This window comes from Musca autumnalis, unplaced genomic scaffold (genome assembly GCF_047663935.1).
Source record: "Musca autumnalis isolate F117 unplaced genomic scaffold, ASM4766393v1 scaffold_2, whole genome shotgun sequence".
In the NCBI taxonomy this organism is placed as follows: domain Eukaryota; kingdom Metazoa; phylum Arthropoda; class Insecta; order Diptera; family Muscidae; genus Musca; species Musca autumnalis.
Genome location: NW_027411755.1, coordinates 5,812,574 through 5,956,752, shown reverse-complemented (window position 1 = coordinate 5,956,752; position 144,179 = coordinate 5,812,574). Strand labels below are relative to the sequence as shown.

General features: G+C 35.7%; 1 protein-coding gene and 1 pseudogene across 17 annotated transcripts; both read right to left on the bottom strand.

The window, feature by feature from the left end:
- Nucleotides 1-29,146: 29,146 nt before the first annotated feature.
- On the bottom strand, nucleotides 29,147-117,582 carry LOC141393586 (uncharacterized). Of its 17 annotated transcripts, none has more exons than XR_012410129.1 (13): nucleotides 117,469-117,582; nucleotides 116,075-116,291; nucleotides 75,569-75,869; nucleotides 75,137-75,203; nucleotides 74,561-74,876; nucleotides 74,071-74,200; nucleotides 73,812-73,949; nucleotides 64,451-64,636; nucleotides 56,127-56,244; nucleotides 41,200-41,321; nucleotides 41,025-41,140; nucleotides 40,859-40,963; nucleotides 40,055-40,694 (listed from the first exon to the last, which is right to left on the bottom strand). XR_012410129.1 is itself a non-coding variant. In XM_073966757.1 (10 exons), exons 3-10 carry the CDS (start codon nucleotides 75,642-75,644, stop codon nucleotides 29,390-29,392), a joined length of 1,047 nt encoding a protein of 348 aa, XP_073822858.1. In that variant the 5' UTR covers nucleotides 75,645-75,869; nucleotides 116,075-116,291; nucleotides 117,469-117,579; the 3' UTR covers nucleotides 29,147-29,389. The 17 variants fall into 17 exon arrangements, 2 of the variants coding, with proteins under 2 accessions (XP_073822858.1, XP_073822859.1); XR_012410130.1 differs by having other exon boundaries at nucleotides 117,430-117,581; XR_012410127.1 differs by having other exon boundaries at nucleotides 41,207-41,321; nucleotides 117,469-117,581.
- LOC141394780 (adipokinetic hormone/corazonin-related peptide receptor variant I-like) lies at nucleotides 33,277-39,021 on the bottom strand (annotated as a pseudogene).
- Nucleotides 117,583-144,179: the final 26,597 nt, after the last annotated feature.

Sequence of the window (144,179 nt, the reverse complement as noted above, 5' to 3'; positions counted from 1 at the left end):
AATAAATCTTCAATGCGGTTTAGGTCTTTTTTCGACCTAAAAAATATTTCTGAATTTCGCTTTCACTATTTGTTGTATTAAACTCAATCTATTGTATCTAATCCTTTTCAACCTATTGATTATGTTTACCCAATCCATCCAATATTATATCTACATAAACATTATCTTGTTCATTATAGGTTTTGTAAAATCAATAACCCACACTCTCATTTATAACACTCAGTTGTTGTCCTTTGATACAAAATAAATAAACAAAATAAGAAACATTCTGGGCGCGTTAAACCGGGCTCGAAAGATGAAAACACAAAGTGATTCTACGACCTCTTGTTCTTGGGAAGTCAGCTCGGAAGTAGTTTTAAAACATTCTCGCCTACATCGAACTTGGATTTGTCAATCGCAGACTATTCTTATAGAAATCGCGTGAATATGTTTGTTTGATGTCCGGACGTGCTGCCAAACTTAACTAAATCTGTACGCAGGTACAGAAACTCTCGACTTAACATTTGCTCAAGCTGGTAAGACCCCATTATTCTAGGCATTCGTACACTGCTAAGTCTTGTTTCTCCCCTGAGCTACTGTCAGTTTCAGGAACGCCCAGTAGTTGTTCTTTACCCCATACCAGATGATACCAGAACAGCAACCCGTTCTTTCTGCACTGTTTTGGGAATACCTGGTAATAGTTTTCCATGCCAGTGCACGCAAATGGCCTTGTTTTGGGGTATCTTCCTTGAAGTTGTTGCTAGTATTTTCGCTGTTTATTCTCAGGAATAAACGGATAAAGCTTCTAAAGATGACATATTTTTTGGGGGTCCTCTCCGAGAGCTTCTGCTGTAGAAAAAATGATACGACTAACGTTCCTATAGGACACTTTACAGGGATCCAGCAGCAATGACAATTTCATGGTTAGGAGTTTTTGTTGAAGCTTGATTATTTTCGGGACGGATGGTTCTTCAGATTCTACGAAGCGTTTAGCATCAAAAGAAGACCTAGACCTCATTGAAAATCTATTGAAATACAAAAACATAGAGAGTAAAAGGAAATAAAAAATGATAAATCACCTGTGATATCTTAGTACTGAACTTGTTGGGTGGGCATTGTTTGATCCGACAGTGCAAAACACCGTAAAGAGTCAAATGGCGACAAAAATCTTAACAAAGCGAAGATGGAAACTTCTCCGGAAATATTCGACCCAAACTTACAAAAGAACAACTGTTCGAAATTCATAAAAAAGTCACATTAACTCCGAGTCGAGCTCACCCCAGATTACAACCAATTAATTAAAAAGGACGAATAACTAAAACAATGCGTTCTCCAAGTAGTCGGCTATACCCAGATAGTCACGTTAATCGGGACACTGGTTTTCTATCTCGAATTCAGTAATACTTAACCATTTTGTTTTTGAATATAAAATAAACAGAATGGCCTTTAATGCATAATACTGGCAAATAGCTTTAACCGTTCCACAGATATAGGTCGCCGGGAGAGACGAGATTTTCATAACTTCGAGGCTCCAGTAGCACGTGTTAACTTATTCCAATGGTGCTCAATTGGCAATCTTAATCTTAAATCTATCTAAAATTTAATCTAAGTAAACAGTTTAGGCAGCACCCCCGCCTAAAAAAATCCGACATCGATTTCTTCCCTTTGCGTTAAAACCAAATTAAGACAAAGAAAATATTAAATTTACATAAAATGATTGATATTTTATCAAATTTTATATTTTTGCATAGTTTAACAATAAAAATAGTATTACAATACCATATACCCTACACCACACCGTCGTAAGAGGTATCAATAACACAATAATCTTCTAAAAAGTCGACGTTAAATGGCCAACAGTCTTAATTTAGCACACTTTAAAGTTTTTTTGATGATTTTTTCCAACTTTAATTGTAAATTTTACGACTTTTTTGACGATTTTCGACCAAAAACTGTTTGCATATTTTGCATATTTTTTGCATATTCTGCATATTTTTTGCATATTTTGCATATTTTTGGCATATTTTGCATATTTTTTGCATATTTTGCATATTTTTTTTGCATATTTTGCATATTTTTTGCCATATTTTTTGCATATTTTTTGCATATATTTTGCATATTTTTTGCATATTTTTTGCATGTTTTTGATATGACCCCAAGTATCGAAAAATTGACCCTCAAAACGCCTAGATCCAAAATTTGAGTCCAATCGGATGAGAAATAAAAAACATGCAAAAATCCGATGTCTATATATTACCCTTGAGTGCTATACGTACACTAATATTAGTATTCCAAATTATATGATTTCGGCTTTAATCCTACATCCAAGACCAAATTTAATACTTATGGTAGCCTTATAGGAGGTATTTCCAATACCACCTCCACAGCTCAGTGCACAGAGACCTTCGTACCAAACTTCAGAATATCAAAATGGTACCAAAAATGCTACTTTTCGTACACTTGGGTATAAACTTCAAAAATTACTCCGTATATAAACGCTATACACCAACCGTGATTCTCATTGCCAGCTCTAGCTGTTCACCTACTAAATTACCCCTCACACCAACAGTGGCTATAGTTTTTGAATTCGAACTCAGCCCCCAAATACCAAATTTAGCACTTTTCTTGTTTTAGTACTTTTCTTGTATTTATGGAAAGTATTTCTACAAAATTGAGTACCACCCGATGTCAAATTTATTACAGCATAAGCATTAATTTCCGAGATTTCTTCCTCATCCCCATTCTACACACCAACAGGGATCCTAATACTAAAATTAAGAAATTTAGTTTTATATTTTAACAAATATCAAAAAGTTAAAAATTTTTGTTCCACTTAACACTTCTGGAACACATAAGTACGCATTTCCAAAACTACCTCTATATCTCAATCCTACACACTAATCTAAATTTCACGATTCCAGCTATATCCGTCCACCAAAATTGTAATTGTACCAAATGTAGTACCATTACGTACTCTTCGTACCCATAAGTCCGAAATTTCAAAATTACCTCAACTCTACACATGAACAGAAATCCGTTCAACCATTCAAAATTGTACCAAATTTAGTACCATTTAGTATTTTTGTACCCATAAGTACAAATTTCTAAAACTAACTCAATCCTGCACTACAAAAGAAACTTCAATTTAAATTGCAGCTTTCTATCTCTATCCGTTCAATCAAATCCGAATTGTACCAAATTTAGTACTTTTCGTACTTACGAGTACAAATTTCCAAAACTACCTCAATCCTATACTCCAACAGCAATCTTTATTCCAATTTTCAGCATGTCTGCTTTATTCGTTCACTCAAATACAAATGGTACCAAATTTAGTACTTTTCGTACCCTTAAGTACAAATTCGCAACACTACCTCAATCCTATACATCAGCAATCCTTATTCCAAATTTCAGGAGTTAATCTCTATCCGTTCACCCAAATCCAAATTGTAACAAATTTAGTACCATTTAGTACTTTTCGTAAACATCGTTCAAAATTTGAGGATTACATCTCTATCTGTTAGACCAAAGTATAATTTTACTACATTTAGTACTTTTTGTACCCATAAGTACGATTTTCAAAACTACTTCCATTCTACACTTCAACCGTAACCTTAATTGCCAATTTCAGGATTCCAGGTGTATCCGTTCAACCAAATCCAGCTCTATCCGTTCGTTTCAAATCCAAATTGTACCAAATGTAGTACCAAAAATACCCCTTCACTTCAACAATAATCTTAATTCCAAATTTCAAGTTTCCAGCTGTATCCGTTCACCCAAATCCAAATTTAGTACCATTTATTACTTTTCGTACACGTAAGTACGAATTTCCAAAACCACCCCCAAATTTTTCAATCCTACACTCCAACAGTAATCTTAATTCCAAATTTCTTGATTCCAGCTCTATCCGTTGAGTCAAATTCAAATTGTACCAAATTTAGTACCATTTAGTACTTTTCGTAAACATAAGTTCGAATTTCTAAAACTACTCCCCATATTTCAATCCTACACTCCAACAGTAATCTTAATTCCAAAATTCTTGAGTCCAGCTCTATCCGTTCCGTAAAATCCAAATTGTACCAAATTTAGTACCATTTAGTACTTTTCGTAAACATAAGGACGAATTTCTAAAACTTCCACCATATCGCAATCCTATACTTCAACGGTAATCTTAATTCCAAAGTTCAAGTTTCCAGCTGTATCCGTTTACCCAAATCCAAATTTACTACCATTTAGTACTTTTCGTACACATAAGTACGGATTTCCAAAAGTACACCCATATTTAAATCCTACACTCCAACAGTAATCTTAATTCCAAATTTCTGGATTCCAGCTCTATCCGTTCGGTCAAATCCAAATTGTACCAAATTTAGTACCATTTAGTACTTTTCGTAAACATAAGGACGAATTTCTAAAACTTCCACAATATCGCAATCCTATACTTCAACGGTAATCTTAATTCCAAATTTCAAGTTTCCAGCTGTATCCGTTCACCCAAATCCAAATTTAGTACCATTTATTACTTTTCGTACACGTAAGTACGAATTTCCAAAACCACCCCCAAATTTTTCAATCCTACACTCCAACAGTAATCTTAATTCCAAATTTCTGGATTCCAGCTCTATCCGTTCGGTCAAATCCAAATTGCACCAAATTTAGTACCATTTAGTACTTCTCGTACACATAAGTACGAATTGCCAAAAGTATCCCCATACTTTAATCATACACTTCAACAGTAATCATAATTCCAAATTCAGGTTTCTAGCTCTATCCGTTCACCCAAAGCCAAGTTGTACTAAATTTAGTACCATTTAGTGCTTCATACACATAAGTACGAATTTCTAAAACCATTTCCTTATATCAACACCACTTACCAAACATGACTCCCATACCAAATTTCAAGATTCTAGCTTTATTCATTAAAAATATGCAATTGGTACCAAATTTAGTAACTTTTCGTACACTTATAGATTGAATTTCCAAAAACCCTTTGGTACATCCTCACCATCACCATCAGTGACCCTCGTTCCATCTGTTCACGCAAATACAACTTGTATCGAATTTAGTACCATTTAGCACTGCTTCGTGCACATTAGAACGATTTTCCAAAGCTACCTCCTCCTCAATTCTAGATTCCAACAGTAATCTTAATTCCAAGGATTCCAGCTCTATCCGTTCACCAAAAACCAAAGTGTACTAAATTTAGTACGTTTCGTGTACTTATAGTTAGAATTTCCAAAAACTTTTCTTTGTTACTTTCCATTTGTGACCCTCGTCCCAAATTTCAGGATTCCAACTCAATCCGTTCACCTAATTTCAAACTGTACTAAATTTAGTACCATTTCGTGCTTTTCGTACCCTTATAGTTCGAATTTCCAAAAACCTTTCATTGTTACTTTTCATCAGTAATCCTCATTCCAAATGTCGGGATTCCAGCTCTATCTGTTCACCCAAATTGTACTAAATTTAGTATCATTTATTATTTTTCGTGCACATATAGTTAGAATTTCCAAAAACTTTTCCTTTCAAAAAACTTTTCCCTTCCTTACTTTCCATTAGTGACCCTCTTTCCAAATTTTAGGATTCCAACCCAATCCGTTCACCCAAATTAAAATTGTACTAAATTTAGTACCATTTCGTACCCTTATAGTTCGGCCCTCATTTAAAATTTCAGGATTCCAGCTCTATCCGTTCACCCAAATCCAAATTGTACCAAATTTTGTACCATTTAGTACTTTTCGTACACTTATAGTTCGAATTTCCAAAAACCTTTCATAGTTACTCTTCATCAGTGACCCTCATTCCAAATTTCGGGATTCCAGCTCTATCTGTTCACCCAAATCCAATTTGTACTAAATTTAGTACCATTTCGTACTTTTCGTACCCTAATAGTTCGAATTTCCAAAAACCTTTCATTGTTACTCTTCATCAGTGGCCCTCATTTCAAATTTCAGGATTCCAGCTCTATCCGTTCACCCAAATCCAAGTTGTACTTAATTTAGTACCATTTAGTACTTTTCGTACACATTAGTACGATTTTCCAAAACCATTTAATTACATCAACACGACTTCCCAACCTTGATTTCAATACCAAATTCCATTGTTCTAGCTATATCCGTTCAAAATTACAATTGGTACTAAATTTTGTAAATGTTAGTACTTTTCGTACACTTATAGTTCGAATTTCCAATAACCCTTTGGTACATCTTTCTAACTCTCCATCAACGACCCTCATTCCAAATTTCAGAATTCTAGGTCTTACCGTTTGCCTAATACAAAGGGTACCATATTTAGTACCTTTTAGTACTTTTCGTACACTTCTAGGTCGAATTTCCAAAAACCCAGCCTTATCTCACCCCTACACACCAACAGCAACCTACACCCAAAATTTCAACTTTCTAGCTTCAGCGGTATCGTCTGGGCGCTGATGAATCAGTCAGTCAGTCAGTCAATCAGTCAGTCAGTGAATACCTCACCTCACTGCTCTTTTATATATATAGATGGATATCTCCCCCACACACACTAATTAATTTAAGCAAAGCTTAAAGTGAAGAAGCAAGATAAATGTATGCTAGAGATAAATGAGCGTTCATTTATCTAGTTTCTGTGTAGTTTAATGCTAATAACATTATTATCTTAAATGATTTTAAACAACAACTGATATCAGGGCGAAAAACTGTAAAATATTTTTTGTATATATAAGGCATAACCGACCTGTATAGCTAAATGGCTCTGATATCTTATGGGTCTTATTTAGATGTTGTTCTGTTTATGACCGAAAACACTTTAAAAATCATATTCTAGTTATAAAAACCCTATATATGCCTTCTAAGACAGCTCTAAAACTGTCTTATACATATCTATAGGAGACCTATAAGTATTCTCCTATTTATAGAATGTACCTTACAATGATGTACCTTGCAATGACTTTATACTTGGACTCTACTCTATCCTCTATAAAGACTATAGAGCTCTTCCGTAGATAGAAGATCAAACAAATTTGTTCTATTGATTTACGTTTAAATTACCTTCATTCTGCTAAATATTCTATCTGTGGTATTCTCACTATTGAATTTTAAAAGTTCTATGTCTTCGCAAGGCTTCCTAAGGCCTTTTTTACTCTGAAGTTCCGGTATGTGATCCATAGACCCCATACTTCTATCCTCTTCAAAATATCTTAAAAGGTGCTATGTTTATTAGAAGCTTTTTATTTTGACAACAGCCTTATTACGAGCACATTATAAGTTATTCTATACTTGTAAGACCTCAAACATCTTCTTCTTTTTATAAAAGATCTCTAAAATACCACTTACACATTATTGTCATTGAAAATGGTCTAATTTCTTAGCTCTTTCAAATCCAACTTTCAATAACTGTCTTTTTCTTAGAAAAAGTGGTTTAATTTATTTTATATCCTTTCGTGGGTGCGGAGTTTACGAAAGACTGCTGCTGCTTTTCATTAATAAAATGTCACATTGGCATTTTGATGACATTGACAACAAGTGGGCGACCCCCACTGCTCCATTTAATGACAGTATTTCACCTATATTTCACCCCAGGTGGTGATGGTGGTTGGTTGCTGGATAGATCGGTTATTGTTTCAAATTGAATTTGAATTTGTTGTTGCTCCCAAAAAGCAAGCGGGTTAATTAAATGAAATCACGTTTATAGTCTCTACAAAACTGTCTCTTTAATATCAAAAAAGTGAAAATTATTCAAATGATCTCCCTCATCTTTTTATATATTTTTTTTTTTTTCAATTTTTAGGTGGGATCTATGGCTTCTTTTTCCAATTTTGGCGGCCATGCATTCATTCTTAAATTAAATGTCAACCTCTTTTTTTCTTTTGGGTGATTCAAACTCCACACAAAATTAATAACAACAAAAACAACGAAAAGAAAAAATAACTTAATAATCCAATCCAAAGCAATCAAATAAAATCATATCAAATGTGGAATGCCATTCCATAAACAAATTAAATCACGATCTTTTTTGGTATAAACACGGGAGAATAACACAAAGACAAAAGAAAAACAACCCGTGCCACCTTAAAGTCACTGATTCTCGGTAGGCTATGCCGTGACTTGTTGAGACAGTGGATGAATGAATGAAAATATTACCGGGTGATTGGTGGTGGTGCTGGTACTGCGGCTATTCCTGGCAATGATGAATAATAACAGCCTGTGATGAGTGAGCGTATAATGCAATGCAGTTCTGTCACACCGAGTCATAGAGTGTGGCATTTTGTGGGCGGAAGGCTTGCTGTTATAAATCGTGCCGTATTTTCTTTTACACACAATGGGAATTGGGCATGGGGATATGTGAAGAAAGAGATGACATGGGGTGGGGTTGTAAGGGTAACAAGTGGTTTTTGTAATGGTAAACATATTGTTGTTGTTATTGTTGGTGGCTATGGTGATGATGATAAAGACATCAAACAAAACGTTACCAATGTTTCACCTCTCCACGCTGGATAAGTATGATTGACAAACATGTGTCGCATTATTTTTGTAGACTGTTCTTTTTTCGAAAATTGGATATTTTTCATTATTTATTTTTCCCTTTCGTTGCTGTCGTTGGTGTTGTCTTCTGACAATGGGCCAAAGTTGTATAGTTTAGCAAATCACTGATGTTAATTAAACGCTTAAACGATTTTCCACCATGCACACGCACACTCACTCACTCACAGACCCACATCATCATTCTACGAGGGCATAATTTATCATTGTTTATGATAAGAGAAACAAGAATAAAAGGAAGTAAGAAAGAATGAAATTAAACTTGTTGGCCGTTGAAGAAAGAACGTTTGTCCGAGGTGTTGCATCTAAAACTGTCGTTATGATAATTTTTTATCATCAACAATGGTCACAGTTTTGCAAGAAGTACACGTGGAAAAATGGAAAATCTCAGCAGTAGAGGGACCAATATGTCTCAGACTGTAGGACCTTAGAAGTCGTATATTTAAGACTAATGACAAAGAGGATATGATGCATTCTATCTATTAGGAGCCTATTTGAGGTCTTATCTGTATAGAAGACCGACATGAGAACTTTTATCACTATAGAAGACAGATAGAAGGACTTCTATCGGTATATAAGACCGCTAGGATGTCTACCATCGGTATAGAAGACCGATAGGAGATCCACTATCGGTACAGAAGACCGATACGAAGTTTATTCTTGGTATATAAGTCCGATAGGAGATCTACTATCGGTATAGAAGACAGATAGGCAGTATACTATACATAAGACTATCGGTACAAAAGACCGATAGGAGGTCTTCTAGCGCTATAGTAGATCAATAGGAGGCCTACTATCTATATAGAAGACTATAGAATTTTATCGGTACAGAAGACCGATAGGTGGAATACTATCATTATAGAAACAGATAAGAGGTCTCATGTCGGTATAGAAGACCGATAGGAGGTCTATTACGGGATAGAAGATTGATAGGATGTGTTCTCTAGAAGGGCTTATCGTTACAAGACCTTTACGAGATATTATCATTAGAAGACATTTGGAAGGTCTTCTACCGTCATATTATCTTTGGGATTACCTTTTCTATCAGAAAGGCCCTTTCTGAAAAAGGAGGCGCTTCTATAGACCATTTCTGAAAGAAATGGTGCGTCTATAGAACCTTTCTGAAACAAAGGGTGCTTCTATAGATTTTTTTTTGAAAAAAAAGGGTGCTTCTATAGACCCTTTCATTCAGAAAGGAAGCTTCTATAGACTCTTTCATTCAGAAAGGGTGCACCTATAGACCCTTTCTGAAACAAAGGGTGCTTTTACAGACCCTTACTGAAACAAAGGGTGCTTCTATAGATTCTTTCAGAAACAAAGGGTGCTTCTATAGATTCTTTCAGAAACAAAGGGTGCTTCTATAGATTATTTCAGAAACAAAGGGTGCTTCTATAGATTATTTCAGAAACAAAGGGTGCTTCTATAGATTCTTTCACAAAAAAAGGGTGCTTCTATAGATTCTTTCAGGAACAAAGGGTGATTCTATAGACCCTTTCTGAAAAAAGGGCGCTTCTATAGACCCTTTTTGAAACAAAGGGTGCTTCTATAGAACCTTTCTGAAACAAAGGGTGCTTCTATAAAACCTTTAGGAAACGAAGGGTGCTTCTATAAAACCTTTAGGAAACGAAGGGTGCTTCTATAGACCCTTTCGAAAACGAAGGGTTCCTCTATAGACCCTCTAGAAAACGAAGGGTGCTTTTTTAGACCCTTTAGAAAACGAAGGGTGCTTCTATAGACCCTTTAGAAAACGAAGGGTGCTTCTATAGGCCCTTTCGAAAACGAAGTGTCCTTTTTAGAACCTTTCTGAAAAAGGGTTCTTCTATAGACCCATGCTGAAACAAAGGTTGCTTCTATAGATTCTTTTTGAAACAAAGTGTGCTTCTATAAACCTTTTCTGAAACAAAGTGTGCTTCTATAAACCTTTTCTGAAACAAAGGGTGCTTCTAGAGAACCTTTCTGAAACAAAGGGTGCTTCTATACACCTTTTCTGAAACAAAGTGTGCTTCTATAGACACTTTCTGAAACAAAGGGTGCTTCTAGAGAACCTTTCTGAAACAAAGGGTGCTTCTATAGACCCTTTCTGAAACAAAGGGTGCTTCTATAGAACCTTTCTGAAACAAAGGGTGCTTCTATAGACCCTTTCTGAAACAAAGGGTGCTTCTATAGACCCTTTCTGAAACAAAGGGTGCTTCTATAGACCCTTTCTGAAACAAAGGGTGCTTCTATAGAACCTTTCTGAAACAAAGGGTGCTTCTATAGACCCTTTCTGAAACAAAGGGTGCTTCTATAGACCCTTTCTGAAACAAAGGGTGCTTCTATAGACCCTTTCTGAAACAAAGGGTGCTTCTATAGACCCTTTCTGAAACAAGGGGTGCTTCTATAGACCCTTTCTGAAACAAAGGGTGCTTCTATAGACCCTTTCTGAAACAAAGGGTGCTTCTATAGACCCTTTCTGAAACAAAGGGTGCTTCTATAGACCCTTTCTGAAACAAAGGGTGCTTCTATAGACCCTTTCTGAAACAAAGGGTGCTTCTATAGACCCTTTCTGAAACAAAGGGTGCTTCTATAGACCCTTTCTGAAACAAAGGGTGCTTCTATAGACCCTTTCTGAAACAAAGGGTGCTTCTATAGACCCTTTCTGAAAAAAAGGGGTGCTTTTATAGACCCTTTCTGAAACAAAGGGTGCTTCTATAGACCCTTTCTGAAACAAAGGGTGCTTCTATAGACCCTTTCTGAAACAAAGGGTGCTTCTATAGACCCTTTCTGAAACAAAGGGTGCTTCTATAGACCCTTTCTGAAACAAAGGGTGCTTCTATAGACCCTTTCTGAAACAAAGGGTGCTTCTATAGACCCTTTCTGAAACAAAGGGTGCTTCTATAGACCCTTTCTGAAACAAAGGGTGCTTCTATAGACCCTTTCTGAAACAAAGGGTGCTTCTATAGACCCTTTCTGAAACAAAGGGTGCTTCTATAGACCCTTTCTGAAACAAAGAGTGCTTCTATAGACCCTTTCTGAAACAAAGGGTGCTTCTATAGACCCTTTCTGAAACAAAGGGTGCTTCTATAGACCCTTTCTGAAACAAAGAGTGCTTCTATAGACCCTTTCTGAAACAAAGGGTGCTTCTATAGACCCTTTCTGAAACAAAGGGTGCTTCTATAGACCCTTTCTGAAACAAAGGGTGCTTCTGTAGACCCTTTCTGAAACAAAGGGTGCTTCTATAGACCCTTTCTGAAACAAGGGGTGCTTCTATAGACCCTTTCTGAAACAAAGGGTGCTTCTATAGACCCTTTCTTAAACAAAGGGTGCTTCTATAGACCCTTTCTGAAACAAAGGGTGCTTCTATAGACCCTTTCTGAAACAAAGGGTGCTTCTATAGACGCTTTCTGAAACAAAGGGTGTTTCTATAGACCCTTTCTGAATCAGAGGTGCTTCTATAGACCCTTTCTGAAACAAAGGGTGCTTCTATAGACCCTTTCTGAAACAAGGGGTGCTTCTATAGACCCTTTCTGAAACAAAGGGTGCTTCTATAGACCCTTTCTGAAACAAAGGGTGCTTCTATAGACCCTTTCTGAAACAAAGGGTGCTTCTATAGACCCTTTCTGAAACAAAGGGTGCTTCTATAGACCCTTTCTGAAACAAAGGGTGCTTCTATAGACCCTTTCTGAAACAAAGGGTGCTTCTATAGACCCTTTCTGAAACAAAGGGTGCTTCTATAGACCCTTTCTGAAAAAAAGGGTGCTTCTATAGACCCTTTCTGAAAAAAAGGGTGCTTTTATAGACCCTTTCTGAAACAAAGGGTGCTTCTATAGCAGCGTCGCCCAACAGAATACCATCAAACTGAAGCAAGTGTTTATGTATAGGTGAAAAAACAACAACCACATTATGTTTATCAGTCGTGTTTTTCTCACGTACACTGTGAATGAGGGAGAATGGCAAAAGCAAAACAACTCAGTGGGCGCCCGCAGTATACAGATGGGCGACCCTGTTCTATAGACCCTTTCTGAAACAAAGGGTGCTTCTATAGACCCTTTCTGAAACAAAGGGTGCTTCTATAGACCCTTTCTGAAACAAAGGGTGCTTCTATAGACCCTTTCTGAAACAAAGGGTGCTTCTATAGACCCTTTCTGAAACAAAGGGTGCTTCTATAGACCCTTTCTGAAACAAGGGGTGCTTCTATAGACCCTTTCTGAAACAAAGGGTGCTTCTATAGACCCTTTCTGAAACAAAAGGTGCTTCTATAGACCCTTTCTTAAACAAAGGGTGCTTCTATAGACCCTTTCTGAAACAAAGGATGCTTCTATAGACCCTTTCTTAAACAAAGGGTGCTTCTATAGACCCTTTCTGAAACAAAGGGTGCTTCTATAGACCCTTTCTGAAACAAAGGGTGCTTCTATAGACGCTTTCTGAAACAAAGGGTGTTTCTATAGACCCTTTCTGAATCAGAGGTGCTTCTATAGACCCTTTCTGAAACAAAGGGTGCTTCTATAGACCCTTTCTGAATCAAAGGGTGCTTCTATAGACCCTTTCTGAAACAAAGGGTGCTTCTATAGACCCTTTCTGAAACAAAGGGTGCTTCTATAGACCCTTTCTGAAACAAATGGTGCTTCTATAGACCCTTTCTGAAACAAGGGGTGCTTCTATAGACCCTTTCTGAAACAAAGGGTGCGTCTTTCTGAAACAAAGGGTGCTTCTATAGACCCTTTCTGAAACAAAGGGTGCTTCTATAGACCCTTTCTGAAACAAAGGGTGCTTCTATAGACCCTTTCTGAAACAAAGGGTGTTTCTATAGACCCTTTCTGAAACAAAGGGTGCTTCTATAGACCCTTTCTGAAACAAAGGGTGCTTCTATAGACCCTTTCTGAAACAAAGGGTGCTTCTATAGACCCTTTCTGAAACAAAGGGTGCTTCTATAGACCCTTTTTGAAACAAAGGGTGCTTCTATAGACCCTTTCTGAAACAAAGGGTGCTTCTATAGACCCTTTCTGAAACAAAGGGTGCTTCTATAGACCCTTTCTGAAACAAAGGGTGCTTCTATAGACCCTTTCTGAAACAAAGGGTGCTTCTATAGACCCTTTCTGAAACAAAGGGTGCTTCTATAGACCCTTTCTGAAACAAAGGGTGCTTCTATAGACCCTTTCTGAAACAAAGGGTGCTTCTATAGACCCTTTCTGAAACAAAGGGTGCTTCTATAGACCCTTTCTGAAACAAAGGGTGCTTCTATAGACCCTTTCTGAAACAAAGGGTGCTTCTATAGACCCTTTCTGAAACAAAGGGTGCTTCTATAGACCCTTTCTGAAACAAAGGGTGCTTCTATAGACCCTTTCTGAAACAAAGGGTGCTTCTATAGACCCTTTCTGAAACAAAGGGTGCTTCTATAGACCCTTTCTGAAACAAAGGGTGCTTCTATAGACCCTTTCTGAAACAAAGGGTGCTTCTATAGACCCTTTCTGAAACAAAGGGTGCTTCTATAGACCCTTTCTGAAACAAAGGGTGCTTCTATAGACCCTTTCTGAAACAAAGGGTGCTTCTATAGACCCTTTCTGAAACAAAGGGTGCTTCTATAGACCCTTTCTGAAACAAAGGGTGCTTCTATAGACCCTTTCTGAAACAAAGGGTGCTTCTATAGACCCTTTCTGAAACAAAGGGTGCTTCTATAGACCCTTTCTGAAACAAAGGGTGCTTCTATAGACCCTTTCTGAAACAAAGGGTGCTTCTATAGACCCTTTCTGAAACAAAGGGTGCTTCTATAGACCCTTTCTGAAACAAAGGGTGCTTCTATAGACCCTTTCTGAAACAAAGGGTGCTTCTATAGACCCTTTCTGAAACAAAGGGTGCTTCTATAGACCCTTTCTGAAACAAAGGGTGCTTCTATAGACCCTTTCTGAAAGAAAGGGTGCTTCTATATACCCTTTCTAAAAGAAAGGGTTCTTCTATAGGCTCTTTCTGAAACAAAGGGTGCTTCTATAGACCCTTTCTGAAAGAAAGGGTTCTTCTATATTCCCTTTCTGAAACAAAGGATGCTTCTATAGACCCTTTCTGAAAGAAATGACGCTTCTATAGAATTTTTCTGAAAGAAATAGTGTTTCTATAGACCTTTTCTCAAAGAAAGGACGCTTCTATAGAATTTTTCTGAAAGAAATAGTGTTTCTATAGACCTTTTCTCAAAGAAAGGGTGCTTCTATTGACCTTTTCGCAAAGAAAGGGTGCTTCTATAGACCTTTTCTCAAAGAAAGGGTGCTTCTATAGACCCTTTTCTCAAAGAAAGGGTGCTTCTTTAGACCTTTTCTCAAAGAAAGAGTGCTTCTTTAGACCTTTTCTCAAAGAAAGGGTGCTTCTTTAGACCTTTTCTCAAAGAAAGGGTGCTTCTGTAAAGAATTTTTCTATCTAAAGAAATTCTTTTATATCTTTTGTCGATTTGCTACCCTTGGATGACCAGATGAAGGTTTTTATGCTCTTATTTCTTTAAGTGTAAAAGAAAATGCTTTATGCTACCTCATTCGAGTCTATACTAGTTTAAGTACAACCATTCTAGCCGACCAATGCTAAGCATTTTAGTTATGCTGCCCAAAAGACGAACAACAGCAGCAAGAACAACATATAAAATCTTGACTAGCTGTTGATTAGTTGCAAAACGTTTTGTGACACAATGCGACATAATGATGAAAAATTTTCCTCTTTAGGAGGTGGTGGAGCATGTTAACGTGTGTGCGTGGAAAATCAAATCAGCATTGTGGCGTGCATACAAAATGCATGCGTGTGTGCGTGGTGATACGTGTGGAAGACAAATAAATTGTGGTAGCTGTTGGAGAAATGTCCCCTCCCCAATGCAAATGTATTAATGTGCAAACTCGACACTTGTTGAATTGTCACTAAAAACCAAAGCAAAACGAAAATGACAACAGGTGTGTCTGAGGCAGTAGCAGCAGCAGTCACGTGGAGGCAGTCAAGCAGGAACAATTAACAAATCATTTAACCTCAAAAAGATTTACTTAATTGTTTTTTCTTATTGGCGTAGTTCCATGAAATAAACGGGGTAATAAATTTCTTCTGTGGCTAATGGCATGGCGTTAATATCGAAAATATATTGTCATTTTATATTTGCCATTCATGTTCGTTCTTTTTTCTTTTTTTGCAAAAAATAATCCAACCACAATTTTGTTGTTTTCAAATCATTGAATGGCTCATGTCGTGTTATTGGTCAAATGGGTCCAAATACTAGATGTTTTGGCCCAGATTATAAAGTTTATGTTAAATTAATGAGCATACATACACATGTAGATACTTATAATGACCAAATCATAAAGATTTTTCCTCTTTGTCCCACACGCCTAGTTGACAGAACTATGTTGCCATTTGTCAAATGACAAACAAAAAAATCTGTCAACGACTTTCTTAATCGTAGATGAAAACAGAAATGGTGACAGCTAAGGTCAAAATAAAACAATACAACAATAGACATTTTCTTAACACAAACTTTCAATGTTTTGAAATGTATTATATTTTATAAATAAATAGCCATTATTTTTAAATGAACACATGAATTATCGTGTCAAGACATTACTCAATGATTTACAGAGGCCACATTCACATTTTCGGCTTTCAAGTTGATTGTCTCACTCACCTTTTTTTGGCTTTTAAGCTGATTTGCAACATAGACAATAGAAATTGTTTCAAATTAGCGTAATTTCCTTTCCAACCGTAGGGAATTCTGTAGAATAGAAGATCTGGAAGGTCTAGAACATTGCTGGATGTCAAATATCTATAGAATAAAAGATCTCTGAAATGGAATGCTTCCGGAAGGGTCTTAGATAGAATAGAAGACCTTCGGAAGAATTTGCAATGTATTTGTTCATCTCCGTAAAGGACTTCCATTGAATAGAAGTGTCTTCTATTGATTCCCATATGTATTTTCTACAAAATAGAAGACTTCCTGAAGGGTGTTCTGTTGAACAATAGCCCTCTGAAAGTGTCTTCGATAATATAGACGACTTTTCGAAGGGATTTCCAAAGATTAGTAGACATCCAAAAGGGTCTTAAATTACATACATGACCCCAGGAAGGGTACTCTGTTATATAGAATACCTCTGGAAGGTTTTCTATAGAATGAAAGACCTTAAGATAAGTTTTCTGTAAAGAAAGATTACTGGAAAAATTTTCTATAGATCTCCGTATGTTTATTAATAGGATACAATACCTCTAGACGGATTATATGTAGAAAGTACAATCCACAGAACAGTCTTATGTCGATCTCCGAATAGGTATTTTGCAAAATATAAGATCCATGATAGAGCCTTCAAAAAGGAAGGATATAGGCAAGAAAATATATAGGTCTTCGATTAAATAGAGTATAAGAGTCTTCTGTATATCTCCTGATGTCATTCTACCAAATAGAAGACGTTTTATGGCTACTCTGTTGAACACAAGTCTTATGGAAGCTTCTTTGATAAAGTACAAGGCTCTCGGAAGGGATTTAATAGACAAGAAGACTTCAAAAAGGTCTTCAATTGAATAGAGGACCTCTGGAAGGATCCTCGATTGAATAGAATACCTCTCCTTGAACAGAATTCCTTTCCTTAAAATACCTCCAGATGAGTATTCTGTAGAATAAAATTATCGAAAGAATTGTATATAGATCTCCAGATACATCTTCTACAACATAAAATAATTCCTGATGGGTCTTCTGATGAACAAAGGTCCTCTGAAAAGGTCTTACATAAAGTGGAAGACTCTCGGAAGGTGTTACAATAGATTTATAGCCTTCCAAAGGGATTTCCTTTTGGTCAAAAGACTTCCAGATGAGTCCTCTGTAGAATAAGATCACCCAACGGAAGAGTTTTGGACTGATCTCCGGATCGATTCCTAAGGATTATAATACCACCGAAAGTTATATCTATGGAATGTAAGACGAATATATCTATGGAATGTAAGACGGAAGCGTCTTATACCGATTTCAAAATAGGGTTTTTTTTCAGAGTATAAATACCATGGAAGGGTTTATCTCTCAGGAAGGGTTCTCGATTAAAAAAAAGATCTCCGGAAGGGTTTTCTATAGAATAAAAGACCTCCAGATGGATCTTCTGCAGAATAAGATCAGTGAAGGAGCTTTCTATATATCTCTGAATGGTTGTATATAGAATATTACACATTATTACAAGGAAGAGTTTATCTGCAAATTTTAGCATAGGTCTTTTAAATGTTATAAGATCCATGGAAGAGTTTTCTTTACATCTACAGAAAAGTAAACACAAGGAACATATAGAACAACAGGCCTTTGGAATAGAAAGGGGTCTTCAACGTAAGGGGCTTCGAGTGGAAAGAAGAACACCAAAATGATCTTCGATGGAACAGAAGACCTTCAGAATTAATCATATGCAGGAATCGCCTATTAAATACGGTCGAACGTGTAACGATAGAATCGAAAACCACCGAATGCTCACCTAGGGACTATAAGACTCCAGGGATTTCTGGATGTATCTTCAATGGATCATCTATAGAATAAAATACCTTCTGATGGATCATCTAAAGATTAAAATATTTTCGGAACTGCATACTATCGAATAGAAGACCATCATAATATAAGGACCTTCATCAGGGTCTTTTACAGAAAAGAAGACTTTCGGGTAGGAAAATTCCTACCTATAAAATTCTATTCTACTCAAGATATGTTGTATAACGAATTGTTGAGGTTGGCTCAGTTGTGCAAGGATCAACTTAGGGACCCACAAACCCTAAGTATGAAAGTTAATGGTACTTCATTGCTTTATGTAATTACATAAATAAGAGTATTAAGTGGTTTAGAGATTAGGTGAAATTGTAGCGTGTGTTGGTTTGATTTGTGGGACAGCCTCTTTTGTGACCGAGGAATCCTGCTGCTGGTAATCGGGATTGTTGACAGTCAACCGGAGGTTTTAGATTCTGTGATCGGATCGATGTTTCGGGCATGATGATAGGATGGAAGGAGTATTTAGGTGGTTGGCTTGCGGACGATCGGGTTACAGCAGTAAGAGAGTAAGGTCATGTATACCATTGGTGCTCGCTTCCTTACGGTAGCGTAAAAACAAACCACACGTATTCTCTCTTTATTTCTGATTTGCCATTGCTTAGCAATGGGGAGAGAGTCTTACCACTACTAATGCACTAACTATTCTGAGCACCCCTGATGTATATAATATTTGGTAGTCGAATCGGGCTGTACCAGCTCGTAGACGAGGGGTGGTAGGGGTGCTCGGCTACTGGTGTTCGGCTGGGCGACCGTCGGCAGAGTGATGTTATTTTTCTGACTAAAGGTATTCGGATGTGTGACGATCGGATGGATGATGCTGTTCGGGTGTCGTTTGGTTGAATGGGATTCGGTTCGTTGATGATAAATTTATGATACTCTGTAAGGAACAGTTTAGTATCAGAGCGAACGAATCGCAAGGAGCAAAGGTAACGACAACAACGAACAAATCGCAGGGCCGATGGCTGTTGTTAAAGAATATATTTTCAAAAATTGTAGATTTTTATACCCTCAGCCTTTAGGCTAAAGAGGGTATTTACACTTTGATACGGCCAAAAATGTGCCTCATCGAAATAATGGTTTTAGACCCCAAGTATGTTTGTACGATATCCGTTTCAGACAATTTTGAGTCGATCTAGCAATGTCCGTCCGTCTGTCTGTCTGTCTGTCCGTCTGTCTGTCTGGCTGGCTGGTGCGCACGATAACTCTCGAACGGATCAATCGATTCGGTTCAAATTTTGGGTATCGAAATATTTTGTCCAGATTTGATTTAAGTTCGAAGATGGGCCATATCGTTCCACTCCTTCAGGTACCTCCCCCACAAAAGTTCAAAAATGTTCGGAAAAATTGTCCGCACGATAACTCTTGAAGGGAGTAACCGAATTAGTCCATACTTTGCACATCGTGACATTTCTACCAGACATAGATGAGGTTCCAATATGGACCCTATTGGTTCACTCTTTCGGGTACCTCCCACACAAAATTTTGCTTAAGTGCAGTTGAAGGCATGCTCTCGAATCGGTTTGATTTTTGTTGCAGCCACTTGTAGTCACTACCCCCATTACGACGATATAATTTTTTTCAGGAGCAAGTCCATATATCCTCAGAAATCAGCACGAAAACTGCAAACAACCCATATAATGCCATGTGTCGTAGTTGGAGTGCACGATAACTCTCGAACGGATCAACATATTTGGTTAAAATTTTGGGTCTTTCAATATTTTGTCCAAACTTAGTTTAAATTCGAAGATAGACCATATCGGTCCACTCCTTCCGGTACCTCCCCCACAAAGGTTCAAATTTTTTCGCCAAGATTGTGGGCATTATAACTCTAGGAGGGAATAACTGAATTGAGCCAAACTTTGCTATTTGTAATATTACTTTCAGGCAAAGATCGAGTTCTAATATGGACTATATCGGTCCAGTCATTTGAGTACCTCCCACACAAAATTTGGAAAAAGTATAGTTTAACAACTCCTCTCTGATCTTATTAATTTGTGAAGCAGCAGGTTGCACTTGCGGCCCCTGTTACGACGTTGTAATTTTTTTCGTGGGAAAGTACATACTTCCTGAGATAATGACCCAAAAAGGTCCAGAAAATCCTACCGGCACCACTTAAACTGGCTAATGTGTAAAATAACCCTTTAAGAGAGAAATCGATTTAGCTCAAACTTTGTAAATTGAAAAGTAAAATTGTATTATATTTAAATTCAGAAAATTAAGTACAACATATTTAATTATATAGTCTGTAAGGAAAATATCCATAGACTAATAAAGAAACAAATATTTCCTACAGATTTGTATTAGGTCCGAATATGTACTACATCGGATCACACCCTACCCAAAGTTTGGAAAAAATGCACTCGTCTTGGATCATTCTGAATTTTGTTGCAACATGTAGTTTTTTGCGGCCCTTTCCATCCTGGAAAATTTTCCCAACAGCTAAAAAACCTTCAGAAGTATTATGTTAAATTTTTTTCTTCGGGTACGTGGCTGAGGGTATATCTCTGTCGGATCAGCTGACTGATACTTTACTTATTTTAGAGTCCTTTTGGTGATCAAAAATTGATTAAGTCGCTTGTAGTATCAGAAAGCGACTCGAAAGTGACTCCCTGTAATGATTAAAAAGAGTTCAATTTAAAATACAACAACAAATGTGTAGCAATCACAAATAAATCATTGAGGCGTTTAAAATGTGACTATTTTTCCATATTTATTGTCACATTTTGATATTCATGAAGATTGAAAAATGCTTAATCAAAAAAGGGTCATGCAGGTGTTTGAAAAGTGATTAAAATTATGTATCTTCTGATCATATTTTGAGCAGATAGGTGATTAAAAACTGATTGTTTTGTTTTATTTTCTATAAAACTTTGATATATATGTAACGTATAATATTAAGGGTATAGACAAACACAACACATGTTCAGGTTTTGCCAAGTGAAATGAAGAAACAGTATACTAACCACCGAGCAACATAAAGGGTAATTAAAAGACATAACAAAACAGAAAAGACTATATAGCAAAGGAAAGAAACAAAGAAGAATAAAAAGAAAATTCTTTTAATTTATTTCGTCTAATAAAAAGACTCATGATGACTCCCTAAAGACTCATAAACGATTATAAACATGACTCGAAAAAGAGTCCCAAATTAATCAACAAGTCACCAATAAATGATTGAAATACGACTTTAAAAAGACTTCATATACCATCAGAAAATGGGCAAAAATGACTCGAAACTAAAGCTGAGGAAGACTCATTTGTGATTTGTTTAGAAGAGTCGCCTGAGGTTACGTTTTCCTCCCGACAAAGGAGTCATTTATGATCAGAAAATGAACTCATATTACAGCTTCTTAATCGTGCAGTCGGATCAAAAAAGACTCGAATTTGATTACAAATTTTCAAAAAATGCTGGCTGGGATAATATGTACATATGTATATTATTACACCTACACACAAGCGCATTTACATTGTACATATCATAGCTGATAATCTGTTTCTCATTTTATTATTTTTTCCCCGTTTGCCATTATTTCAATTTGTTTTGCAACAATATTTTTGGCGATTATTATTTTTGGCACAATGCACAACTTTAGCTCGCGGATATTTGCCAAATAACCGAACTACGAATGAAAAATAATAATAAAAATAACCCATAAATGTGCTGGGATAAATTCATTCTAAAGTTTATCGTTGTAAGCTGCTGTGGCCTTTGTAGAAATTTGACATAATGGTTGACAGTTCAAATGGTTTGTAACACCGTAAAGGGCTTTAGATATTGGACAAGTGAAATCACACCATCGCACAGTGGTAGAAATCACGGATCTAGCGGTCCGAAATTAATATCTTGCGAATGAATGAAGATATGTTATTGAAATTTTGCACAAACTCAGTCCGTGGGTAATAATGGACTGAATATGAACAACATATGCTTTTTTTGAGGATTTAAACCACACTTTCCTTCCAAATTAGGTGTGATTTGTTACTTATTTGGGTAGAGGCTCCTTTTAAGGTACCTTCCAACATTCAATATTTTGGAGGATACAATCTATATCTTTCGACTAAATTAGGTGTAATTTGGTAGCCAGTAGTCACAAACATAGTTCATAGACATAGTTCTACGTTTTGGTATATAATAATTGTTCCACAAACATCCCATAAGGGACAATGGAGGCTTCTCTCATATCAATGAGTGCACCCCGATTCACATTAGCTCAATGATATGGGACCTACAGTTTATCGCCGAGTCCGAACGGCGTATATTAGACACCACTTTTGTAGAGAAGTTTTACATGGCTGAAATACTCAGGAAATGTCGCCAACATTACTGAGGGGTATTTTGCCACCGTTGAAAAGTATTTTGAGGTTGCCTGGCCGGGGAATCGAACCCACGACCTTATGTGTGCAAGGCGGTTGTGCATACCATTGCACCACGGTGGCACCCATATAAAGGTACCTCCCAATATTCGGTATTTGATGATTATACCCTCAGCCTTTAGGCTATGGAGGGTATATACAATTTGATACGATGAAAATGTGCCTCATCGAAATAATGGTTTTAGACCCCAAGTATGTTTGGACGAAATGTGTTTCAGACAATTTGGAGTCGATCTAGCCATGTCCGTCCGTCTGTCTGTCTGTCTATCTGTCCTGCTGGCTGGAGCGCACGATAACTCTCGAACGGATGAACCGATTCGGTTCAAATTTTGGCTTTCGTAATATTTTGCCCAAACTTAGTTTAAGTGCGAAGATGGGCTATATCGGTCCACTCCTTCCGGTACCTCCCCCACAAAAGTTCGAAAATGTTCGGAAAGTTTGTGCGCACGATAACTCTTGATGGGAGTGACCGATTTGGTCCATACTTTGTATAGCGTAAACTTTCTACCAGGGTAATATGAGGTTCCAATATGGTCTCAATAGGTCCACTCCTTCGGGTACCTCCCACACAAAATTTCGGAAAAGTTCAGTTTAGGGCCATCTCTCGAATCACTTTAATTTTTGTTTTAGAAACTTGTATTCACTGCCCTCCATACGACGGTACAAGTAACATCAGGGGCAAGTCCATACTTCCTGAGAAAATAGCATGAAAGTTGCAAAAAACCCCTATGACACCGTGTGAGGGGTTGGAGCTCAAGATAACTCTCGAACGGATCTGCCGATTCGGTCCAAAATATGGCCTTAGTAATATTTTGTCCAAACATAGTTTAAGTTTGAAGATAAGCCATATCGGTCCACTCCTTCAGGTACCTCCCCCACAAAAGTTCAAAAATGTTCGGAAAAATTGTTCGTACGGTAACTATTGAAGGGAGTGGCCGAATTGGTCTATACTTTACACATCCTAATATATCTACCAGATATGGATCAGGTTCAAATATGGACTATATTTGTCCACTCCATCCGGTACCTCCCACACAAAATTTCGGATAAGTTCACTTTAAGACCTCAAATCGAATCACTTTGATTTTTGTTGAAGCAACTTGCATTCGCTGCCTCAATTACGAAGGGAAGAGTTTTTTTAGGGGCAAGTCCATACTTCTTGAACAAACAGCCCGAAGAGTGTAAAAACCCCCCTACGGCACCATATGTAGTGGCTGGAGATCTACTTCCATAACGGTCAATGTCGATCCATTCCTTTTAGTATCTCCTCCGCATAACTTTTGATCTTTAATCCTAATCAACTTTTTTGTCGGTTCAAACGCCCAAAATTTTTAAAACCCACTAAATATATACGTGTTTTGGGAAAAAATTGTTTCAATATACACAGGCTGAGGGTATATCTCTGTCGGCAAATCCGACTGATACTTATTTACTTGTTTAAAAAAAATTTTTCTCAAAACATCGAGGATTTTTTAAAGAATATTTTTCTCAAAAATCTTGGATTTTTAAAGAATATTTTTTCGCAAACCTTTACTTTTTTAAAGAATATTTTTTTTTTCAAAAATCGTGCATTTTTTAAAGAATGTTTTTTTAAAAATTTTGGATTTTTTAAAGAATATTTTTTTCAAAAATCTTGGATTTTTTAAAGAATAATTTTTGTGTTCAAAATTCGTGGATTTTTTAAATAGAGTATATTTTTTCAAAAATCTTCTTTTTTTAAAGATCGTAGATACTTTAAAAAAATTGTTTTCTCAAATATCATAGAGTTTTAAAGAATGTTTTTCTTTTTTTTTCAAAAATCGTAGATAAAAAACTAGTTTTCTTACAAATCTTAGAATTTTAAACAACAGTTTTCTCAAAATCATACTTTTTTTAAATAGTTTTCTCAAATATAGTAGATTTTTAAAAAAATAGTGGATTTTATAAAGAATATTTTTTTCAAAAATCGTAGATTTTTTTAAAAAAAAATTTACTCAAAAATCGTAGATTTAAAAACAAAATTTCTTGTTCAATGATAGTGGATTTTTTCAAGAATATTTTTTTTTTCAAAAATCGTCGATCTTTTAAGAATATTTTTCCAATAATAGTGGATTTCTTAAAGAATATTTTTTTTAAAAAATCATGGATTTTTTAAAGAATATTTTTTTGTGTTCAAAATTCGCGGATTTTTTAAATTATAGTTTTTCTCAAAAATCTTAGAATTTTAAAGAATATATTTTTTCAAAAATCGTAGTTGCTTTAAAAAAATTGTTTTCTCAAAAATCATAGAGTTTTTAAAGAATATTTTTATTTTTTTCAAAAGTCGTAGATTAAAAAATAGTTTTCTTAAAAATCTTAGATTTTTAAACAACAGTTTTCTCAAAATCATAGTTTAAAAAAAAAATAGTGGATTTTATAAAGAATATTTTTTTCAAAAATCGTAGATTTTTTAAAAAATAGTGTACTCAAAAATCGTAGATTTAAAAAAAAAAAAATTCTAGCGGATTTTTTAAAGAATATTTTTTTTTTTCAAAAATTGTCGATTTTTTTAAGAATATTTTTCCAATAATAGTGGATTTCTTAAAGAATATTTTTTTTCAAAAATCATTGATTTTTTAAGAATATGTTTCAAATAATAGTGTTTTTAAGAATATTTGTTCAATTATAGTGGATCTTTGAAGAATATTTGTTCATAGATAGTGGATTTTTTAAGAACATTTTTTAATAATAGTGGATTTTTTACGAATATTTGTTCAATAATCGTGGATTTTTAAGAATATTTGTTCAATGATTTTGTTTTAAGAATATTTTTCGAATAATCGCGGAATTGTTTTAGAATAATTGTTAAAAAGCGTGGATTTTTTAAATATATTTTTTTGTTTTTCAAAATAGTCTGGCTTAATACCATAGTCGTTGTTTTAATATTTTATTGAAACAACTTTAATTTATTACGAGTAGTGGGAAAAAAATTGGCGATGTTTAACAAGCGGTACGGCAGGGAAGACTATAGTTTCAGATCTCGCCACAGATCTTCATCAGTTCCCTTGTTTCTTATTTTTCAACAAGAAACTTTTTATAACCAAGTGTCAATTGCCCGCTCAAATAGATAAGTGTCCAAAGAAACACTCTGATCGAAAATTTCTGTGGCACTACCTGAACTCGAGCAACTTCAGTTGCAAACAAAACCACATCTTTCCCACTGCTATGCGTTCGTTGATTCTCAACACATAAATAATTTGTTGGTATTGCATACTACAGCAATAAACAACCTTTCGAGGGTGCCCGGTCTCACAATTAGGAGGGTTGGCGTTTTTTATTTGGGATGACAACTTCTATTTTGTTTTTCATTAATCCCATAGTCGTTGTTTTAATATTTTATTGAAACAACTTTAATTTATTAGTGGGAAAAAACTGGCGATGTTTTCAAAAGAATATTTTTTCAGAAATCGTGGAGTTTTTAAGAATATATTTATTCAATGAACGTACATATTTTTAAGAATTTTTTTCGAATAACCGTGGATTTGTTTTAGAACATTTTTTTCAAAAAGCGGGGATTTTTCACTAGATGAATAAAAATACCCAACATACTTCTATCAAATAGAATAGAAGGACTCATAAGAGATATTTTAAAGAATAGAAAACTTTCGGAGGGTAATTTATATAATAGAGAACCTCCGGACTGAATGCTGTGAAAACTATAAAATTTATGAAAAACTCAGGAATTTGCATATTTAGCGAAGCTCAGGAGTATATATTATCCATAAGAACAACTTCAAAGCGCTCCAGGATCTCAAAATAAATAGTCCCACTGTATTTCCTGGGGTTTCATAAACTACCAGACTGAAAAACTCAAAGAAATCTGCAAGGGTCCGCCTAAACGAGCTATACGCGAAGTCTGACCTTAAATAACGTCAATTAAATCACAAATATGTCCCTATTTTCTCTAAAATATATCATAGACAACCAGAGACATGCGATAAAGCAATAAAATGTAAAATTTGTATTGCTTATTCCATAAATTTTACGGTAATCTTAATATTTCATTGGGTGTATGTACACTTTTTCCCTATTAATTTTTTAAGTTTTATAGATTTTACCGTTATTCGTATTATGGAATATATTTTTGTTGTATGTAATATTGTTTATTAGGGATATGAAATAGATCTATGTACTTGGATTTTCATAAAAATGCTTCCTTACCCTTAAAACTCGAGATTTATAGGGTGTATGTAGACTTTTTTGGTTGACTGTATGTTCAATAGAATACCTCCGGAATGACATTGACATAAGAAGAATTAAGGAAAGAATAGACTTTCCGATATGTCTTCTGTAGAGTGGAAGCTTTTCGCTTTGGTTTTTTTGAGAAGAGAAGCATTGCACAATGGTCCCAAATCCAAATTTTCTGGCCAAAACTATTTCAACGTCCATTTTGTATTGAAATTAATTATTATTTATAATAAATGTGTACAAACAGCAATTCTTACCTTTTATCGACCAAAATGACCAAAAACTGCAAAAATTTGTTGAACAGGGTGCTCCCGTTGTGTGGGGTCTAAACCAAAACGTTGACCTATGTTAATAATTTTTGGTACGAAGGATTCATATCTTCCAAGAGGTCAAAATAGCAAATTTCAGCCAAATCGGTCATAAAGTGTCGCTAAAATCCACAAAATATCTAAAATCGGACGGTACTTTTATGTGGGGCTATGACAAAAAATGGACCTATTTTCAAAAAAATGATACATACTTGTTTTCTACACTCTGAAACCCTTAAATATGAATTTTAAGGAAAACCGGTTGATAGTTGTGGGTATTACCGTTCTATTTCCATTGGATACTACGTACAGTCACAACAGGTTTTTACAAAAAATTCTCGCATCTTAAAATAGAAAAATCCACTTTATTTTAACTGTGGCAAATTTGAGCACGATTTGACTTCTGAATTTATTAGTACAGACGCCCTGCTATCTTTCAAATTCGATTTGGAGGTGGACATATTTGGACATTTTTTTAAAAGTTTAAGTATATTTAAAAAATATTTGTAAAAAATAATTTTTAATATACATAAAAACATTGATATTATTACGCTAATTTTACAAATTTCATCGTTCTTTTTGTAAATATTATGAAAGTACTCATTAACAGCTTCCCGATTCATAATAACTTTGGTCTCACTTCTGTATATTTATGCAGCGACGCAATACAACAAAAATTGTATATTTTACAGCACAAAGTCAGTTTTATTTTTACATAAAAAAGTGTCAACTTTGGTACTGCGCCAATCAACGAATACTAACGTTATTTACAAAAACTAATTATTTTCAGATGACTTGATGTGTTTTTTATTATTCAGTGCAAAAAAAATTAAAATTTCGAAACTTCAAAAATAGGGTTTTGGCCAAAAATTTCCTGATTGATACCTATGTGCATTGGTAAGACTCTTTTATACAATAGATCCACAGGTCGTCAATAGAATTACACCCAATTTACCTCCAATAGCATAAAAGAGTACCCAAACACCAACATGTATAGAAATGGGTCCATTAGAACAAATATGGGAGCAAAATGATCAAAAGGTGTATATATTTCATATTCTTATACATTACATCTGAAATTGTTTTTCAAATAAAATTAAAAAAAAAACCTAAAAATGTTCTACAATGATTAATAAAACATATTTGAACCTTAAGAATATAAATGAAACCCTTATAACGGCATGTCTTGTTTAGAAATTCAACATCGCATAACTTGAATTGAAAGTGACTTGGTGTTTTCAACAAGTCCGAAACATAACATTCCAAACACCAATTGACAAATGCCGTCCCCCTACACTGGCTCGTTCCCTCGTTTGTTCCTTCACGGAACTATCGTCTTCACTCAATTAAATTTTTAAAATATGACAGTTTTGTTTCAGTGTCTGTGTGGCCTGAAGCGGTCAATCAATGGAAAGTGGTTTTTAAATATCATTGACACCCGACAATAAACATTAATTAAATAACAATTTGTATTCATGATGAGAATCTCGCACCGCCACCGCTATTGACCACATTTATATATGTATTTACTATTTACATTTTTGCCAAAAACAAACTCACAGAAAGCTAACGTATACATCTCCGACTGGAATCTGCTGATAAGATCAGAGGCCTAAAACTCATTTCAAAAATTATAATTTTAATTTAAATCTCTAAAAGAAACGAAAGTACTATCTATAAACAAATTAAAAAGCGATCAACTGAAAAAAAAACTACTTAATTAATGTGATTTGCATGATGTCCATGTTGGGAAACATTCATTCTGCTTGTTTGTTCGTACTATGTTGTTGTTTTATTGACATAAATAAAAAGTATTTTGTTGTTTGGTTTTAGCTGTTGTTGCTGTTGTACGCTTATAAATCTAAAATTATATTTTAACCGATTTTAACTAAAACTACTACATACAAAGGAAAACAAACAGAATCGTGTGCCTTCAAGCACTGTATCGCGGCGTTAATGGATACGAGCGGCAGCAGCACAGCATCATTGGCAAGAGTACTATAATCATGATTTGCATAGAAAGGGAGGGAGGCGAAAGCTCTGAACAAGGAAGGTGAAATAGTAGCAGATATATAATCAAGTTAATACAACTAAATTATGATAATAACATATTATTTACATTTAATAGTTTACTGTAATGTCTGTGTGTGAATGCCTCAATTAAGTAACGCGAATAAAGCCCCTCTTCCTCCTAATACTAATGCCAATGTCATATTTTTGTTTCTTAATTTGTCTAATACCAAAGATAAATATAAATAGTATTTCAAAACATAAACAATTTATTTTTTTATTTTTTTCTTTTGAAATAGAAATTTCAAACTAAGGCCATTGAAGTAAGCTTAAGACTCTTATTGGGTAAGTCATTCTCTTTTTCGTACTCTCCGGCATCTCCTCTTAATCCAGTGACTTATCTTATTACTGCTACATTTTGATATTGAGCTGCTGCTGTAGTTTTCCAAATGGGTATTGATGGGGTCTTGTAGCTGTTGCTGTTGGTTTTCTAATTACAATTTCCGTAAACTGAAAATGTAAAGAAGAAAACAAACCCAAATTATTAAAATGAAAAGTGTTAAGCACACACACAGAGACATTTGCATGATGCCTATCTAATATTTGTTGTTGTATACATTTATCATTAATTAAATAAAACGTTACCGGCAAAAGGCCAACATCCGTCTAATGTAAGTCACGATTTTGAACATTTGTTAGGCATTTGACCAATGTAATCAATAATCAACATCATCATCATCATCTGTTATCAAATCAATAACTCAATTAAGAGATGGGATACAGTGATTCGAAAAGAAAAAAAAGAACTCGAAGAAGATCTCCGAAAGAAGTGCCTTCCATGGAGTAGTAGTCATCCAGATGAGTTTTTTTAATGAATATAATATATTTTTAAGTCTAACCTACTGAATAATAAATTCTGAATGGTTTTCTATAGAACACAAGGTCCATAGAGGTGTTTCTATAGAAAATACAAAAACATTAAAGTAGTCCTATAGAGAAAACGTATATAAAGATCCCGATAGAATTTACCATAAAAAGGAAGAGCACCAGAAAAACATTTATTATGAAGACAAGAAGGTATTTTATAGAAAATAAACAATTATTTATTATTGTCTTTTTAGGACGAAGGCCATTATTTATGAAAGTTTTTAATTAATTATTTGAATTAATCGAGTTGACATGGCCTAAGGAATTTGTTTTGAAAAATGAATTCTAGCGAAGTACCGCACACTCAACCACTATGCTACGATCGTTTCGCTGGTGGTTTACGCCAGCTCATCAGACATATTTTGAATGTAAATGGCTAGAAGACAAAGGTTGATTTTGATAACTTCTCACGGTGCGCCTTAACTAATTTTAAATGAATGGTGCTTACACCTGGGAAGTTTTTGCGGATTCTGAAACTACAATGTTCATAGATGAGAAAAATATAAAAACGAAAAAAATCGCCGGAGGGATTTTCAAATAAATCGCGGTCAAAGTTCAAATTTTTAGCGCTTTATTATGTTTTCACGATTTTGCAATTCTTATCGAAATGGGATTAGATCAAATGTTGTAACAGTGAAAATGCTCTACAAGATTGACCTTAATGTTATTTTCGTAGGTTTTACCATTTTTGAGATATAGAAGTTTAAATTGGGACAATGCACTGACTGTATCGTCTCCTTATAAAATAATGTCATGACTGCAATTTCCCAACTTAAATTTAAATATCTAAAAAATGGTACAACCTAGAAAAAATTACACAAGCCAGTCTTGTAGAGAATTTTTACAGCTATAAGATTTTCTCAGGTCCCTTATCGATAAGACTTGCCGTATTCAAGCAAAATCGCGAAACCCTAAAAAAAACCTAAACATATAACCTGAGCCTCTTTATCTCAGAAATGGTTCAACCAGGGAACAAATCATAAAGGGAAATCCTCTAGAAAATTTTCATAGCTACAACATTTTCTTTAGCTCTATTTCGATAGGACTTGCGGTTTCCACGCCAAATCCTGAAAACTTAAAATAGACCTAAAAATGTGAACATTGACCGCGATTTATTTCAAAATCTCTCCAGCGATTTTTTCTTGTTTCTTGATTTTTCTCCTCTATGACCATTGCTGTCTCAGAAGCCGCAAAAACTTTTTCAGGTGTAAGCGGTTTTCATTTAAAGTTAGTTAAGGTGCACCCTTCATGGCACTGTTTTATAAGGAGACGATACAGTCAGTGCATTGTCCCAATTTGAACTTCAATATCTCAAAAATGGTAAAACCTACGAAAATAACATTAAGGTAAAACTTGTAGAGAATTTTCACAGCTACAATATTTTTTCTAATCTCATTTCGATAGGACTTAAGGTTTCCAAACAAAAACGTGAAAACATAATAAAGCCCTAAAAATTTTAACTTTGACCGCGATTTATTTGAAAATCCCTCCGGCGATTTTTTTTTCGTTTTTTGATTTTTCTCTTCTATGAACATTGTAGTTTCAGAATCCGCAAAAGCGTCCCAGGTATTAGCACCTTTCATTTAAAATTAGTTAAGGCGCAAGGTGTTCTATTTATACAAGCATTTTCACAAACTTGTAGATATGAAGTATTTTTTGAAGTCTTCTAAGTCTAAGTTTGGTTATAGAATTAGCAAACAGCGTCTTCTTTGGCATTTAACAGCACTGTAAAATAATATTCTTTTGAAGGGCTTTCCATAAAATGGAAGTCCGTTGAAATGACCTGAAGCATAGGACCATAACAGAGTCTTATAATAAATAATTGACCATTGGAAAGTTCTGCAATAAAAGCGTTTTTTATAGAATTGAAAATCACTGAAAATATTTTCGAAAAAATGGATTGCAGCTGGAATTATCGTATTTAAATAAAATACCACTGTACCCTACTTCCACCACTACAAGGGTCTTCTACAAAAGGCACGACCACTGTAATAGCTTTTCGTAAAATAAAATACGTCTGGAAGAGTTCCTTTGGACGGACGACCACTGTAAGGGTATTCATTAGGATGGAAGACGCAAAGAAGGCGAAAGTTTTTTCTATAGAGTAAAATACCACTAGAATGGTCTTCTCTAAGATAGAAGACCACTGAAAGGGATTCTGCAGCACAGAAGGTTACTGAAAGTGTCTTTTATGGAATAAAAGAGAGCCCTAGAAGAGCATTGGAAAATACCTTAGAATGCAACCGAAAGGGTCTTCTATAGAATAGAGGGGTCCTCTTAGAATAGAAGACCAATAAATGGGGTTTCCGTAGACTAAATTGCATCTGGAGGGGTCTTCTTTATAATAAAAGACAACTGAAAGGGCCTTCTGTAGAACAGAAGACTACTGGAAAGAACTTTTGCAAAATTTAAGTCTACTGCAAGGGTTCTTCTAGGATCTTCTATGGAATAGAATATCGTTGGCATGGACTTCTGTGGAATAAAAGACCACTGTGAGGGCCTTTATGGAATAGAAGACAACTAGAGGACAACAACTAAAGGAACATGGCATAGAACATCACTGAAAGGGTCTTCTATGAACTGGAACACCACACAGGGGTCATCTATAGAATATAACAGTACTGGAAATTGTTTCTGTTCAATAGAAGATCTTTCCAGTACAGTTATATTCGAATATCCTTTGGACAATTATACCGATGCTACTCCTTGTGGTCCTGTTTAAGCGATATTAAGTTTTTCGTGGGCAAGTCCGTAGTTCCTAACATAGTGACCCAAAACCTCTTAATTATGACTGGTGAGCACAATATCTACCGAAAGTAATGACTCCCAAAATAACATCCACTTCCAAAATGGACTATGTCGATCCATTCCTTCAAGTACATCCTCCACAACACTATTGAGCTTCAAACCAAATATATTTTTTGTCGGCAAGTTTATACTTCCAAAAAGGGCTACTAAATCTGCGTAGCAGGTATTAGATTCGATATTGTCAATACATGAAAGTATCAATTTTTACAGGATGAGGGTATATCTATGTCGGCAACGCTGACTGATACTTTCTTACTTGTTTTTTATGGACTGGATTATGGATTTTATTCAACATTCACAAATAAAAACTGACCCTGACAGAAGTCGACAAAATCTCTCAATAGTTCCAAATGCCGTCAATAAATTTTCTTTACCAGCATAAAACACTGTGATTACCTTCATCAATTGAGATGCAGACAACTAGATAAACCTTTGATAATATTACGGCATATCAATTAAAACTGTATTGACAATTGGCATAGATAGGTTAATTAATAGGTGAGCGGCATACTGTTTACTTTAATCGCTTATGATCTTGATGACCTGTTGCTGTTGCTGCTAATAAATACGTTATGCATATACGAGTAAGTGGTGAGCCTGTAATCCCATCGACCTTAGTATTAATCTCTGAACTTTTCAGTGTAATTTAACTGAATTTGTAATTACCGCTATTTAGAGAGGTGTCCGTTACTGCCAAATCTGAGTAATTAATGAGTGTACTGCCAGTTTTTGCACTACTCTCACTAATGTTGAGCAATATGAACATGATGAGTTCGCACTTTTATTTTGAATTTTAAAATTAAAAATACAATTCTCTAGAAAAATGCTCTCAATGTGTTTCAACGTGTTCATCTCTGCTATAGAGCGACGTATGACGATTACTCATTGTTGACTGGACGTGAGGGAAGAAATTGGAAGGGGGATTTAAAATGTCATTAGAAAATAATATTTGAAAGTTTAAGTATCAAATAGCAGTCCAATAATTCAACCCATATGTATACGGAAGTTGAAATCTTTTACTCTGCGAATAGCTTGTAACGGTTGTGTATCATATTTCTCTTTAAGCTGTGTTCACACTTGTCAACGCACACCCATCAAACTGTATGAGAAGTAAAAGTACACTGAGTGAAAAAATGAGGTATTCAATTTATCAATATAATTTTATGATATTCCTAATAAAAATGTCCTTAGGATATCCTAATAAAAATGTTCTTAGGATATAAAGACCTCTTGGAAATATTCCTATTAACTAAAGGCCTCTTGGTTTTACAAAAATGCTCCGGATTTGAATTGAAGCTTTATTAAAGAGAAAACGCCGTAAAATTGATTCCTGTATTCCCTTCTGACACTCACTGTACATTCTATGATGATTGATATGCTATTGTTTTCCCAATTTCCCTTAAACCCTTTAGAAACTTCAATTTTTCTCCTTAACGCATTATTTCCAATACGTCGACGGATATTGAATGCTCCATAAACTATGGGATTCATGCATGAATTCGTGCAGGCAAATATAAATAGGGATTTACTGACAAGGGAACCAATACCGCATTACAATGATATAATAGGGAGTCCCACAAATGAGGAAAGCAATTACAATGGATATGTGTATCTTCAGTGTGCCCATTTTGGCACGGCTCAAAACATCATCCTTTTGCAATAGATAGAACAGCATAGAAGGGAAAAAATAAAAATGAAATGTTATTCATGTAAACGGAACGGCGGAACACAGCAGCCGACGTTTTGGGATAGACTTCAGGTAAATCACTTGGCACCTTACACGCATATTTTGCTCAATACTTGTGATACGTTCTCTACTTACCAATGCCTTTGTCTATACGCTTGCTCCTGCGTTAGATCTCCAAATAAATGGAACCATATCAGTAGATAAAGATGATCTGCGGACAGGCATACATGGCACACATAGTGACAATTTGGTACATAATGTGATGGAATTCACTGGGAAATGAGTGAAACGTCGCACATTGGAAATAACGTTGGGATGCTCATGCAAGTGGAACAAATATGCATGTAATGCGAACACACAACCGCACGCATCAATGTTGCTGTTGCAAACGAAAGATGGACGTCTTAAAGACATGCAAATTGAACATCATCATACTAACCTGAAGTTGACTACCCACTACAGAACCACACCAGGCAATGACCAACATAATGCGACCACAATTGGTGGAGAGTTTCAAAGGTTTCAGGATGGCATAATATCTAACAAAACATGACAACAAAAAGACATCACAAATAAACTTTAAAACTTCAAACAAGAACAACATTATCTGCTCTACTACCAAGGATAAAGAGATGACCCCCTCTTGCTCTAAATCTAAATTGATATGCATACCAAGACGAAACCCGACAAATACAGGACAAACACTCGAAAGAGACTCATAAAACGACACATGTGAAGCTGTTGATTTCCATTGCACCGTATAGGCCCACTCGGCTTACAATGGCATCACAGCATCATGTCAATACGCGATGGACCACGCAAACGTCGTTTGGTCAGCAGATACAACAGCGTTGAATAGCCAATGGCTGAGATAACAAAAAGAATACTGTAACGGTACGGCAAAACAGATGATGATTTTGAGTAGCATGTGAGAGGGAGAGTAAACAAGTAAAATGTCAATCGATGTAATAATGTAATTGGGTGACGGAGATCGTGAAAGTTGAAAATAATGTTGTTATTTTTTGAACATTTAATTAAAATTGTTTTAAATTAAACTAAAACTTCACATGGCGATAACATAGAAATGCAAAAATTCACGACTACTACAGTCTATGAAAGCAAATGAGGAAAATCAATCAGTAGAACTCCTTTGGAATTCTATCCGTTAATAAACGTAACGTGACACCTGGATACACATCGTATTGGATACAAGCCTTAACTTATTATTACATGCAAGACTATTGCCTATACTTAACAGGAAGTGATACTAAAGTAAAACTTCAAACTGTATTCTGAAATAATTTCTAATCAAATCGACAGCAAGCCTGCAACACAATCCGATCGTCAGCCAGATGAACACCATCAAGCAGCCGAATGTCAACGAGCAAATATAGCCCGAAGCCCGTGTCCTTTCAGTGCTGAAGAAGACAGATCGCTAAACCGCTGACGCAGCCTGATCGTCCTCAGGCCAACCATTGTCGAGTCTCCAAACATCATAACCTGATTACTTTTAAACAACCAATCAGATCCAGTAGTAGCCGATTACCAGCAATTCGATACCAACCAGATTAACGTGGCTACACCCCACTTACCATCACTTTACTACTTCACCTAATGTAAAAAAACATTTAATACTCATATTTACACAATTGTATCAATGAGACGTTTAATCGTTTTTCTTACTTAAAGTTTATGGGTCCTAAAGTCAATCCTGGCAACGGCTGAGATAACCTCAGTTTAAAACAAGTAAAAACGTGTTAAGTTCCTCGGGGCCGGGCTGAACAAAAAAACAAAGTTCGTATAGTCAAACACTTCGCAAATACAAATTTTTAATTTCTTTAATATAAAGGCAACATCTAATATCTCAACCTAGCGCTGATAGACTCAACATCGGGAGGTACCGTTCCATGGGAGCTATACCAAAACATGGGCCTATATTGACAGTTTTTGGTTGAGATGTTTTGTGACCACAGGGAAACTCAAACGGCAAATTACAGGTAGTTCGGTCGAAAAATGTAGCTACAATCCTCGAAATACCGAAAATCGGGAGGCAACGTTATATGGGGGCTATTCTAAAACGTAGACAGTTTCCAAAAGTATTCTAAAATGTTTCACAGTTTTTGAAGGTTATATATAACCTCAACTGTCAAATTACAGGTAGTTCGGTGAAAAATTTTAGCTAAAATCCTCAAAATTCCAAAAATCTGGAGGTACCGTTATATGGGGGCTATACCAAAACATGGACCTATGTTGACAGTTTTAGGTGGAGATGTTTTGTGATTACTAGGAACCTCAACTCTTAAATTACAGGTAGTTCAGTCAAACATTTTAGCTAAAATCCTCAAAATACCGAAAATTTTGAGGTACCGTTATATTGAGGCTATACCAAAACATGGAGCTACATATGTTGACGGTTTTTAGTTGAGATATTTTGTGACCACTGGGAACCTCAAAAGTGAAATTACATCGCTCATTTACTCAAAGAGTGGCACATCTCAAAAAATCGAGTTTCGAGAAAAACGCGTTTTAAGTTGGCGATTGAAATTTGACTTCCCAACTCAAAAAGATTATTACACAAAAACTAAAATAACTACTTGTAAACTGCTAGCCAGATATCAGTGCTAAATTTCTGTGCATTATCAATCATGAATTGAAGTGTTTTAGTGCTTCATAAACTCAAACAACTTTTGTGTCGAATTATGTGAAACTCGTAGTAAATCAGCTGTAACTCGCCGAGTTTTAGAGATATCAGCATGAAAATCTGATACAAGAGAAAGTAGAAGTCGTAGAAGAAATAGAAATTGTTAACTCAGAAAACGCTTTTTTTGAGTTATGCCACTCTTTGAGTAAATGAGCGACATGTAGTTCGGTGAACATTTTTAGCTAAAATCCTCAAAATACCGAAAATCGAGTGGTACCGTTATATGGGGGCTACACCAAAACATGGACCTATGTTGACAGTTTTAGGTGGAGATGTTTTGTGATTACTAGGAACCTAAACTGTCAAATTACGCGTAGTTTGGTCAAAAATTTTAGCTTAAATCTTCAAAATACCGAAAATCGGGAGGTACCGTTATATGGGAGCTATACCAAAACATGGACCTATGTTGACGGGGTTTAGTGGAGATATTTTGTGACCACTGGGAACCCCAAACGTGAAATTACAGGTAGTTTGGTCAAAAAATTTAGCTAAAATCCCCAAAATATCGAAAATAGGGAGGTACCGTTATATGGGGGCTACACCAAAACATGGACCTATATTGACAGTTTTAGGTGGAGATATTTTGTGATTACTAGGAACCTCAACTGTCAAATTACACGTAGTTTGGTCAAAAATTGTAGCTAAAATATTCAAAATACCGAAAATCGGGAGGCGCCGTTATATGGGGCCTATACCAATATTTTGTGACCACTGGGAACCCCAAACGTGAAATTACAGGTAGTTTGGTCAAAAATGTAGCTAAAATCCACAAAATACCGAAAATCGAGAGGTACCGATGGGGGCTATACCAAAAAGTGGTCCGATATAGCCCATCTTCGAACTTTAACTGCGCTGTAGCTCAATTATTGCTAACGCTAGAGTGATTACAACAGACGGACAGATGGACATAGTTAGATCGTCTTAGAATTTTATACTGATAAATAATATATACATATATACTTTATATGGTCGCAAATGATTAGTTCGATGTGTTACAAACAGAAAAACAAACTTAATATACCCTCCATACTATGGTGGAGGGTATAAACAAATCAATCATTATTATGACTATATACATGTTAAAGCTATGCGCACGATAACTCTCGAAGGGACAAACCGATTTGGTCTATCGTAATATTTATACCAGACATAGGTCAAGTTCGAATATGGACTATTTCGGTCCACTCCTTCGGGTACCTCCCACACAAAATTTCGGAAAAGTGCAGTTTAGGACCTCCTTCCGAATCGTTTTGATTTCTGTTGTAACAATTTATATTCGCTGCCACCATTACGACGGTAATGTCCATACTTCCTGAGAAAATGACCCGAACGCTGGATAAACCCGCTATGACAACATGTATAGTGGATGGAGCGCACGATAATTCTCGAGCGGATAAACCGAATCGGTTTAAAATTTGGCAGTGGTAATATATTGCGCAAACTTTAATCGTGTTCTAAGATGGGCTATATCGGTCCACTCTTTTGGGTACCTCCCTCACAGAATTTAAAAACTTGTCGTTAAAATGGTACGCACGATAACTCTCGGAGGCAGTAACCGATTTGCTCCATATTTTGCACATTGTAATATTTCTACGAGACATAGATACGGTTAGAATATGGACTATATATGTCAACTCCTGCGGGTACCTCCCACACAAAATTTCGGAAAAGTGCAGTTTAGGACCTTCTTCCGAATCGTTTTGATTTTTCTTGCAACAGGTTGCACTCAAGGTCCCTATTACGATGGTACAAGGTTTTTATGTGGCAAGTCCATACTTCTTGAGAAAATAATTCGAAAACTGTAAAAAACACCGACGGCCAGCAAGCACCACCTTCGGATTTCACCACCAGCCACTCACCAGTTAAATCCATATCTTTGCAAGTTCATGCACCCAAAATTCTGAAAAGCCTCTCAATACATAAATTTTTTGAAAGAAAAATGTGTTTCAATTCAGACAAGATGAGGGTATGTACATCTCTGACGGCAAAGCCGACTGATACATTTTCCCTTTTTTTACAAAGTGAGTTCGTCAAGTCAATGTAAACAACACAACACATGGTCGTATGTCAAACTGTCCTGAGTACGCTTAGGCTAAAAACTATCAAACTTTCAAAAAAATCAAAAGGCGTTTGGCAAACCTATTTGTTTGTTGCTTTGATTTGGAATTTATGTTTTCTTTTGTAATTTTTTTGCAGATTTTCAAAGATTTGAAAATGGAATTTAATTAAATTTCCACAAGATTATTTGGTTTATTTTAAGTTAATTATTTCCATTCTAATGTGCTGTTGCTTAGTGGGTGGGAATTGCAGGTTGGCAAAAAACTATAATGAAAGGCACATCTTTTCGTCTGCCAAAGAATCGGAATGGTCTAAATAACATGGCACCACTGGAATGGTCTTAATAGCATCTGATGTTGTTAATAATTTCGTATGCTTTGTTTGTTTAACCTCACTATGAATTGCCTTTAAGATTTGTTAATGTTGTTCTTTTCGTTGATGACGTTTCACAAACTTGAGTTTTCAATGAACTCGAATGATCAAACCTCTATTTAATTCCGACTCTTTATAAAACATTAAAATTACTTACCTTTTCTTAACACGTTTATAATTTTCGCCAATAATATCCCTCCCTCCCATAAAATGTCATTGCGTTGTTTTGACGATTTTTAGTCACTAACATTTGTCACACTTTTCAAGTATTGACAACACTGTTACTCCTATTTTTCTCTTCTCTCTTTCAGATGTCAATTTGTTTTGCCAGTAGTTTCGAGCCTCTTTTCTCCAAATTCTCAACAAAATGTCCCTAAAAACCCCCGGATGTTATTGAAATCGCCCAAAAAAATCCTTAAACATTTCTTAAGTCCCGGCCCACACTAGAGTGATTTCATTGAAAATCGAGGTAGATCGAGCTCCATAGTAGAGTAATGGCATGAAGTTGCAATAGTGGGGAACTGGATCTAAGAATGTCTAATTTCCCTTTTTTTAATGAAATAATTCTAGTGTTGACTGGGCCTAACAAATAATTACAAAAATTAGTTTCATTTTACTTTTGAAATTCATTTCATCCATTTTATTTTACATAAGTGACTTAAAAATAGGAAAACGTCAACAATAAGTTGTCCATTGAAATTCAATTAAATTGATTTCAAACACGTAAAGTATTCTTAGACTTATATATCAATTAAATTAACTATATTAAAAACTTCACTCTTAGGTGATTTTGAATCATCTGATTGGATTTACATATATAAATTTTTATAATGAAAGATTTATTTAGGTGGGTAAAATTTAAAAAACTGGTAAAACTGGAAACATCAAATGTCACTGCCAATACAGGATCAGCGTGTAGTTTTTTGTAATTCCTGAAACATTGGGATGTAGCACCGAAATGGGTTGAGTGTCACGCTCAGGCTATAGACTGAATTATGTGAACAAATATCGAGTGTGTTTGGGATGCCATCCTATCTTCATCCTATTCGCAGAGATCACCTTTGTCGTTAGCTTTAAGAATGATAGGAAAGGATTTAACAATTAAGAGAGTATCCAATTGATTTCGATTTTTGGCCAAAGGACAATTAAGAGAGGATCCAATTAATTTCGATTTTTGGCCAAGGCACAATTGTCGCGGTCATTTAGTATGGCATCACCATCCATGTCATCATCACAAGCATCGCCCCTATATGAAAGGAATATTGACATTTTAGAAGCGATTCTGATTTTGGAATTTTTGATTAATTCCATATTTTTAATATCGATTCTAAACTAAAGATTGTAGCAAGATAAGGTGGATAAGGTTATCTCAAAACGGGAAAATACAGTAATTTTTCTTTACATACTTACTTTCCATCACCGTATCCAATTGATCAACATTGCTAATCACTGGACTGGTGTACTATGGGTGGCATTGTGCGTAAATCCTTTACGACAGTTGCATTGATAGGAACCCTGGGGAAAATTAACAGTCCTCAATGGAAAGATATTCTAACAAATTTAATACAAGACTTACAATGGTATTCACACACACGGAATTCTCTCAACACCTAGCCACACCATTTTGGCATTCACTAATATCCACATAGGTTTAACGTTGATAGGTATTTGTCCAATATTTAGCATTGTAACCTGGAAGCAGACAATATATTAAAATTTGAAAATATTTGTTGATCTCTAAGATCACTGACCAGTTACCTTCATAACGCAATGGACATGGTTCACAACGGAAGCCTGGACTTAGATTGATATGAATGGGCGCACGAGACACAACGATAGTATGACGGAATCTTAGAGTCAATACGCTTTGAGCCTGTAAAGAAAAAAGTTGCATGAATGTGGGTGACTTCGTTAAAAATAGTTCGATATTTCAAACTGAGGGAAATATTGAAATACTAGCAGACCCGGGTCCGCGTTGCTGGCCCATCCTTTTGAGTTTTAATGCGAACTTTTACGGACTTTATGCTTTACAGTTCAAAAATAGGTATTTTCTACCTCATTTCTTCGGGTTCATTGTCAAACCGAGTTATTCGTTGAAGATTTTAAATTTATCAACAGATTTTTTATGTAATCTTTATTTTCCCTTACGTACTTTGTCGGATTTTTTGCCTATTTAGGATTTATTACCGTCCATGTCGCCCATCTTTATCCTAAAGCGATATAATTAAAAATGGTAAAGTCGATTTTTTTTTATTTTTTCATGGCAGATGGACCGCTGAACCTCACCATTTAAGGAAATTTGTAAATATATCGTTTTTTCTTAATAGTGGAGATACCGCGCCACCTCCGAAATTCATGCCTACATGTACCACGGCACATTCCACAAAATTTCATGAAACTCGGTTCGTTAGTATTCAAGCTATAACCTACTTAAAAGTGGCCGTGGTCGGGACTTCAGGCATCAAGAAAGAACATTTGATTGACGGCGCAACCATCGTCGTCTCGAAAATTTATTTCAAGCAGATGCATTCATAAGTTTGGCAGTAATAGCGCTTATAAAACAATAAGCCCTGAAATTCATCAAGAAAAATATATATCATTTCGAGCCACGAGACCTTCCTGAACATTTTCTGAAAATTGCATGAAATTATGTTCAATACTTCCCTCAGAAATTTAAATTCAATACAAACAAATCATGCACTATCAACCTAAGGCATCCTAATGGGTGAACTCTACAGTTTTCTCAACAAAATGCGAATCATTATTATATTTTGGGTTTTAAAAATCTCTCCAGTTAAAGAGTTTAAATGACAGTCTGTCAGAGTAATGACAAATTTCTACTAAATGCTTTAGTGCTAAGAGTCTTGCACAAAGTCCTACAGTTTGCATTCAGAAAAATTACTCCACAATCTTCCTTTGGCACCCATGGCAGCAATTTGTTCGTAGTTTGTATCTTAAGAATGAACGGAAAACGCCCTCTACAGGAAAAAAAATGAAACCTCCGAATATAGCAAAGTTCCCATTGAAGCGTAACCACTGTTGAATAAGATCTGCATAAAAACTAATTTATGTAAGCCCTTAATCCCTATCCTCTCTGCATCACTGTCTTTTATTGCAAAGAACAAAGGAAATCGGTGTATCTGTCAGTTCAGCCCATTTGTGTATGCTGCACTTCAGGCTTAAGCTGCCATGAAAAGAAAGGGGCAGAAAGCCAGACAAATTTGTTTACAATAGCTTGTCATTGAAGTTCTTTGGTTGATGTTATTGTTCAATGTTTGACATGGTCACACCAAACAACAATTACAAGAAAATCTTATTAAAAGGCCAATTTCCTTACAAGCCGATACATGGAATCATTTATTTTTTAAACTGGAGAGAGGAGACCCATGCATATGTGCATGTTTGTGTGTTTGGATTGTGTAGGCAGATGATAGCCACAATTGAGCCGAGGCTATAGTAAATAAAATTAAGAGGAAGAAGATGAAGATAAATGCCTTTGGGCCCACCATAAACATACAACACAACCACACACCACCACTAAAATACCCACAAATGATAGATCCCTGGATGAAAGCATCAAAACAAAGATTAAAGGCTTGAAAAACCGAAGCACACAGAAGAATGCCGCCTGTAACCAGCTTTAACGAAAAGACAACTAAATTTGTCAATAATCTTAAATCAAATACAACAACAACCACCACCGCCACCCCAACCAACAACTTCCCTAAAAGCAAACCAACAAAAGCAATCTATAGATCAAAATCTCTGACAAAATCGGATATTGGAAAAATCATTCAGATAGAAAAAAGAAAATAATAAACGGATTTTCTTGTGAAAAACTATTACGCTTCAATGGGCATGCGCTCATGGATATTAGCCAGAGATCACGGTGTTTATCAAGCATGTCCACATTTCGTAGATATTTCAGAAAAGTTGCTGCATGATGGCTGATATGTGGCAGAGTGTGTGATGAGTGGTTGTCACATCAAAGATCGTTAACAGTTCGCCTGGCTTTGTTGTTCACAACTTTCCCACACTTTTAGTCAAATCGCCGCCACATGGACATGTTTTTTAAGGCCTCAAGCCACCACTACCACTAGCCAACCAGCAATAATCAAAATATCCCAAAGATGTTATGATCAATTGATCACAAATAAGAAAAAACACAAAAACAAAAAAGAAGTGATCCTAGCTCATGAATCCGTACATACATAACTACACAATGTAGCTATGTATGTAAACTACATATATCTACATATGTATTTAGCTGGTAAGCAAAATCTGCAGACAGCACACATGCAATGCAATTGTTCTAGCTGTATGCTGCTCAAATGTTGATCGTGTTATTACATCTGTTAGTTTTCTCCTCTCTCTCACCAGATCTCCAACCATATCAAAACAAAACCAACAGCCCACAGTCAGTCACTTAACTACATTCAGTAAGCCATCCTAACCATGTTGTATCCCAGCTATCTATTGTATCTGACTGTCTTTTAGCTAAGGTAACTGTCTTGAACGAGTTCGCCTACGCATTTTTGTTATGAATACTCAAAACTCACATCTTGCAAAGAAACCAAGTTGCCTTTTGGTTTTACTCCCATGTTGCAAGCTGTAGCCGCTGCAGCACAATTTAAAAGCGGTTTCCCTCCTGTGTGCCATCAAACACACATCAGTGTGGTTTGACTGCTTGAATTTAAATTAATATCTAAGACGATGACGGCAACGGAGACTTCGCGTGCTTATAACGCTCAAATACCTAGGGCGTATTCCAAAACAACAATAATAACAACAAGCACCACACCACCAGCACTAGTCTCACTTGCCACCTTTTTGCAGAATTGACATCGCCTCATCCATGGCAGTAACTCTTCTGGCTGCATCTTTTCCAAATGCAAAAAAGCGGCTAAGTTAAGAACTTTTGGATTTGGGGAATATTTTTTCCACGAGGCATTGTTTTATTGTTACTTAAAATTATATAGATGGGAATTCAATTGGAGGGGTGGTTGATAATTTCAGTTAGTACAAAGACGCTTTTTATACCCTCCACCATAAGATGGGGGTATATTAAGTTTGTCATTCCGTTTGTAACTACCCGAAATAATCATTGTAGACCCCACAAACTATATATATTCTTGATCAGCGTGTAATTCTACAGCGATATAGCAATGTCCGTCCGTCTGTCCGTCCGAACGGATTGAAGTAGGTTGATGAAATTAGGACTTTTGGTATTGAAAGCGGGCTATGTAGGTCCACGTTTTCGTATAACTCCCATACAAAGTGACGCGTCGTCGTTTTAAGGAATTTTAAAGATATTTGACCCATTTGACCACCGAATGGGTTGTAATTTGATATTTTGTGTCTCCAGAGACTAAGAAACATTTCTACCAAAATTTGTTTACATAGGTCCACGTTTTGGTATAGCCGCCATATAACGCCTCTTTTATAGTACGCGTCATTTAAGGATATTTTCAATGTATTAGTCCCACACCGAATCGGTTGCAATTTAGTACTTTGTGTTTCCAGAGGCTAAGAAATATTTCTTCCAAAAAATGTTTATATAGGTCCACGTTTTGATATAGCCCCCATAGGACGGTATGTCCCGATTTTCGGTATTTTGAAGGTTAAAGTTATATTATCCAACCAAAATGGCTGCAATTTGGTATTTTGTCTTTGTTTGTGGTATAAAACTTTTCCAAAATTCCAGTTGAAATTTGTCGGTATAGTTAAAGGTCTCAATATAGCCCACATAGAACCGTACCTCCCGATTTTCGGCATTTTGAAGGATTTATCCTCAATATATCACCAAAATGGCTGACATTTTTTTCCTGAAATTTGTTGGTATAGGTCCACGTCTTCATATGGTACTTACAGATTTTCGGTATTTTGAAGGTTGTTGCCTCAATATAACACTGGAATTGGAGTATAAAACATTCCGCCAGAAATTTGTCCGTAGAGGTCTTTATATAGTCCCCTAGAGCGGAACTCACAAATTTTTGACATTTTTAAAGTTTTAGAAACATTATAACAGGTACAAAACATTCCTTGCAAAAAGTCAGACAGCAAGGGTACCACCCAATTTAAAATTTGTTTGATGATTTTTTTATCGAATTGGTTGTTAATTGGAATTTTGTGTTCCCAGAATATGCAAAACTTACCCATTCAAATATATGTAGGATTAATTTAACCTTCATGGACCGCTATTGCCCAATTTTATGTATGTATATCGAGGAGTTTTGTCAAATTTTGGAACAGAGATTCCTGTAATTTGGTATTGTGTTTAGTCAGAAGATAGTAAGAACAACGACTAGCTCTTTTAATGAGTGTTGCTACATTTCCCTTCTGAAGTGGATGTAACTTGGTATTTTGTGATCTCAATGGGTAGACAACCCCTAAAAAGAAAATTACACTGTACAACACAAAAATAATTACAAGATAATTCGACCAGATTATGAAAGAGGACCGAAAAAAAGAAGAATCGTGTATCGGCGTTTTGAAAGTTTACGTCGGGAAGTAACCTAAATAGGCGTGGCAAGTTCCGCCCATTTCTACAGGTTTTGAAATATTCGACATCAGATTCCTTGGAATCCTTGCATTTAAGGTATAAAGTGTCTTTAACAATATTACTGACAACAATGCGGGGTATTTTTTTATGAAACAAATTAACCCTCATGCGAGTCATTAAAGGGGTCTTTTTGGTCACTTTTTTCAAAAACGTTTAAAAACTCCTTTAAAATGTGATCGTATCAGATCAAAATATTCTACAAAATTATTTGTCATAAAATTTTACTATAGGTCCCCGAATACACCAAAACTCTAAATCGTACCTAAACGCCAGGAATCTGCCAAAAGTAAAATCACGTTTTATGGTTAATGATGTACTTTATCTGAGTTTATTAAATTTTTTTTCTACAAAACTTCATTCTAGATAGAAGACGTCAAAGACAAAAATAATCTCCATCAAATTTTAATATAAGTCGCCAAATAAATGAAATATGTATTTGCAATATATATCAAGAAAATATATACATCAAGTTTGCCAAAAAAAAAACAAACACCCAAATCTTTTTTGAATAAATTTGTTTTGTTCTTTTTTCGAGTTGATGCATGAAAGTAACATGAAATTTAGTTCTAGACGAAATGTGTTAAAAGAAGAAATATGCTACTCAAAATTTCATTGTAAGTCCTAGAACAAACTAGATATCTGGGTAAAAAAATGACGTTACAAATTACGAAATTATTTGTTACACTTTTAGACTCTTAATTAAAATGTATTCCATACTGAGCCAAAATCTCCTAAAATACCTCACTTTTTGGGGGTTGTGTCAAAAGAAGAAATGTTCCAAATCAAATTTCATTATGAGTCTTTGTTCCAAAAATATTTGTAGCTATAATATTTAACATCTACAGAAACTTTCGCTTTTTATACATGATTTAGGACCATATTCTACCGTTTTTATTCACATTTTCGTTATCTGCGGTCACAAAATATATTTTATTGATGTTTTTTCATAATAAATTCTTTCAGAAGATTATGTGTGCTCAATCCAAACTGTTTTTGAAATATCTATGGTGAATATGTAGGGAAAATATTGATAACCCAGATCGGAAAATTACGTATTTTAGTACTATAAACTAAATTAACGTCATCAGGATAAGTCATAGGTTCCTGATATTGTATGTGAAAATGCGGGACTATCCCCGCATACAGCTATTGTCCAGTGAATATATATCTTACATACGAGTCCTAACATCCATGGTTTTGGCATGGTCCTAAATACTCTAATGATGGCAGCTACTCCTGCTCTGATAAAATTGACTGAATTAACCCTTGAAATCGGAGTAACTAGTCATATCCTAACTATATTTGTTATGATCATTCATGATACACACATGTATGTCAGTTCCTAGGGTTAATTCAGTCAATTTTATCAGAGCAGGAGTAGCTGCCATCATTAGAGTATTTAGGACGTCATCTAGTTGTGAGAATATCTATAATAAGACTATCGAAGACACTCACCGCCATTAACAACGAATGCAACCGATGTATGTATGTCATTTCCTTCTGGAACAAAACCTTTTCAGCTACCTTTCGGAAAATCAAGCAATGATATATAAGAGTGTCAAACTGGTAGTCAGGAAACGCCGCCTACTAGAAAATACATATTTCCTGACTAAAATATCACTGTGCAACATTTTTAAAGTAATCTTGTGCAAACAATTTGAGCTGAGGATTTTTTGAAAGTACACACCCAAACGACAAAAAACCTAGTTGGGTTTTGTTATGTCAGAGCCAGCTTGGATTTTATGGCCCCATCTAAACAAGGTTAAATATTGACTCTTTAAAGCAATTCTGGACTATATCTCTGAAAATTATGTGAATCTTCATCTGACCTCTGAAGCAAATGTGTAGATAAGGGCAAGAATAAAATATTTGGAGAAATAATAAACTCGAAAAACTACTTTGCCTCAAATTGTATAAAATATCGAATTTTTTTTATGTTTTCTTTTGGAAAAATATTTGCTTGAATGTAATTCACAACTCTTCAGCGTGTATTTATGAACTCCGCCTAATAAGTAGAAATTTAAAGTATATTCATTTAAGAAAACAGGGATGAGAAAGTTGTGTATGGAGTAGTGAGAACATATTCTTTATTGAAATAAAATTGAAGTCATCTTTGATAATCATTCATAAGGCAAGACTAGGGCATAGTTCACAAACGAACTAGTTCAGTTAAACGATTCACTGATAAGAGTGATTGAACTAGTCATTGAAAGTCGTCCATTAAAACAGGGAATTACACAAATCGTTGCTTTCTGTACACCTATCAGCTCTTCGTACTACGTCCTACGAAATGATTGAACTACTGAATTAATAGAACGACCTAGTTCACACAAAAGAACTGAACTAATGGGAACAATTACCAAACGAAATAAAAAGTACAACTTTAGTTTGTTTAAACATTTTACCTGTTTTAGATCATGTCGTTTGACATTACCCCAATTATTCTATCCTACCCTCGAGTTTCTTTCGACAGTCATAGAAATAGAACTTCCAAATGGATTTCGTTTTTCATACGCATTCAGATTTTGTTCACACATTATTTAGCCAAGCTTGAAGCGTACCACAAAATAAAAATAATAATAAAAACTTTTTGAAGTGTAGGCACCACTTATGCTGCAGCCAAAAAAAAAACCAAAAAACTCTGGTTGCATCTTCTGGCCCAAAGCATTAGGTTGGAGAGCCGGGAACTGAGTCATTCACATGGCTGACAAACACACCAACTACAGAACCAAAAAGGCCCAACCCAAAGTTAAAACGACAAAAAAAGAAGAAAAAATCTAGCATTGGCAAATTGGTATTATGAAATATGGATGTGCAAGGACAATAAAAACAAAAATAATATAGGAGGCTAAGTAAAATACGAATTTCTACCACTTCATCTTGGGATCTTGTTTGTATAAATTCTATGGGCAAATGCAAATGTTGAACGCCATTTAAGTACCAACAACAACGAAAAGCAGGCATCGATGCATTCATTGCAAAATGTATGAGAACCAAACCCTGACTCTGACAATAATGTATGGCCGCGACAATAAGTTCGAAGGAAAGTTCCCTGTATTCTGCCTCTTCAGTTTATAAAATATTTGCACTCAAGCAAGGAAAGGTAAACAATTAATACCAAGTTCCCAAGGTAAATTGACAAAGCCGTAGCCGACTTCTAAGGCTTTGGGCTTTTGTTGGCATTGGGCACATGTTTGAAGACATTGTAGAATAAAAGTAGCCAGCAACTTTTTTCCTCGCATTACCATTATTATTGGGCTCCATGGGTTCCAAGAAAAGAAGTAGGTTCAAGAATTCACTTTTTTTGCTCTTATGAAACAGAAGCCCGAATGTTATGTGTTTGTTTATCGTTTTGTTGAAATGCTTTTAGCCTCATTGACTTTTAACAAGTGTTCTCTTGTCTTGCCAAAGTATTTGTTGTTGTCATTTTAGCCCACTAAACCATTTGACAATGTCTATCACAAGATAAACTCTTTGTCGAAACCATTCCTTTTCCATCAATTAATTTGCTATTGTCTTGTCTGCAAACTAAACAAAACGGAACAGAAATCAAAGCACAATTCTCCACTTAATGGTCTGGAATGACAACCAAATCCACCCCCATATTTTTTGTCGTTTTGTCAAGGCATGTCAAAAGTAAAATGTTAGATTTGAATCGCAAGACCACCACCAACCACTTAGGTTTGATTATGAAATCATTTGTAATTCAATTTGTTGGAGTTTTTGATCTCAGATATTTGGATGACCTGAGGCAATTAGAATTGGTGGGAAATGAAAATAGCAAACGAAAATGGAGAGGTTTTTGGTGTCTATAAATACCTTTATGGGGACTTCAATCAGATCTTCCATATATACTAAAGCTTTCTATCTGCGGAAGACCTTAATGAGACCTTCTATGTATAGAAGACCTTTAGTAGGTATTCTATCCTCATAACACCTTTATGAGGTATTATACCCATAGACGACTTTTATGAGGTATCTTATCCATAGAAGAAAAAGTAGAGCTTTACGAGGTCATCTTTATGGGGTCGTCTAGGACACACTATCCAAAGAAGACCTTTATAAGTTTTTCTATCCATAGAAGACCATCGTCTATTCATGAAAGACCTAATAAGGTCCTCTATCTTTAGAAGATCTTTATAAGATCCTCTATCCATGGAAGACCTTTATAAGGTCGTGCATCCCTAGAAGACCTTTATAAGGTCGTCTATCCATAGAATACCTATACAAGGTCGTCTATCCATAGAAGACCTTTATAAGGTCGTATATCCCCAGAAGACCTTTATAAGGTCGTCTATCAATAGAACCCGTTATAAGACCTTTATAAGGTCGTCTATCCCTAGAAGACATTTATAAGGTCGTCTATCCCTAGAAGACCTTTATAAGATCGTCTATCCAATTAAGACCTTTATAAGGTCGTCTATCCATAGAAGACCTTTATAAGGTCGTCTATCCCTAGAAGACCTTTATAAGGTCGTATATTCATAGGAGACCTTTATTAGGTCGTCTATTCTTAAAAGACTTTTATAAGGTCGTCTATCCATAGAAACCTTTATAAGGTCGTCTATCCCTAGAAGACCTTTATAAGGTCGTCTATCCATAGAAGACCTTTATAAGCTCGTCTATCCCTAGAAGACCTTTATAAGGTCGTCTATCCAATTAAGACCTTTATAAGGTCGTCTATCCAATTAAGACCTTTATAAGGTCGTCTATCCATAGAAGACCTTTAAAAGCTCGTCTATCCCTAGAAGACCTTTATTAGGTCGTCTATTCTTAAAAGACTTTTAGAAGGTCGTCTTTCCATATAACCCTTTATAAGGTTGTTTATCCGTAAAAGACCTTTATAAGGTCGTCTATCCATAGAAGACTTTTATGGAATAGTCCATCCATAAAAAACCTTTATAAGGTCGCCTATCAGTAGAAGATAAGGCCGTCTATCCATAGAAGACTTTCCATAGAATACCTTCGTAACGCGTCTATCCATAGAATACCTTCATAACGCGTCTATCCATAGAAGACTTTCCATAGAATACCTTCATAAGGCGTATATCCATAGAATACCTTTATAAGGTCGTCTATCCATAAAAGACCTTTATAAGGTATATCTACAGAAGACTTTTATAGGGTCGTCTATCCATAGAAAACCTTTATAAGGTCGTATATCCGTAAAAGACCTTTATAAGGCCGTCTATCCATGGAAGACCTTTATAAGGTCGTCCATGGAAGACCCTTATAATACCCCGGTTACACTTAACCGGATTAACCCAGTAGGTTTGGATTTAAAACGTCAAATAAATCGTCTCGAAGTGGGTTATCCCGGCAAAAAACTCTAGTGTGTCCGTACTTTAAGGTCGTCTATCCATAGAAGACCTTTATAAGGTCATCTATCCATGGAAAACCTTTATAAGGTCGTCTATTCATAGAAGACCTTTATAAGGTCGTCTATCCATAGAAGGTCGTCTATCCATAGAAGACATTTATAAGGTCGTCTATCTATAGAAGACATTTAGAAGGCCGTTTATCCATAGAATAGCTATATAGGATCGTCTATTCATAGAACACCTTTATAAGGTCGTCTATCCATAGAAGACCTTTATAAGGTCGTCTATCCATAGAAGACCTTTATAAGATCGTATATCCATATAATACCTATATAGGGTCGTTTATCCATAGTACACCTTTATTCATGGAAGACCTCTAAAAAGTCTCAACATGTTGGCGGTGCTGTTGTAAGAGGCAATTAATTAAATTACCAATCCATGCATTGAACAGAAAAAATGAATTAATTTTATAACGGCATCAACTGCCCACAGATGAAGAAATATTTCTTCCCAACGAATTTCTCACCGCCGAAAAAGAAATTTAAAATTTAATAAACGAAAAAACTCCCACACTCGGTGGATCGTTCGCTCATGACATTTGCATGGACAAAACAACGAAAATTTAAAACAAAACAGCTTTCAAGCATTTTAGCATAAATTACAATTTGTCATACAAAAGACCGGGACAAAGAAGCGAGTGAGTGAGAAAATTTATTTATTTAAAATCAATGACAATAATGATGAACAAGCGAAGAGCCCAAGGTAAAAATGATGAAAATTTCGTAAACCTCCAACATTTACCAAAGAGTTGAGAATGTGGCACCCTTGGATGGATTGCAATAAATAAAAATGCATTCATTTTTTTTCATTTGTTAAAGAAAAGAATATAAATCTTTCATAAAGATAATGCAAACTCATAAAAATGACCCATAACAATGGCTTGATGGTACATAAATGTCAAATGATGGTTCACAATGGCCAATAACACAGTCAGCCTCCCTTACCCCTGCTCACCAACGAACTATCACTCCGGAACTTTGTGTTGGCAGTTAATGGAACGTGTAATGGTGATATGAGAAATTCCCCAAATGGTTTTAGGCCTCCCAACCTGAGTGCATGATTGCCTATAAGCGTGTGCCTCTTCTAGTTTGAATATCAAGTGCATTTCATTTCATTTTCTTTTGAAAATAAATAAAAAATCGATTTAAATTAACACTTTACTCGTATATCAGACAAGACGTTTTAAGCTTTTCCATTTCATCTTCATCTTCTTTTGTCCGAAAGCATATTTACATCGAGAGAGAGATAACCGCCAACCAGCCGTTGGGCCAGCTCTTTAAATATTTACGCACAGTAAAAAACACGGGAATGAAATTGATATGACATGGGCTTGGTGGAGGCAACCAAAGACACCGTGGCTTGCACCACTTTAAGTAAGTGCTTGAGATGCCGTTTATAGTTGTAGGTGTTCTTCTTTTCGAGCATCATCATCATCATGGCCTTCATTGTGGCACAGGGAATGCTGGTATGGATATCTCCCTTTTTTATTACGGTTTGACACCAAACCAAGACACAAGATATGGCTGGAGCTTCATCAACAGCAGCTTCAATAAACACACGGACAGGCGGACAGACATTGTTGATGACAATGGGAACAGAATGTTTCACAAAATACTGCAACAAGGTGCGCCTTGTTGCCAGGTTTTTTTTTCTGTGATGCCCTATAAACTGCAGCATATGACCTACTTACCGTCTGGTCTTCTATAAGATGAGCCACTGGTGTTTTATGAGATAATCTAGCGGCCTCTATAGAGGCTCCAAGTGTTCTTATGTTAGAAAACGATGAAGTCTTCTATTAGAAGAGGAAGTGGTCTTTTGTTAGAATACGAAGTGATATTCAGTAAGAAGACGATATAAGCCGAAGTTTTCTTCTATTAGAAACCGTATCAGTCTTCTACTACAAGAGGAAGACGATTGTTGATCTTCTATAAGAAGATCGTTGAACCTCTATAAGAAGATCGTTGATCTCCGATTAGGAGATCGTCGATCTTCTATAAGAAGATCGTTGACCTTTAATAAGAAGATTCTTGATATTCTCTAAGAAGATCGTTGATCTCCTAAAAGAAGTCCGTTGATTTTCTATAAGAAGATCGTTGATTTTTTATAAGAAGATCGTTGATTTTTTATAATAAGATCGTTGATCTTCAATAATAAATTTGTTATCAATAAGAAAAAAAATTTATCTTCTATTCGTTGCACCTCTATAAGAAGATCGTTGATCTTCTATAAGAATATCGTTGATCTTCTCTAAGAAGTTCGTTGATCTTCTATAAGAAGATCGTTGATCTTCTATAAGAGGATCGTTGATCTTCTATAAGAAGATGGTTGATCTTCTATAAGAAGATTGTTGATCTTCTATAAGTAGACTGTTGATCTTCTATAAGAAGATCATTGATCTTCTATAAGAAGATCATTGATCTTCTATAAGAAGATCATTGATCTTCTATAAGAAGATCATTGATCTTCTATAAGAAGATCGTTGACCTTCTATAAGACGATTCTTGATGAACTATTAGAAGATCGTTGATCAACCATAAGAAGATCGTTGATCCTCTATAAGAAGACCGTTGACCTGCTATGAGAATATTGTTGATCAACTATATGAAGATCGTTGATCCACTATAAGAAGGCCGTTGACCTTCTATGAGAAGATTGTTGATCAACTATAAGAAGATCGTTGACCTTCTATGAGAAGATTGTTGATCAACTATATGAAGATCGTTGATCCACTATAAGAAGACCGTTGACCTTCTATGAGAAGATTGTTGATCAACTATAAGAAGATCGTTGATCCTCTATAAGAAGACCGTTGACCTTCTATGAGAAGATTGTTGATCAACTATTAGAAGATCGTTGATCCTCTATAAGAAGATCGTTGACTTTCTATGAGAAGATTGTCCACCAACTATAAGAAGATCGTTGATCTTCTATAAGAAGATCGTCGATCTTCTACAAGAAGATCGTTGATCTTACAAGAGGATCGTTGATCTTCTACAAGAAGATCGTTGATCTTCTCTCCATTAAAATATCGTTGATATTCTATAAGAAAACTGTTGGTCTTCTATAAGAAGGAATTAAAGGACTCCTAAATGAAGACCTTTTTTCTTCGGTAGGAAATTTACTACATAAAACTTCCCTGGCCTCTAAAATATGCAATACTGTAGGCTATATAAAAGTCAGTATCATTTCCCCCAACTCTTTTATTCTGTTTTTTTTTTACATTGTTCAACTGACCACAGTCCCTGCATCCCAAGTGCCAAGCCAATTTATCTTGTGGAGAGCTTTTTTAACTCTTAACACTGAATTGATTTGCATAAAATGTGAAATGAATGCTGTTAAATATGGATGGACAGACATATAGATGAACCGGCCTGCGTATGGACAGACATATGTGAAAAGTTCTTCGTATTTACTCTGCGGAACGACCCCAAGTTGTCAACATAATCGCTATGGCAGGACATAGAAAATTCATGGTGTGAGAGAGTTTTTTCTTTAGCCATCTATCTCTTCGGTCAACTGATTATCCTATTCTGGTATGTTATTATTGTTGTACCGGCATGTCGTTAATGTCATCTTTCATTATCGCATCAAAAATATTTAAAGATCTGCCTAAAATGTTTCACTGGCTGGCTGGTTGGCTGGGCCTGTCATTCCATAAATTCTTTACAACAACTGCAGTTCAATTCTGCCCCTCCTACTCTCAACAGGGAAGAAAACAAAAATAAAAATAAAATGTACTGCTGCCCTACCGGCCGGGGGAAGCCCTTCATAACAAAACAACAAAAATATAATTTATATTCTAAAATACAAAAACAACAACACCAAAAGGTGATGTCAATAACTTGTGTTCGAACTAGTGAACTATGACAGCCGGCAAGCAAGTGTATGCCTGTTCAAGCATTTAACATTAAATATAACATAAAGGAAAAGGTTCCGCTCTGCATGCAGCTCCACAAATTTGAATGAAAACGCGGAATTTACCTTTGGCTTATCTCACAAATTCTTTCAAATTGATTTAAGATTTGTAAAGGCATCTTAAAAGACATTTTATTAGCCCCAATGGCCATTAAATTATCAAAACACTTAAGAACAACAATGGGACATGATTTCCAATAAAAACAAACACCACGTGGACACCCTTTAAAAGACTAAGAAGCCCTCTTGAAAAAAAATGTCAACTCATCACAAACAATGGAACGGGATCACCTGTTGATCCTTTCATTATCTAAACTACAACAATGACAACATTGTAGCGCAGAACTCTTTGAGATTTCATTTCTTTTTATGACCGCCACCACTATTGTTGGTCGGTTGCTCGGTCTGTCTTCTTTTTGTTAATATTTTGACTTTTTAACGAATTTATGGGCCATTTAGATTTGGCTAAAACAATGGTTATTCATTAAACGTTTAACAGAGAAACCCCCGCAAAGCCATTAAAAGACAACTCTTAACCACAATTATAAAGGCACATATCCTAGGGCGTCGGCGGCGGCTTCTTTTGGCCAGCCCCGCACAAAACAAATATTAAAACAACCTTTTATCTACAAAGGAATCCTTTCATATTTCTTTGTAGTCTTTGTGTTATTGTCTTTTAATCTATTCTCGATAATTAGTGGAGCTTGGAATGACTTGGAGTGAATGACTGTTGTTGTCGATTCTTGTTAAATCGGATATTAAACATAATTCTTAAATAAATAACAAATAAAATGGACAAAATGCACGCATATTTACTTACATATAACAGGGACGATCGGCACAGGTTATGCCTGGTTTGCATATTTTACCATCACCCACCATACCCAATGGACAGCGGCCACATCTGGGTCCGGATAAGTTGTCATAGCATTCAACACCTGTAAAAGAGAAGAAAAATAAAGTTAGTTAGAATCTATCAAAGATCTACAGAAGAGCTTGAGTAGTAAACCAGACGGTGTCTTAAAAATGACAATAAGGTATTTCGGTAGAAGACCTCATCTATAGTGTACGTATGAGTCACCTTCAAAAGTCGAAATGAAATACCGATGTTGTACACATCTAAAAAATTATGAGGCCTTAGTACTATTGCTTTCTACACCTGGTAAGAAACGATTCGATTCCTTTTATTGGTATCAACACAGCGTTACATTACACTAAAACAAAGTGGTGTGTCGTAAAACTCAACGTAACAGATTAATCTGCAAATCTGTCCTAAGACTTCTAATATCGGAGAAGTATGTCATTTCTTGGAAGATCCGCAGATCTTCTCTTAGAAGATCTGTAGATTCCTCACAGAAGATCTTAAGATATTCTACATATTCTTAGGAATTACAGAACTTCTCATATACAATCTGTACATCTTTTCATACAATACCTGTGGATCTTATAGAAGATCTGTAGTTCTTTCCATAGAAGATCTGTCGATCTTCTCCTAAAAGATCTATAGAAGCGACGTAGATCTTCTCAAAGAACATCTGTAGATCTTGTCAAATAACATATGTTGGTGTTCTCATAGAAGATCTGTAGATCGTCTCCTTCTAGAGCTTCCCATAGACGATCTGTAAAACTCATTCTGTTCGGTAGATCTTCTCATAGAAGATCTGTAGATCTTTTCATAGAAGATCTGCAGATCTTCCCATAGATCTTGTGTTTGGTAGATCTTCTAATAGATGACCAGTAGATCTTCTCATTGAAGATCTGTAGATCTTTAAATATAAGATCGGTAGATCTTTTCATATAAACTCTGTAGATATTTTGATAGAAGATCGGCAGATATATTTTATAGAGGATCTGTAGATCGTTCATAAACGAATTAGTTCAAAGAAACGATTCCTTGAAATTAATTAAAGGAACCATTTCTAACTCATTCGTTTATAAGCTCCTCTCTTTTATATAGCTCTGCCAGTTTATTAGTTTGTTTTAGAATTGGGAACGATACTAACACCGTTCTTCTTTAAATATAATATTGATTTTTTTTAATTATATTTAAAATTAAAGACTCAAATGTAATATTGAACGTTAATGAAACAACGACAGAAACTAATATTTGGTAAATAGAATGAAGAAACTAGTTCCGCTCAATACACGAGATTGCCCAACACTACTGAAATGTAATATTGAACGAAAATGAGCCAGCGAACAAAATGAACGATCTGTTTCCTTTTGGAGAACAGAATGGGGAAGATCGATCCGCTCAATGAATGGGAATGTCCAACACTTCAGTTCACAACCACTTCTCTAGTAGAATTACTGAAGTTCTTCTCATAGGTAATATAAGTAACCTACATACTTGTAGGTAAATGGAATGAAGAAGATCGATCCGTTCAATGAATGAGAAAGCCCAAATCTAATGATGTGTAAAATTGAACGAAAATGAGCCAGCGAATAAAATGTGATGTGGTTCCTTTCGGTGAACGAAATGAGAAAGATGAATCCCCTGAATGTAATGGCGTTGTCTGATTATTTGATTTTTTTTTTTTTTGACATTCTTCCTTGTAATAAAAACATATACATATATATATATATAAACAAAACTAAACTACGTCCCATAAATTGGTGTAAATTTATGGTACAATTCATTAGAGTGATGATTATTAACAGAAATATAAAATATTTCGTCCTAACATAAAATATTTCGTCAGTTTCGCCCTACACTGTGAATGTACGGGGGGATAATATACAAGCGAGTTTGTTTTATTCGTAGTACCGAACGGAACGAGGGGAAGTAATAACAGTACAGAATAAGTGAGGAAGTAATAAGGAAACAAAAAAAAACACAGGCCCTCTGCTTCGTTATTACGTTTCACATTTTCAGTCTTCCTTTACCATTCAGTCTGCCTACGATTGATTGATATTTTTGCTAATCTGTTTTAATTGTGATCAAAAATCTTTTGAAGGTTTTGTAAATAAATTGCTAAAAACAATAATCGGATAGTGGATTAAAAAATGTATATAAATATAGATATTTTCCTAAATTTTATTATAGATCCGGGTTTTTTAAAGTGAACCGGGTTTAAATACAAAGACTTATTCTTAATTGAGAAGCTCATAAATGGCAACTACGCTCTAATAAATTAAGTTCAGTTATCGGTCTGAATGTCAAACAAAACGCTTACTACTGCGTGAAGCCAACTTCAATTCTTCCTATTTGCGGGCGACTTCTGAAGAGTTAATAAGTGGAAATTTCCTTTTTAAAAAATCATAAAAATCTTTGAAATCCATTAACTTGTAATTAAAGTGTGATTCCAAAAAATATATACATAATTTGTCAAAGGTAATAACAAATAATTACGATTTTTACGTGAGCAGTGATAAAGAAAATATTCCTTTAATACAGAAAAATCATTCATTTTCGGCAATTTTCACCCAAAACCAATTTCTGGATTTTGATCACATTTTTCCTGGAGATACGCTACCCGCAGGGTACGCGTATACTCGCCAATTTCCTCGATTTCATCTATTTAATTAAAAAAAAATATCATCAATCAAACGGTAAGACTAAATGAAATAAACACAAATAAATATAGTGATTAACACGTGATTCGTACAGGTTGTTCGACAACACAAAAACCAGCTTGAAACATTGTTTGTTCAGTGAAAAGGCCACCAACAGAAACGATACCGCAACTGAACCTAAAACTTCCCCAAATAATGCATCTTCCGCCTTTTAATCCATACATATTTCTCCATGGATTCAACAATTTGGAAGACTCTGATTTCAGACAAGTAAAAATGTGTCTCAATTTGCCTTCGCATTAAATCAAGAAACTTCCAATTCGAACAATTCAGACTAACAATGCGTTTTTATCCAAACTGAATCGTTACCAGTGCCAATAGCTGAATAAATTAACAACAAGGAATGAAAGTTAAAATTGAAGTCTTAAGCTAGAGGTTATTTCGACATGTTATAAAGGTGCAGTTCTGGCTATTTCAAAAAAAAAAAAAAACAAACTTTCTTTGATGAGTGGTTGCAAAATCTTGTCATTATAAATTACTGAACTTGGAAGGTTTGAAAACAACAACCAGCTTGACTGAGGTCATCAGTTAATAACCTATGCGAACCATATAAAGAATAATTTTGGGATCCAGCTACAGTCATCTAGAAGGCCATACACACATGACCACCATAAGCCAAAATTAACCCATGATATTTGAATTTGCTGGTGGATTAAACAAAGCAGCTGGCTACATACTTCTACGACTAATTCCCAAATCGTATCAAAAAAATAGAGTTTAAGTATAATGAATTTAATTTCTTACTATACAAATGATTTTCTTGATTAGTCTAAATTAGTTATCATTACCCATAGGTACATTTAAATCAATGCAAACTCATTGCTAATTTCTTCACTATAATACTAGCATCATCGTAATCATCATCAGCAGCAAAAACAATAACAATAACCACTCCAAGTATACGGAAGGCCTTCTACGAATTTGAGATGTGGGTAAGTCGTTGTAATGTATTTTATTGTTGTTAATATCTTTGCATTGATTTACTTCCATGTGGATGGTAGACTATGAGAGAGCGTTTTTTTTTTACCTATCAGTTAGGATCCACAAATCCTATTTTTTTTGTCATCCATTGAGAAGATCAATATTACAATTCATTCATAATTTTACGTTTCTCTCATAATCTATCGTCACCCATATCAGTTATCATTTCTCTTGAAGTACTTGTTGTTGCATTTATTTACTGAGCTCTAATTCTTGTTAACCCCTTAAGGGTCCATAAATTTTGCGTATTGATGTTAAAACCTTCCTTTGAAATACATCGATTATGTGAATACTTTTTATACATCAGGTTTAATTAACCTTACCCAAAGCGATATTTTTCTAAGATTATTATATGGATATGAATTTAAGGAATAAATATTTCATTATGAATAACTAAATTTTTTTATAAAGTTTTCTTGCAAGGCTCGCGAAGTAGAGGTAAATGTTAGGGGTTCTATTACTATAATCAATGCCAAATAGAACGAAGGTTGGTGAGGGTAATGAGGTGTCTCTGAAACCATCTAAAGAGATTTCATAACTATGTTTTCAATCGATACCCACCATATCTATTTTCTAGTTCTACTTACGATTATATTGGGGGATATTGTGTACGTATAATCAGACCAGTCCATATAATTTTCAATGTCATTAAAACCGGGAGTCTATAATAAATGTATTGTAGTGGCAAAAATGATTTATCTGATGCAAGGCCAGACTCACCCCACCCGGCTGACCGCTAGTCTTTCAATGGCTCCCACTGCCTTGCATATCAGATAAGTTTAAAGGTGAACTCATCATGGAAGATATTCCATCAAAATACACCCATTCCCAGACGGGACATTACATGAATGAACGAGATTGTCCAACACTACAGTTCATAACAACTTCTCATAGGTGCAATATGTAACCTACATACCCTCATAATACCACAGAGAAGATCTTAAAGTTCAGAGACCGTCTCAAAGACGACTAGAGCGTATTGTCATATAGACTGCACCCACTTCATACGGACAATGTTATATGTTATTTCCAAAAATAACAGAAGTAAAAAACAGTAAGTTCGGCTGGACTGAATCGGACACCATGAACCAAACTTGAAAAAGGTACATATATCAAATCGAAGCCCAAGCCGAAATCAATTGGGTAAAATTTGTAGCTAAATCTTTCAGAGTGAGTAAACATTGTACTATTTCCAAATGTAGATCAAAATCTGAGAATTTCTTGATAAGGGAATTTCCTATCCTATGTTAAGCGCAAATGTATCCCAAACCTTGAAAATACCTAAAATCGGCCAATGCTACCCTCTTATTAACTTTGTATTTACTACTAGTTAATGTAATAAATAAATAATAAATAAATAAATAATAATTTTCGGATAGGTTTTCTAACAAATGGCAACATGAAAAGCAGAATTATAGCCGATTTGGTTGGAAAATTTAATTGAAACATTTAAGATACCTAGAATCAGAAGGTATCCTTATATAAGGGTTATAATTAAACGTAGACTAATATATCTATATGCCCGAAGACGACAGACATTTCTAAATCTACTTAGAATTTTACTCAGATCATCAATATTTTTATACTTTACTGGATCGCAAAAAATGTTTTCAATGAGTTGCAAAAACCAAATATATTACATCGTCAACATTTAACAAATGCATTGTTAAAGAAGATAATCGTGACTATCAGAGATCTGCAAGAAACCATCCTCTGATACTGCATATTCGTGTATCATTGCTATTGTATTGCTAGCACTCGTCCCTTTGTTCCTTTGCATTCGTTTGCTTAATTCTTTATTGTTTTTTTTTTTTTTTTGTAATAAGCAAAAACACGATACAAATATTCACTGCATTTCCGGAACGAAATAGCTCAAAGAAACTACTACGGACAAGGAACCAGTGGAATTATATCCAGGTCTTTCATGTATATGGTTCCTTTTATTCATATAGCTCTTTTCGTTCCTTTTATTTCGCACTTACGTCGTTTTTTCTCTCGTTCGTTACTTTCATTTTCCAGATTATGTCACAATCGTTCATGTATCAAAACCGTAGATCTAGCTGCATGTGCGAATGATGTGAATACCCCACACAAAACAACTAACGAACGATAAGCACTTAACATCAAATCATTTTGTAGGTTTTGTAATGTTTTTCTACCGTGTTCATTGTGGTTTCCTCTACGGCAAAACATCTTTAAATTTTTTGAAAAAAAAAAACATGATTGCACCTTCTTGACCATTCATGCAGAGCCCTGATATTGGGCTCTCCTTATAGTTTAATTGGAAATCAAGTCATGATACTATAGGGGATATTCTCGTATAATACTAGGGCGAAGACCGTAGATAGCTTAAACATTTATAAAGATGTCCCAAGCTCTTCCCAAAAATTATTTGAATGCAGTATTTTCGAAAAAAGAAAACCCATAGAGAAGACCATATAATTTTTCATAGAATGCAGTAAACTTAGGCTTCTTTCGTAAGATAGTAAAATGTTCCTAGGGATAGTGCCTATTTCCAGATCAAGTGGTCTCTAATTTCAGAAAAAAATTGTTTATAGAAAAACTGTATCTTTTTTAAAATACCGGTTAGTCATCTTGAAGAAAACCTCTCCCAAAAATCAGATCACGCACTTAATTTGAATTTTGAGTCAACTCACACGAATTTTTGCGCTCATTTCTTTAGTCGTCCACATGCTATGCTCAATGAAAGCAAAGGAGTGAGGAACTATTTGTCTTGTTTACAAGTGGAGTTGTTTGAGTTTAGTTAGTCCCAAATAAATTCTCAATGAGATTATTTCTTTGGACACTTAAGGGATCGGCACATACGGTCCGTTGTGAGTCGCGTCGCGGTTTGAAAGCAACAACCACATGAAAAATGTGCAAGTGATGACAAGATTGTTCTTGAAGTTTTCATGTGGTTGTTGTAACGCGGCACTCAACGCGCCGTATGTGCCAGGACCTTTATCTATTCGAGCGAAAAATAGAAACTTGGGTATAAAAACTGTTTTTTCTTTGTTGAGGAAACAAACAAGGGAACGGATGAAAATCTGTGGCGAAATCCGAATTATAATTTTCCGTGCCCTTCCCATTGGCAAAGTGAGAAATTTTCGCCACAAATAAATAAAAATTGTTTAAACAAAATATAAAAACAAGGAATTTGGGTGAGAACCTGACTTCTAGAATTTTTTTAAATTAATTTTAAGTTATAAACTAAGTTTTAAATTATAAATTTTCAAAATCTTCTCGGGAGTAAACAGACTACAAAAACTCTACCCAGATGGATTTTATTTGGAAAATAATAAAATCTTGAAAATTCAGAGCTATTTACATTAAAGCTTTGAAATAATTCAGAAACCGTTGAGATTTCACTTCAACCGTTTTATACTTGCATTTTCATAACGGTTGGATTATTTAAATCTGGGGATTATTCTACGTAAATACTGTACTATTTTAGAATATAAAGATATAGGGAGAGAGTTTCACAGCGTTAACTAATCTCGCATTTTTCCTTTAGGAGATTATAAGGCCATTTCATGAGACCATAAAACCAAAATTTTACCATTAATATTTGTCAAATTATTATTCATTTCATTCAATTTTGTTTTATAGTTAACTTTTCCAAAACTTTTCCAAAACATTTAATTACACTTTCTTGTACAAACTTTAATCTCTTCACGGAGATTAGTCATATTTTTTACCTCTGCCTTGAAAATCCATTTTATAACTGTTTCGTAGAGGGTTTTATCTCCCGAAGACAGAACGGATTTCAAGATAATCATTGATAATGATCCATTTTGGGAGTGAAGATCATAAATCTTTTTTTTTAATATTAATTATGCACGAAGACAATGATCCCCACATAAGGGTGCATCGATGGTGGGGAACCAAATTAATCTTGGCATAAATCATCACCTTGTGCCGCTGTTGTGACCAACGAACAATACCACACGTCGCAGCACAACGATGATGTAGTGGGAATAAAATTTGAATTTTTTTACAAAAGCCCAACCAAATCTATTTCCTAACACAGAGCAAATGTCACCAGCCATACATTCATTAATAAATAAATGTGTTGTTCTTTTTGGCCAATTTTTGAAAGGTGGAAAAATTGAAATAAATATATTATCTCAATTTGGAGCAGAATTATGAAATAAATTCGAATGCGGTCGATTATGAAATTACTATTGAAATAAATAATTTTGAATAAGATTAACCCATTGGGGTCTTGTCATTGATTTTTGACATTATGTATGAAATAATAAATGCTAATACATTTTCAATACTTATACACTAATATCTCTGAGATTTTTAATTGAAAATTGCTGATTTAAGATACCGTGGAGTGTAAGGGCTTGGCAATGTAATCCCCATTGCAATTTTAGGAGTAAAATTGTACATTTTGGCTAAATTAGCAAATCCAGACCCAAGAATTTGTCATATTTTTGAATAATATCTGATCTAGAAAATATCTCGTTTTGTTGTTTATTTTTGTAATGAAACCCCCATGAAAATCACACACATGTTGTTTTCATTAAAGACACACTCCAACATCGGTCATTTACCACATTTAATTTATCTTGTACTCACCTAGATAGCAAGGATTTGAGGTACGACATGTTGGCTGTATATCATTGTCACCTTTGGTTTCCTTACAGCCGGCACAATTCTCCAACAGCATGCGCAGATAGGCAATTTCTTGGCGCTGGTGGGCGATATCTTCACGTAGCAGTTTTACCAAAGCCATTAAATCGCTTAGGGATTTTGCGAGGGCGTCTGAAACGAAACCAAAAATAAAATACAAAAATAATGAATTTATATAAACACATACGCTGGCAAACATTTCAACACAGATGTGAATAGAAAATAGGATTAGTAAATGCAAGGCAAAGGAATAGACTACCCGAACACATATCTAGGTTTTGAATATGGTTGTTGCATTATTTACAACAAAAAAACAAAAAATCACTTTTATGTTGTGTTCAATCCCTGGGTGACAAATGGCAAGTGTTGCAGCAACACCACTAGCAACAGTGACAAAAAATGGTTCCCTCAATTGTAGGTTGAGTTGAATCCTATGCCAAAATCGAATAAACTAACAACATTAATACAAAATAGTAAATAGTGTTCTTTATTTTTGTTGGTAGCATATGCTACCTGTCGGCCTACGTACTATCTGAGGTACGAAAATACCGACGTACATACATATTTTACATTTCTTAAAATAACTACAAACTGAGAGTGTGATAACTAAAGAAACATTCAAAGTGATGAAAATTTACACTTCCAAATGAATGAGAGTAAACATGAGATTTTACGCAAGAGTGAGAGTAAAAGTGTGGAAGGACACTTAAAACAAATACGGAGATAATCTGACAAGATTAAGGTCAAGTTTTATATACAAATACAATGGAATATGCATATTAGAGTGGGTCCTTATGAAAAGGAATTTTTATACTTCCTTTTCTTGAAGATAAAAAATAAATAAATAGAAAACGAAGAATAAAGCTTTTTTTGGGAGACAAGCGAGGGGAGTTGGTAGAGTTCCTTTATTTTAATGACTGGAGCCCTATTCTGTTTTAAGCTCAATGATTTCTGATCTTTTTTATCGCTCAGTCAAAACGTTGTGTATGACATACTCGTACTACGACACCAATTGTCAAAAAGTTGTATTTGACTGAAATACTAAGGTAATAGAAGCCAATATTACCGTGAGAGATATGACCTGAGCCCACCAATAAAGGATACTAAATATATCAGCACAGTATAACAAGAGCACTGCCCGCCATCTCGACTTAACCAGAACGGATGATGCCAATATCCTCAACCACTCCAAACTGTTGGAGGATATCGAGCAAACCACCCCCAATCTTGGTTTAAAACGATTGTTTAAGGAACAATAAGCCGAATGGGGATATCTTGTCTTTGAAGATACTATAGAAACATTATAAGAAGACTTCTAATGAAGAGACCATAGTTTTTTTCTTATTGAAGCTATTTCTTGTTATAACATAGGGGGTTTCTTAAAGATCTGAGGTTTTAAATATGCCCACTGTTGGAGGATATTGTGTAAACCACCATTCGGCTTAGTTTGAAAAGCTTGAATTAGGGAACAATAAGATTGAAAAAGGGAGTTTTCTAGGTATGGTTGATATTTTCACCATAGATATTGCAGGACCTTGACGTCGGGTACTATGTTGATGATATTTGTGAAAGGTTAAACTGCTATTTAATCGCCATTTTTTTCTTATTCTGCGTTAGGAATATACAAATATACCCCACTAATCTAAAACGGAGACCAAAACGTCATTTACAGATGGACACGAAGATTATACTGGTACTTTAGCAAAATAATATGTTTCGACGCAGTACCTCATTGGACAGTCATTCTAATAATCATAAGTGACGATTGGACCTACCGCAGGGGTGTCAGGAAGTTACAAAATGTAATCCCTAGATCAACAAATGTACAAGGCAGGATGCAGTTGCTGATGCCATAACTATCGTACATCCTCCATCTAACGCAGCTATAGAACGTCAGTTGCCTCTGCAGACCAGAGTAGTTTTAGCCAGCGTACGTAAAAATACTTTAAATAACATTTCCAATCGTTTCGTTTCGTATTTTCCATAGGAATACAAAACGAAACATAACCCACGTTGGCCGAGCTCGCTGTTTAGTTTTGTTTTCTTTACATTCGTGAGAGCGAACAAAACGAAAAGCGAAAAGAACTCAACTCCACATGAGCAGATAGAAAAAGGATAGAAAAGGAGTACTAAACACATGTGAATAAATCAAAAACGTTTGGTGGTTGATAAAATTCACTGTGGTATGCTGATGCTAACTTATAGGGTTCCCAGCAAACCAAATGTCGGATGTCCGCCAAGTCTGAACAATTTCGGAAACAACATCGTTTAGAAATCGGAACGAAATCTGTTCGGAGCGGAAATAGTTCAGATTTTGTACAGATTTCGGAGCGAATGTCGGAAAGAAATTTCCTTTCCGAATTTCCCAAGGATTTTCTTCAGATTTCATTACGAAATCGATACGATGTCGCTCCGACATTTCGTTCCGAAATTATGTCAACTACTTCATACAACTTTCGTTAAGATATCGTTACGATTTCGGATCAGACATCGGACGTATCGTCCGAATTTTGTTCCGATTTCGTTAAGATGTCGGTACAATTAGTTTGCTGGGTTGTTAAGCAATCACATGTGTGTGTGTGTGTCTGAGTGTGTCATTGACAATACGAGCGGCAAACGTTTCCCAAAAATACCTTTTGTTTCGGTGGTGAATGAAACAACTCGGCAAAGCATAGCCGAAATAACATTTCAGCAATCGTACGGTTTCCATCTTTTTACATTGAAAAGTTTGTGTTTTTGTTTTGGTTGTGAGAATGAAACGATTCAGAGAAGCTGAAAAGTTTGTGGCTTTGTATGATTGGTACGGGAATCGTTTTGTTTGTTTCCGTTCATTGGTTTTAGCTCAACTACGATCTGTACCATCCTAAATTCTATTTGGCAAAGATGCAGAACTGGTCTTTACAATTTTTGGAGGACAGAACAGAAAATCAGATGGATTTTTATTGATGATAAGGCGCTTTCATAAAGAGGTCCAGCATGTCCTCATATAGATCAAGATACCTTATGCAATTGAAGAGAAGAAATCTTTCTCTACATACATATGTTCCCTCAATCATCCCCGAAGAGACAAGGGTCCAAGGACCAAAAGTTCTTCGTTAAGAAATTAACAAATGTGAAATAAAAGTTCAAGTTAAAATAGATAATAAGCAGTTGAAGTGTGTCCCTTTGGTTGTCCAGAAGTAAAGAAGTCTTTCATATAGACCGCAATTTCTTCTTCATAAAATCAAAAAGTAAGAATATTGAGAGTCGGATGTCTTCTTATTGAGAATTTCAAGGCTTCTGTGGAAAAGGTCTTCTTTTTGAATACAAGAGAAGTCTTCTGTAGTGCGATTCTCTAACTCATTTTTTTGAGTTACCGACAAATGTCGCTAAAATTAAAATGCTTATAATTTCGGTAATTAACGATATTATTCGGAAACTTAGCGACCAATAAAAAGTAGTCGATAGCAACAGTGTTGTCAACATTTATTTGAAAATTTCATTTATAATTTTGCGACTTAATGTAACCGATTTTCTTTGGTAACTCAAAAAATGAGTTAAAGAATCGCACTACAGATGAGGATACCTTCATATCGATCGCTAGATTTTTTATAAAGCAATCAAATCTCATTCACTTCGAACATTAGGAGTTCGCTTTATAGATGACCAGGTCGACGTAGTAGTCTTTCAGATGGAAGACGTGGGCCTTGTAAACATGATAGAAGATCGGAAGTTTCCCCCATTAACGACAAGGACGTTTTCTCTCCGATCAGAAGACTAGTAGGCAGTACACTTAAATAACAGAATGTTTGAAGATATGAAAGATTTTTAATAGTAAATGGAGAAAAATCAGAGACCTTACTATAGACAACCAGGAGTATTTTATTCAGAATATCATCGCCTTTAAAGTACCAGATTTTTGTCCCGTACTAGACAATACTGTGTAAAGTATTTTTATAGAAAACCATGGGCCATTCTAAAGAAAATCACAAGCTTTCCAGAAGAAGAAGGTTTACAATTTAAAGCTATTTAGAGATCAGGAGATCGTACATTTGAAGATCAGGCGTTTGTTTACAGAAAACAGAGTGCTCCGAAGAAGATCAGAGGCCAATAGCATACTTGAAAGTTTTACCATTAAATACGAAGTTACATTCCCCTTGAAAATCAATCCTACTGGTCATTCTTTAGAATGTCAGTAGACAACAAGATTTTCATAGGCAGGGGGAAGGAAGTCTTTTATAAGAAATAGGTCTATCTACCACTGGTAGAAGAGTAGCACATCAGAGGTATTCATTTAGCGTTATGTGTTTCCACAAAAACCTAAAATGGGTTCTTAAGAGGACGGAGTAGCATATAAAAGAAACCAAAAAGAGTATATGGGCTCCCAGAAGACCGTAGTTTTCTAAGGACATGGAAGGCATGTCCTCATCACCATTTGTTCCTACCATAGCATCGAAACTTTTTCTCATACAAGAGAGGATTTTGTTGTCTTCAAAAATCCGAAAGTCTATTCTAAATATTCACGGTTATTCTCCTTATTTACGTTGTAGTCGGAAAACTTCGTGCGATCTACCTTGAGAAGAAGGCGCTCCGCAGACTGTTTCAAAGCTATCTGACCTGAGATCTCACAGTGTAGATTCACTACCCTTTTCTCAATCGATATACATAGATATGTATAGGTCACTTATTACGGATCTACCTTCAAGATGGGATGACAGTGGCGTCGACTACTACAGATTAGGTGGAGATGCAGAAGATACATAGATACAAAATATATACTCTCACTTTCCTATCAGACATAGACTCCATTATCCTTTTTTGACAAAAACCTTGTCTTGCTTGGCAAAAACTCTAACTACCCCATTTCTCCAATATCCCAGAAATTTCTTAATCTTTACCCTCAATTCAATAAGCAATAAACAATATTTTAATCATAATCTTCAAACCTATCCAAGGTGGACACAATAGACCAAATGTATCTGAGTAAAGCGGTCATCTTAGCTTAACCTACCTTGTAGTCCTGCCGTACTACTAGCCTTAGCACCTTACAGGAATAAAAACCTATTTGTCCGTTCATAGGAAATCAGAAGATACATATATATTCTCATAGAAAGCCAGAAAGTCTTCACTGGAGGACCAGATCGTCTTCCGTTGCATAAAAAATTCTTCTCATTGCTGACCGTCTTCTAATATCGGATATGAGGTCCACAAATGTCCAGATATTCTTAACATAGAAAAGCGAATATTGTTTTTATAGAAGACAATATTACACAAATTTTATGTATTTGAAGAAGATCAAGGAATTCTTTATATATAAATATTATCATTTTTTAATCATTTTCGGCCTAATCGGCAAAAATTAAAAAGTTCCAAAATATATTTTCCGTATGAAAGGTCTTTCAATGAGAATCAACTCCTCTATGTAATTTCATAAGACCTCAATATGTTTGCATGGAAGAATAACGAACTTCCCTGTAACCATAGACTAATAAATGTATAGACGAAGAAATACTCATGTTATGCGCGGCCTTGTGACTCAAACCAAGTAACTCAACATTTTTCGAAGACAATTTTTGCGAGTTAATTACAAGATTTTGTACCATATTTTTGTATGTGGATGTAGATTAGAGTTTCTGGTCGGGAATTCCCGGCCCGGGATTTCCCGGGAATTCCCGAAATTTTTTGAACGGGATTTCCCGGGAAATTTTTATGAAATTCCCGGGAATACGGGTATTTGTATTTTCATGTACATATAAGTCATGTATATTTTTATACTTTCCACCGAACTATGGAGGGTATAATTAAATTTGTCATTCCGTTTGTAACACATCGAAATATTCATCGGGGACCCTATAAAGTATATGGTAAATAACAAAAATGTTTTGCAATCGATGAATCCGAGTTTCACCCTTTCAGAATTCGCGAACTGTTAACATATTCTATAAAGTATGACTACAATTCTTTAAAATGAAGTGTTTTATGAGGGATCCCATAATGTCGACCGTTAAAATTTATTTTCGTGGAAGCTGTGTTGGCATCAATGTAGAAAAATGGGTAAAAATGGGTTGAAGCCAACAAGTTTTTTTATGTTCCCATGCGATTTCTGGCTTAACCTTACATTTTATAGACCTATTCCCAAAGAATGAATCACAGAATACTCCATGGGCAATAAGATAGCAGTGTATGACTTTTCGATATATCCACTGCATCCACCTAAAATTGATGCTGACATTTTGAAGCCGGAATTTCGGGGTTTTTTTTAACTTTTTTAATAATCCGGACGCGCAAGAAGATAATATTCCAAACTCATAACACGATTATAGAACTCGTGATTTTACGTCGTTTGGTGCATATATCATGAGTGTGCTCTTTACAGCATCCTAGTAATTGGAGTCGAAAGGCCAAAATTTCATGCGTGAATTTTCTTACAAAACATATTTTTTGCGTGTAAAATTTACAACTGTCATTCAATTTCCTTTGAAACCCGCGTGAATTTAGTTTTTTTACGCGACGGTTCTAATGAAGCCTTCCGCGATCGAATTCATCTACTAAAACCGCGGAAATAGATACCTTGAAAATCGGAAAATCAGCAAAAATATATTTTGACAAATCCGCGTACTAAACCGCGATTTTCTTTAACATTTTTTACATAAATGGAATCCTTTACTCGCGATTATAATATTTGCGAAAACACGTGTCATAAAAAAACAGAGATACGCGACTAATATGGTTATTTATTTATTTATTTATTGGTTGTTTATGTCTGCACAACAAGAATAATATCTTATAAGTTACAGTACAGATGTATTGAGGTAGAAAAAATCCTTCTTAAGCTAATACATTATAAAGGGTGTAATAAAAAAAATTAAAGAGTTACACAAATACGCAGATACTCAATTCAAATATATGTTTTAAAATGAAGAAAATATGATATATGATAGGGGATGAAAATAATGAGAAAGGAGAAAAGGTTTGTATTATATGACCGCTTCATTATTCCGATAGTAATGTTCAAGTTTAATTTTAATATTTCGCCAAAAATTGAATGTGGAGGCACATCCGCGGTTTTTGAAGAATCTATTTGAAATAGGTGTATATTGACGTATTTTTGATGGGCGCTGATGAAACCGGATGCGCATCAAAATCGTATGAACATTGCGCGACTTTTACCAATTTTAAGGTTTTTTGCAGTGCATGTATATATACATTCGTGATCAGGGTAAAATTCTATGTCGATATAACCATGTCCGTCTGTCCGTCCGTCTGTTGAAATCAAGATACAGCTCGCAATATTTTGAAGGTTGTGGCCTCAATAATCCTCCCAAATGGCTAAAATTGGATATTTAATTTTCGTTGGTGGTATAAAACTTTCCCCCAGATATTTGTCGGTACAGGTCCACGCCTTAATATAGCCCCCATAGAACGGTACCTGCCGATTTTCGGCATTTTGAAGGTTGTGGTCTCAATATTCCTCCGAAAAGGCTGAAATTTGGTATTTGGTCTTTGTTGGTGGTATAAGACTTTCCGCCAGAAATTTGTCGGTACAGGTCCACGCCTTTATATAGCCCCCCTCTCGATTTTCGGTATTTTGAAGGTTATGGCCACAATAATCCATTGGAGTGGCTGAAATTTGGTATTTAGTCTTCGTTGGGGGTATTTGACTTTCCCTTCTAAATTTGTCGGTATAGGTCCGCGCCTTCATATAGCCCCCATAGAACGGTACCTCCCGATTTTCGTAATTCTGAAGGTTGTGACGTCAATATCCCACCGACATGACTGACATTTGTTATTTAGTCTTCTCTGGGGTTATTAAATATTCCAGTAAAGAATTATTAGTATTGGTCCCCGTCTTCCTATATCCCCCATTGAATCATACCTCTTGATTTTTGGTATTTTTTAGGTTTTAGCCACATTATCTTACAGAAATATTGGTATTTGCCTTCTTCATATACGAAAGGAAACTAATTGTTCCATTTTACTTCAATACTACTCGTGGTGGAGGGTATAACAAGTTCGCCCAGCCTTGTTTGGTTTATAGTTATTTAATATTGGCAATATAGTGGAGTCGCGATAATTCGTGCCCCGATTATTAGTAATTGCGGGTCCATTGTAAAAATCGCGGTAATTCGTATAAAATATATACATTTTGCTCCTCTCGATAATTGGTGTTATTCTCGATAATTGGTGTTTCGCTATAAACGGATTTATTCTATGATTAACACGATCTTCGAACCATAAGAACAACATACCATATCGTTGACTTTAAAAATATAATCGGACAGCCCTCTTTTATATCAAGAAAGCTTTGTTAGGATGGTAGTGCGAAACATATATTTTATATAACCTCCGCAAATTAGTCAGGAATAATTGGATTTTGATCGCATACATATAGATATTTTTAAACAGCCGTCATAAATCGTATATGATTTATTGGTTCTTTCAAGATTTTGGAGCAACGTCTTTTAAGATGTCTGCTATTGCTTGTTGACCCTTTCGTATATTACCCTTAATATTATTCCAAAGAGATAACTAACGAGACAACTATACATAAAGGGAGTAAGTACTTCATGTCTGCTTACTCCCTGTCACGTCTATGCCCCACGGATTCGATTTCCCATAGTCCCGGGAATTCCCGGGTTCCCGGGAATGAGAAATTTTCCTTCCCGATTTCCCGGGAATGAAAAAAAGTCGGGAATTCCCAAACTCTAATGTAGATACGGCCAAAGACTACCCAAAACAAACTAGAAAAAACTGCGACCCTCTAGAAACATTCTAGAAAAAAACTGCGACCCTCTCTATTATACACAATAACCTCAACACAACTATGTCTCTTACACATCTGGATAAATATTTATCGCACAATGTTACGTTCTTGTTTTTCTTGGCTGGGGTTTTTAGCACTCGCTTGTCGTTATTGCTGATTATTGTTTAGTGGCAGTGTTATGGATATCGTTATGAACGTGTGGCATTTGTGAGTGAGGTTGTGTGGGGCAATGTTTGGCGGCGCTCAAACTTCAACGATTATGATGATGACGATGCTGATGTTGAGTTGTTGTTGCTGATTGTAAACCTAATCTGAAGGTGCATTTTAAGCTGATTCATTTTCATTTCAAGCAAACACCACACGCAACAGCATACAACACAGTTGTGAGCTCCTCTTAACCTGGCTTGGTTTGCTATTTATTGTCGTTTCTTTTTCATTCTTTTCTTATTCTCATCTATATTTATTTTGCATTTTATGTGTCACCATGATTTTGAATCGCCTTGATTAGCTTTTATTTGCTTATAAAGAGGAAATGGTTTGGGCGTTTTTTATGTTTCTACATACCTTCACAATCACCACTCATTATGGGTATGTCACCGCGACGATCCATGTCCAAGGGTATCTCCTGCTGGCGATAATGTTCAACACTGGTGCCTGGTTCTTGATTATACCAATTGCGAACATCACGTTTTTTGTTCTTCTCTGAAAATACAGGAAAAAATAAAAAAACGAGTAAGAGGAATATTTCGTCAATTTCAAATTCTTCTGAGAGCATTTGATGTGCTTGAAGGGAATATTTGTTCTATACAAGGGGTTTACTTACCTCTTTCCGAAATTTTGTTCTTCAACATGCGACGATTGCCTCGTCGAGTCAAGCCCTTTTGACAATTTGCTCTCTGTAAAGCTCCATCAACATTGCCATCAAAATGTAAAGGATATTTGCGTTCACGGAACTGAAAATAAATATAATATAAATAATATAATTAATAATTTAGAATTGATTTATGTTGAGAAGTCTTCGGATTGTTTTAAGATGAATTCCAAATTTTAAATTTTTTTATGGATTTTTTTAAATGGTCCTCTATCTATAGAAGATTTTCTTCAGATTTTTTCTCTCCATGAGACCACTTTTCTTCAATTTTAAATAGATCATTGCTTATTGAATTTGTACATTCTATTGATTGTACCTATTGAAGATTATGTTATAATTTTCTCTTCTACAGACTCCCTTATGAGGCCTTGTTTCTATTATAGGAGAATCTCTTAAGAAGTCTCCTATCAATAGAAGATCCTCTTAAGAGTTCAAAACTTACCAACTTCACCATGGGATCATCCATTTGGGTATATAATTTTGTGAGATTCATTTCGATTTCATGGGCTGAAGTCTCCTTGCAATCGACCAATAGCGAGATGCGATTCTTATGGAAATGTAGGGCCAATGAACGGATGGTACTGGTCTCATTAATCTGGGGTATTTCGAAATGCAACGAATTCAATGAACCACCAGCGCTGATATCCAAGGTTACACGTTGCTGTTTGCGATCCAGGAAAAATGACATTTTATGTTTCAGCGTGGGAAAATCAATCATGAAAAGGGCTTCAATGGGGATGTGTAATTTGCGTCGGGGCCTGACGAAAGAGGGAAAAGAAATATTTAATTTTTAAATCAAAAAAGTAATTCCTTTCATTGTTAATATTTTAGGAAACATAAACAAGTGGTTTTTACTTCAATTTTTTATAATTTTCCCACTGCAATTTTTAACCATTTAATCGTTTTAAATTGAGTGCTAAGTGGCGAAACCTCCGCCCATATAACATGACCTTAAAAACCTGTCCCTTGCAAAAATAAATTGCCAACTAAACGTTGATATTATGGCAGGATTACTAACCTTATGTGACGCATTGAGATTACACAGTCGCCCTTCTTGATGTGTTGCTCCAATTCGGCTGAGGCCACTGCAATGAAAAAAAAAAAAAAAATGGGAGAAATCGTTAAATGTTAAACATGTTGATCTTTGTACATCAAAAAAAAAAAAAAAACAAAAAAAAACACACAAAACAGAGGAAATAAATATTTAAATGGCATTGTTATCTTTCATGTAATCGAACTTTGTACCAGCAAATAATAATTGAAGAAATATTTTCACACACAAAAGCGCGCGTCACCCATGTGGGGACTTTTTTGGTGTTGAAAATGGGTTCAATATTTCTTATTCTCAAGTACCCTTACCTCAGAGTATTTTTTATTTGTACATTGACTCATGGCATGCTGGGTTTCTACATTTATTTATTTGTTTTTTATTTCGTGGTCTTTGACTTACCTGGATCTAAAGACAGTGACGCCACTTGGCTGAGGCATAGCAGTGCCGTTAATATGCCAAAACATAACCAATTCATAATGATTTTTGAAGCTGTTATTTCTTTTCGCTTTTATTTATAAATGGTGTGTCCCAAGGCGCACTCGAATTATATTTTGCCGGCAAAACACCACAGCACTCGCTAAACGTCGTCAAGTCGTCAATGGCAAATAAATCGTAACTGCTTATAATTTTGTTGCGGTGTTTATTATTAATGTAGCTGTTGTTGTTGTTGGCCACCACCACATAATCCACTCGTCGAAAACTGCAAAGAAAACATTAAAGAAGAATAGAAATAAATAAAACATATTTTTTCTCATTGAACATTTCAATTTATTTATTTATTTAACAACTGTAGACGACCTGATTTGTGATGGAAAAAAATCAAAGAAAAGCGAAGTATACATGGTTGTCGAATTGGATGTTGCGGAAAAAAGTAAAGGGGAATCTAAACAAGGTACTGTTTGGTGGACATAGCCAAAATTGTTTCTTCTTAATGAAGAAAGCTATCTTCTTAAGAAACTTATATAAGATGCTATATCTTTTAATTTGGCTACTTTATAGATGGGACATTTTCTTAGGAAGCTGTTTTATTTATACAAGATATTCTTAAGAAGTTTCTCTTTAACATAAACAATATCTCATGATGATACTTACGAGAGTGCCTCTGTAAGAAGGCAAACTGGCCGCTAATTATTATAAAGTTCATCAATGAAAAAAGGTCATTTTATTAAACTTTTCGGTAAAGAAAACTTCTTCTTCCTAAGTTGTTTTTTTTTAAATAAAAGGCCTTATGTCAAGTTTTGGTCTTCTATAAAACACCTTCTTGATTTGTCTTTTATAAAAATATATTTTATAAGATGACCATCTCAGTTACTCTCAGAAAAGATTCTGGCCTTCTATGAGGCTTCCTGGTCTTCTATAAGAATATTGTTACGGAAAACTTAATCCTTTGTAGACGTCGTTAAATTCCCCGATGCGGTTTGTCCCAAATAAAATGAGGGTTCGATTTAGATTACGATTGTACAAAGCTTTATTGACGTTATCCACCAGGACTTTATTTCTCTATTAAGCACATAGCTTATTTCTAATAAGCACACAGCTTTATTCAAGATTACTCTTTACTTAGACTGACGGTTTTAATTCGCGGTCTGAATTAGAACTCACTCGCTCATCCGACCCGTATTTATACACGCTTGCGTATGCGTAGACTGTTCTAGGATCCTTCATCTGGGAGGTTCTTCAATGTTCAAACCAGATCCAGATGCACAAACACACATACTCGTATACAAACAGACAAATGCATTTAAACAACTAATGAGACAGAGGTAATAACAGCGAGGGAGTAGGAGGGGTTGCAACGAATGACATCACAATGTAGAAGCATAACTGAATTGTCAAAATAAATGAGAGTACGAAAACAATTAGCTAAGTAAACAGTGTTAATTAAGAATAGGCGATACTTTTATGACTGTAGTAAATTCAATACATTAGTTGTTGTTGCAAAGCTGATCCAAATAAACGAAATGCTTAATAAAAATTTGCGTTACAATTCAAATTCTTAAATTAGCAGAAGTTCATCTAATGTTACCTAAATCTATCAGCTACATTCGTAACAATACATTCTGGATTTTTATGCACTTTTACCGATTCGTTAAAAATGCAGTCGAACTTCTCTATAACGTAGCAGTTGGGGACCGAGAAATTACTATGTTATAGAGAACCCTAGGCAAAATGGACAAATGAAGGTCAATATAAGTGAAAAAGAAATAAATGTGTGTGGACGAATAAACCGAAATTGAATTTTTATTTGAAAGTGAAATAAAAAGTGTTTTTAATTTTGCCGCTTATACATCTTTAACAAAAAAAATCTTCACAATAAGCAATGGGAGAACAAATACGATAAGGGGATTTTTTAAAGACACCAAAAAATGTACAAACCATTGTTAAAATGTCGGAATCAATTATTTAAATAGAATTCTATGTTATTATCATCTCCACATTTGTACTCTATTTATGTCATACAAATATTATTTTCTACAGTATCAGCAGTTCCTAGCCTTACTAAGAAGACCAACCATTTAAAACAAGGGTCTGGTGTTTCCCTTTAGATATCTAATATTCGATTAAGTAAGTCATTAGAAAATTATTGTATTTTGAATCAATTTTTATTCTTTTTTAAAAGAATTTATTTTTCAAAAAAAAGAACGTTGGTGATGTGATTTGTTTCTCGTTTGTTGTGTAAATTTCGTTATAGAGAAGCATTCGTTATATGTAGCGAAGTTCGTAATAGGGAGATTAAAATAGGTGAAAATAGATTGAAAAAAGTTGTTTTTGTTCGTTATAGAGAAAAATTTGTTACAGGGAAGTTCGTTATAGAGAAGTTCGAATGTACAAATTATGACGGAAAATATAATTTTGCTTCATCGATAAGATCAGTGCGATAACTACGCGAAAAATCACGGAAATAATTCAATAAAAAAAATAATTCAATAAAAAAATCTTCTGGTCTTCTATAAAAAGACTTCCAGGTCTTCTATGGATGGATCAATTGAATTTATAAATTCAATAAGCAACGATCTATTTTAGATTGAAGAAAAGTGAAGAGAAGAAATTTCTTTTGAGGAGGAAAAATCGAAATTGAACCAATTTTACCAATACCTTGAAAACACAAATTATGACGGAAAAGAACATTTTGCTTCACCTTTTGGTCCTCTATAAGATGGCCTCCTGGTTTTCTAGTATAAGACCTCCTTCTATGAGGAGACCTTCTGGCGTTCTATGATAAAACCTTATAGTATTCTATGAGAAGACAACGTGATCCCCTAGAAGAAGACCTTGCTTACCAGAAGACCTTCTTGTCTTCTATGTGACGATATTTTGGTTGTCTATAAGAAGACTCTATGTGAAAACATTTTGGTCTTCTATGAGAAGACCTTCTGGTCTTGTACATGAAGAAAATTTAGTCTTTTATGAAAATACCTTCTGGCCTTGTATAAGAAGACCTTGTGGTCTTCAACTATAAGGTCTTGTGGTCTTCTGGTCGCCTATAAAAAGAACTTCTGATCTCGTGTATTTTGAACCTCCTGGTCTTTTATGACTTTCTGTCTTCTATTTCTTTTTCTATGAAAATCAAAAATAATATATTTTTCTTTTTCAATGTTCATCTTTTCTATGAGAATGCCTTCTGGTGTTCAACGAGAAAGCTTTCTGGTATTGTATGAGAAGACATTTTGGTCTTGTATGGGAAGACTTCTGGTCTTTATTAGGAGACCTTCTTTCTTCTATTAGACGGCCTTGAGGTCTTCTATAAAAATTCCTTTCTGTTTTTTTTATTGTTGTCTTCAAGTAGAAGACATCTATATCCCAATTCCACGGCAGCGGGTTCTCTGTATCGGATTGACCCGGGACCACACAACATCAGCGTTCCGGCCAGCGGCTGCCACCTCAGTGTACATGTGTTTGTATTTGTTTCGTTTTTCTGTGCTGGGAGCGGCATATCCCGGAATATCTGCTCCGGATTCTTTTGGTCCGTGCCGGGATGGAGGAAAACCCAGGATCAATATATTTGTGCTCGGTTTGTCACATCCGCATCTTCACCCATATCCAATCTTCGGTGAGATGCAATAGATGTCAGGAGTGGGTGCATTTAAGGGGTTGCTGCATGCTGCGCGAACACAGCCGCCAGTGAGTCATCGTCAGATTACGAAACTCCTTCGTCGTCGGATTACGAAACTCCCCCGCAGTCCCCCCAACAGCAGCCGCACGCATTTAACACCAGCCGTTGTTGTTCCAATCCTAGAAAACGCATCCTGTCTTTTCAATACAGACCTATCTCGCTTGAGCCTGCCTCTAATGACCCGTACATGGAATGTATGGGGGTAGCAGTCAGGTGTGGAACTGCCGACATAGAGTTGCTGAACGTATACATTCTGCCGAGAAATAGCTGTATCTCAGATTATAAGCCTGACATTAGCCCGCTTTTGGAAGGTCATAATCGTCTGGTCCTGGGGGACTTTAATGCGCATCATGAGATGTGGCATTCGGCCCTCGGAAACGACCACAGAGGTATAGCGCTGACTGAGCAGATTGATAGCTCAACGTTTTGCTCGGTCAATGAGGACGCCCCTACCAGAATTAGAGGAGCGTGTCACAGTTCGCCAGACATAACCATCGTGTCACCTGGCAACCCGTCATTTCCCTTGGATCAGACTATCTCCCCATAATTGTCTCCATCAGCAGACCACCCGATTCCTCCACTTCTGAACGCCGCACATTCGTCAATCATGGGAAAGCTGATTGGCCGAGTTTCAGCGAGTTCACCAATCACCGCTTCAGAGAATTGCCCAATCCTTCTGATGTTCGGGTAGCGGAAAGGACGTTCCGAGACATCAGGGAGGTGACGGGATTAGCAAATGAGCATGATGAGCTTCGACGAACCAACCCCGACGACCCCAGAGTCAGGGAGCTGACACTGGAAGTTAACAGGCTGGTCGGCGAACATAAGCGGAACAAGTGGTTAAATCATCTGAAGAGTTGCAACATTGGAGCCGGTATAAGCAAATTGTGGACAACGGTTAAGTCACTCTTGAACCCCGGAAGGAGGGATGATAGGACCTCAGTCACGTTTGGCGACGTTACGTTGACTGACCCGAAGAGGTGTGCAAGTTACTTCAATCGACTGTTTGTCGAGCACCCCGAGAGTGACAGGACGAAGAGAAGAGTATTACGTCGCATTAGATCTCTTCCTGCCGAGAATGAACCACCACAGTTTACAATGGATGATGTTGACAATGCCATCAGGAACGCTAAATCAACCAAAGCGTTGGGCCCTGACGGAATTTCCATGGTAATGTTGAAACAGCTGGATGAGCCGGGAGTGGAGTATCTCACTAAAGTTCTCAACCTGTCGCTAGAAACCCTTACGTATTGTTCCCGAAGTCTGGAAAATGGGCAGGGTGGTCCCGCTACTGAAGCCAGGCAAGGATGCCAGCAAAGGTGAATCGTATAGGCCGATTTTGCTGTTGTCACCTGTAGCGAAGACCCTTGAGGCCTTAGTCCTCCCCAGCATTAAAAAGAGCTATCAAGTTGCCGATCATCAGCATGGATTCCGTAAGCAGCACAGCACGACAACAGCGCTGCACGCCATCTCCACACATATTTGTCGAGGACTCAACCAGGAGCGGCCGTGTGATAGAACAGTGATGGTGGCGCTTGACTTATGAAAAGCCTTTGATACTGTCAAGCACTCCACGCTGTTCGAGGACATCGAGCAGACAACCCTTCGGCCAAGTCTGAAACGTTGGATAATCAACTATATGTGTGGTCGCCAGTCGTATGTGGAATTCAGGAACAAGAAATCCAAGCCCCGTAGAGTGAAACAGGGAGTTCCCCTGAACTGTTTAACCTCTACCTTTCCCGTATTCCGCCCCCTCCAGACGGCATTGAGATCGTAACGTATGCGGATGATTGTACGAGAGATGTACTGTGAGAGACTGAACTCCTATTTAACTGATCTTACCACCTTTTTCCACGCGAGGAATATGTATATATCCGCCACTAAATCGACGGCCACTCTGTTCACCATATGGACGGCGCAGTATAGAAGAGAGTTGAATATCAGGGTCGATGGTCACAGAATTCCGACCACAAACTGCCCCAAAATTTTAGGGGTCACATTCGACACCACTTTCACCTCGTCCGCCCATGCCACAGCTATCTGCGATAAACTGAAATGTAGGAACAAGGTCCTTAAGTCCCTAGCCGGCAGCACTTGGGGTGCAGATAAAGAAACCTTGTGGACCACGTATAAAGCGATAGGTCGGTCTGTGGTAAGCTATGCGGCGCCAGTTTGGTCCCCGAATTTATGTGACACGCAGTGGGATAAGGTTCAAATTTGTCAGAACGCCGCCCTGAGAACAGCAACAGGGTGCCTCCTCAAATGTACAGTGGACCATCTACATGAGGAGGCAAAGATTCTTCCAGTACGACAACATATAGAGATGGTGTCGTTGCAGTACTTGCTCGGGTGTTACCGTGAGAGCCATCCCAATCACCATTTGCTGGCCACCGATACACCCAGGCATATTCGTGCTCTAGAGATGACGGTCCAACAATATAGGAGAGAACCTCTAGATCAACAGGCATATCAGGCAGGTTTGAACAGCATTCACACGGACACAGTTGCTAAGACCATAAGCAATTATTGTGTGAATGCAATCATCGGAGCACATCCCCCATCTATCGCAGCTGAAGAGCGTCAGCTGCCACGACGAGTAGTTTTGGCTCAATTTCGCTCAGGATATTGCAGTCGCCTAAATGCGACATGGGCCCGCACGATACTAAGCACCTATTCAACTGCCCCGCCAAGCCTACTCATCTGACTCCAGTGGATCTGTCGTTACATCATATCGAAGTAGCCAACTTCCTGGAAGTGGAGATAGACCCAGAGCCAGATTGAACAGGAGAACGACCATACAAACATAATAATAAAACACTGTTACAACAACAACATATCCCTATGTCTTCTATGAGAAGACCCCATTTTCTTCTATTAGAAAACCTCACTTTCTTCTATAAGAAGACCTCTTTGGAGAACTTCTTTTTCAACTAGACGACATTATGGTCTTCTATAAAAATACCTTCAGGTCATGTTTTATAATATTCTTGTCTTCTAAAAGAAGACATCTATGCCTATATACCCTCTTGTCATCTACAGGAAAAACTCCTTTTCTGTTGTAGGAGAGGCCCTTGTCTTCTATAATAAGACCTTATCGTCTTCACTGTAAAGATCTTGTAGTCTTATATAATTAGACCTTTTGGTCTCCTACACGCAGAGAAAAAATATTTTTTGCTTTTGTTGGAACAAAAATATCAATTTTTTCTCCAAAATTGTATTTGTTTTGTTCAAGCATTATATTGCAAATCCAAAAATACAAGCTTTTGCTCCAAACATAAAAAACAATAACAACTTTCGAAATTCCGCAATATTGTAAAAATAATTAACAATACCGATTGGTAGGAACTATCATAATCTATAATTTTTACAAAAAATATTGTCATTTAAAAAATTCGCTTTTGTTGTAGTTTTAAATACGTATTGTTACTTTGTTTTTTCAGTAGATACACAATTTTGGATTGAACATTTCTATTATTAGTTCAAAAATACATATTTTTGACTATACTCTCTCCCGTTAACTTGTTGAGTATTTTCTCTGGATTCTAGTAGCTGCATTCTTGTTTTGCTCTATTTAGTTTTTGTGTGGCAGCCGGTGAAGTTATTTGTGTTTGTGCATTCTTTGTACCTAATCAGTTTTTGTTTGGCAGTCAAAGAAAGTGGATCAAAACAAGTAAAACATTAGTGATTATAAACTTAGAAAAACAACATTCCAAGACAAAAATGCAAAAAATCTAACAATAAAAGTGTCATACATTATTAAATCTCTTGAATTCTTTATTATTTTAAAACTGTCGGTGTTTTCCTTTTTTATGGCATTATCTACTTTTAAAATGCCATGTAGTTTTTTTGTTTTTGGTTTTCTCATGTGTTTTTGTGAAGCGGTAAATATAAAGTGGTGGTTGAAGCAGAATTTGCGTTGCAAGGAGATATTAAAGAAGAATTCCGATAATTCATACATCTTTGACACAATAAATTAAATTTTCTTGGAAACGTCGATCCCTTTTGGGTTCTTTTTGTACTGAATAATGTTTACGACACGCGTTTGTAGTTTTTACCAAATCTATTGTAAATATAGATAATTTTACCTCAACTGTTAACAATATTATATTGTCCATTTTTACCAATACTATTTTTCATCTTTTGAATCTCTTCTTCTACTATCGTATGTAAGATGTTATGTGTGTGTGCTTTGTGGAGAGCTAAAAACAAAAAGGTGGTTGAAATTTATTATACAAAGAGAAAATAGAAATAGTTTTTTGTTTTTTAATTTGTGTTTTTGTGAACGAATTGTCGGAATTTTATTTTAATTTAAAATATAAATAGCGCGTTGCAACAGTCTAATAATTTTTGCAATGCATGCTCAATGAAAGCCAAAGAAACGACTACTGCGACACTTGTATTTTATTGCGTAGTTTTGTGTGTCTGTTTTTAACTAACTTTTTTTATTTAGCGGGTTAAGGATTGTTTTGCTGCAGAAACAGGATTGTTTTGCTAAGAAAACATAAAACTAATCACTGACAGTTATATTCAGTAATTTGGTGCAACAATACATTTCTTCAACCGATTTTGTTTTGGGCATTAAATTAATTAGTATGTATCTTTTTTTTGTACTTTTACTAAGCGTTATTTCTAACATATTTTCGTTTTTAATTTAGCTTCAAATTCTACTAACGACTTGGATTCACAATTTTCCTGACCGAGTAAATCACATCAAGAGACGAATCTTTGTTAAACTAAATAAAATTAGCGTCAATTGAAATTAAAATTATCTCAAATCAGTGTCATTTAAATTTTATAAAAATCATATATGAAATAAATAATACAATGAAACTTTTTATATTTTTTTAAATGTAACACATTAAAAAGGTAGGTATACAATTTTTATTCCAACCATTTCGCATTGCAACAATAAATATTGTTACTTCTGACCAAAACTATTGTGAATTGCAAAAATAAATATTGTTACTTGTGACCGAAACTATTGTAAGTTTTAACAATATTTATTGTCCATTTTGACTAAAATTATTGTGAATTACAAAAATAAATATTGTTACTTCTGACCGAAACTATTGTAAGTTCTAACAATATTTATTGTCCATTGTGACCAAAACTGTTGTGAATTGCAACAATAAATATTGTTACTTCTGACCACAACAATTGTAAGTTCTAACAATATTTATTGTCCATTTGGACCAAAACTATTGTGAATTGCAACCACATACACTGTTACCTCTAACCAAAACTATCGTAATTACATGTTTGGTCCAAAGCGTTATAGTGTCAAATTGACAATACATATTTATATTTAGAACACATAATATAGTCCAGTGTGACAATAACGATTGTTGGATAGACAATACTACATAAGGAATCCAACAATATGTTAACAATATATAGTTTGCTCTTGGAATATTGTTGGATCAAACATATTTTTTTCTCTGCGTGTATAACAAAACCTTCTGGCCTTTCATTAGTACAACTTCTGATCTTTTGTTATTGCCTATAAAACGATCTCAAGAGGTCGTCTGCTGTATACAGAAGCCTCAAGAGGTCTTCCGGTCTTTTCTTGTTTTCTATAAGGGCTTTTTGCCTTCTATATGAAGACCTTTCGATGGCTAATGAGTTTTTCTGAATTTCTCTAACAATTTGTTCAAGTCTTCTTTGAATTCTTTTATTATAAGTCATTCTGGTGTTCTGTTTTAAAAAACAAGAAAAATTGTTAAATATCCGATAATTTTCTTAGGAAAAATCCATCACGACAACACTAAAAAAACAAACACACTCAAGACTTTCTTTAGATTAACACATGTTTCTGATGTTATAGTCTGTCGTCCATTGCTAGGTTCCAACATAATTATCGATCTATAACACATAAACACATTCGTACACGAGCAAAAAAACAAAATTGTAGTTTATATTCCATTTTTAAATCATCAACTACAACAAAAACAATTAAAAGTAAATATTTATTGTTAACACCTTTATTTTCAGGAAATTTAAACAAAATAAATGCAAAGAGATAAAAAATATGTATTGTGGCAAATTTCCCAGTTGATAATAAATCACACCTCTATGTGGTGTGGCAGCCACAAACTATGGTTGGATGGATGAATCTTCCTTTTGATACGAAAAACAAAAATAATACAGAACGCAATGGCAGTGAGAAACGAACGAGATCGATATCTATCTACCGGCGACATAGTACTCTGATGACTCCACAGCCTATCTATGATTTCAAAACAATGAGGTAAGAGTTGTTATGTTCTTGCTGTTATTATTATTGTTGTTTTTGTGGATTTTTTCCAATTATTGTTTTATTGAGCCGGTATTGTCGGTGGTTGGTGTGGATGTTGCTTGGCTGAACAATGTGGTTAATGCCAAAATTAGCCTAGACCATATAAATCCAGGCAACATACTTAAAGAACACGATAATCACAAAGACACGAATGCGTGCATACAGACATACCTACGTACACTTGTACGTATGGATGTTGTTGCACACAAACTGATAAACGACAATTTTAACGATATATCAATAGGCAATCCCAAATAAAAAATTATGACAAAATGGGAGACAGTGGTTTTGAAGATTCCAAGATAATCTTTAAACATTCCATTAGTCCTTGGAAAATACTAAGAACAAGCTATTCGTGTAAATTACCCAGTTTTCAAATTTAAGATTAATGGTTTTTAAAGCAGCTTCCAAAGAAATTTAAAACTTTTAAATTTCACTTCTTTGTGTAAATGATATGTTTGTTTGCTTGTTTAAATCTCTGGATAATGTGTCATTTAATACTACTGTGAAACAAAACGATGACAAGTACGGCGACAACTTCGTTGACAGCCCACCATCTAAAGTAGTTGTCGTCTCAGCAATAAGCCAGGCCTAAGATTTTATTCCAACAACAACATCATCATCATCAACTGTCTGGTGTTCACCATATTGGGCGATGCAACTGTTCATCATGAAAAGCAAAAACACATTAACAACAACGCCAACAACAATTGAGAATCTAATATCAAGTTTTAGCCAGTGATGCCGGGCAACCACATCTCAAAAAACCACTGACTTATAAAATGTGACCGGCATTCCTTAATGCAATGTTGACATTCTTGTTGTTGCTGCTGCTGTTGTTCTTTCTTGTTGCATTTCTACGCCTATAACTTACACAAAAACTGTCAAATTTATTGAATTTCTAATTTCCAAACACACATTGACACACACACATCTCTTCAAACTAAAATCGCTTTAATCTGCTTTAGAAGATCACCATCATCAACGGCATTGGTATCTCATTATCAGTGTCATGGTTAAGGTGACACCTTTTTCCAATTGAAGTTCAGTGTCGTTTAGCTGACAGTTAGTTAAATATTGAAATTAATACAATATTTTTGTCATTCAGCTTAGAACATAAGAAGGGTCCATGGAATATTCTTCGATGATGATCCCTTATTGCTTTTCGATTAAAGTTTAAAACCTAATCCGACAAGGTGTCAATCGATATACTTCACTCACGCACTTATGCACGCACACCCATCAAGGTTACATTAAAATCTCATAAATTCTCAGCTGCTTCTTCTAAGAATCTCTTGCTGAAGATTACAGCTTTTATTTGTGTATTGAGTTTGGTTCTTAGTTGGCGTCTTCTACTTCTATTCTCCATAACGACCACAGCAACGAAGATAATGTCTAATCTAATTAAGCTTTGGATGTGTCTTTTTGGGAAGAGAGGCACAAACCTCAAATGGCTTAAAGCCAAGTTTTACGATCACATTTGATTGCTGTTTATGAGGAGATTTGGAGTTTTTGTAATAACAACCGCGCCGCATCGATAATGGTTGCGGAACGCATTCATAAATTGTAATTCGGTGTTGGGGTTAGGTAGATGCAGAGTTATGCGTTGTGTGTCTTGTGTCCACACACAGAAATAGGAAGTTGATTAAGGATTAAATTTGAAGATAAGACAATATCTGATGAAATGTAAAAAAGGCTTTTATACACGAAAAATTAATGATTACAACAAACAGAAAAGCGGAAGATCTTTTGAGGGCGGTAAATTTTAAAGAGGCGGATTATGGATCGATGTCAATGTCAATCGGAAATGAATTAAGTTTGAACTTTTGTATAGAAATTTTATAGTAATTTGGAACTTGATTGATCGTATTGAAATGACTCTGATGTTCCACATTTGTAATATATGGGAGTAACATTCTTTCAATAGAATTTCTTTGGAACTGCTTTGAGAAAAGATGCTGACATTCTATGATTCATTCCGGTCTTCTAGTATAAAAATATCTTCAGATTTTTAATCTAATTTTACAAATTCCTTAAAAATACAAATTATGACGGAAAAGAGTCAGTGCTTTGTCCCAATTTGATATTCTATATCTCAATAACGGTAAAACCTACGAAAATATCATAAAGCTCAATCTTGTAGAGAATTTTCACAGCTATAATATTTTATCTAATACCATTTCGATAGGACTTGCGGTTTCCCAGGAAAATCGTGTTGGTTCACAGTGGTGATTTTTTTATCTAATTTTACCAATTACTTAAAAATTCAAATTATGACGGAAAATATAATTTTTCTTCATACATAAGAGCAGTGCAATACCTACGGGATACATCACGGAAGTATTCCAAGAGAAAAATTTACAACACAACACAGCATTGGAGCTTTTTTTCACAATATCAGAAGCCGATTTGATGATACACCAAACGTTGAAAACATTGTATATGCTAATCCAGACCAGATGCAGACCAGATGTACAAATTCGATGAGCAACGATCCATTTTTGGTTGAAGAAAAAATCGTTTGAGGAGAAAAAAATCGAAATTCAACCAATTTAACCAATTCCTTAAAAATACAACTTATGGGGTAAAAGATAATTTAGCTTCATCTTTTTATCACAAGATCTTCTGAACTTATATGAGAAAACTATCTGGCCTTTGTAAGCTATGGGAATGCTTGAAGAACTTTTATAATTGGTATCCAAATACTACTCCACTCAGTTTGCCCAATTGCCTAATGTAATCGTTCCGATTACATATCAGCACAGTAACAAAGTTTTGTCCATCCCATGCACCATCTACTAAGGTACCCATGGTATGACCAAGAGTGTCATGCTGCTATTGAAGAGAAGAATAAATAGCGATACTATGCAAACAGTAGAAACACGCAGTGCACGAGCTGCAAAACGATGGCGGCGGGTTGTTCGATATCAGATTGATACGGAGCCACACATCATCAGCATTTGTATCGCTTTTCTGTGTTGGTAGCAGCCTATCCTGAAATGCCATCTCCGGCTTCATTTGCTCCGTGCAGGGACTGAGGAAAACCCAAGTCCAATTTGGATTGTGCTCCGTTAGTTCCGTTTGTCACTACCGCAACCACCACACTCAAACATGATGATATGCAATAGATTTTTGTAAACAGCGCTGCACGCCATATCCACACATATTAGCCGAGGACTCAACCTGAACATGATGTGGGCAGGGATGCCAAGTTAGTGGTTTCCCCGCTACTTGTGATTTTTGACGAAAAAAAAAACTTTTTGGGAGTTGTAGCGCTTTTTTATTTTGAATCGCTGCAGTAGCGATTTTGGCTATTTAAGGTAGCGATTGTAGCTATTTTTACGCAACATTGTTTACTGATATCACTTTTAAAACAAACGAAAAATAGTATATTATGCAGCGAGTGAAATATTTAAACATACGCGGAGAATTTTAATTTGCTCATGGAGGCAAAGTTGTAGCTCTTGTCATAAAGAATATAAATTCTGGACGCATGAAATCCACCAAACCTCATCTTCATCATCTTTTATAACTTTTTCTAGGGGGTTGACCTTGGCGATTTTGACCTTGAAAATGAGGTTTGGTGGATTTCATTTGTCCAGAATTGATGTTCTTTATGACAAGAGCTACAACTTCACCTCCATGAGCAAATTAAAATTCTTCGCGGTTTAGGAGATGTGCGCCTGCCAAAATGCTCACTTTTGACTTAATTTTTCAAGGATATTTTTGATGTCCTTTTTATCCTGGAATGCAATAATTTATAATTATTATATGAAGCCTCTACTCTCCTCTTTAATATGACACCAATACCAGCATCGTACGACGAGTACAAGTATTTAAAATATTTTTTTTTTTTTGAAAAATGTTGACCTTTGAAATTTGTTTGACCTCTAAAAGATCAAAACGATGAGAAAACGAAAAATTAAAAATACCATTATAATACACTTTTCCTATATTTTCAAACGTATATAGTCCGGTTCAAGCGTAACAAAATTTTTTGAAAATTGTCGGACGGTGTAATCCACTGTACGTATGTTGTGGAAGCCAGTCAGTCGAACGTTGAATTCAGGAACAACATGTCAAAGCCCCGCAGAGTAAACCAGGGAGTTCCTCAAGCTGAGGTGATATTTCTGGAAATATTTAACATCTACCTTCCTTTATTCTACCCCATCCATACATCATTGACATCTTTACGTATGCGGATAATTGTTCGATGCCTACCCTGATGTCATTTGTGGTAGGCTGAACTCCTATTTGATCGAGTTTACCACGTTTTTCCACGCGACAAATATGAAAATATGGGCCTCTAAGTCTATGGCCACTCTGTTCAACACATGGACTGCGGATATGAGCATACATTTGAATTTTCAGGTCGATGATAACAGAAATGTGACCATTCGAGAGTACGTTCACGTCGACCGCGCATCCCATAGCTATCTGCTACAAGCTGAGATGTAGAAACAAGGTCATCAAGTCCCTATCCAGCGGCACTTGAGTTGTAGACAAAGAAACCTTGTTGACCACATATATCGCGAAAGGTTGGACTGTGTTAACCTATACGATGTCAGTTTGGTCCGCGAACATAAGTGCAAAGCGATAGAACACTATTCAAAACTCTCAGAATGCCGCCCTGAGAACTCAACAGGTTGCCTTTCTATGTCCTCATGGATCATCTACATGAAGAGTGGAAGATTCTTCCAGTACGGCAATATAATGACATGTTCTCGTTTCAATACTTACTCTGGTGTTATCGTGAGAGTCCTCCCATTTACCGAAAATGTACAAATTCGATAAGCAACGATCTATTTTGGATTGAATAAAAGTGAAGAAAAAATCGTTTGTGGAGAACAAATAGAAATTTTACGAATTCCTTGGATTGAACTCCCACTACCCAGACATTTCGGGAGGGATCTTCATGATCTAGATCAGTCAGTTTATAAAGCAGGTTTGGATAACATTCACACACATTTAGTCGCAGATGCCATAAACAACTATCGTGTGAATGCGGTCCTATTAATAAATCCACCATCTATTGCATCTAAAGAACGTCTGCCTCTACGACAAACCACAGTTGTTTTTGTTCAGCTACGTTCGGGATGCCCTAAATTTTTATAGGCAAGGAATAATGACACTGTGCAAAAGATCTGCCCACCATTCATTGCAGGCACTGCATCTTTCCAAATGACCTGTCAAACTTACTTATCTAACTCCAGTAGCTTTGTGGTTACAACCAATAGAAGAATCCACATTCCTAGACCTGGTAATAAAGCCAGAGCCGAGTTAAACAGAAACAACGATGAAGATACAACAGATCCGATCCCAGAAGGTGGTATAAATCCACTGAAGAAAAGTAAGACTGCAGGAGTCGATGGTTTACCATCCGAGCGGGTTAGGTTTAAGCTAGTGAATATATTTTCTTGCTACCACCATCTGGAAGGAGAATCGTGAGCATCTTACGTCCCGTCCACAAAGCAGATGATGTGCTCAAGTTATAGGGTCTGCTACTTAGTGCCTGTGACGTAGAGTCCGGAATACTGTATAAATTACTAAAGCCTATGGTCAATGAAATAACCTGGTTATAGAGCCAGAGCCGAATTAAACAGAAACAACGTTGAAGATACCACAGATCCAATCCCAGAAGATGTTATTGAGTGCATACCGCCGAGCCAGGATGAGTAAGCAATACACCCACTGAAGAAAAGTAAGACTGCAGGAGTCGATGGTTTACCATCCGAGCGGTTTAGGTTGAAGCTAATGAATATATTAGCTTGCTACCACCATCTGGAAGGAGGAACCCGTTGTTTGAATCTCTTTATCTTTACCAACTAGAAGTCCGGGAAAAGATCGACCCTACCATTGTTTTGTCGCTTACAGAGAATTCTACGTGCCAATCTGTGTTCACTGTGAATATCGATGTCGCTTGAACCACGGGTGGCAACGGCTACATAACGACATCATCGTAGTTAAACATATCTAGTTGCAACAATTGCGTTGGCTAAATGAACCCACTAAAAATGCATATAAATACAGTCCACACATGATATTCCAAATTGCAAGGGCAAAGCAACAAAAAAGGGGAAGTGGAAATCGATTTTTATTTCGGCTTTTAGGACAAATGTTCTGTAGAGGTCCAGCTAAGTAAAATTGTCTATATTTTATTTTTATTAGGTACATTTCCTGCCGAAAATCTTTAGAGAAAATTATGTCTAGGAATATTTGGAATATACTTTTTCTATGGAAGACCTTTGTAAGTCAACTATGATTGAAAATCGTTGGAAGTATTTCTTTGCTTAGAGAGAAGAGCTTCTACTCGTAAACGATCTTTGGACAAGTTTTTCCCAACTTTTTAACAACTAAATGAATCATTAGATTTACTTTATTATTATAATATCAATTTTAATGATTCACGGTATGGTCCGGAAATGACACTCCCTATGTTACTTGAATGAGAATAGGGCGGTCCCTAGTTCTTATCATTCCGTGTCAATCACATCATGAAGTGCCTAGCAATGACTTAGTTGAAGGATTTTATTTTCATTGAAGGTCCTTGGAAGGGCTTCTACTCACAGAACATTTTGTCGATAGAAAACGTTAGATATTAATTCGGTCCCATCATCGCAGCAACATGGAAACTAAACCCTTATGTCAAGTGGAATGAGAATATTTCGGCTTCCTAATTCTTATCTTTTCTTGTTAATCAAATCGAGAAGTGTCTAGCAATGACTAAGATATACATATCTACTTGTTTGAAGATTTTGGTTGAGATCGTTGTTGGAGACAAGAAGTTTGTATTTTCACGCTCATTTAAGCCTTATTATGAATGACATTGCATAAAGTTCATAGACATCTCTGCAGGAAGATGGTGATAGAAATCTTATTGCAGAGATATACTGCGATTATCCACACAATTCTAAGGAACATAGTTACAAAACTACATTCGAACAGCACTTGATCCATGTTTTGAAAATAAGTATTTATATAGTTTAAATTTAGATTCTAAAACAGAAACGTTCTTAGAAAAAATATGACCAACGAAGGTTAATGTCGGATTCAATTCTACCTTCCATTTCACTATACACAACATTGTACTTGTTCAACATGATTGAAATCTGTACATCATATTCAATCATATATCAGATTCGAACGCCAAAATATAGTTTTCAAATTAAGCTATCAAAAATATTGCCTATCAGACATACAAACATATATTTGCTTCTCATGACCATTTAACATGCATACATACAGCTACCTTTCAATTGACGTTTAAAATCCAATCTCAAATGTAAGCAGGCGGACAAGTGGAACAGGTCTCTTCGACATTTATGGCGGTATTAAGGTCTTCATTAACATTGTTCGGATATTCATGCAATAATTGAAACAATGTTCAACAATTGTCGATGGTAAGAACAAAAAAACGAGATCATTGTTAAAATCTCAAAATCACAACCATTTAAAGATAGCGGGCGAGACATCATCGGTCAGAGGAAGAGATTGATACAAGTGGTCATAAAAGCAAACGCTTTCAACAACCGCAAAGCAATTAATAGCAGCAACTTATATGACAGGCAGACAGACAGTCAAAACCGACAAATAGAAACATGGCACCAACCGAAACACCCACATCGAAAAGAGACTTCTGTCGAATTTGTGAATGAGATTTGCTGTTTCTATTCAAATAAAACAAAAAACTTACTTACACAGCATGAAGTAATGACAGACAAAAAGACACAGGTATGGTGGCCAATGACAGACAGGCTAATGCTGTTCTAAACTTGCTCAGATTCTGGTATTCTAAGGCGATAATTTAAATAAAATTTAAATAAACACACAAGTCTTACAAACAAGCGAACAAATGATAGCTTGGACTGCAAGATCAAAAGCTTTGATACTATTTGATAAAATATTGGCGGCAATTGAAAGAAAAGCGGATTGAAACACGAAAAAAGTCAACAAACAATCAATCAATAGAGAAAAAGGGGAACAATTTACTGGACAATTGATTTCCAAAGCTATGATCCAAATTCCAAAACAGGCATAAAATTATAATTTACTCAATAGCAACAATGAAAGATAGAACAGACCTTTGGTCATCTCAAAATTTTGTTGATTGAATACTTCATCAAGTAAATAAAATTTAACACAACACCCTCAAGAAATGTAATGATGGATGTCCATCATGATTGTTGTTGAAGAATGATGTGTTTATATTGGCGCTTATTTTGTACCCCCCACCCCCACCAAAAACACCAATCTTACATTATATCATCATCAGCATCAACATTTGTACTGCAGCACCACACAAGTTTGAGGATGGGCTCTGCCTGCCACCTATTAAAGAGTCTTCAATCAATCGAATTTTAAATATTTTGTCAGTTTGAAGTGTTAAAGTTGTCTGCACACTAACACGAACAAACGTCTGCACACACAGTCTGTTTTAATGTAGTGAAGTAAATTTTTAAAGACCACAAGTCCAACTCCCCAAAAAATTTAAAATTATTGAAAATTTCAAGCAAGAAGACAAATATATAATGATTGTTGTATTGCGAAATTTTTAAACAAAGATTAATAATAATTACACTGAGAGAAATGTCATGCTTTATGGCCATGGAGATAAATACGGTAGTGAAATAATTTACATTAAGAGAATATTATGATCATATTATTTAGAAATCCTAGATACATTTCTTGGTGTAACATAACATGGGTTAACATTATCCCCATTCTTGTGAAACCATAGATACATTATCTAAGTTATCAAAACATAATCGACGTTCTTTGAATACCATAGATTGTCGAAATATTGGGATACCATGGACACATTGTCCACGTTCTTGGGATAACATAGATACATTATCCACGTTCTTTGGATAACTTAGATACATTATCTACCTTCTGTGGATAACATGGATACATTATCTACGTACTTTGGATAACATATATACATTATCCACGTTCTTTGGATAACATAGATACATTATCCACGTTCTTTGGATAACATTGATACATTATCCACGTTCTTTGGATAACATTGATACATTATCCACGTTCTTTGGATAACATATATACATTATCCACGTAATTTGGATAACATAGATACATTATTCATGTTCTTTGGATAACATTGATACACTATCCACGTTCTTTGGATAACATAGATACATTATCCACGTTCTTTGGATAACATAGATACATTATCCACGTTCTTTGGATAACATTGATACATTATCCACGTTCTTTGGATAACATATATACATAATCCACGTAATTTGGATAACATACATACATTATCCACGTTCTTTTGATAACATTGACACATTATCCACGTTCTTTGTATAACATAGATACATTATCTACGTTCTTTGGATAACATAGATACATTATCTACGTTCTTTGGATAACATAGATAAATTATCCACGTTCCTTGGATAACATAAATACATTATCCACGTTCTTTGGATAACATAGATACATTATCTACGTTCTTTGGATAACATAGATGCATTATCCACTTTCTTTGGATAACATAGATACATTATCCACATTATCAAAGTTCTTTGGATAACATTGATACATTATCCACGATCTTTGGATAACATAGACATATTATCTAAGTTCTTTGGATAACATTGATACATTATCACGTTGTTTGGATAACATAGATACATTATCTTCGTTCTTTGGATAACATTGATACATTACCTATGTTCTTTGGATAACATTGATACATTATCTACGTTCTTTGGATAACATAGATACATTATCTACTTTCTTTGGATAACATAGACACATTATCTAAGTTCTTTGGTTAACATAGATACATCATCCACGTTCTTTGGATAATATAGATATTTTATCCACGTTCTTTGGATAACATAGATACATTATCTACGTTCTTTGGATAACATAGATACCTTATCCACTTTCTTTGGATAACATAGATGCATTATCTAAGTTCTTTGGATAACATTGATTCATTATCCACGTTCTTTGGATAACATAGATACATTAACTACGTTCTTTGGATAACATAGATACATTATCCACGTTCTTTGGATATCATAGACATATCATCTAAGTTCTTTGGATAACATAGATACATTATCCACGTTCTTTAGATAACATAGATACATTATCTACATTCTTTGGATAACATAGATACATTATCCACGTTCCTTGGATAACATAAATACATTATTCACGTTCTTTGGATAACATAGATACATTATCTAAGTTTTTTGGATAATATTGATACATTATCCACTTTCCTTGGATAACATAAATACATTATTCACGTTGTTTGGATAACATAGATACATTATCCACGTTCTTTGGATAACATAGATACTTTGTCCACGTTCTTTGGATAACATAGATACTTTATCCATGTTCTTAGGATACCACAGATAGATTATCTAAGCTACCAAACATAATCCACAGTCTTTTAGATAACACAGATACATTATATAAGTTATCGAAACATTTATACGTTCGTTGGATACCATAGACAGATTAGCCAAGTTTTTGGGATACCACAGATGCATTATCCGCGTTCTTGGGAAAAATACATTGGCGAAGTTATTAAAATACTATCCACGTTCTTTGGATACCATCGATTCTTTATCTCGCTCTTGGCATACCATATATACATTATCCAATTTCTTGGAATGCCATAGATACATTATTCAAGTTTTTGGGATATCGAAGATAGGCTACATTTTAAGGTGGATACCTAATCCATCTTATGTTTACACTATAAATGCACTATCCACAACATATAATTAGCATAGATACATATTTCATTAGATAAATTATCCACTTTATTGAGGCAACGCAGATATGTATATTTTCCACGTTATTGAGATAGCATTATTGGAATCCACAAAATTTGGCTACGATTTAACCAATATCCATGTAGGAATACCAAGGACCTTTTATCCACGTTCTTAAGTTATCATTAATACATTATCCGCTTTATTTGGAAAATTGGATATTATAGATAAGTTAAATATTATAGAGATAACGTAGATCGCTTTATCCTAACTAAATAAATTTTCCACAGAGTTAGATTTTCTTCAATTTTCAATAATTTTCTCCCTTCAACTTCTCTGTGTATTCCCAAACCAGTAATCTCCCATCATCCTCTCTGAAAGGCGAAAAAATCTGTCGTTAAATGTTTTCATTTATTTGTCAGGCGAAATGATTGAGTGGCCTGCCAAGCCAGGCAATCCAACACCAGAGACTAGGAGGCTAGGTCTCTATCCCAAAAGACAGAAGCTTTTATTTCGGACATTACACGGTATCATTGTAACGCTATGCAACCAAACGCCAAGACATGGAAAGAAACTACACATTCCATTTTTTTTTCCATTCCATTTTTTGTTTTTGCATAGCATCGGAAATGTGTGAGCGTTGTCAATGATGATGGTTGGGGCTTCCAATACTCTGTTGCATAGCTGCAGCTGGCTGGCGGCTATGTGCATTTTGACGCCGCTATAGAAAACATAAACTGACATTCATGATCAACTACTAGGCTAGCTCCTTTGTCTCCTACTTTCCATACCTCAATTTTTTCTTTGTTGGTTGTCGCGTTTTTTGCAAAAACAATGTTGAGCTATACCGTGGCAGTATGACGGCGTTACGTTACGATTTAGTTTCATGGAACGAACGAACGTTAACGCTAAAAAAGTGTGTAGGAAGACGAGTTTTTTATAGGTTTTTCAATACAGTTTATGTGTTTAAGCTTGTTTCTTTGTTTTACGCCACTTTAAATCGCCCAAACTGAAATTCGAAAGCATAAAAGCCAAGTTATTTGTGGCAAATAAAGCGGCGGCGAAGTGTGCTGTTAGAGAAAGAGTGAATCACATTACATTCTTTCATTTGATGGAAAGTTTTAGAGCCATAAACATTTTTTATTGATCGGTTTCTAATGGAGTAAGGTCTTAGAAGTTGCAATGCTATATTATAAAGATAATATGCATTACGTAGAATCATTTATAAAAGTTCTAGAGCAATGGGGGCTTAAAGTTCTATAACAGAGATGGCCAGCAACAACAAATTTCCTCTGCCCGCCGGCATAGGCAAAGCGATCGTAATCACACGTATAGAGAAAACATCTTCGTGTGGCTTCGTTAGGTTGGCGTGTTGTTTACATCAGCATCCGGCAAAAAGGGGCACACGTGCCCTTGATGAGAATAACAACAGGACAACCACCACTCAGTCTTCGTTCAGAAGTCAATGAAGAAGGTTTTGTTGTCGCTTGTTTAAATGATTATTAATTTTAGCAATGCATTAACGCACACGCTGTCTGTGGAGGGAGCGAGAGAGAGAGTCGTATGGGTGAGGCCTCAAACAATGCGTTTGTATAAGTGTCGTTACCTGGTTTACATTTTGCAAATCGGTCGATGACAAGAACGTTGGTTTGTTAGTGTAATACTAATGTTGGTCGTTCGGATTTTTTATACTCATACAAGCGCAATGTATAATCTGCAAATATGTGTTTTTTACCATCATCGTCTATAATTACCGCTGCCTAATTACCCGCGGACCGCGTATACATGGTCCGTAGGGCTATCTATTGTGAACTTTATGGACCAACCGATATCCACAATAAAATGAATGACCCGTTTGTCAAATACCAAAAAAAAAACATAATTAGGAGTCATGAATCAGATTGACCAAACGACATCTACTATAGAATAAAAGATTCAAGTTTCAAATAGTATGGAAAATATGATTGTGAAGATACTCCATGGATTTATCTATTGATGCTTGGATGATCCAAAAGAACATCTCTCGTGGAGACCAAGGGTCCAAAGTGCCATCCACTGTAGATCAGATGGTTCAAGGGGCTTTTGCTATGGAACGAATCATGGGTCTAAATACTGTGTCTGGCTTTATTGGGAACCTATAATATTATAAATAGGTCACAATTTCAACTATTTGGGGTTCGATAGCTAATGGCGTCATCTATTGTGGACTAAAATCAATAGCTGCTACAAGTAAGTGATCGCCTATTACAGAGTAAACAGTCAAAACTTCATCTAGTTTGGAATAGATGGTTCAAAAGATCATCCACTTTCGAATAGATGATTATTTATACAATCTATTGTTGGACAAATCGCCTAAAGTTAAGTTATATAGTTCTGAACGAACTAGTTCATTTGAACGATTCATTGAAAAGAACGTATGAACTAGAACAGTCGACATAAACATAATCAAAAACTCATTACATTTAAAAAGGCATATTTTAACTGAAACGACGGCTTCCCATTATTCACGTGACCTGCTACACTAGATCACAGCCGACCAAGAAGAGGGCACACAAAATTCTCAATATTTGCAACTTTTGACAGTGTGTTAGTAACGTTGTATGCACTCATGCTGCAAAACAAAAACAAATCAAAACATTTGTGTGCTCTTTCGTTGCGTTCGGGTCGTGTGTGTGTGAATTGCCGAAAAACTTTGTAACTTTAACAATACCAAAGAACGACAATGCTCTAGATTGGTAATCGTTCCCTCTTTAATCATTCCTTTGATAGTTCACTAAGCACCGTTCGAAAGATCATCAAAGGAACAATTAAAGAACGAACTATGAAATAGATGATCCTAGGGCCACCCTACGGACCAGCGAAACTTTCACTGTGGATTAGATACTCCTAACGTCTTGTATGGGTCCCAGTGATTATAGGTAGATGGTCTGAGGAATCTGAAAATACATGATCAAACATTTCATCTACATTAGGCGGCCTAATCTATTTTAACGGTTATTGTAAAGTAGTGAATTGGAAATAGACCATGGTACAATCACTACAAGGCAGGGCATAGCCACCTGCTGGCTTGCATATTCATTTATAGTAATACTGACAGAATAAGATATACACCCAGGCCATATTATAGAATATCGTACCGTGAGAATAGACGAATATATGAACCAAGGTCTTTGTAAGGTATAGTAGATGGTTCAATAACTTGTTCACTATCTGGTTGATGGTCAAAGAAGCCATCTTCTGTGAATTATGTGGTTCAGGAGACCACCAACTCTGGAATAGAAGATATAATTGATCCAAGAAAGCAAATAAATTGGAGTAGATGACTGAACCTACTACTTAGTAGTGTTACAGAATAAAATAGGGTTCTTTTATATTACGGTTCTACAATGCTTTATTTAGTTTACTTCGTTTATTTTCAACCGACTATAATTCATACGCACACAGATTTCCTTTACTGACGTTTTTATTTCGCGATCTAATTTACTACTGACTGACCGCCTGTCAATAACCCGGTATTTAGGCCCAATCGCTTCTAGTTGCCGATGTTTCCAGAAGATCTGGTAACATCTCGAAACCAACTGTGCAACAAACAAACACACAGATGCACAACCCGCCTATGCAAACAACAACACACACATATACGGGCGAGACGGCAACAAATACAAAAGAATCGAAAGGACAGCAATGACGTCACTGAACGATGACAATAACATGGAAAGTAAGAAGAAATGGGCTGCCGAAAATATGGACTGGAGTTTTTGTTGTAAAACAAATTTAAACATACACAGACAACAATTTTAGTCATATGATAAACAATTCAAAGATTGAATCAAAAATTTATTGATTTTCCGGCGATAAAAAATTGTCATATTGACAAAATTCGATAAAATTATTTGATCACAAAGTAAAAATACAACTGATAAAATATTTCACATATTGACAAAAATATTTATCAAAATATTCCACATATTCCATTTTATCAGTTCATTAAAAATTGATAAATATTTTAGACAATATGTGAAATATTTTATCAGTTGTATTTTTACTTTGTGATCAAATAATTTTATCGAATTTTGTCAACTGCTTAAAAAAAATAAATTAAAAAGTCGATAAACATTGTTGTGTATGTAATAATTGGTATGTTCCAGAACTGCAATAATCTACTAATTTTTTACTATTTTTTCGATAACATAAAGGAAAAATTGCTATCATAGTAAAAAATAGTAGCTTCTTGCAGGTTCTGGAACGGAGCAAATATTTTTATAAACAACAAAATAAAAAAATTGATAAACCATTTTGTTAATATGTATGAAAAATATTTTATCGATTGAATAAAAAAAAATCAACAAAATTCTCAGTTAATATGAGAATTGCTTTATCAAAATAATTTCTAACGGATACTAAATTTTTTTATCGACGATTGTCAATATGGAAATTATTTTTATCGGCAAAAACATAATTAAAAATTAATCAGATTTATGAGTTTTTTTTACCAAATTTTTACAAGTGTATGGTAAAAAGAACCATCTATGGTAGAATAGAGGGTCTATCGGTTTTTTTAAAGTCTGCGATAGAGTAACTTATCTATCGGGTTCCCCATTATTAAAAAGTGGACCGTGAATTGTAGAACATATTATCTGTGACACCATAGTCTGTCTACTGTAAGTTCGAGATGACAATTCGAATTGTCAATGATGGTGGATTGGGTCATCAAAAAGGCATGACAAAGTTTCATGGAGTATGAACATACCCTTACCAATTCTAAGTAATACTCTCCCTTTAGAATTGGTCAAGGCGCCCAATATAACAGAATTTTAAAATTTCCACACAGAAAAACCACCATGAACAACAATAACACAAACAAAATACATGCAAAACATTTGTCAGTAATGTTGTAGTATCAAGCATTTTTTGGCCTAAAGGCACAACAGCACTCACTCACTAACTAAATGTTGCACTCACCCTGGCAGCCAGCTGCTGCTGCTGAAGTCAGTTGATTTCATTTAAAGCCGTTGTTAATCAAATAACTTGACTCCAAATACAAGTTGTAAAGATTTTGGCGCCTACGCACGCCAATCTCTCGTTTCGTTTCGCTGTAAAATATGTTTAGACAGCATTTCAACATTTCTCTAACGAAGGCAGCCAAAACGAACAAATTCAAATTCTTTACAAGATTTTCTTTTAATCTTCGTCGTGGAAGTGGTGGGTTTGGATTGCTTTGTGAAATTTACAAATATTTTGAATTTCTATGGATTTCTTATTTATTGTTTCTGTTTGCTATTGTAAAAGAAGAAAATCATGATCTTGGTGTCAAAAACAAACCCAAAAAATAACGTAGAAATAATAATTACCATATTTTGTGGAGAGAGGAGATGAAAGAAATGAAACGCTTTTACTTATATTGAACAAAATGGGTGGCGCTTTCTTGGAATCTCAAGTTTCTTGTTCATCTTTCAGTGAGTTTTTTGCCGCCAGTCTATTTTTTACACCTTGTGAACAATAAACTTCCGGTATAATGGCCGAGCCAAAAGCCCAGGTATATTTATAACAACATCTCATAACATGTGTAATTATGTTTATATGTATGTACACATGTTTGTTAATATTTTCTTTGTTAGAAAAGTGGAAGGGACCCTTGTCTTTCATTGGGGGTGTGGGGTGTGGGGACCTTGAATGTTGCAACAAAACGTTATGTCAAAATTGATGTTTTAGGTTAAGGCCTTTTTGTCGTTTTGTGTAGAGTATTTTGACAAGTCAATAATAAACATGGCCATCTAATGTGTGCTGAGGTGCTGCTTGCTCTATGACAATGTCAAATAAAATATCTTATTTTAGGTTTTATTCCCAATGGGTTTTTGCAATTTTTTTTCCCACCGACTTACAATGTTAAGGTTGGGACAGGTGAATTTTGTTTATGAGGCTGAGGAGATCAACAAACATAACAAAGTGATCTTGAGAGGTACCATGGTAAAGTTTGGTTTTGTTGCTGTATTTACAATTTACATTTAAAGAAAAGTTGGAAATCCCTTTTCGGCATGAAAATGGAAAATATTTACTTTAGAAGTCTGAATTTCGGCAAGAAATGTCAAAGTTATAACTTCATTTCAAAAGAAGTTACACCTGTCCGTTTCTGCTACGTTACCCAACCTTCTCAACTCGAACCTTCATATTCCATTTCATTGCAATTTTTTACGAATTTTTTTATAGACTTTCTTCTAGAAAATATAAATATTTATGTGAAAAAATACATTTCGAATTTTTACTAGCAACCCACAGAGAGCAAGTACTAACTTTGTTTATCCCACACACACGTACAAACATACATATACATGTTGATGAGCGCACCTCATAAACGTCTACTAATATAGCAGAATATTTATTTTTTATATTATTTCCAATAAATAATTTAAATATTTCTGCCCCCACGCACTTAAATTTCCAGTTAGTTTGAATTGAATATTTATTGGATTGTTTATTAAGCAGCCGAACAATTAAATTTAGAAATAACATATTAGAATATTTTTCTAAAACTCAATTTAATTGTTAATGAGTTGGTTGGTGGTTTTGCGGTTTTTCGAATAAGGCTTAGGTGTATCCGAGACAACGACAGCAACAGCAGCCAAGCAATCAATTTGGTATTTCCGTTTGTATAACAAATCAAAATCTTTGTTATTCTCCAACGCGGTATTATCTCATTTGGCCATTAATTAATTTGAATACGGCGTATGTGTTGTGGCAGGCTGCCGCTGCTGCTACCACCACCGCTAAGGAAAGTTATATAAACAAGAGGGCGTATTTGATATTGAAATCGATCATGTTTGTATGGTGTTGCTATTTCAAATCAAGATAAATCCAACCAAAACAACAAGAGGAGGTTCAACTCACTACTACCTACTTAAGTTGAGCCCCCCCAATCACTTGGAAAGAGCTTACCACCAGATCAATGTACATATAATTAAAAAATATTTTCTATAGAATGACGCCTGATATGAGAGATAACTTTCAAGATTACATTTATTACTTAATTTATATTTGGTTGTTGTATCTGAGTAAAGGTTAACAGAAAAAAGATTTGAATAAAGGCCATTCATAGATGGTTGGTCTGGAAACGATGTGATCCAGTTAATTTAATGTGCATAAATTAGTTTCTATCTTTTTTTTTTGGTGAATATAAAGCTCACCCAGGAAAAATCTTTTTTTTTAAATTATAAAGGTAATAATTAATATGGCTGGTTAGTTAGATAAATAGCATTGTGTTGATAGGTGGCTATAAATTTTAACTTCATTATCAAATATTTGTGGGTGGGGCAGGAGTTGTTGGTATGGCCATGAATTATAGGAGATGAGGGGGATAGAAAAGATAGCGGATATGCAAGACATTAATTAGAATTTTAGAAAAACAAAGATATTTCGGGAATTATTTGTACTATAATCAATTAGGTATAGGAAATACGTTTGCATCCTTATTATAACTCCGTGATCTGTCTCCGCTTTTTATTTCGAAAGTGCCTATAAAATGCAATTTCTTTAATTAAGAGAATTATTCGGATATTGATGTTGTTAAAAGTTTCTCAATATGAGGTAATGATAAAATTTTAAGATGTCAGGAAGAGTCTCTAAACTGAACATTAAAATAAATATTAAAAATATACTTCGTCCGGATAATGAGTGTTAATTGTTTGATACCAAAGAATTACACTGTGCAACAAAATGGAGGTAAAGTCTGGCCCAGGGAAAATTCTTGATGGGGAAGAAAGGCCTTGGTGAGTATATTAAGAACCCCGAAGGACAGATCCGCCGTGAGTCGAACTTCCGCGTTATAGCGTGATGAAGTTTTTTCTAGAGTCCCTGTAAGCCATCAGGAGTTAGCGTTATATCTTTGTTCACTGTTGCTTTAGCTTATTTTTGAGATGACATGTCTTCAGTCAAATCGAATAAGGATTATTTTCGTAGAGCACTTCGACCTTCTAACCCGCTTCCTTCAATGTCGTTTTCGTCCTTTATTTTTAGAGCCCCTATAAAAGTACTACAAGATGACGTTTTTCAGCTTCGAAATGTTCTGCAAAAATGTCGCTCAGAAAATTTTAGGTACGGTTCGATTTTGTCGCGTTTTTATAGTCATTTTTGACATTTACCCCTGTCCTTTGCGATTCTTAATATACTCTCCAAGGGCTTTCATCTCCAAAAGGAATTATCTCTGCCCCAAAATGTGTGTTCACAGTGTTATAAGTGTAAGTGATTCCGGACTACAACTTTTTACGTGAATAAAGTGATGATTTTAACAATGATGTGGTTCAGTATAGCAATATATTTCGCGGCAGTACCCTTCGTATCTTAACCGGAATTTTTCTTGACTATATTTAAGAGAGTAAAGAAATGTTTGTTAAAAATGTCTTTAAAAGCTTTGGTCTCTAGGCGTATAAGCAATATCTTGAATGTATTGTGCATTCGCCAACATTAAAAATAACGAAAAGCGACTTTTGCATTTTAGACTTTAGAGCGGCTATTGTCAGCCATCCATATACGTAATCGGATGAACAAGAACATACCCTCTTCTGTCGTTGTTTAGCAAAGGAAAGACTTTCTCGGAGAGGCTAATGCACAAAATATTTGAACACCAATGCTTTAGAGTAGTGTCAGAATTCCAAAAGGAACATCATCAGCGGGCAAATACAAAATGCATGGGATACTTTGGGGTATTTCCAGAGCATTTTTACTTAAGAGCGACTGAGGTATACAATGATGAATATCTACCCAATAACTATATTTTAACTTGGCAAAATTGTACCTATCTAAGTTTAGTCCCGATTACAGCCCTATCTCGGGTATGAAGCCAAATTCTCTTCGAAAATGGGAAAATGTTACCACCTCATAAGCGTTTTAAGCCACTATTAACTGATCGATCTTCCGAAATAAAATACAACTGATGTAGGAAAAATCCTTCCAGTTGATATGTGACTCCTGGAATAGAACTTTACAGTCAAACACTCGATCGCCTTGTAAGGACAAAGTTCCATATTAATTCGCATTTTTCCTTTTTGGCTCCTAAACAGTGGTTGTGCTCCAAAGAGCTCCCAGGTCACATTCCTCTTGTTAAGGCGAATGAGGTCTATCTTACACCAGAAAAAGGTCGCCGGTCAGATTTCGTAGTCGACACTACTACCAGACTGGTAACCAATGCGATATGCACGATCAGTAAATAGGGTAGGGATGACCACCATATTTTTCTTTTGCATACTTTACAAGGTGTCATTGTGGGAGTGCATGGTTTTTTAATTAATTGAATTATATGTGGGGATGCCACCGGGGTGCAATGGTGTGCACATCGGCCTTGCACGAAGGATGTCGTTTATTAGATTCCCCGACCAGGCAACATCAAAAATTTCAACGGTGGCAAAATACCCCTCAGTAATTTTGGTGACATTTCCTGAGTATTTCAGTCATGTAAGACTTCTCTTCAAGTGGTGTCTTAGGACACGCCGCACAATGGTTCAGGAATCGATTTTCCTGGCCAAAAATCAAAATTTTGTTTTGTAACAGATATTTAATTTCTATATGGTATTCGATAGTAAACATATTGAAACTAAGGAAACCAAAAAAATTAGGTCAAAATATTAGAAGGTGCGGGCGTGGGGTGCCCCTAAAGATGAACATTTTTCCCATGTTTGAGAAATACGTAATTTTTGAAAACTTCTGGAGAAAGAAATAGCTATTTCTAGGAAACTATAACATAAGTTGCGTTCGCTGTTTTTTTGTTAGGTAGGTAGGATTGTGACCTTTAAAAATAAATTAAACAAATTACCGTGGCGTTTACACAACATGAGCTACTTTATTTTTCCTCAGGTACTAAATTTTATGAAATTCCAAATTTAGTGGACTAGAACTTTTGTGGAACAACATGGAACAATGTTCTGTTTCCACAGAAATATGCCCGAAAGTCTCCTCTTTTAGCCCATATATACTTTTGTTCCCGTCCAGTTCCGTCCGTTTAACACTTTTATTATTTATTGAAATTACATGGGTAAAAATGTGTGTTTTTCCATACCAATTCCCATATGAATTACAGCTTTTTTACACAAATTAAAATTTTTTGGAGTATATGAGTTTTCATATGAGTTATGTAAGTTTTATGAACACCCAAGGAGCATTTTATTTTAATTTTTGAAAAAATTTAAATTTTTTGCATTTTTTAATGTGAAAAAATTGTGAAAAAAATTTTTTTAATTTTTTTTTCGAAAATTTTTTTTATTTTTTGTTGGCATTTTTATAGTGTATTTTTTGATGTTTGACCATCTTTAATATATAATAAGATATGAAAACACAAAAGCACTGATATTTTGATGAAAAATAGTAAAAAAATTCAAAAGTTTAATTTTGACATTGAATTCCTCTGCTACTACCAGACCGAATTTGACCGCTTATAATTCACCGGAAAGCTGATTGTGTTATCTGTCTAAAAAAAAAGAATTGTGAAAATATCTCTATCCGTTCAAAAGTTACAGAATTTTGACCAGGAAAAAACGATTCTGAACCACTGTGCGCCGTTCGGACTCGACGATAAACTGTAGGTCTCATATCATTGAGCTTAATATGAATCGGGGTGCACTAATTGATATAAGAGACGTCTCCCTTGTCCCGCCTGGGATGTTTGTGGAACATTTACACTGTGCAACAAAATGGAGGTGAAAGTCCTGTTGGGGAAGAAAGGCCTTGGGTAGTATATTAAGAACCCCGAAGGACAGATCCGCCGTGAGTCGAACTTCCTGGTTATGGCGTGATGAAGTTTTTTGCTAGAGACCCTGTAAGCCATCAGGAATTAGCGTTATATTTTTGTTCACTATTGCTATAGCTTATTTTTGAGATGACATGTCTTCAGTCGAATCGAATGAGGATTATTTTCGTAGAGCACTTCGACCTTCTATATCGCTTCCTTCAATGTCTTTTTCGTCCTTTATTTTAAGAGCCGCTATAAAAGTACCACAAAATGATGTTTTTCAACTTCGAAATGTTCTGCAAAAATGTCGCCCAGAAAATTTTAGGTACGACTCTCATTGACAACTAATCGATTTTGTCGCGTTTTTATAGTCATTTTTGACATTTACCCCTGTTTGCTCAGAAAAAACTGTGTTTTGTGTTTTTGTATGTTCTGAAACGAATATACAAAAAAACAAAATATAGTCGTTTTCTGTACAAAAACAGGGTAAATGCACAAAACGACCACGAAAACGCGACAAAATCGATTAGTTGTCAGTTAGAGCCGTACCTAAAATTTTCTCAGCGACATTTTTGCAGAACATTTCGAAGCTGAAAAACGTCATCTTGTGGTACTTTTTTGGCGGCTCTTTAAATAAAGGACGAAAAGAACATTGAAGGAAGCGAGTTAGAAGGTCGAAGTGCTCTTCGAAAATAATCCTCAATCGATTTGACTGAAGACACGTCATTTCAAAAAAAAAAAGCTTAATCAACAATGAACAAAGATATAAAGCTAATTTCTGAGGGCTTACAGGGTCTCTAGCAAAAACTTCAAGGGCTTTCATCTCCAAAAGGAATAATCTCTTCCCCAAAATTTGTGTTCACAGTGTTATTATAATATAATTGTATGTGGTGAGAGAATCATTCACTGAGCGCACACGTCAGTCCAATCTGCTATGCTGGAATAGAGAGAATGTAACACAAGTAATACAATGAGTGTGTGCACTTTGCTCTCAGTGAGAGTAAATTTCAATGTGGTTTATGCTCACTGAGAATAAAAAAGTGTAATTACGTGATAGTAACTTTCTCACTGTCTCCCTTATCCACTCTGGGCTGGGTACAAATGATAAACGTCAATCCTCTAGAGAATTTTTACAGCTACAACATTTTCTTTAGCTCCATTTCGATTGGACTTGCGGTTTCTAAGCAAAATCTGAAAACTTAAAAAACACCTAAAAATGTGAATTTTTAAAAAAATGTTTCAAGAGCACCGTGTGTAACATGCAAAAAAGCGAAACAGATCTATAGTTCCTTTTGGGAATATACATTAAATCACTTTCTCAGTCGATTTAAGCATGTTTGTCTGTCCATGTATTTTTCTTCGCAACGTACAGGTCGCATTTATTATCCGATTCAGCTGAAAATTCGGGAAGATGATTTTTTAGCCTTATTAAGAACGCTATTGCTTTTGGTGCAAATCGGTTCAGATTTGGATATAGCTCCAATATATATTTTCTCCTGACTTGAGATATTTGGTGCACCAATCACACTATGTGTGTCCAATTTTGACGAAATGTGTGACGGAGTTTGCACTAGTAAAAAGTTTACCAAATTATATTGAAATCGGTTCAGATTTGGATATATGTAGCTCCCATTTGTATTTTCACTCGATTTGAGGTATTTTACTAACGAAACACGCTATATATGTATCTCCGATTTCAATGCAACTTGGAATGAGTGACGGAATTTGGTCTAGAAATAAATGTTCAAAATTATATGGAAATCGGTTCAGATTTGGATATAGCTCCCATATATATTTTCGGCCAAATACAAAATTGGACAGACATTTTGATGAAAATTGGAAAATTCGACGCAATTAATCTAGATTATATTGAAATCGTGGTGATGTAGGGTGTCATGTAGTCGCCCCCGCCCGACGTTGATCCTTTCCTTACTGGTTAAACATAAAATAAGTTTGGGCAAATATTATCAGTTCAAAGTTTATACCAAATCGGTTGTTCTGTTTAAAAGATATAACGAGAACTATTTAAGACAATAATTTTCAACTATTGTGAAGGAGATACCGAAGGTTCTCTCTCGAGAGTTGTCGTGCACACCAGCCACTACATACGATGGTCATAGAGGTTTTTTCAGCATTCGGGTCATTTTCTCTGGAAGTATGGACTTGCTCTTGAAAAACTTGTGCCTTCGCAATAAGGGCTTCTAGGGCAACCGATATGGCCCACCTTCGAACTTAAACTAATGTTCTGTTTCTCTAAGACGATTCGAATAATAATTCGTTAGAATTACTACCAAACTCCTGTTGTTGAAGAAAATTTTTGTTCGATTGAAAACAAAACTGAATCATTTTTTTTAATAAACACCTTAAATAAAACATGTTGTTTTTAAAATTTAAAAACAACAAAACCCGAGATTAAGCTGACTTATTTTACAACAATAAAATAAACAGAAGTTTCGTAGTAGTTCGAACGAATTTGTATTAGAATCGCCTTAGAGAAACAGGCCATACGTTTGTACAGAATATTGTTAATGCCAAATTTAAAAACGAATCGGTTGATCCATTCGAGATTTATCGTGTGCACTAGCCAGAAAGACTTAAATCCCTAACTTATAATGAAACAAGTGAACAAAAACTATAGTCTGGACGGGGCCGACTATGTGATACCCTACACCAATACCCATGTGCATACGATTTTCACATTTAAATATTTCTGCTACTGACTACCACCAAACTCAATATGCTCATTCCTCTCTGGGACCCCCACTAGCCAACAAAATTTCCTGACGATCTGATTGCGACCTTTAGCGTGATTACAAAAAATGGAAATGTTGGATACATTACCGGCTATTGTGATATCTCCATTGTTTGACCACCTTCGCCTACCTTTTTGGCATTAATGTAAAGGTGATATTTTCTTTTTCCATTGGCAGGCTTTGCCGTTGGAATACTCCTACTAGAAGCTGATATATTTGTAAAAGAATAAAACATTAACTTTTCTCAACATAAGTTTTTTTGCCCATTGCGATCCCTGGATATTATCCGAGCAATAGGCTCTTAGAAGGCCGGGGCTATTTGTATGGAAGGAAAAAAACCTTAATGGGCCCTTCTCGTTTCTGATTCCTGGGATTAAACTGAGCAAAAAAGTCTACTAGACCATAGGTCTACGGTGAAAATCTAGCCTCCCGATTTTGACTTTAAGTTTTTTATCCACGTTTTTTTTTTTTTTTTGACATGTTGGTATATAACGGCCAAACCATTAAGATTTTCTATCCAACACAAAGACGAAAATTGCAGCCAAGACAGTAATCAAGAACTCTCTAATACACCACAAAAGCATTAGAATGCTTCCTTAGGCGGTTTTGGCCTTGAGAATGTGCAAACTTTTCGGAAAATGTCGATAAATGGCACTGTGCTACAAAAGTTGACCAGAAAAAATTTAAGCCTTTAAGCGTCCATGGAAAACGATTTAAAAACCGATTAAAAAAAAAATAACTTTAAAAGGAAGAAAGTTCAATAGAAATCCGTTGTGAAAAAAAGAAAATATGCCCGTTTAAATTTGAAAATGTAAGAAACCCAGATTTTTACAGCTTTTACCGTTAACAAAAAAATAAAACAAAGTGACCCAAACGAACTAAAGGCATTCTCGTTCTCCATGGATCCCAACACTATAGAATTTGGCATCAGAACGCTTAAATTTTTTTCTGGTCTACTTTTGTAGCACAATGCCATTTATCGGCATTTTCCGAAAAGTTTGCACTTTCTCAAGGCCAAAATCTCCTGAAGGAGCATTCCAATGCTTTTACGATTTATTAGAGAGTTCTTAATTACTGACTTGGCTACAATTTTTGTCTTTGTGTTGGATCGAAAATCTTAATAGTTTGGCCGTTATATGCCAAAATGTCAAAAAAACGTGGATTAAAAATATAAAGTCAAAATCGGGAGGCTCGATTTTCACCGTAGACCTATGGTCTTGTGGACTTTTTTGCTCAGTTCAATCCCAGGAATCAGAAACGCGAAGGGTCCATTAAGGTTTTCAAATCGCCCGGCCTTCTCTATAGGCTTCTTCCTCTATGTGACCCGCATCAACTCTGAAAATTTCGTGACGATCCGATCAAAATTGCGACCCTTAGTATGATTTCCCTAAAAAATGAAAAAATGGGATGTATTAACGATTATTGCGATATCTCCGTTACTTAGCCATCTCCGCCAACCTACTTTGAATCATTGTAAAGATGGGATTCTCTACTTTCATAGTCAGGCTTTGCTTTTGGAAAGTCCCCAACCAAAGCTGTTATATTCGTCATTATAATTAAAATCGCAAAAATGAAAATTTGGATTTTATTTGTGGCTATTGTGATATCTTCGTTGTTTGACCACCTACATCGTTAGAAACCTAATATTTTCTTCTTTCATTTCCATGTTTTTCTTTTGTTATACCCCTTATAGTTGCTGGGATATTTGCTTTGGAATAAAACGCTGACTTTTTCTCCAAATAAGTTTTTGCCCATTTCGACCCTGCCGGCCATCAACAAAATAATTAGTCTTCTTCCCCTCCGGGTCACCAACCAACACCCAAAATTTGGTGTCAATCCGATCAAAATTGCGACCTGTGGCGTTATTACAACAAGGTTTAGATGGACAGACGGTCGGACACACATAGCCACATCGACTCAGCTCGTCGAGACATTCATTTTGGTATATGAGTTAATATTGCGAAAAGATTTGTTTCTGTGTCCCGACGCATTTAAGGTTAAAACATATTGAATTAGTAAAACAAATTGTCCTTAAACGAGGCTCGTAAATCAAAATAAAACATTCTACATATTTATATGAAAAAAAATTGGTCGCAAGGTGCAAATACTCATTACCGTGGCGTGTCCCTAGTCGTTTTGTGCTCAAAAGACACTGATATTCATTAATATTTCAAAATATATTATATAAATGAAGTACGCCGAGTTATTCTAGAAGAATGAACAAAGTCTATTTTAATTTCATAAATATAATTTTATTTTTTAAATTATCATTTTGAGACATATTAGTAGTGGCCATTTTTTTGTCATTCCCATGCGCCAATGTGTTTATTAAGAAAAAATGCTTTAAGCTGTTTTTTTTTTTTTTTTTGTTTATATGTAATCTGTCAATGTAACGACAATTCCCGTTAGTAAATTAATCGACAGAAGTGAAATATAGTCAGTTGTTTGAGAACTGTTGAAGTGTTTAGTGTTTTTGTGCATGTTCCTGAAATTTTCTCATTCCCGTGGGCAGTATTTTTTCCGTAATTTATATAATAATTTCCATATTTATGGTAATGGTGTATTCATTTCATTAAGCCTTCATTGAATTATATTATATTTGGTAACAAATTTTGAAGATTTCCACATTTAAATCCGAGAGTAATTCATTACCGTGACACTCATTACCATGGTTATTTTCTAGCTACGGTAATGACAAAAAATGGCCAATGGCCAATTAATGTATAAAATTGTCTTTTAAAACAGTATAAGCCGAAAAATATCTATTTAAACCCATTTTCGCACTTTGCCGTTTTGGACCTCAAAAACAAGTCTTTTCGCAATATTCACCCATATACAAAACCTTTTAAAATACAGGAATATAAACAACAACGAAATGAACCTAAGATCTTAGTAAAGAACTTTCTAAAATATATGAGTTTTCCAGGAACGGGTGCTCAAACCCAAATTTCGATTATTATTGCTTATTCTTTCCTGTTCAGATCCGTAAATACCAAATCTTTCAAATAGTATTTTTTTTCGATATTTTGAATTATTTTAAAAACTTCCAAAATTTTCACATGGCCAGCCCCGTTCGACTACAGCCATTTCCTACCAGAGACACTAGTCTATCGACTTTTTAGGCTATGAATCTAAGTTAAATATTGCCTAATTTTGCTCGGAAGGACCCAAAATATATTCACATGAAATGTGAAAAGAATCCAGTAATTTTCGCTATCCATACTTTACCAAAATGTTAGAGGTCTAAATACTAAACTTAATAATATTTACTTAAAATCTTTTGGTTGTGATCTCAAAATCCTAGTTTTTACAGAAACTTGGCTGAAACCAGGTATTCGTGACACTGAGATTTTGTCAGATCAGTACCAAGTATACAGAAAAGATAGACTAAACAAAATTGGTGGAGGAGTATTCATTGCAGTTCATAATTCCATTGCCTCAGAGCGAATTATACTTACTGAATATCCTTATATTGAATTTGTGTGTGTTAAAATAAAATATTTAAATCAATCCTTTATTATAACGTGCTCCTACATTGCTCCAAACTCAAACATAGACATTTATCTTAAACATTCCGAATTAATAAAAGAAGTTTCTTTACGGCATTCAGCAAATTCTGAATTGATTTGTCTTGATGATTTTAATTTACCAAACTTAACATGGGTCTCAGGCGACAACACTGTGGATTATGTACCTGTTTCAGCAACAGAACTGTCTACAGACATGTTATCCTTCTGGGAAAATATTTTTGATCAATGTCTCTATCAAATAAATAATATCTATAATTCTAAAGGCAAAATTTTAGACTTAGTGTTTTCTTCAACCATAAACTCTTCTGTATGTGCAAGTCCTCCATTCTCAGAACCTGAAGATATTTATCATCCCACCCTTATGGTAACTCTTGAACTCAATAATATTTCAACTACTAAAACTTTACCGCAAACTAAGTCAAGTAAACTAAATTTTGGTAAAACTAATGTGGTCCTACTGCGTTCTATCTTATCAAATAATAGTTGGTTACCTCAGGGAAACATTGATTCCAGTATTTCAAATTTTTATAAAGTACTTAATGATGCATTGACAGTATCAGTCCCTCTCTTAAAGACGTGCTCAGAAATGGGTCCTGCTTGGTTTACTCCACATCTCAGGAGTTTACGCAATATGAAAAGTAGAATGTATAAAAAATTTAAAAGATGCAATTCCACTTTAAATTTTACCAACTATGCAAAAGCTAGAAATGCGTTCAATAGAGAAAATTCAAGGTGTTATTCAAATTACTTAATAAAGATGCGAAATAATTTTCATAGGAATCCCAAAAACTTTTATAAATTCGTAAACTCTAAAAGAAAAGTACGTGAATTTCCTAGTAGCATGAGACTTGGTTGTAGAGAATCATGTGACCCTAACGACATTGCGAATATGTTTGCTGACTTTTTTCAAAGTACCTACTCCAAATTTTCAACTAACTCCCTTAATTACCCTTATACTATTCATAAACTTAACCAGTTTCCTCGCATTATTCTCACTGAGGATGAAGTATTAAATGGTTTATTGTCATTGAAATATTCAAACTCACCAGGTCCAGATGGTGTACCGACTTCTATTTTAAAATCATGTGCATATGAACTTTATCGTCCCCTAACAAATATTTTCAACGACTCGTTGACATTGGGATATTTCCCCCTTGTCTGGAGATCTAGCTTTATTATTCCTTTGCATAAATCTGATAGTAGATGTGTGATTGAAAACTATAGAGGTATTGCAAAACTAAGTGCAATTCCTAAACTTTTTGAACTTCTGGTTTCACGCCGAATAACTCATTTCGCTAGATCTATAATATCACCTTATCAACATGGTTTCGTTAAGGGTAGGTCTACCTTGACAAATTTATTGGAACTTACATGTCACGTTCACAGTGGATTCGTAAATAAATGTCAAACTGACGTTATATACACAGATTTCAGTAAGGCCTTTGACACCGTTGTACACGAATTGTTAATATATAAGCTTGATTCTATGGGTTTCCCATCAATACTCTTGTCATGGATACGTTCTTATTTACAGGACCGTACCCAAAGGGTTTCTTTTAATGATATTTTATCAAATAATATAACTGTGCATTCTGGTGTTCCTCAAGGTAGCCACTTAGGTCCATTACTTTTTGTACTTTACTTAAATGACCTTCCATCTGTTATTCGTTGCTCTAAAGTATTAATGTTTGCTGATGATGTTAAACTGTTTAGCAATCATGATTCTTATAATCAATCAATTAATCTGCAACAAGACTTATATTCTCTTTCCAACTGGTGTAGTGTCAACGGTATGTCATTAAACTTAAAAAAATGTAAAAAATTATCATTTTATAGATCTCGTCCTGATTCTTGCGATTACTTCATAGGTTCGCACAAATTGGATAATGTAGATTCGTTTGTAGATCTTGGAGTTATTTTAGACAGTAAATTGCGTTTCAACTTACATATAGAGTCTTGTGTTAATAAAGCCAAGTCATTACTGGGCTTTATAAAACGCTGGTCTAAGGAATTTGACGATCCATACGTGACCAAACGCTTGTTCATTAGCCTTGTTCGACCAACATTAGAATACGGTTGTGTACTTTGGAGTCCTTTTTACAAATGTGATTCTGATAAGATAGAATCAGTACAAGTTCAATTTCTTTTGTTTGCTCTTAGAGGTTTAGGGTGGAGCTCAACTGAATCTCTTCCACCATATGAAAACCGTCTAAAGTTAATTGACCTTCCAACATTGGAGAAAAGACGTTTAATGCTCAGATCTGTATTCATTATTAAACTCTTGCGTGGACAAATTGAATCACAGTTTTTAATTGGCGAAATAAATTTTAATGTACCTTTACGTAGTACTCGAAACTACATACCACTTAAATTAAGGTTAGCGAAATCTAATTATGAAATAAGTAATCCACTCCGATCTTTATGTGATGAATATAACAAGTTATATAATAGGATTTCTTTATCCGAGCCTCTGCATGTCATAAAAAACTTTATCCTACGTTCTTAGTATTGTTGTAACAGTTGCCAGACAATATGTTAGATTAGACCTGTTTATTTTTTGATGTGTTTGTCTTTGTCTTTAAACACTTACCCTCCAATATCTTGCCTTCAACACACATTCTTCCATAACAAACATCAAAAATCACTTTTAATTTTTTCCATGGAATTTAATCAAGAAGAAATCAAATTTTAATACAAGTTTTGCATGCATGCTGATGCCTGCTGACTTACCCTTTTTAAATGACAAGTTCGTAAATTGACGACAACATTTGTTGTTGTTGCTGCAGCTGTTGTTGTTTTTAACTGTGAATGTCCTTCGATTGTGGCGTTCTTTTAATTTGAAGAGGTTTTTTATTAAATGTATTTTTTTCTTTAACACTTCTTCTGCTTCTTAAAAAAATGCCTTCCACACACGCAATGCAATTGTCATTAACTGTGAACAACTCTGCTAAAAAAATACAAAAACATAAAACCGTTAAAAATCACACGAAGTGTATATTTTAAAGATCGTTTTTTTGGTTTTGTGATTTTATTTTTATTTCCATTTTTATTTTGGATTTTATTGCACAAATTTCACACACACAGATAACGACATTAAATGTTTTGCATGGCTTATTGGTTTATTTGAAATTTGTATAGATTGGCCGGCCGCTGATATTTTTATTAATTGGCATTGACATCAGTTTTTTGTTGTTGTTTTTTTTTCTTATCCAATTTTTCACAATTTTTCTTGTAATTTCGCAATTTGAACACACATAAAATATCTTTGGTTTAGCGTTTGGAAATTTATTTTATTCGAATCGAAGAAATATCACACACAAATCACGCGTCATTCAATGCCGGAACCAGAACTTCAAATGACTGGACAGAGGGAGATGAGCAGCCAACCAACCCACTCTTTGTGTCGCATATTTGCCATGCGATGAGAGCTGATGCTGATGTTAATGCTGATGATCCTATTTAAAGTGCCAAAAGTGATTTGTGAAATCTTTAGACGCTCAACTGTCTGCCTATCTGACCAGCAACCATCTAACCACCAGCCATCCGTTAAAAGAGCAATAAAAATTAAAATAATATTCCATTAGTCAATGGCCAGAAGAGGCAGCAGCAGCAGCGCAATGGCAAGCACGCACCTTTTATGCTTTTGTTGTTCTTCATTTGACACTTGTGATGAGTTGGGGGCCATTAAAAACCAGAAGGCAACCCCACCAAACACACGCACTTTAAAGAGGCGCACACACAACACTTGCGACAACTGCAACATCACTCATCACATGCAAAAAAAAACACACACACAAAAAACAACAACCGCGTAAGGAATCGTCTAACCCAAATCGCCAGAAAGGCATTTGTTAAAATTGTCACACGACATCCAAGTACTATGAAATAGACTTTTGATGATAGCTATCACAACAGAATTGCTTGGATGTCACATTTTGGGTGGTCACTCATACACTTCTCATTTGATTGATGGCATTGCAGTTTGGTTGTGTTGCAACAATGTTGTAATTAAACACAATTAATAAATGTCAATTTGACTATTTTTTCTACAAATCACAGTCTTTAGAAGCCATAAACACACGTACGAGCAAGAAAATAGGTGTTTTAATAATTCTTTGATTTACTTCGATTTTCAAATTTCCGGAATCGTTTCTTTTTTCTATTTCTTCTTCTTTACGACACCACCAGAACCCGGACTGCTTTGGTCAAGGTGCAAACGTTGACTGACGATTTGCTCTACGGCCAAATAATCAAAACAGAGCAACATCAACTAACCAACGAAAAGAACACACAGCACACCACTACACTCTCAGACATACACACGGTGTAACAGCAGCACTCAGGGCCTAGCGAAATAAGATTGGTGCCCGAAACACACGAACGAACAGCAACGAACAACGGCAGTTGGTAAACATCAAATGTAACAGTCACAGTTATTTCTTTTTGGGTGCGAGAGAGTATATGTGAGTGGGGATAACAACATGAGATCGCAAACAACATGTGGTTGTTGCTGCTGCCTCCAATGGAAGTATTGACAATAACAGAGCCCCTTTTGTTTAGCTCTTGGTCCAAGAGTTGGCTCTTTGGAGCACACTTGTTGCTCCATTGTATTTCTGTTGGTCTCTGAGTATCTTCAACAGCCTCTTTGGATACATATTTCTCTCACCTGAATTGCAGTTTCTCAGAGCAACGCACACATTTTCATACGCCCACGTGTTTTTTACTGTTGCAGACTCTTGACTTCTGTTGCTGCCAAAACCACCTAACTCGGTTGTGTGTTGTTGATTTGAGTTTTTATGTTGTTGTTTATCACTTAGCAAATAAATATGCGGCACAGTGCTTTGGAATTGGGTTATTGGGGGCAAACGACATGTAGTAAAGAATCCGGAAAAATTATATTTTTATATAACTATATACATATGTATAGGATAGAATAGACCTTAGGTATACCACCTTCAGAAGAATGATAAGAGATCTCTTCTTTATATACAAGCCCGATTTGAGAGGTTATATCCAAAGAAACCCCTTCAGGAGTCATTCTATATATAGAATTCGATTAGGAGGTCTTGCCTCCAAATATTACCCATAGAAAGTCTTCTATTTTTAAAAGACAGATAGGAGATCTTCTTTCTATAAAAGAACCAATATGAGGGCTTCTATTCTATTGGAGATCTTCTATCCATAAAGAACGTGGTATTTTCTCTGTAGATGATCGGTGGGAAGTTTTCTGCCTATAGAAGACCTACAAGTCAACCTTCCATCTTCAGAGGACTGATAGAAGGTTTTCTATAAATAGAAGACTCATAGGATGTGTTCCATCCATAGAAGACCCATAAGATGTCTTCTATTCAAAAAAGTTTCATACGGGGTTTTTTGACTATAGGAGACCCATATGTAGTCTTCTATTGTAGAGGGGGAGGTCTCTATACTATAGTAGACATATCTTTACAGGATCGATAGGAGGTCCTGTATATATAGAAAGACGATGATCTTCCATCAAAAAAAGACCCACTTATAGAAGGCCTACAGTTGGACCCTCCATCTTTAGATAACCGATATAGGAATTTTTCTATCAATAGAAGACCCATAGAAGACAACCTACCATAAAATAGCTATAGGAGGTCTTCAGCCAATATAAGACACATATGAGGTCTTCCGGTCAGAAGTCTTTTACCAATAGAAGAAATGAGGGTGGACCTTTCATCTTTGTAGGATCGATAGTGGAAGTCTTTTATCGATAGAAGACCAATTGAAAATCTTCTACCCATAGAAGAGCCACATGAGATTAGATGGACCAATAGGAGGTCTTCTGTACGTAGAAGACCCAAAGGAGGTTTACTGTCTATAGACAGCCAATAGAACGACTTTTTTCTATTGAATTCCCATAAATGGTCTTCTCTCTGTAAAGGACCGATTGGAGGTCTTCTAACTTCTATCTATAGAAGGCACATGGGACAAGTTCACTGCGCATAGCGGTCTTCTAAGATAGGAGCTCTTTTATTTATAGAGGACTAACACAAGGACCGATATGAAGTCTTCTATAAAAATTAGGCTAATAGCAAGTCTTCTATCCACAGACTAATGGGAGGTATTATCTGTAGAGGACCGATATAAAGTTATATGTCTAGGTAAAGTTATATGTCTATCTGTAGAGGGTCGATAGAGGCTTTCTTTCTAAGATTCTGAGGATCGATAGGAGGTCTTCTATCTACAGACGACCAGTGGCAAGAGTCTTATTTCGAATATAAGACCCTTGAAAGGGTCTTCTATGGGATATAAGACCCTTGGAAGGGTCTTCTGTAGAGTATAAGACCCTTGGAAGGGTCTTCTATAAAATATAAGAATAAAAAATCCTTGAAAGGTTCTTCGATAGAATAAATAGCATTTGGAAGGACCTTCGATAGAATATAAGAACCCTGGAATCTTATGAATATAAGACCCTTGGAAGGATTTTCTATAAAATTTAAGACCTTCGGAAGGGTCTTCAATAGAATATAAGACCCTTTGAAGGATGTTCTATGCAATAGAAGACGATAGAATGTAAGACCCCGGAAAGGGTCTTCTATAGAATATAAGATGCTTGGAAGGGTCTTCTTGAATATAATACGTATGTAAGGATCTTCGATAGAATATAAGACCCTCGGAAGGGTCTTCGATAGAATGTAAGACCCTTGGAAGGTTATTCTATAGAATATAAGACCCTTGGAAGGACCTTCTTTGGTGTATAATACCCTCGATAAGGTCTTCTGTAGAATTTAATGCCTTTGGAATGGTCTTCTGTAGAATATAAGGCTCTGGAAAGTGTCTTCTATGGAAGGGTGTTCTATATAATATAAGACTCCTTGGAAGGGACTTCTATAAAATATAAGACCCATGGAAGGGTCTTCTATGGAATATAAGACCCTCGGGAGAGTTTTCTATAGAATATAAGACCCTCGGAAGGGTATTCGATAGAATATAAGACACTCGGAAGGATGTTCTATAGAATATAAGACCTTTGTAAGGGTCTTCCATATAATATAGGACCTTTCGAAGGGTCTTCTGTAGTATACAAGAAACAGGGAATGGTCTTCTATGCAATACAAAACCCTAGGAATGGTCTTCTATGGCATATAAGAAGATAGAATGTGAGACCCTGAAAAGGGTCTTCTATAGAATATAAGGTGCTTGGAAGGGTCTTCTTGAATATAATACTAGAATATAAGACCCTTGGAAGGATGTTCTATAGAATATACGACATTTGGAAGGGTATTATATTGGATATAGGACCCATGGAAGGATCTTCTGTAGAATGTATAAACCTAGGATGAGTCTTCTATAGAAGCCTCTTCTGTAGAATGTAAAAACCTTGGAAGGGTCTTTTATGGAAAAAAATCTTGAAAGGGTCTTCTGTAGAATATAAGGCCCTTGGAAGAGTCTTCTATAGGATATAAGATCTTTGGTAGAGTCTTCTGTGGGATATTAGACTCTTGGAAGAATATAAAACCCTCAGAAGGATCTTCTATCGGATATAAGACCCTTGAAAAGTCTTAGGAAGATCTTCTTTAAAATATAATGCCCTTGGATGGGTCCTCTCTAGAATAAAGGACCCGTGGGAGGATCTTCTTTTTTAAGAAAACCCCTCGGAAGGGCTTTCTATAGAATATAAGACCATTGGAAACGTCTTTTACAGAATATATAACTTTTCGGAAGGTTTGATTGGAATGGTTTCTTATAGAATGGAAGACCCGTGATAGAGTCTTCTTTAGGCCCTTGGAAGGGTTATTTATAGTATATAAGAAACTTGCAAAGGTCTTCTTTAAAATATGAATCCCTTAAAGGGTATTCCATAGAATAAAAGACCTGTAGATTCTACTATCTGTTGATAGAAGACTGTTGATAGAAGACCCAAATGAGGTCTTCTCTACGTAGAGGGCAGATTGGATGTAGAAGACTGATAGGAAGTCTCATATAGAATATAGAATAGGATATCTTTTATGTTAAGAGGACCGGTAAGAGGTCGTCTATAATTTGAGGAGCAAACCGGATGCCTTCTAGAGCACCAATAAAATACCGAAAGGGAGTATTCAGCCTATAGAACATCGTTTAGGGTTGTACTATATTAGGAGACCATTGGAGGTCTATAGTCTATAGAGTTCCATAAAGGACCGTTGAAAGGTCTTTGGACATATTTTATCTGTGGAAGACTGGTTGCACGAAGCTCTTCTGTCCCATCTGTCCTACAAAGAGAAGAATTCGTATCAGAATTCTATAAATAAAATACCTCCTTAGCTCTGTTGACGCATTCTGTTATTCTCCAAATCACTGTGCTCCTATGGCCATAAATGAAGCGAACCCGTGACAACAACTAGTCTTAAGCTACACTAAGTACTCTCATGCTGCAGCACACACCTATGCAGAGGTGGAGGCTGTAAAATAATTGCATTGCAAAAAAAAACAACAATAAAAAACTAGATCCTCTGACAGGCTGTCGTATGTCATTTTATAAGGCAAAATGCAAGCAATGTCAACCAACTTTTAAGTTACGGCGGAAGCTAACAAACACACACACTCTTAGATTCCCACTTGAGACTCTTGGTTGCATGCGTGAATATGGAGGCCTTGGTGGTGTGCGTGTATATGTGTGTTATGATTTTGGATTACTGCCGGTTTACCGACTAATCTAATTTGTTGCGCCAATCAGTGGCATTCAACTTCGTTCAACAACGCGTCACTTCAACACACAACAACATGATGATGCTCATTATGATGTTGATGCTAATGAAGATGATGGTGATGATGTTAATGAATGCTCCGCCAAGTTGTGCGGGAAACAATAATGAAATTTATTTATGAAAATTGTCTGTCACCGTAGAAAAAGAAAAAGGTGTTGTTGTTAAGGTGGAAAGGCGTAAAAAATAACTTGGAGGTCAGAATAATCGTATAAAATAAAGGTAGGTGGTTTATGACACATTGCTGTTGTTGCTGTTGGGAAATTTTGTGAGGCATGTAAACAAACTGACACAAGTGTTCCTTGTATAAGGTTAAACCCCTAACGCAATTGCAGATCTAATTCATATCCACAAAGGAAAGGAAACCGATCAGCACGTAATGAAGCATTTGGAGGGAACTTTGGAAATAGAAACTCCTAGGCCCATTAAAATATCAGTTTTCTGGAACCTTTTAACTTGTAATAAGAATGTTGAGTCATAATCCTTCTTGTTTCCTCAATAAAACTAAATTTTATAAATATTTATTTGAAAGAAACTTGCAATACATTTCTATAACAACAGACAATTGTTATTTACCTTAAGGTAGCCTCAACAGTTGATCGAGTGGCGTCTTTCCAAAAATAACCAAACACACAGGAAATTAACTCTTATCCATATTTGTCAATCTTATCAAAAATGTTGGTCTGTTTTTCATCAACGAGTCCAAAACGGAAGCAATTCAATATTTTTTATTTGTTATATTTAAATTGCTCTGAAGTGCCCGTCGACGTCTGTCCGAATCAGAGTAAAGTGTTACAAGAATTTAACAGATTGTTATCTATTGATTTTTTATGTAATCCAAATAAATATTTCAATTTATTTTATCGGATTGTTTGATATGTCTGGTGTCTGCGATCAGATAGACAACTATGCAAAAGCAGAAAAATCTAATCACTGAACAGGTTCGAAGACAGACACATGTTAAATTATAAATTAAAGCACTTTAAACCGAATTCAAATAAGTTTTTATATACATATGTATGTATGTATATCATATGCTATAGGACTTCTATAAAAAGAGTGCCGTCATAAAATGTCCTTTACAATCTTTATATGGGCGCTCTTTAATCTTTAAAACAGTCAGATGGACAAAGAGTCGGGTACCTCACTATATTCTCAAGCTATCGACAGCCGCATAAAGAAATGATCCTTGAGATATTTATCCTACCCTGAATGGATTCTGCAAGTATCACAGTACACGGTATAGTACCGTATATCCGCATATTTCAGCTCTTGGTATAATAACGAGTTAGAGACTCGACATTGGCGAAAGATTCAGAAAAATATGTATGTCTGGAACTAGAAACTAGAGCAGCGGATTGGAAAATATTTATATGGAGATATCTGTCATTTTTCGAACTGTCAAGGTAGGCATGATTGATGTGTGCATGCCAACGGAAAATACTTTTCAATAACTAACCAGGAGGTACAGGGCTGTACGAGCTTATAGCTCCATATCACAAAAAGATTATAAAAAATTTCCATGATTTCGCCAGACATCACTATTTTGAAATTTGGTCTGATGTGCCTCGATAAACCATTTCGTTTCTTGGCTCAACAACCTTCTTATCATCATTTCTGACAACATATCATGCGACTCATAACCCCTGAACGTCGTACTTTTATGAACCATGTAAGGCTGGAAAAAATACATCCTTGATTTCATGAGAGAACTTTCCAGGAAATCATTACGCATGTATTCTCTCGCTATTTACCTGATGTTCGAATACCCCAAAGTACTACAAAATTTCCCAGCAGATACTACTGCGCTTACAAAATAGCTTGATATGCATCGTCGTACTTAAACTGAGAATTCATTAGTTTTGGAACTTACTCTTTAAGTCAACAGTCTCGTAGCTATCTCAAGCGGAAGAGGTGGCTATACAGGCTAAGGCAGTGCAACCTTATATATATAATTGTTCCACAAACATCCCATAAGGGACAAGGAAGACTTCTCTCATATCAATAAGTGCACCCCCATTCATATTAGCTCAATGATATTGGACCTACAGTTTATCGCCGAGTCCGAACGGCGTGTCTAAGACACCACATTTGTGGAGAAGTTTTTCATGGCTGAAATACTCAGGAAATGTCGCCAACATTACTGAGGGGTATTTTGCCACTGTTGAAAAGTGTTTTGATGTTGCCTGGCCGGGGAATCGAACCAACGACCTTATGTGTGCAAGGCGGGTGTGCATACCATTGCACCACGGTGGCACCCACAGGCAGTGCAACATAGGTACAGTACAAAAATAGTATATTGGTCTATAGTAAGCTATACGGCGCCAGTGTGGCATACAGCATGTCTTCCAGAGACACCAGGTAGTGAACTAAAGTGTGTCGCGCGTTCAACCATGATAATGATAAAAACTTGGGTGGGCTTTGGTTTAGGTCACACACCGATAAAAAAAATCCTACAATGAAAAAACCCCCTTCTATCTTGACGCCGTCGCTAAAATTGGATCATAGTCCATTCATAAACCTGCTCATGCAATGTTGTCACTTTTTATAGAGCAGGTGCAGTTAACGCACTTTCGGATGTAGTACAAACCCAATATAACTAACACACAGTAAATACTATGGATTAGGTGTGAGAATGTCACAACAACACCTAAAGGTGAATCGCTGTATTATAGTTGTCATTATATAAAGCACGAGTTTTGGTGCGGATTTGTAGTTAGTCGGAGTTAAACATCTAGCTGACCAGTGTCTAGAGTTGAGTAATCTAGTTCCTAGTTCCTTGTACTAGTTCCAAAACGTATGAGTAACATAATGAAATGTAACGTGTGATATTAAGCATTCGCAGTTTGTTCAAAGAAAAAATGTGAGCCATTGGAACTGTGAAGTGAACGAGATAGTTCCTTTGGCACAACTCTACCGGTGTCCTGCCTATGACATTCAAATTATTCTTCACGATTTTAATGGTAAAAATCGGATTGGAGAATGAATATTTTTGGCAATGAAATAGCTGACTTCGGAAGAGATTGATAGACTCCAGCACCGGGATTAAGCATCTCGACACATATTGGCAGATCAAAAAATGGAACCAAACTGATCACGTTGTGATAGATGAAAGACATTCATCGAGTTAGTTGGGAGTACGCTCGATCCGAGGAGCAAACATTGGCTCGGATCACTATCTTGTCGCAGCAAAGCACCGGGATTAAGCATCTCGACACATATTGGCAGATCAAAAAAATGGAACCAAACTGATTACTTTGTGATAGATGAAAGACATTCATCGAGTTAGTTGGGAGTACGCCTGGAGAGAAAATCGCATAATCGATTATCTTGTGATCGATTTTCGAGTTTGCACACAGATTGTGGACTTAGCGGTTTTACACTTGTGGCGGTTTTACAGTTTCAAAAGAAAACTTGAAAATCGACGAATAGTCGATTACAATCGATTTACTGTGGTTAGGAGAAAGTCGAGTTTTAAGACAACTGAAATAATCGCAAGACCGAAAAGTCGCATTTTTTGTTTTAGACCAAAATCGAAAAGTCGAAAAATCGATTATTGCTTTCCATTGCCTATCCCTAAGGGAAATGTTGTAATTACAAATTATTGAACTGACTCAATTCCTGAATGAAAGCACTCCTCGTTCCGGAAGTGGCAAAGTATTGCCCACTTCATTCAAACAACCGTAAAACTCATACTTGGATACCAGAGGCCTTCACCAATGAACCCGTGGTATGACCAGGAGTGTCGTGCTGCTGGAAGGGAATAATGTGGTATATCAGCAAAAATTTCTAAAATCGTATTTTCCATTTCAAAAAAAAATCAAAAAAAATTGATACTACATCTATGATTTTTGGTACATAGATTAAGAAAAAAATCGTCATTCCAAATCTGTTTTCTTTACCAACTTTGATCGTTGCGCGCAAAAGATATGGCCGTTTTAATTATGCTAATTAGAAAAAATTCTAAAAAAATCGCGGCTTAATGTAGTAATTTGTTATATCCTATTATCGTTTACTGAATGCGCACCCTTTGCGATGATGCAAAAAAAAATTCGAAATGTTTCAATGGATTCGCGAAAATTAAATTTGTTAAATAATTTCACATATTTACAAACATAGTTTTGAAATAGTGGCGCTTAAACTTACAAAAAAATATATAAAAAATTATAGCAGCATCCAGACATTGTGAGGAACAAAATGAAACCTAAGTCGTGAAGTTTGGAGCTATATAATTCATGTTATTTGCAAAAATACAAAGAAAATATGACGAAAAAAATAAAAATCATGTTATTCTAATTTTATTTTTGTATGGTTTTATAGGAAAGGTTGAAGAAAAAATGTTTGAGTTCTTCGTCATTTTCGTCCAAATTTCACGCAATAATGAAGATATTCCGCTGCAAAAAATGTTTTGCTTATAGTTTTCCTATTGGCGAATATTTTTAGAACATTATATTAAATCACAAAGAATTCCAATTGTGGGGTAACATTAAAATAATGTTATATTGAATATTACAACATTTGAAACGCGTAATAGTGAAAATGACATGATGCGCATCCGATTTTCCAACACAGCGAATCAATCCCTTTTAGTTGGTGTACAGTTTGTGAAATTCTATTTGGCGGCCACGATGTAGCATCTGTTGCATATTAGGGCGCAAAATACAGTTAATTTACATTTTATGCGCATCCGATTTCAATGATAACCTTTAAAAAATACATCATTTGATGTCGTTTCATTACGATCCATTAATAATCGTGGATGTAGCATCGCCCTTAATTTTTAGAAAAAATCTATTGTATCTCCGCATTAGCGATAGTTTTTTCAGTAAAAATTACACTTCCAAAAAGCGTATCAATGCGCGCAATTTTCAAAAACATTTTTTGTTGATTTTAGAAATTTGAGGGGTATCATATCCTCCTATCTAGTGAACGGATTTGGACGCGTCATGGCTTATTAGATTCAGAACGTAAAAAAAACTAAGTTCACGCGGGTTTCACCGACAATTTAATGACAGTTGCAAATTTTGAATAAAAAAACAGGTTTTTATAAAAATTTACGCACAAAAATTTCTACTTTAAGCTGAGATTGTTGTGAACCTTTGATCAGTTTTTAAACGAGTACAGTTGCGCGTCCGTGTTATAGCAAAAATTCAAAAAAACCCAATTTTTCAGTCTTCAAAATGTCAGCATCCGTTTGAGATTGATGCAGTGGTTATATTAAAAAATCATACATTAGAGACTTCATCTCTGAAGTGTATTCTTTAACTTCTACTTTGAATATTATACTCTACATTGTATTGTAAAGCCACTAATTGAAAATTGACTTAAAAAACTCGTTTCCTTTAACAATTTTTTCCTATTTTTTTACATTAATATGACCACAGCTTCCGCTCAAATTACAATTTTAAGGAATCCATCGGTGAATCTTGCTAAAACAGTTTATTTTACCTAAATGCGTTCAAAAGTTATAGTTTATTACAAAAATTCGCGAGTTACAATACCCCATACCTCAGTTTCAACATTAGTAAATTTTCCAACAAAAGTCCGATATGTGGCTCTGGTGCAGGCACATCCTCCTGTAGAAACAAAGTAGGTAATCTGGTAACAGATGCAGATAGTGTGTTTAGGTTATTGCAGGAGCATTTTGACAAACTGTTGGTGTTCAATGCTAACGAAAACGGCGAAAATACCTCTGTGATCCAATCCCAGAAGATGGTATGAGTGTTAACCTCACTGCCAGAATTAGAGACTCCAATAAAACCGCTGAAGAATAACAAGTGAGCAAAGGCAACAGTCGGGCCGGGGCCGACTAGGTAATACCCTACACCACTACCCCTGTGCATAAGCTTTTTTCTGGAAAAAAATTATTTTAGGAAGATACTAAGGTTATCGGCCACGCTGGTTTATATGCCAGGTGACTTACGGCTAACTGAACCAAAATAATTATTAATTGATATTATATTTTACTACTGTCGATAATCCACTTGGTACTGATTGCAAGCTTTTTGATTTCATTCCATATAGGTCACTTTTGCTGAAATGCATCCAACCAAAGCTGGGATAGTCGTCAGTACAATTCAAACAAAAAACAAAATGGAACTGTGTACGCCAACCTATTTTAAAAGTGACCTTTACTTCTTCCATTGAAGGGGTTTCCTTTTGGAATACCCCTATTAGAAGCGGAGATATTTGCATAGGAATAAAACTTTAAATTTTTATCCAAAAAAGGATTTTCCCCATTACGGCCCCTGAATATCCATCACTAAACTCAATATGCTTCCTCCTTCCTAGGACCCCCTACGCCAACCTACTTCGCATCGATGCAAACGGGATCATTTCCATTGACGGACATTCCTTTTGGAATCTGGCCCATTACAGAACATTTGTTCCATAGGCCGAACTAAGAAAAGATCTCCATTTCTTTCTATTTGTTGCTTCGCACTCTGGAATACCGCGCCTTTTCATCTCATCATCCACTTGTTTGCGCCATCTATTCCTTGGCCTCCCAATTCTGCGTGCACCGCCAAGGGGTCCGTATTTATACGCCTTTTTAGCGGGTTCATCATCGCTCATTCTTATGATATGGCCTAGCCAGCGCAATCGCTGCATCTCGATACGTTTAACAATATTGATGTCGTTGTATAGCAGAAACAGCTCGTGGTTCATGCGACTTCGATATTCACCGTCAACGCAGATTGGTCCGTAGATCTTTCGAAGAATTTTTCTCTCAAACACACCAAGCACTGCCATGTCTGCTTGCGCAAGTACCCAGGCTTCGGAGCCCTACATCAGCACGGATAGTATCAGTGTTTTGTATAGCGTTATTTTTTTCTTCTTCTTTTTATTTCACAACTGATGTCGTTTGTTGTGTTTACGGCGGTGCCGAGATAGGAACCAACTTCCACAGTCGGTCCGAGCTCAATGGACGCATTGCGCGTCGACACCATCAACTTGGTCTGCTCACCGTTTACCGCCAGATCCACTTTAGTAGATTCTCCTTCGATCTTCATAAAGGTATCAGTTACTTCTTTTACTGATCGGCCCATGATGTCTATATCATCAGCATAAGCAAGTAACATGTGACTATTGGTGTAGATTGTGCCACGTTATTTGAAGTTTGCCTCTCGTATAACCTTTTCCAGTAGGATGTTGATGAGATCACACGAAAAGCTGTCTCTTTGTCTTTTGGTACGAAACTCTTCGGTGAGGTTCTTTCTATTTTAACTGAGGACCTCGTGTCAGTTAAATTCATTTTACAAAGCCGGATGAGCTTTGCGGGAATACCAAATTCAGACATGGCTTGGAATACCTTTGAACGCAGCGGGCTGTCGAAGGCTGCTTTATAAACGACAAAAAGGTGGTAGGTGTCGATCTGCATCTCTTGGGTCTTTTTCAGAATTTGCCGCAGGGTAAATATCTGGTCAATGGTGGACTTGCCAGGTCAAAAGCCGCATTGGTATGGTCCAATTATCTCGTTGACCATAGGATTTAGTCGTTCGCACCTTTGCTGCAACAAGGTAGTGGTCCGAATCAATGTTTGCGCCTCGGAACGATCGTACATCCAACACGCTCGATGAATGTCTTCCATCTATCACAACATGATCAATTTGATTTCTTGTTTTCTGATCTGGAGACAGCCAGGTGCCCTTATGAATATCGAGAAGATTAAATCTGGTACTGCTAACTACCATGTTTTTTGCAGCTGCAAAGCCTATCAGCCTCATACCATTGTCAGATGTTTCACTGTGGAGACTGAATTTCCCGACTGTTGGGCCAAAGATATTCTCCTTTCCAATTTTGGAATTAAAATCGCCTAGAATGATTTTAATGTCATGGGCAGGGCAACGGTCATAAGTTTCTTCTAAGCGCTCGTAAAATATATCTTTGGTCTGTTCGTCCTCTTCTTCAGTGGGAGCATGAGCGCAAATAAAGCTGATGTTGAAGAATTTAGCTTTTATTCGAATTGCAGCAAGTCTTTCATTCACTGGGGTGAAGCTTGATACCAGATGTTTTAGCCTCCGACTAACTGAGAATCCGCAACCAAACTCATGTTTTACATCATGGCAGCTATAATACAGTGCGTCACCTTTAGGTGTTGTTGTGACGCCTTTCACAATTCATCGTATTTCCTGTATGGCAGTAATATCGGCCTTGTACTTTTCAAGTACGTCTGCCAATGCGAAGACTGCACCTTCTCTATAAAGAGTGCGAACATTGCAGGTGCTGCTTCGCAGATCATGGTCCTTAAAACGTTTGCGGGGTTCGTCAACTTTAGAGGGGTTTGTTTTTCTTTTCTTACGTTTTTTCATAGTAGGCTGTTTTTTCTAGGGGAGGGTTACTAACCCGACGCCCAAACCCAAGTTTTTAACGTTCTTATGAGTGAACGCGCGGCATATGTTAACGGGTGTTAAAGGCAGTTCCCGAGGTGACACCACGGGGAGGTCAGTGTCCACTTGAGATGAAAGAGGGACCAAGGTAAATCCTGGGCTTTGCCATGTTAAAACCGGTCAGGACCGTTCCTTGGTATCTGCCATCCCCTACGTCACCCTACTTAAAGCGGAGATATTCGCATGAGAATAAAACGTTGAATTTTATCCGCATAAGTTTCTTCCTCTCTACCATCAACAACTAAAATTTGGTGACGATCCGATCAAAAATTGCGACCTGTAGCGTGATTACAAGGTTTGGATGGATAGAGGGACAGACGGACAAACATTGACTTAGCTCGTCGATACATTCATTTTGGTATATAAAAGTATAGGTCCACGACCATTATTTGAATATGTTAAAACTTGTTGGCCTAAACCAACTTATAATACCCTCCGCAAATAGTGTGGCGTAGAGTATTTTAAGGCCTCAGGGTCGATGGTTATCAGCCGAGCTATTCAAGACTGAAGGCTACCCGCTAATATTATGTACGCATCAACTAGTCGGCACTATATGGCAAGAGGAACATGTTCTCCATTTAAAGCTATGCCTGAATCAAGTATTCCCGCAAAGCTCTTTCTGCTTTAAAGATGACATCACCTGATATTGATGAACAGCCGGATTTCTTATAGTAGAACAGCTCAGTAGGAAATTCAGTAGGACAAGTACATGCCTTCCTTATAAAATAAGATCAAAAATTTCTCATTTATCAAAAGGTCTCCATATAGAACCTCTTCTCTTATAGATACCAATAGAACTTCTTTTAAAAATCGGTTCAACAAAGTAGTCCACAAGGTCAATTTTAAGAGTCCAGTAAATCTTTTCCGAAATAGAATAGAAAATACCCTTGAGGTATTTATGATATCACGGATGGATTGCGCAATTATCACAGTAAAACAAAACATGACATATTCACACATTCAGTTGTGGGTTTACCCACACTAGTCCCTACTATAGAAAGAGTTAGTAGGGCACATACCTTCCTCACATATCAATTTTACCAGGACCAACTTATTTCGCTCAACCTAGGCTCTTTTTGTAACCCCTACTGCCAAGGTATTGATTTGCACATAAGCCACCGGATGTTTAAAAATGTAAATGAATAAAGCACTACTAGTCTACATTTTAGAAATCCAATCACACTAAATTCTCCTTATATGTCTATTGAACACAGTGCAGTCGAAATGTGTCATTGACAGTGGATTTTGTAATGTTTTTTCATTAAAACTTCGATAATTCATTGCCATTACAACAATAGTATGTTTTGATTAGCGTTATTGCAACAAAAACTAAGATATTCTCAATTAAACAAATATTTATTTTTTATTGATCAAAACAAGAATTAAATTAGTTTTTAGACTCACTTCGTGAATATTTAATTATGAGTTAATGGATATCTCCCCCACACACACTAATTAATTTAAGCAAAACTTAAAGTGAAGAAGCAAGATAAATGTATGCTAGAGATGAATGAGCGTTCATTTATCTAGTTTCTGTGTAGTTTAATGCTAATGCTATGTATTCGCAAGGCTTCCTAAGGCATTTTTTATACCCTCAGCATTTATGCTAAAGAGGGTGTATACACTTTCATACGGAAATAATGTGCCTCATAGAAATAATGGTTTTAGACCCCAAGTATGTTTGGACGAACTCCGTTTCAGACAATTTAAAGTCGTTTTAGCCATGTCCGTCCGTCTGTCTGTCTGTCTGGCTGGAGCGCAGGATAACTCTCGAACGGATTAACCGATTCGATCCACAATTTGGCTTTAGTAATATTTTGTCCAAGCTTAGTTTAAGTTTGAAGATGGTTTATATCGGTTCACTCCTTCCGGTGCGCACGAAGGGAATAACCGATTTGGTCCATACTTTGCACATCGCGAAATTTCTATCGGACTTAGATTAGGTTCCAATATTGGAAAAGTTCAGTAGGACCTGCTTTCGAATCGCTTTGATTTTTGTTATAACAACTTGTATTCACCGCTCCCCATATGACGGTACAGGTTTCATCTGGGGCAAGTCCATACGTCCCGAGCAAATAGCCTGAAAGGTGCAAAATATCCCTATGACACCCTGTGTAGTGGTTGGATCGCAAGATAAATTTTGAACGGATCTGCCGATTCGGTCCAAAATTCGGCCTTTGTAATATTTTGTCCAAGCTAAGTATAAGTTCGAAGATAAGCCATATCGGTCCACTCCTTCAGGTAACTCCCCCACAAAAGTTCAATAATATTCGGAAAAGTTGTGTGCACGATAACTCTTGAAGGGAGTTACCGATTTGGTCCATACTTTGCACATCCTAATATATCTACCATATCTATATCAGGTTTGAATATGGACTATATTTGTCCACTCCTTCGCGTATCCCCACACAAAATTTCGGATAAGTTCACTTTAAGATGTGCTCTCGAATCACATTGTTTTATGTTGAAGCAACGACGGCCAATGCTTTTTCAGGGGCAAGTCCACACTTCTTGAGAAAACAGCACAAAAGTTGTCAAAACTAAGTTTCAGTTTGGAGATTGGCAACAACTTCCTGTACTTCCCTCCAATATGTAAAAAATGTCACTAAATTGGTATGCCCGATATCCCTTGAACGGGGCAAGGAAAGTGGTCCAAACGTTGGATCTCCTAATATTTTGTCCAAATTTAGTTTAACTTCTTCTTCTACTTATGGTGTCGATCTGTCTAATGAAAGTTTCAATTCACATAGGTTGAGGGTATATCTCTGTCGGCAAAGCCGACTGATACTTTTTTACTTGTTACTCCGAAGTTCCGGTATGTGATCCATAGACCCCATACTTCTATCCTCTTCAAAACATCTTAAAATGTGCTATGTTTATTAGAAGCTTTTTATTTTGAACACAGCCTTATTGCGAGCACATTATGAGTTATTCTATTCTTGTAAGACCTCAAGCATCTTCTTCTTTTTATAAAAGATCTCTAAAATGCCACTTACACCTTATTGTCATTGAAAATTGTATAATTTCTTAGCTCTTTCAAATCCAACTTTCAATAACTGTTTTTTTCTTAGAAAAAGTGGTTTAATTTATTTTATATCCTTTCGTGGGTGCGGAGTTTACGAAAGACTGCTGCTTTTCATCAATAAAATGTCACATTGGCATTTAGATGACATTGACAACAAGTGGGCGACCCCCACTGCTCCATTTAATGACAGTATTTCACCTATATTTCACCCCAGGTGGTGATGGTGGTTGGTTGCTGGCTGGCAGCTCCGATGCTGGATAGATCGGTTATTGTTTCAAATTGAATTTGAATTGAATTTGAATTTGTTGCTGCTCCCAAAAGCAAGCCGGTTAATTAAATAAAATCACGTTTATGGGATCTACAAAACTGTCTCTTTAATATCAAAAAAGTGAAAATTATTCAAATGATCTCCCTCATCTTTTTATATATTTTTTTTCAGTTTTGAGGTGGGATCTATGGTTTGATTTTCCAAATTTGGCGGCCATGCATTCATTCTTAAATTAAATGTCAACCTCTTTTTTTTCTTTTGGGTGATACAAACTCCACACAAAATTAATAACAACAAAAACGAACGAAAAGAAACAAAATAACTTAATAATCCAATCAAATAAAATCATATCATATCAAATGTGGAATGCCATTCCATGAACAAATTAAATCACGATCTTTGTTGGAGAGAATAACAAAAAGACAAAAGAAAAACAACCCGTGTCACCTTAAAGTCACAGATTCTCGGTAGGCTATGCCGTGACTTGTTGAGGCAGTGGATGAATGAATGAAAATATTACCGTGTGATTGGTGGTAGTGCTAGTACTGCGGCTATTGCTGGCAATGATGAATAACGACAGCCTGTGATGAGTGAGCGTATAATGCAATGAAGTTCCGTCACACAGAGCCATAGAGTGTGGCATTTTGTGGGCGGCAGGCTTGCTGTTATAAATCGTGCCGTATTGTCTTTTACACACAATGGGGAATGGGGCATGGGGATATGTGAAGTAAGAGATGACATGGGGTGGGGTTGTAAGGGTAACAAGTGGTTTTTGTAATGACAGCCACATTGTTGTTGTTATTGTTGGTGGCTATGGTGATGATGATAAAGACATCAAACAAAACGTTGCCAATGTTTCACCTCTCCATGCTGGATAAGTATGATTGACAAACATGTGTCGCATTATTTTTGTAGACTGTTCTTTTTTTCGAAAATTGGGTATTTTTCATGATTTATTTTTGTCTTTTCGTTGCTGTCGTTGTTGTTGTCTTTTGACAATGGGCCAAAGTTGTATAGTTTAGCAAATCACTGGCTTTAATTAAACGCTTAAACGATTTTCCACCATGCACACGCACACTCACTCACTCACATACCCACATCATCATTCTAAGAGGGCATAATTTATCATTGTTTATGATAAGAGAAACAAGAATAAAAGGAAGTAAGAAAGAACGAAATTAAACTTGTTGTCCGTTGAAGAAAGAACATTGGTCCGAGGTCTTGCATCTAAAACTGTCGTTATGATAATTTTTCATCATCAAAAATGGTCAATGTTTTGCAAGAAATACACCTGGAAAATCTCAGCAGGAGTGGGACCAAATATGTCTCAGAAAAAATGTCAGGACCTTAGAAGTCGTATATTCAAGACGAATGACAAAGAGGTTAGGATGCATTATATCTATTAAGGACCTATTTGAGGTCTTCTCTGTATAGAAGACCGATATGAGATCTTTTTTCGCTATAGAAGAAAGATAGAAGGACTTCTATCGGTATATAAGACCTCTAGGAGGTATACGATCGGTATAGAAGACCGATAGGAGATCCACTATCGGTACAGAAGACCGATACGAAGTTTATTCTCGGTATATAAGACCGATAGGAGATCTACTATCGGATAGACAGATAGGAAGTCTACTATACAAAAGACTATCGGTACAAAAGACCGATAGGAGGTCTTCTAGTGCTATAGTAGATCGATAGGAGGCCTACTATCTATATAGAAGACTATAGAATTTTATCGGTACAGAAGACCGATAGGTGGAATACTATCATTATAGAAACAGATAAGAGGTCTCATGTCGGTATAGAAGGCCGATAGGAGGTCTATTACGGGATAGAAGATTGGTAGGAGGTGTTCTATAGAAGGACTTATCGTTACAAGACCTTTACGAGATATTATCATTAGAGGACATTTGGGAGGTCTTCTACCGTCATATTATCTTTAGGATTACCTTTTCTATCAGAAAGACCCTTTCTGAAAAAGAGGGCGCTTCTATAGACCATTTCTGAAGGAAAGGGTGCTTCTATAGACCCTTTCATTCAGAAAGGAAGCTTCTATAGACCCTTTCATTCAGAAAGGGTGCTTCTATAGACCCTTTCTGAAACAAAGGGTGCTTCTATAGAACCTTTCCGAAACAAAGGGTGCTTCTATAGAGACTTTCTGAAACAAAGGGTGCTTCTATAAACCCTTTCTGAAACAAAGGGTGCTTCTATAGACCCTTTCTGAAACAAAGGGTGCTTCTATAGACCCTTTCTGAAACAAAGGGTGCTTCTGTAGACCCTTTCTGAAACAAAGGGTGCTTCTATAGACCCTTTCTGAAACAAAGGGTGCTTCTATAGACCCTTTCTGAAACAAAGGGTGCTTCTATAGACCCTTTCTGAAACAAAGGGTGCTTCTATAGACACTTTCTGAAACAATGGGTGCTTCTATAGACCCTTTCTGAAACAAAGGGTGCTTCTATAAACCCTTTCTGAAACAAAGGGTGCTTCTATAGACCCTTTCTGAAACAAAGGGTGCTTCTATAGACCCTTTCTGAAACAAAGGGTGCTTCTGTAGACCCTTTCTGAAACAAAGGGTGCTTCTATAGACCCTTTCTGAAACAAAGGGTGCTTCTATAGACCCTTTCTGAAACAAAGGGTGCTTCTATAGACCCTTTCTGAAACAAAGGGTGCTTCTATAGACACTTTCTGAAACAATGGGTGCTTCTATAGACCCTTTCTGAAACAAAGGGTGCTTCTATAAACCCTTTCTGAAACAAAGGGTGCTTCTATAGACCCTTTCTGAAACAAAGGGTGCTTCTATAGACCCTTTCTGAAACAAAGGGTGCTTCTGTAGACCCTTTCTGAAACAAAGGGTGCTTCTATAGACCCTTTCTGAAACAAAGGGTGCTTCTATAGACCCTTTCTGAAACAAAGGGTGCTTCTATAGACCCTTTCTGAAACAAAGGGTGCTTCTATAGACCCTTTCTGAAACAAAGGGTGCTTCTATAGACCCTTTCTGAAACAAAGGGTGCTTCTATAGACCCTTTCTGAAACAAAGGGTGCTTCTATAGACCCTTTCTGAAACAAAGGGTGCTTCTATAGACCCTTTCTGAAACAAAGGGTGCTTCTATAGACCCTTTCTGAAACAAATGGTGCTTCTATAGACCCTTTCTGAAACAAAGGGTGCTTCTATAGACCCTTTCTGAAACAATGGGTGTTTCTATAGACCCTTTCTGAAACAATGGGTGTTTCTATAGACCCTTTCTGAAACAAAGGGTGCTTCTATAGACCCTTTCTGAAACAAAGGGTGCTTCTATAGACCCTTTCTGAAACAAAGGGTGCTTCTATAGACCCTTTCTGAAACAAAGGGTGCTTCTATAGACCCTTTCTGAAACAATGGGTGCTTCTATAGACCCTTTCTGAAACAAAGGGTGCTTCTATAGACCCTTTCTAAAACAAAGGGTGCTTCTATAGACCCTTTCTGAAACAAAGGGTGCTTCTATAGACCCTTTCTGAAACAAAGGGTGCTTCTATAGACCCTTTCTGAAACAAAGGGTGCTTCTATAGACACTTTCTGAAACAAAGGGTGCTTCTATAGACCCTTTCTGAAACAAAGGATGCTTCTATAGACCCTTTCTGAAACAAAGGGTGCTTCTATAGACCCTTTCTGAAACAAAGGGTGCTTCTATAGACCCTTTCTAAAAGAAAGGGTGCTTCTATAGACCCTTTCTCAAAGAAAGGGTGCTTCTATAGACCCTTTCTCAAAGAAAGGGTGCTTCTATAGACCCTTTCTCAAAGAAAGGGTGCTTCTATAGACCCTTTCTCAAAGAAAGGGCGCTTCTATAGACCCTTTCTCAAAGAAAGGGTGCTTCTATAGACCCTTTCTCAAAGAAAGGGCGCTTCTATAGACCCTTTATCAAAAAGAAAGGGTGCTTCTATAGACCTTTTCTTAAATAATGGGTGCTTCTATAGACCTTTTCTTAAATAAAGGGTGCTTCTGTAAAGAATTTTTCTATCTAAAGAAGTTCTTTTATATCTTTTATGGATCTCCTACCCTTGGATGACCAGAAGAAGGTTTTTATGCTCTTATTTCTTTAAGTGTAAAAGAAAATGCTTTATGCTACCTCATTCAAGACTATACTAGTTTAAGTACAACCATTCTAGCCGACCAATGCTAAGCATTTTAGTTATGCTGCCCAAAAAACAACAACAACAGCAGTAAGAACAACATATAGAAAATCTTGACTAGCTGTTGATTAGTTGCAAAACGTTTTGTGACACAATGCGAAATAATGATGAAAAATCTTCCTCTCTAGGAGGTGGTGGAGAACGTGTGTGCGTGGAAAATCGGCATTGTGGCTTGCATACAAAATGCATGTGTTTGTGTGTGTGCGATACGTGTGTAAGACAACCGAATTGTGGTAGCTGGTGGAGAAATGCCCCTCCCCAATGCCAAAGCATTAAGGTGCAGACTCGACACTTGTTGAATTGCCACTAAAAACCAAAGCAAAACGAAAATGACAACAGGTGTGTCTAAGGCAATAGCAGCAGCAGTCAAGTGGTGGCAGTCAAGCAGGAACAATTAACAAATCATTTAACCTCAAAATGATTTACTTAATTGTTTTTCTTATTGGCGTAGTTCCATGAAATAAACGGGGTAATAAATTTCTTCTGTGGCTAATGGCATGGCGTTAATATCGAAAATATATTGTCATTTTATATTTGCCATTAATGTTCGTTCTTTTTCTTTTTTGCAAAAAATAATCCAACCACACTTTTGTTATTTTCTAATCATTGAATGACTCATGCCGTGTTATTGGTCAAATGGGTCAAAATACTAGATGTTTTGGCCCAGATTATAAAGTTTATGTTAAATTAATGAGCATACATACACATGTAGATACTTATAATGGCCATATCATAAAGATTTTTCCTCTTTGTCCCACACGCCTAGTTGACAGAACTATGTTGCCATTTGTCAAATGACAAACAAAAAAATCTGTCAACAACTTTCCTAATAGTAGATGAAAACAGAAATGGTGACAGCTAAGGTCAAAATAAAACAATACAGCAATAGACATTTTCTTTACACAAACTTTCAATGTTCTTATACGTATTATATTTTATAAATAAATAGCCATTATTTTTAAATAAATACATGAATTATTGTGTCAAGACATTACTCAATGATTTACAGACGCCACATTTACATTTTCGGCTTTCAAGCTGATTGTCTCACTCACTTTTTTTGGCTTTCGAGCTGATTGTCAACATAGACAATAGAAACTGTTTCAAATTAGCGTAATTTCCTTTGCAACGGTAGGGTATTTTATAGAATAGAAGATCTGGAAGGTCTAGAACATTCCTGGAAGTGTCAAATATCTTTAGAATAGAAGGTCTCTGAAATGGAATGCATCCGGAAGGGTCTTAGATAGAATAGAAGACCTTCGGAAGAATTTGCAATATATATGTTCATCTCGGTAAAGGACTTCCATTGAATAGAAGTGTCTTCTATTGATTCCCAGATGTATTTTCTACAAAATAGAAGACTTCCTGAAGGGTCTTCTGTTAAACAATAACCCTCTGAAAGTGTATTCGAATATATACGACATTTCGAAGGGATTTCCAAAGATTAGTAAACATCCAAAAGGGTCTTAAATTACATACATGACCCCAGGAAGGATCCCATGTTATATAGAATATATCTGGAAGGTTTTCTTTAGAAGGAAAGACCTTTAGATAAGTTTTCTGTACAGAAAGATTACTGGAACAGTTTTCTATAGATCTCCATATGTTTATTAATAGGATACAATACCTCTAGACGGGTTATATGTAGAAAGTAAGATTCACAGAACTGTCTTATGTCGATCTCCGAATAGGTATTTTGCAAAATATAAGATCCATGATAGAGCCTTCAAAAAGGAAGGGATATAGGACAAAAACATACATAGATCTTCGATTAAATACACTAGAAGAGTCTTCTGTAGATCTCCTGTTGTTCTTCTACCAACTTATGGCAACTTTGTTGAACAAAAGTCGTATGGGAGCTTATTTGATAAAGTAAAAGGCTGTCGGAAGGGATTTAATAGACAAGCAGACTTCAAAAAGGCTTCAATTGACTAGACGACCTCAGAAGGGATCATCGATTGAATAGAATTCCTTTCCTTGAATAGAAATCCTTTCCTTGAATAGAATTCCTTTCTTAAAATACCTCCAGGTGAGTATTCTGTAGAATAAAATTACCAAACGAATTGTATATAGATCTCCAGATATATATTCTACAATATAAAATAATTCCTGATGGGTCTTTTGCTGAACAAAAGTCCACTGAAAAGGTCTTACATAAAGTGGTAGACTTTCGGAAGGTGTTACAATAGATTTGTAGCCTTCCAAAGGGGGGTTTCGATTGTATAGAGGACAGCTGGAATCGTTTTCGATTGAAAAGAATATCTCCAAAAGGATTTCCTTTTGATCAAAAAACTTCCAGATGAGTCCTCTGTAGAATAAGATCACCCAACGGAAGAGTTTTCGACAGATCTCCGAATCGATTCCTAAAGAATATAATACCACCGAATGATATATGTATCTATGGATTGTAAGACGGAAGAGTCTTATATCGATTTCAGAATAGATTTTATCAGAATATAAATACCACGGAAGGGTTTACCTTTCAGGAAGGGTTTTCGATTAAACAGAAGACCTCCGGAAGGGGTTTCTATAGAATAAAAGACCTCCAGATGGATCTTCTGCAGAATAAGATCAGCGGAAGAGTTTTCTATATACATATCTCCGAATGGGTCTATATAGAATATTACACATTATTACAAGGAAGAGTTTATCTGGAAATCTCAGCATGGGCCTTTTAAATGTTATAAGATCCATGGAAGAGTTTTCTTTACATCTACAGAGAAGTAAAAACAAGGAACATATAGAATATATAGAACAACAAGCCTTTGGAATAGAAGGGGGTCTTCAACGTAAGGGGCTTCCAATGGAAAGAAGAACATGGAACAGAAGACCTTCCAAACAAATCATATGCAGGAATCGCCATTTAAATACGGTCGAACGTGTAACGATAGAATCGAAAACCACCGAATGCTCACCTAGGGACAATAAGACTCCAGGGATTTCCGGATGCAGCTCCAAAAGAGTTAATCACCTATAGAATAAAATACCTTCTGATGGATCATCTAAAGATTAAAATATTTTCGGAAGTACATACTATCGAATAGAAGACCATCGTAATAGAAGGACCTTCACCAGGGTCTTCTACAGAAAATACGAGTAAGACTTTCGCGTAGTAAAATTCCTAACTATAAAATTCGATTCTATTCTACATATGTCGTATAACGAATGGTATTATAAGGGGCTGAGGTTTGCTCGGTTGTGCAAGGATCGACTTAGGGACCCACAAACCTTAAGTACGAAAATTAATGGTGCTTCATTGCTTTATGCAATTGCATAAATGAGAGCATTAAATGGTTTAGATTTGTGGGACAGCCTCTGCTGTGGTCGAGGAATCCTGCTGCTTGTAATCGGTGTTGTTGACAGTCAATACAGCGGTGGTTTTAGGTTCTGTGATCGGATCGGTGTTGTTCGGGCATGATAATAGGATGGAAGTATTTAGGTGGTTGGCTTGCGGACGATCGGGTTACAGCAGTAAGAAAGTAAAGTCATGTATACAATATTTGGTAGTCGAATCGCGCTGTACCAGCTTGTAGACGAGGGTTGGTAGTGGTGCTCGGCTACTGGTGTTCGGCTGGGCGGCCGTCGGCAGAGTGATGGTATTTGGCTGACTAAAGGTATTCGGATGTGTGACGATCGGATGGATGATGCTGTTTGGGTAACGTTTGATTGAATGGGATTTGGTTCGTTGATGATAAATTTATGATACTCTGTAAGGAAAAGTTTAATATCAGAGCGAACGAATCGCAAGGAGCAAACGAAACGACAACAAGGAACAAATCGAAGGGCCGATGGCTGTTGTTAAAGAATATATTTTCAAACAATTTAGATTTTTACGGTACATTTCATTCACAAATCGCGGCTTTTTTAAAGAATATTTTTTCAAAAATCGTGTATTTTTTAAAGCATAATTTTTTTTTTAAAATTTTGGACTTTTTAAACAATATTTCTTTTCAAAAATCTTGCATTTTATAAAGAATATTTTTTTCTCAAAAATCGTGGATTTTTAAAGAACAGTTTTTTTTACAAAAATCTTGGATTTTTTAAAGAACAGTAATTTTCAAAAATTGTGGATTTTTAAATTATAGTTTTCTCAAAAATCTTAGATTTTTTAAGGAGTATATTTTTTCAAAAATCGTATATGTTTTAAAAAAGTTGTTTTCTCAAAAATCGTAGAGTTTTTAAAGAATATTTTTCTTTTTTAAAAAATCTTAGATTTAAAAAAAATAGTTTTCGATAGAACAAAAGGGATTAAGCCAGACTATTTTGAAATATCAAAAATAGTTTTCTTAAACATCGTAGACTTTTTAAAACATAGTCTTCTCAAAAATCTTAGATTTTTTAAAAAATAGTTTTTTCAAAAATTGTGGATTTTATAAAGAATATTTCTTTTTTCAAAAATCGTAGATTTCTTAAAAATAGGTTACTCAAAAATCGTAGATTTAAAAAAATAGTTTTTGTTGTTGGCTTTGTATTGTTGGACTGCAAAATAATACTTGTTGTGTATTTATTTCAGCTAAAGTCCATACTTTGTTGCTTCAAAATTTGAAGAAACAAAATGTTTAACAGTGGGTATTGAAATTGATTACTACGAGCGGAGGCAGAGAATACTATAGTTTCGGAAGCAGCCAAACTTCCTCATCAGTTCTCTTAACCGCTGACTCTGTATCTATAAACAGGTCAATAAGAGTGACCAGAAAATTAAACAGAACGAGAAATTTTCTGTATCCTCCTAAATCTGTTGACCGCACAATTGAGTCAGAATAATCAAAATCATATACCTTACTTGTTGACTACGCATAAAGCAAAAACAACATTTTGTTGTGATCTCTGCTTACTGCAAACAACACTACTTATGCTTGTCTTCTTTGCGATGCAAAGACAGCATAAAAACAGTAGTGGGTATATGATTTTGATTATTCTGACTCAATTGTGCGGTCAACAGATTTAGGAGCATACAGAAAATTTCTCGTTCTGTTTAATTTTCTGGTCACTCTTATTGACCTGTTTATTGATACAGAGTCAGCGGTTAAGAGAACTGATGAGGAAGTTTGGCTGCTTCCGAAACTATAGTATTCTCTGCCTCCGCTCGTAGTAATCAATTTCAATACCCACTGCTAAACATTTTGTTTCTTCAAATTTTGAAGCAACAAAGTATGGACTTTAGCTGAAATAAATACACAACAAAAATAGTTTTCTCAAAAATCGTGGATTTATAAAGAATATTTTTCTAATAATCATGGATTTGTTAAGAATATTTGTTCAATGAAAAATTTGTTTAAGATTTTTTTTTTTTCAAAAATTGTGGATTTTGTAATAATATTTTTCCAATAACTGTGCATTTTTTAAAGAATGTTATTTGCTTTTTTTTTTTTGTTTTGTTTATTGTTGAAGATTTAATCTCATTTTCGATTGCTTGAGTGGAGTATTCCCCCATTGGCTCAACTTCATTTATTACCCTCTATTACAGAAAGTAATGTTTTTCAAAACGAACTGACAGTGTTGCAAACTTTTACTGTTCGCTACCAATATCATGATTTCATCCCGGCGAAGGGAATTATCAATTGGCTTCTCAGTTTTTGAAATGATGCCTTTTTAGTGAAAAAACCGAACTCTTTAAGTGTCTAGTATTCCCAAATGAATGAGAATCACACTCACTTTTCAGCTTTTCCAAAGAAACACCAAAATCAAAATATTCTGCAACATGTCAGCACGTATCAACTAAGAATTCATCGAATTCTGTGAGTTGAAAATAACATCACCACAGTTGCCTGTGAGGTTGTTGAATGTAGCTTTGTTAAAAACAAAATTCCAATAACAACTTCACAGGCAACTGCGGTGATGTTATTTTCAACTCACAGAATTCGAAGAATTCTTGGTTGATACGTGCTGACATGTTGCAGAATATTTTGATTTTGGTGTTTCTTTGGAAAAGCCGAAAAGTGAGTGTGATTCTCATTCATTTGGGAATACTAGACACTTAAAGAGTTCGGTTTTTTCACTAAAAAGGCATCATTTCAAAAACTGAGAAGCCAATTGATAATTCCCTTCGCCGGGATGAAATCATGATATTGGTACCGATCAGTAAAATTTTGCAAAATTGTCAGTTCGTTTAGAACAACATTACTCTCTGTAATAGAGGGTAATAAATGAAGTTGAGCCAATTGGGGAATACTCCACTCAAACAATCGAGAATGTTATTTTTTCAAAAATCGTGGATTTTTATACCCTCAGCCTTTAGGCTAGAAAGGGTATATACACTTTCATACGGGCAAAA

Excerpts from the sequence above, each read along its gene's own strand:
- LOC141393586 (XM_073966757.1), bottom strand. The coding sequence starts at position 75,644 with ATGAATTGGTTATGTTTTGGCATATTAACGGCACTGCTATGCCTCAGC. Across the intron at positions 75,204-75,568 it reads GTCACTGTCTTTAGATCCAG|TGGCCTCAGCCGAATTGGAG; the intron begins GTAAGTCAAAGA and ends TTTTCATTGCAG. Across the intron at positions 74,877-75,136 it reads ATCTCAATGCGTCACATAAG|GCCCCGACGCAAATTACACA; the intron begins GTTAGTAATCCT and ends CTCTTTCGTCAG.